The 141,774-nt window shown below is 46.1% G+C and overlaps 10 protein-coding genes, 2 long non-coding RNA genes and 2 other non-coding genes across 16 annotated transcripts; 9 read left to right on the forward strand and 5 right to left on the reverse strand.

Annotated features, from left to right (window-relative positions):
* Positions 1-19,776: 19,776 nt before the first annotated feature.
* On the forward strand, positions 19,777-22,134 carry LOC127335665 (uncharacterized). Its single transcript, XM_051362383.2, has 2 exons — positions 19,777-21,043; positions 21,666-22,134. Exon 1 carries the CDS (start codon positions 19,777-19,779, stop codon positions 21,037-21,039), a length of 1,263 nt encoding a protein of 420 aa, XP_051218343.1. The 3' UTR covers positions 21,040-21,043; positions 21,666-22,134.
* A 639-nt stretch (positions 22,135-22,773) lies between these two features.
* On the reverse strand, positions 22,774-23,784 carry LOC127335666 (nicotinamidase 2-like). The gene has a single exon (XM_051362384.2). The coding sequence runs from the start codon at positions 23,696-23,698 to the stop codon at positions 23,093-23,095; it is 606 nt and encodes a 201-aa protein (XP_051218344.1). The 5' UTR covers positions 23,699-23,784; the 3' UTR covers positions 22,774-23,092.
* Positions 23,785-38,162: 14,378 nt separating this feature from the next.
* On the reverse strand, positions 38,163-54,187 carry LOC139836154 (uncharacterized). The gene is made up of 2 exons (XR_011752538.1): positions 54,028-54,187; positions 38,163-38,476 (listed from the first exon to the last, which is right to left on the reverse strand). It is a non-coding gene; the product is annotated as an uncharacterized lncRNA (long non-coding RNA).
* LOC139835313 (uncharacterized) lies at positions 44,182-44,728 on the forward strand. The gene is made up of 3 exons (XR_011751108.1): positions 44,182-44,264; positions 44,343-44,396; positions 44,484-44,728. It is a non-coding gene; the product is annotated as an uncharacterized lncRNA (long non-coding RNA).
* A 154-nt stretch (positions 54,188-54,341) lies between the features above and the next one.
* On the forward strand, positions 54,342-60,621 carry LOC127335663 (uncharacterized). Of its 3 annotated transcripts, XR_007872921.2 has the most exons (4): positions 54,342-56,184; positions 56,286-56,532; positions 59,279-59,971; positions 60,056-60,155. XR_007872921.2 is itself a non-coding variant. In XM_051362380.2 (3 exons), the coding sequence occupies exons 1-3, from the start codon at positions 54,496-54,498 to the stop codon at positions 60,328-60,330; spliced, it is 2,211 nt and encodes a 736-aa protein (XP_051218340.1). In that variant the 5' UTR covers positions 54,342-54,495; the 3' UTR covers positions 60,331-60,621. The 3 variants fall into 3 exon arrangements, 2 of the variants coding, with proteins under 2 accessions (XP_051218340.1, XP_051218341.1); XM_051362380.2 differs by lacking the exon at positions 59,279-59,971 and having other exon boundaries at positions 60,056-60,621; XM_051362381.2 differs by lacking the exon at positions 59,279-59,971 and having other exon boundaries at positions 60,138-60,310.
* A 5,578-nt stretch (positions 60,622-66,199) lies between these two features.
* On the forward strand, positions 66,200-74,425 carry LOC127335664 (probable sphingolipid transporter spinster homolog 2). The gene is made up of 16 exons (XM_051362382.2): positions 66,200-66,953; positions 67,972-68,100; positions 68,368-68,469; positions 68,672-68,776; positions 68,877-68,952; positions 69,490-69,564; positions 69,684-69,786; positions 69,918-69,986; positions 70,696-70,771; positions 71,039-71,136; positions 71,931-72,007; positions 72,287-72,400; positions 72,873-72,992; positions 73,269-73,397; positions 73,634-73,712; positions 74,034-74,425. Exons 1-16 carry the CDS (start codon positions 66,604-66,606, stop codon positions 74,153-74,155), a joined length of 1,824 nt encoding a protein of 607 aa, XP_051218342.1. The 5' UTR covers positions 66,200-66,603; the 3' UTR covers positions 74,156-74,425.
* Positions 74,426-84,936: 10,511 nt separating this feature from the next.
* Positions 84,937-86,069, forward strand: LOC127335667 (uncharacterized). The gene has a single exon (XM_051362385.2). The coding sequence runs from the start codon at positions 85,043-85,045 to the stop codon at positions 85,673-85,675; it is 633 nt and encodes a 210-aa protein (XP_051218345.1). The 5' UTR covers positions 84,937-85,042; the 3' UTR covers positions 85,676-86,069.
* A 4,089-nt stretch (positions 86,070-90,158) lies between these two features.
* On the forward strand, positions 90,159-90,231 carry TRNAF-GAA (transfer RNA phenylalanine (anticodon GAA)). Its single transcript has one exon. It is a non-coding gene; the product is annotated as a tRNA-Phe (tRNA).
* A 180-nt stretch (positions 90,232-90,411) lies between these two features.
* On the forward strand, positions 90,412-93,353 carry LOC127335668 (mRNA cap guanine-N(7) methyltransferase 2). Its single transcript, XM_051362386.2, has 12 exons — positions 90,412-90,683; positions 90,822-90,956; positions 91,077-91,155; positions 91,262-91,359; positions 91,443-91,514; positions 91,651-91,760; positions 91,937-92,047; positions 92,131-92,223; positions 92,335-92,403; positions 92,597-92,685; positions 92,768-92,865; positions 92,955-93,353. The coding sequence occupies exons 2-12, from the start codon at positions 90,876-90,878 to the stop codon at positions 93,075-93,077; spliced, it is 1,023 nt and encodes a 340-aa protein (XP_051218346.1). The 5' UTR covers positions 90,412-90,683; positions 90,822-90,875; the 3' UTR covers positions 93,078-93,353.
* Positions 93,354-94,789: 1,436 nt separating this feature from the next.
* LOC127335669 (cytosolic sulfotransferase 15-like) lies at positions 94,790-96,029 on the forward strand. The gene has a single exon (XM_051362387.2). The coding sequence runs from the start codon at positions 94,832-94,834 to the stop codon at positions 95,846-95,848; it is 1,017 nt and encodes a 338-aa protein (XP_051218347.1). The 5' UTR covers positions 94,790-94,831; the 3' UTR covers positions 95,849-96,029.
* Positions 96,030-100,316: 4,287 nt separating this feature from the next.
* Positions 100,317-101,234, reverse strand: LOC127335670 (endogenous alpha-amylase/subtilisin inhibitor). The gene has a single exon (XM_051362388.2). The coding sequence runs from the start codon at positions 101,166-101,168 to the stop codon at positions 100,524-100,526; it is 645 nt and encodes a 214-aa protein (XP_051218348.1). The 5' UTR covers positions 101,169-101,234; the 3' UTR covers positions 100,317-100,523.
* A 6,489-nt stretch (positions 101,235-107,723) lies between these two features.
* Positions 107,724-109,121, reverse strand: LOC127335671 (GEM-like protein 7). The gene is made up of 3 exons (XM_051362389.2): positions 108,709-109,121; positions 108,527-108,595; positions 107,724-108,442 (listed from the first exon to the last, which is right to left on the reverse strand). Exons 1-3 carry the CDS (start codon positions 108,851-108,853, stop codon positions 107,988-107,990), a joined length of 669 nt encoding a protein of 222 aa, XP_051218349.1. The 5' UTR covers positions 108,854-109,121; the 3' UTR covers positions 107,724-107,987.
* A 5,090-nt stretch (positions 109,122-114,211) lies between these two features.
* On the reverse strand, positions 114,212-115,330 carry LOC127335672 (putative GEM-like protein 8). The gene is made up of 2 exons (XM_051362390.2): positions 114,986-115,330; positions 114,212-114,896 (listed from the first exon to the last, which is right to left on the reverse strand). The coding sequence occupies exons 1-2, from the start codon at positions 115,176-115,178 to the stop codon at positions 114,439-114,441; spliced, it is 651 nt and encodes a 216-aa protein (XP_051218350.1). The 5' UTR covers positions 115,179-115,330; the 3' UTR covers positions 114,212-114,438.
* Positions 115,331-128,628: 13,298 nt separating this feature from the next.
* On the forward strand, positions 128,629-128,701 carry TRNAA-UGC (transfer RNA alanine (anticodon UGC)). Its single transcript has one exon. It is a non-coding gene; the product is annotated as a tRNA-Ala (tRNA).
* Positions 128,702-141,774: the final 13,073 nt, after the last annotated feature.

The following is a 141,774-nucleotide window of genomic DNA, read 5'->3' on the forward strand; positions in this document are numbered from 1 at the left end:
CAGCAGCGGTGATGAAGATGGCGGTGGAGATGGCAGCGGTGTCGATGGAGGAGCCTTCCGGGGGCACTTCCCCGCTCCGGCAGGGTGCCGGAACAGAGACTCCTGTCCCCCAGATCTTGGCCTCGCGATGGCGGCGGCTCTGGAAGGTTTCTGTGGTTTTCGTCGAACGTGTCAGGGTTTTCGATCCAGGGGCTTTATATAGGCGAAGAGGCGGCGCAGGAGGGTCGAAGGGGCGACGACACCATAGGGCGGTGCGGCCAGGGCCTGGGCCGCGCCGGCCTATGGTCTGGGGGCCCGATGCCCCCTCCTGGTCCTTCCCGGGTGTTACGGATGCTTCCGGTGAAAATAGGAACTTGGGCGTTGATTTCGTCCGATTCCGAGAATATTTCGTTACTAGGATTTCTGAAACCAAAAACAGCAGAAAACAGGAACTGGCACTTCGGCATCTTGTTAATAGGTTAGTTCCAGAAAATGCACGAATATGACATAAAGTGTGCATAAAACATGTAGATAACATCAATAATGTGGCATGGAACATCAGAAATTATCGATACGTCGGAGACGTATCAAGGCTCGAGGGCCAGGATGGGGCAGCCCACGCGGCCAAGGAATCTGGCCGCGTGGGCCTATCCCTTTTGGTCCCCGGACTTCCTTTTTTGCGCTTCCTTGGCTCGTACTCCTTCTTCCTTCGAAAACTGATCCTCGTAAAATCTCAGGTGATTTGGACGTCGTTTGAGTCCCTAAAACATCAAAATATAGAAAAAGGGGTTTTTTGACAGTGCGGGGTTAATTCCAGAAAAATAGGAAAACTGTGAAATATCCCCAAAATCAATATAAAACAATGATATAACCCTTATATGATGCAAATATGATTGAAATATAAGTAATACAATGCAAAATTCATGTATGCATTTTACAGCATCAACATCCCCAAGCTTAACCTATACTCGCCCTCGAGTATGTAGGTGATAAAACTAACATGGACTTTGCATCTTAATACAATAAATGGATATTAAATATGATTACTATTGCTACATAAACTCAAATGATTCAATCTCAAAGGAGTATCAATATACAAGATAGTTTATGAAGTGATATCAAATATTCAATGTAAGGATGTTCAATGATAATTCACAAAGTGTGACATAGAAGAAAGTAATATGAACCAAATGAATGCATAATGAAAAGTAAAATACATCCTATAATGGTCATAGAGTATTCTTATAGAAATCTGAATATAAAAGGTGGACACTTTGGAAATATAGATAAATAAGTAGAGGTGAAACATGAATAAGTCTCATCTAGCTTCCAAATGCTTCAACTTAAATTAATGTTTGCAATGTGGTATTCATTGGTGTGGAGCTCTCATTACCCCTGTCATAGCATCTTAAATGGTTAAGTTGAAAGTGAAAGCAAATATGAGTAATGTGCTTGTGATGTCTACGTTCCCCCTCCTTTCCTGTAGACAGTGTTGGGCCTCCAAGAGCAGAGGTTTGTAGAACAGCAGCAAGTTTCCCTTAAGTGGATACCCAAGGTTTATCGAACTCAGGGAGGAAGAGGTCAAAGATATCCCTCTCATGCAACCCTGCAACCACAAAGCAAGAAGTCTCTTGTGTCCCCAACACACCTAATAGGTGCACTAGTTCGGCGAAGAGATAGTGAAATACAGGTGGTATAAATATATAGTAGCAGTAGCAACGGTGCCAGAAAAGTGCTTGGCGCGTAGTTGATGGTGGTGGTATTGCAGCAGTAGTAACACAGTAAAACAGTAAACAAGCAGTAGTAACTCAGCAGTATTTACGAACAAGGCCTAGGGATTATACTTTCACTAGTGGACACTCTCAACATTGATCACATAACAGAACAGATAAATGCATACTCTACACTTTTGTTGGATGATGAACACATTGCGTAGGATTACGCGAACCCTCAATGCCGGAGTTAACAAGCTCCACAATAATGCTCATGTTTAAGTAACCTTTAGTGTAAGATAAATCAACAGACTAAACCGAGTACTAGCATAGCATGCACACTATCACCTTCATGCATATGTAGGAGGAATAGATCACATCAATAATATCATAGCAATAGTTAACTCCATAATCTACAAGAGATCATGATCATAGCACAAACCAAGTACTAACACGGTGCACACACTGTCACCATTACACACGTGCAGGAGGAATAGAACTACTTTAATAACACATCACTAGAGTAGCACATAGATAGTAGTGATACAAAACTCATATGAATCTCAATCATGTAAAGCAGCTCATGAGATCATTGTATTGAAGTACATAGTAGAGAGATTAACCACATAGCTACCGGTACAGCCCCGAGCCTCGATGGAGAACTACTCCCTCCTCATGGGAGCAGCAGCGGTGATGAAGATGGCGGTGGAGATGGCAGCGGTGTCGATGGAGAAGCCTTCCGGGGGCACTTCCCCGCTCCGGCAGGGTGCCGGAACAGAGATCCTGTCCCCCAGATCTTGGCCTCGCGATGGCGGCGGCTCTGGAAGGTTTTCGTGGGTTTCGTCAATCGGTATAGGGTTTTCTGATCCAGGGGCTTTTTATAGGCGGAGAGGCGGCACAGGAAGGTCGAAGGGGGGCCCACACCCTAGGGGGGCGCGCCCCCCCCCTAGGCCGCGCCGGGGTGTGGTGTGGTGGCCCTGCCTCCCTTCTCTGGCGGTTCTCGTGTGTTCTGGATGCTTCCGGGTAAAATAGGAACCTGGGCGTTGATTTCGTCCGATTCCGAGAATATTTCGTTACTAGGATTTCTGAAACCAAAAACAGCAGAAAACAGGAATTGGCACTTCGGCATCTTGTTAATAGGTTAGTTCCAGAAAATGCACGAATATGACATAAAGTGTGCATAAAACATGTAGATAACATCAATAATGTGGCATGGAACATAAGAAATTATCGATACGTCGGAGACGTATCAGCTTGACAAAAAGTACTGGTTGAATACCTCATGCCCCGTGAAAACAAATACCTCTCCAACTGGCTACTCAATTTGGGCCACAAAGCAAGTTCAAGTTAAAGTCATTGCAAGTAATAATAGTGTTATCAAGAGCGTCAACTAGGGTACCTATTGTCCCATGACATGCAACAAGTCCATGTCAAAATGGCAAGACAAACAAACACAATGAACAATATCAACACTCTTTTTATTTACCAATGGTATAGCTTTTTATTGTAAAGTGCATCACTGAGGGTCCACTATTGCGTGTAAGTAAATTTCCACCATGCATCTCGCATGGCTTTAGTCTAGCTTCCCAGACGTCTCTCTAGCCATTTATACTCACTCCTCAAACTTACCAAGTTTTCACAAGGCATCCATAGACAAAAGTACATGATATCAACTAAATATAATTAAGAGCATTGTTGAAAGCTTGCCATGTGACAGCACATATGAGCTAACTCCCAACTAACATTCTTGTCAGGCACACAACTTCATAATCTTAATCACAATGGTTCAATTTTATTAAGTGCGAAGAAAAGTAAAGTGTGCATCAAGTTCGTGAGAGCTTTTTTTAACCAACTATTCCCATAACAAGCAATAACATAATCATTTTAATTTGGAAGCATAGATAATACAATATAACATGATAAATATACTTGGAATAGCATAAACCTAATAGGTAGATATGGTGGACTCACTGGAAAAACTTTGGTTGAAGGTGTTGGAAAACAAGTTTTTACTTGTTGGAATTTTGGGGCTAGCAAGAGGGAGAAAGTTGACCGTATAAATGCTTGCATAAGTGTCCATAGAACTAATCAATCCATGTTAAACAAAGTAAAGTAACATTCAACATTAAAATATGAATAACAAATAGCTCTTGATAATAACACTTGCAAATTGATATTCATTAAAAAGCACATGAATCATGCAACTATATGTTTATTTTCAAATCAAGTCAAACATCCTCTTACCAATCTTATTTATAGCATTCAACTTAATTCAACCCAAACTTCCAGTAGCTCTCTCATAACATAAATGAAAAATGGTGGTCTCAAAAAATAAAAACCAAACCGAAATAAAAAGATCAAAAAGACGCTCCAAGTTTATGCGATAAAGTGCATTGATCGAAAAACATAAGTTAGACGTGTGCAAACCGAGAGTGTGTTGGTCCAGTGGGGTTGTCTTCACATCCCCAAGCTTATGGTCTTCACCATCCTTGGATAGCTCTTGGTGCTTCTCCTCTAATTCCTGTGAAAAACTTCGAAACACCGTTTCTCCCATTTCTTTTATGTGGGGTCACATTAGTAGGCACAGAACAATTGAATTGCTTGCTGTATGAAATCCTTAAACAAAAGCAAGAAACATGTCCAGAAAGTGTATAATGTTTTATTTCTTCTCATAAACTCAACTGGATTAAAAAGATTCAACTTAAAAGTTCAAAGAATGCATAAAATAAAATGGGACAGAATCTCTCCAGAAAAACAGCAGCAGCAAAATGAATTTTTTACCCCACTTATATATGTCCTAAAATCACGAAAAAAATTCAAGCGTACATAGGATGAAAATTTGCAACTATAGTTCCAATTTCAGCTCATTCAGAGTTAGGAATTAAAAACCATACCATGCACAGATTCGTGCTGGAATAAAATCCCCGAATGCAAATATCAACTTTTTCAAACCAAAACGGGTAAAACTTGGCACTTTATTAAAAAAATCCAGAACTAAAACTAAAAACTAATTCTCTTGTTACAGCAAGAGGACACAAAGAGAATCAAAAATAAAAACAACCGGCTTGCCTCCTGTAAAGCGCTTTCTTTATATCCATGTAGCTAGGCTTACTTACTTGATGTTTATGATGGACAGAACTCATGAGGGAGCTTGAACTTTGGTGTGTCCCTCTTCCTTGGGAAGTGTTCCATGAATTTCTTGTGTTGAAACCGAAACTTCACATTCCCTTCTTTTGAATCAATGATAGCACATGTCGTACGAAGAAAAGGTCTTCCAAGAATAATTGGACTAGAGGTTTTATTCCCCATATCCATGATTCGAAAATCAACAGGTACAAAGGTCATACGTAACTCTACCATAACATCACTTGCTTTTCCTAAAGCATGTTTAATAGAGTCATCAGCAAGTGCAAGTTCAATAGAGCATTTTTCAAGATTCTTCAATTCAAGTACTTCATATAATTCTTTAGACAAAACAGAGATACTAGATCCTAGATCTAATATAGCATGGTGTGTCTCTTTTCCAATTGTTACTAGTACTTTGGAAATCCATGTATCCCCAAGCTTAGGTGGTATCATAGCTTCTTGCTTGTACCAAACTTCTCTTTTAAAACATGATTTGCAATATAAGAACCAAAACCTGCTTGGTTGGTGTTGATGGAAGGATCACTTGCAAACTTTTGTAAGATAGATATTAATTAATGCAAGCTACAATTCTCTAAGTCAAGTAGTGGTTCCTTGACTTCACTAAACATCTTAACTTCCTCAGCCCGTTTCTCGTTTCTTTTCCTTAGTAATGCATCCAAAGCTATTTTGAGATCATTCTCTTCTTTAACAGATTCTTCAAGATTTTTATCCAAAAGTTCTAACATAGAAAATATCTTGTCCTTAAATTTCTTAATTACTCCTTTCTTAGACTTGGCATTGTTTAATATAATTTCTATTCTTGAGACAATTCTAGAAATGGTGTCATTAGTTTTCTTCATCTGGGATTGTGAGTGAAGAATAAAAGAGCGCATCTCATTTTTAGTAGGATAATCTTCCACATAAGTTTGTAAATCTAATATATATTGACCTATCAGCAGAACCTTTTAATGGTTTGATCCCAATTTCACCTTTTGTTTCTATCGAACTACCAAACAAATTTTCTATTAAATTATTAGCATGTGAGGGATTTCCCAAAGCAAATCTTCCATTGGTTAATGGTGTAGAAAACATTTTGACCACACATCTAAACCATTATAAAAGTTTTTAATAAAGGTGGCAAGAGCATACTTGTTGGCATTATTCTTATTGATATACTTCATTCTAGACCAAGCATCCATTAGTGACTCTCCATAATATTGAGAAAAATTGTTCATTTCAACACTAGAGTTCATTTTGTAAAGTTTTTATGTGTTTTTGAACTTTTAAATGAAAATTATAATAAAACAATGCAAATCAAAATATAAATATGATATGCAAGACAATAACAAAACAAAATAAAATGCTTTTAAGGTAAAGATGTATAAGATGATGCTCACGTAGGTGCAACCTCCCCAAGCTTAGGTGTTTACGCAAGTTGGTGATGAAGTTGACTTTCTTGTGAGATAACCTTCAACTAGTTCTCCGACAACGGTGCCAGAAAACAGTCTTGATGGGCGTAGAGTGTATACGCTTAGGTTTAGCTCCAAGTGCAGAGTTTGTAGATGTGGAAGAAGTGTTTTCCCCATGAGGGTGACTCAAGGGTAATATCAAACTCTCCGAGAACTGTGTGTTAAGGGTTTATCTTCTTATCCTTGTCTTATGAGACCTGCAAAACAAAGCAAAATGTTTTGCGCCCTCAACCTCACCAAGTGGTTGTCAAGCACAAGGTGTGAGTAAAAATGTGAAAATATAATAAATGCAAACAAGAAATAAATATGCAATGATATGGATGGTAATGCAAAGGTGCTAGAAAACAGTGTGGTGTGTGGAGCTAGTGGGATAGATCTCTCTACTTGCACAGCTCTAGAAAACAACTTAATATGCAAATGATGGTAAATAAACATGCAAGGATGGTGGAAACAATAATGGATGATATTTTTTGGGTTTTATATTGTGAATTCAAGAAATAAAAGTGTTTTTGTATTTCCGGATTTTTAAATGGCTGAAAAGAAAAATTGTGTATAAAGTGTTGGAAAGTTGTTTCTTATGATTAAAAATGGACTGGGGTTCATAGTTTCACAAATGCACTCTCTCTTTTATAAAGTGGTAGACAATGAAACACTAGAATTGACATATATGATTGCAACATAAAGATTTCATGACAAGTTACTAGTAATATATATGGACATCACGTCCTAATATAGAGATCTTTTGTTTATTAATCTCTCTTATACTCCACCAATATGCGAACTAAATCATAACACCCTAGTAATTAAGATAAATCAGAGTATAACATTAAGTTCTATGACATGAAGTTAAAGTAAGAACATGCTAGATCTAGTCATGGAGAAGTGGCAAGGTCACCCCACATCCCCGGTAGCATGGTATTCTCTTTATCCCTAATGAGGTAACAAAGTAAGGTAAACACCCGAGTGCATCGCAGAATTTCTGTCACTTTCACCGTACTAGCCACCCCCCGTTACTCCATCTAATGCATACATTCCCCCTCACACGCCATCATAGACAAGTTTGATCAGAACAAGTAAATAAGAACGGGGTACATAATATGCATCTACTTTCATAACTGAAAAAAACTATTGCAATGTCAAACATATATTAACTCATAAAAAGATCCACCACAAAGGTATTACATAGATGACCGTAATCATGTTCAGCAGCTCATACTGTGCTAATTAGTAAAGCTCAAAGAGAGGAGAGATACATAAGTTACTTCCACAAACTCATAGTACAGGGATGGACTACTCCCTCTTCATCATGGTGATGATGGTGGAGTCGTTGGAGGATGTGGAGACCACGCCGACAGCGCCCCGCTGGAGTTTTCCCCCTCCAATCTGCAGCTTCAGGTATTTGTTTTCGTGTTTCTATGTTTTGGTGGCGCTCCCTTCCGAAAGGCATTGTGACTATTTTTATAGACGTTTTTAGGTCAAGACGGAGGCACGGAGATGAAAACGGACGGCATCGGAGGCTCGAGGGCCAGGATGGGGCACCCCACGCGGCCAAGGAATCTGGCCGCGTGGGCCTACCCCTTTTGGTCCTCGGTCTTCCTTTTTTGCGCTTCCTTGGCTCCTACTCCTTCCTCCTTCCAAAAACTGATCCTCGTAAAATCTCATGTGATTTGGACGTCGTTTGAGTCCCAAAAACATCAAAATAAAGAAAAAGGGGTTTTATGACAGTGCATGGTTAATTCTAGAAAAATAGGTAAACTGTTAAATACCCCCAAAATCTCTATAAAACAATGATATAACCCTTATATGATGCAAATATGATTGAAATATAAGTAATACAATGCAAAGTTCATGTATGAATTTTACATGCATCACATTGCTAAACACGTACATCTGCCTATACTTTTGTACGTGTTGTGTCCTAGACCACTTGGCAACGACTAAGCATAAGCCTCACGTACGAGATTCCGGATGTCTTCAGAGTGAATGTAAACCCCCAAAATCAATTCTAACACACATAGTTCTGACATGATCGACGACATGTGACCAAAAACTATGCCCTCGTGAGCTTGTTGATGTACGATGACGGGAGTTACAAGCATTCGCGAAACCCATTTTAAGGCACCTACGGAAGGCCCGTGCCATCAGTGCCATAGGCAGACAACAGACTTGAGAAAAGAGAGACCCCCTTCAAAAAAACCTCTTTCATTATCTAGCTATAAGCGCGACTGCACACCAACCCTTCTTTGTAGGTCGGAACAACATGAAACCGTAGTAAACTAGCTCAAAAGGCACAACCTATTTTACGAGATAAAGTCAAATAGTATCTAGGGGCTTCCCATGTGGTATGACAACCTTCAAGGCATTAGAAACACACAGACAAATAAGGAGAAAAGGCAAGCATAAAAGAAACACCAGAAAACAATTAAGAGGAGAAAAAGAAGAAGAAATTTAGGATGAAGCCCACTAAACTCACTTGTGTGATCCATCATGGACCAAGGTAGATCCTTTCATGGATCATGTGTATGGATCAAAAGTACAAGACTACCTTTGTTTTCCCTTCTACTTAAGGGTGTTTTAGACATTGTACTTCTTGCCCTTACTTTTCCCCTTCAGTAGTGGTATTGGTGGTCATTTGTACAAGATCCTAGGCCTATATCTCATATGAAGAGCACTCACTCTGGTGGTGAGACCTACATCTTGAGTTGATCCTTTTTAGACTTTAAGTTCGCGAAGGATTCCTCCTACGGGGTCCCTTCTAAACTTCAAGCTCACAAAAGTAATCTCAACAGAAGTGTGATATGTCTTGTCGTACCATCGGGTTGTCATTCGCGAACATCCAAGGTTTCTCAATGGGACATATGCATCTCTCGCTGACTAGTCGAGGTTGAACTCGGTAAAAAAAATACCATGTCACTTGTGTTAGTGTTCGGCGCCCAACACGGTCGTCGAGTGCACCCTTTCCTTTACCAGCATCATCGTTGATCGCATACATTCTCATTATTTTGTTTTGACACACGTTCGTACCACGAGTCACTGATACGTCTCCGACGTATCGATAATTTCTTATGTTCCATGCCACATTATTGATGTTATCTACATGTTTTATGCACACTTTATGTCATATTCGTGCATTTTCTGGAACTAACCTATTAACAAGATGCCGAAGTGCCGATTCTTTGTTTCTGCTGTTTTTGGTTTCAGAAATCCTAGTAAGGAAATATTCTCGGAATTGGACGAAATCAAAGCCCAGGGGCCTATTTTCTCACGAAGCTTCCAGAAGTCCGAAGGAGAGACGAAGAGGGGCCACGGAGGGGCCACACCATAGGGCGGCGCGGCCCCCCCCCCCTTGGCCACGCCGGCCTGTAGTGTGGGGCCCCCGTGCCGTCTCTTGACCTGCCCTTCCGCCTATAAAAAGTCTCCGTGACGAAACCCCCAGTACCGAGAGCCACGATACGGAAAACCTTCCAGAGACGCCGCCGCCGCCGATCCCATCTCGGGGGATCCAGGAGATCGCCTCCGGCACCCTGCCGGAGAGGGGAATCATCTCCCGGAGGACTCTACGCCGCCATGGTCGCCTCCGGTGTGATGTGTGAGTAGTCTACCCCTGGACTATGGGTCCATAGCAGTAGCTAGATGGTTGTCTTCTCCCCATTGTGCTATCATTGTCGGATCTTGTGAGCTTCCTAACATGATCAAGATCATCTATCTGTAATTCTATATGTTGCGTTTGTTGGGATCCGATGAATAGAGAATACTTGTTATGTTGATTATCAAAGTTATGCTATGTGTTGTTTATGATCTTGCATGCTTTCCGTTACTAGTAGAGGCTCTGGCCAAGTAGATGCTTGTAACTCCAAGAGGGAGTACTTATGCTCGATAGTGGGTTCATGCCTGCATTGACACACAGGACGATGTGAGAAAGTTCTAAGGTTGTGTTGTGCTGTTGCCACTAGGGATAAAAGATTATTGCTATGTTCTAGGTTGTAGTCAATAGTTACATTACGCACCATACTTAATGCAATTGTCTGTTGTTAGCAACTTAATACGGAGGGTTCGGATGATAACTTTGAAGGTGGACTTTTTAGGCATAGATGCAGTTGGATGACGGTCTATGTACTTTGTCGTAATGCCCAATTAAATCTCACTATACTCATCATGATATGTATGTGCATGGTCATGCTCTCTTTATTTGTCAATTGCCCAACTGTAATTTGTTCACCCAACATGCTGTTCGTCTTATGGGAGAGACACCTCTAGTGAACTGTGGACCCCGGTCCAATTCTCTTTACTGAAATACAATCTACTGCAATACTTGTTCTACTGTTTTCTGCAAACAATCATCTTCCACACAATACGGTTAACTCTTTGTTACAGCAAGCCGGTGAGATTGACAACCTCACTGTTTCGTTGGGGCAAAGTACTTTGGTTGTGTTGTGCAGGTTCCACGTTGGCGCCGGAATCCCTGGTGTTGCGCCGCACTACATCCCGCCGCCATCAACCTTCAACGTGCTTCTTGGCTCCTCCTGGTTCGATAAACCTTGGTTTCTTTCTGAGGGAAAACTTGCTGCTGTGCGCATCATACCTTCCTCTTGGGGTTGCCCAACGAACGTGTGAAATACACGCCATCAAGCTAAATTTCTGGCGCCGTTGCCGGGGACCTGAAGAAAAGTTACACCACCAAGATTTCTATCTCCCACGTCAACTACACGCCAGCAGCTAAATTTCTGGCGCCGTTGCCGGGGAGATCAAGACACGCTGCAAGGGGAGTCTCCACTTCTCAATCTCTTTACTTTGTTTTTGTCTTGCTTAGTTTTATTTACTACTTTGTTTGCTGCACTAAATCAAAATACAAAAAAATTAGTTGCTAGTTTTACTTTATTTGCTATCTTGTTTGCTATATCTAAAACACAAAAAAATTAGTTTACTTGCATTTACTTTATCTAGTTTGCTTTATTTACTACTACTAAAATGAGTAATCCTGAAGTTGAAGTTCGCACGTTTAAGCAACGAGGGGGAGAATGTTTGAGAGATGCTTGGTATAGAATTAGCGATGCTCATAATAGATGCACTAAGAAGCACTCCACCATTATTTTACTCAGGAATTTTTATGTTGGTATCTCTAGCTGGAATAGATATGTTCTTGATAGTCTCGCAAAAGGTGACTTCCTAAGTACTCCTGCATTAGAAGCTAGTTGCATTATTGAGAGCTTATTTGGAATACCCCCTGTTGATAAAGTTAAAACTGAAATCTCTCTTGAAGATGTTATGAAAAAATTGGAAACCATAGAGAAAATTTTCCAAGTATTGAAGCTAAATTGGAAATATTACTTGATAAAACTGATGAACTTGATAAATCCTTAGGAGGAATTGATGAAAGAATTAGTGTCCTAGGAACTAATGCTGTCCATGATGATCAAATCAATAGGATTGACGAACTTGAAAAAGCTATGGGAACCTTGGGTTCAACATTTTCTTCTCTTAAATATAAGGAGAAAGCTTATGTGGGTAAGGAGCAAAAGTTTATGTATGTCTCTAAAGTGCCTAGACCAAAGAAGTATTATTATAGGCCTAAAATTGACAAAGCCCTTAATACCACTATGGATGGGGGAGCTCATGATAACAATGCACCATCTCTTGATAATACTTGATACACACTTTCTGCGCCTAGCTGAAAGGCGTTAAAGAAAAGCGCTTATGGGAGACAACCCATGTTTTTACCTACAGTACTTTGTTTTTATTTTGTGTCTTGGAAGTTGTTTACTACTGTAGCAACCTCTCCTTATCTTAGTTTTGTGTTTTGTTGTGCCAAGTTAAGCCGTTGATAGAAAAGTAAGTACTAGATTTGGATTACTGCACAGTTCCAGATTTCTTTGCTGTCACGAATCTGGGTCCACCTCCCTGTAGGTAGCTCAGAAAATTAAGCCAATTTACGTGCATGATCCTCAGATATGTACGCAACTTTCATTCAATTTGAGCATTTTCATTTGAGCAAGTCTGGTGCCATTTTAAAATTCGTCAATACGAACTGTTCTGTTTTGACAGATTCTGCCTTTTATTTCGCATTGCCTCTTTCGCTATGTTGGATGAATTTCTTTGATCCACTAATGTCCAGTAGCATTATGCAATGTCCAGAAGTGTTAAGAATGATTGTGTCACCTCTGAATATGTCAATTTATATTGTGCACTAACCCTCTAATGAGTTGTTTCGAGTTTGGTGTGGAGGAAGTTTTCAAGGATCAAGAGAGGAGTATGATGCAACATGATCAAGGAGAGTGAAAGCTCTAAGCTTGGTGATGCACCCGGTGGTTCACCCCTGCATATATCAAGAAGACTCAAGCGTCTAAGCTTGGGGATGCCCAAGGCATCCCCTTCTTCATCGACAATATTATCAGGTTCCTCCCCTGAAACTATATTTTTATTCCATCACATCTTATGTGCTTTTTCTTGGAGCGTCGGTTGTTTTTGTTTTTTGTTTTGTTTGAATAAAATGGATCCTAGCATTCACTTTATGGGAGAGAGACACGCTCCGCTGTAGCATATGGACAAGTATGTCCTTGGTTTCTACTCATAGTATTCATGGCGAAGTTTCTCCTTCGTTAAATTGTTATATGGTTGGAATTGGAAAATGATACATGTAGTAATTGCTATAAATGTCTTGGGTAATGTGATACTTGGCAATTGTTGTGCTCATGATTAAGCTCTTGCATCATATGCTTTGCACCCATTAATGAAGAAATACATAGAGCATGCTAAAATTTGGTTTGCATATTTGGTTTCTCTAAGGTCTAGATAATTTCTAGTTTTGAGTTTGAACAACAAGGAAGACGGTGTAGAGTCTTATAATGTTTTCAATATGTCTTTTATGTGAGTTTTGCTGCACCGGTTCATCCTTGTGTTTGTTTCAAATAAGCCTTGCTAGCCTAAACCTTGTATCGAGAGGGAATACTTCTCATGCATCCAAAATACTTGAGCCAACCACTATGCCATTTGTGTCCACCATACCTACCTACTACATGGTATTTTCCGCCATTCCAAAGTAAATTGCTTGAGTGCTACCTTTAAAATTCCATCATTCACCTTTGCAATATATAGCTCATGGGACAAATAGCTTAAAAACTATTGTGGTATTGAATATGTAATTATGCACTTTATCTCTTATTAAGTTGCTTGTTGTGCGATAACCATGTTCACTGGGGACGCCATCAACTATTCATTGTTGAATTTCATGTGAGTTGCTATGCATGTCCGTCTTGTCTGAAGTAAGAGAGATCTACCACCTTATGGTTAAGCATGCATATGTTAGAGAAGAACATTGGGCCGCTAACTAAAGCCATGATCCATGGTGGAAGTTTCAGTTTTGGACAACAATCCTCAAATCTCAAATGAGAAAATTATTAATTGTTGTTATATGCTTATGCATAAAAGAGGAGTCCATTATCTGTTGTCTATGTTGTCCCGGTATGGATGTCTAAGTTGAAGAATAATCAATAGCGAGAAATCCAATGCGAGCTTTCTCCTTAGACCTTTGTACAGGCGGCATAGAGGTACCCCTTTGTGACACTTGGTAAAAACAATGCATTGTGATGACCCGGTAGTCCAAGCTAATTAGGACAAGGTGCGGGCACTATTAGTACACTATGCATGAGGCTTGCAACTTATAAGATATAATTTACATGATGCATATGCTTTATTACTACCGTTGACAAAATTGTTTTATGTTTTCAAAATCAAAGCTCTAGCACAAATATAGCAATCGATGCTTTTCCTCTATGGAGGACCATTCTTTTACTTTCAATGTTGAGTCAGTTCACCTATTTCTCTCCACCTCAAGAAGCAAACACTTGTGTGAACTGTGCATTGATTCCTACATACTTGCTTATTGCACTTATTATATTACTCTATGTTGACAATATCCATGAGATATACATGTTACAAGTTGAAAGCAACCGCTGAAACTTAATCTTCTTTTGTGTTGCTTCAATATCTCTACTTTGAATTATTGCTTTATGAGTTAACTCTTATGCAAGACTTATTGATGCTTGTCTTGAAGTGCTATTCATGAAAAGTCTTTGCTATATGATTCACTTGTTTACTCATGTCATATACATTATTTCGATCGCTGCATTCACTACATATGCTTTACAAATAGTATGATCAAGATTATGATGGTATGTCACTCCAGAAATTATCTGTGTTATCGTTTTACCTGCTCGGGACGAGCAGAACTAAGCTTGGGGATGCTGATACGTCTCCGACGTATCGATAATTTCTTATGTTCCATGCCACATTATTGATGTTATCTACATGTTTTATGCACACTTTATGTCATATTCGTGCATTTTACGGAACTAACCTATTAACAAGATGCCGAAGTGCCGATTCTGTTTTTCTGCTGTTTTTGGTTTCAGAAATCCTAGTAAGGAAATATTCTCGGAATTGGACGAAATCAAAGCCCAGGGGCCTATTTTCTCACGAAGCTTCCAGAAGTCCGAAGGAGAGACGAAGAGGGGCCACGGAGGGGCCACACCATAGGGCGGCGCGGCCCCCCCCTTGGCCGCGCCGGCCTGTAGTGTGGGGCCCCCGTGCCGCCTCTTGACCTGCCCTTCCGCCTATAAAAAGTCTCCGTGACGAAACCCCCGCATGCGAGAGCCACGATACGGAAAACCTTCCAGAGACGCCGCCGCCGCCGATCCCATCTCGGGGGATCCAGGAGATCGCCTCCGGCACCCTGCCGGAGAGGGGAATCATCTCCCGGAGGACTCTACGCCGCCATGGTCGCCTCCGGTGTGATGTGTGAGTAGTCTACCCCTGGACTATGGGTCCATAGCAGTAGCTAGATGGTTGTCTTCTCCCCATTGTGCTATCATTGTCGGATCTTGTGAGCTGCCTAACATGATCAAGATCATCTATCTGTAATTCTATATGTTGCGTTTGTTGGGATCCGATGAATAGAGAATACTTGTTATGTTGATTATCAAAGTTATGCTATGTGTTGTTTATGATCTTGCATGCTTTCCGTTACTAGTAGATGCTCTGGCCAAGTAGATGCTTGTAACTCCAAGAGGGAGTACTTATGCTCGATAGTGGGTTCATGCCTGCATTGACACAGGGACAGTGTGAGAAAGTTCTAAGGTTGTGTTGTGCTGTTGCCACTAGGGATAAAACATTAGTGCTATGTTCAAGGATGTAGTCACTAGTTACATTACGCACCATACTTAATGCAATTGTCTGTTGTTAGCAACTTAATACTGGAGGGGGTTCGGATGATAACCTGAAGGTGGACTTTTTAGGCATAGATGCAGTTGGATGACGGTCTATGTACTTTGTCGTAATGCCCAATTAAATCTCACTATACTCATCATGATATGTATGTGCATGGTCATGCTCTCTTTATTTGTCAATTGCCCAACTGTAATTTGTTCACCCAACATGCTATTCGTCTTATGGGAGAGACACCTCTAGTGAACTGTGGACCCCGATCCAATTCTCTTTACTGAAATACAATCTACTGCAATACTGTTCTACTGTTTTCTGCAAACAATCATCTTCCACACAATACGGTTAACTCTTTGTTACAGCAAGCCGGTGAGATTGACAACCTCACTGTTTCGTTGGGGCAAAGTACTTTGGTTGTGTTGTGCAGGTTCCACGTTGGCGCCGGAATCCCTGGTGTTGCGCCGCACTACATTCCGCCGCCATCAACCTTCAACGTGCTTCTTGGCTCCTCCTGGTTCGATAAACCTTGGTTTCTTTCTGAGGGAAAACTTGCTGCTGTGCGCATCATACCTTCCTCTTGGGGTTGCCCAACGAACGTGTGAAATACACGCCATCAGTCACCACCGCCGCCAGGAATGTCAGTTTCTCCCTCGATCCTAGTTTTGCCGCCGTATTTGTCGCCACAACATCCACTACCAAGATCCACTTCTATAAGAGTCGTCTTGAAGTGCAGTTATGAGGGGAGTTACAATAGGGCAAGTCTTTCTCTAACTTGCATTTGGCATTGTGTTGATTATTTTCACGTAGAAAAGGTACTGTAGTAGTTCTATGGATGAACATGATGTGCATTTACAATATATCTCATGCATATAGGATGTTCTCCATCGTTGTAAAGATAAATTACTAGTTAGGACTAATTAGTTTTTCGAAAAATATAACATAATTCATGGATGTAAGTCATGCTAGACCATATGCACCTGCAAACATTCTTCAAAATATATGACTTACTGTGACATGCACAACAATTATATGAGTATTGTTCACTTAGTTCTCTTTGTTATGTCTACATAAAAAATCATATAAAATAAAAAGTGACAACGAGAAGTAGAACATACTAACAATTGGAGTACAAACGCTAAAACATGAAGTACAAATGCACTAACATATAAAGTACTCATGCTTACAACATGAAGTCCGCCGTCACTAACATGTGAAGTGCGCAACCTAGCAACATGAAGTAAACACGGTGGAAGGACACACGTACAAAACAATTGAAGCAGTAAAGCACACGTACATCATGAAGTACACAAATTAGCAAAGTACACATACTACCGGAAATATTGTTCCCTTCTTGGAGGCATCGCTTTTGGAGAGTCAGAAGTTCAGGTGTTGTCTTGGTGGTGGATGTATTTTTGTTGCTAGGGCTAGAATGCTGTAGCGGGACTTTTATTTCTTAGATTCTTTTTATTTTTTGGTTATGTGCATCCGTACTATCATTAGGGTATTGCTTTGTTGCAGAGGCTGGGTGTATTTGGTATCTTCAGATATTAATATATTTCCTTTATCATAAAATACTACCAGAAAAGATACAAAAATATGCCAATACACAAAGTCCTTACACTTGTTTCAAGAAATGCAAAAGGATGGATGTCTTTTCATTAAAATTGAGATGAAATATATACAAGGTGAAGCTTACAACTACAATAATGTTGTGCCATCGGCCTCCAAACCACATATGTCTAGTCTTTCCTAGCCTCTGCGTGTAGCCTAGTTGTACCCCACTGCGTAAACTCTACTAGAATAAGATTAGCTACAATGAATTTGTAACCTACTTAGGGTCATTAGACCCTACTGTTCCTTTAATGTCACAACTTGCGACAGAATCCAACAAGACAGGGTCACAAGGTGATGTAGATGTGCACAAACTAACGCGGTCGGTAAGAATACACTAATAATGTAAGAAGTTCCGAGAGTGGTGTATTGGGACATGGGAGCATATGCTCCCTCTTTTTTGAATTGCATTTTACACACATTTTGAAATTTTAAAAATATTGAAATAAAAAATTCGCATGTACATCTTCACGTGCTACACGCTCACAAAGTCGTTTGATGAAAAAATGACTTGTCATGTTCCGTGTGTAAAAAAGAGAAATTCAGTGCTAAAAATAATGTTTTTCACAAGAAATTTTCTTTTTTTATATAGACCATACAAAATATTGGTTTTTCGTGAAACTTGACCAACGCACATATATTATGGAAATAGACATGCAGAAATTTTTGTTAAATTTTTTTAACACTTCGAAATATGATTTTTTTTTTGTAGAAGGAGCATATGCACCCGGAGCTATAATGAATTTCCCGCGCACATAAAATTTCATTTTTCAAATATAATTAGTTATTTTGTATAAAATTGTGATCCCATAGGCGGAAACAAGCGCGCATAGGGGTGCCCGCGATTTCAGGGCACCACTCGTCTTCCTACTCTCACGCACGCGTAAATCTTGAAGCACTAGATGCCCCGCCACTAGATTGACAAGGACCTTTGACTCTTTGAGTATCCTTTTCTTCATCGATCACCGTCTTTTTTTTTAAATACCTTATTTTGATTCATAATAAGTGGCGGTGATTCAGTACAAAGTTGGTGTAGTAAATCACCGACACTTAATATGGATTGTACTAGACCACCGTCACTTATTATAAACTGGAGGGAGTAATTTATTTTTATTGGTTTATAATATTCTTGGAGAGCAAACTGCAAATATGGCCCAATAGATTACCCGGAATTACTTCACACACGACAACTTCATACGATCTCTGTCCGATACTTCATACTTCCTCCACAGCCCCAGCCCATTTTTTTTTAAACCAGACAAAAACTTTGCCTTTCATTGATTAAGAAGAACCGTAAAAAATACTACAAATTTATTCGGCAATTAGCTAGCGGGAGTTGTAAAGAAAGGTAAAGTACAAAATTGAGTTGGGGGTTGTGCTTTTTTTTTTTGACTATCTGGAAGGTGAGGAATGACTATATTTTTAACAAAGCAAAAACTACTTCTTTTATGCAGGTTATACCGCTGGCTACCTATTGAATCTGTATGTGGTCTTACCTATAACCAATGGAGAGGCGTCAGGATTTGGCTACTGGGTGCAACCGGCTGGATATGGTTGCTCGAGATATAGACAACCAGTGCAGCTGGCATTTTGATCATAGATTAACATGATGAGCCACGTGAACACGACAGTGGCAACATCGTCGCTCACGCGACACAAGGTCGACAAACTTAACGATATCAAAGTATCCGCCACATATCCGCCACCTCAGCATCTACCTAGCTGTCGCGCCCTCGAAAGGCTGCCATCACCACCTTCCAAGGCTGCCGCCCCAACGTCCTCCGCTCATACGATGAGCGCCACACAAGCCATACGGTCGCAACCCAAGTTGCACATAAACATCGATCTGCCCGTAGACAACGGCCATCGTGCCAAATCCTGGGCTGCCACGCCGACATGTAAGCAAAAGTAGCCCAGATCTGACATGCAAGCAAAAGTAGCCCAGAGTTGCATCTGCCCGAGCTAATAGACCACACCATCCTCATAGCACCGGGTCGCCACTCACACTCTGTCGAGACGCAATCCCACCTCATAGGATCGCAACCGCCCAACAATCAGGGCCCCGACACTCCCAATATGCAAGAACACCCTTGTGGTCGTCGTCGGGACATTCATCGGATCCGCCTACGAGACAACCCAACTTGGCAAATCCAAGGCATGCCCCTAAGCATGGAAGACGAAGCCGCCGCCGCCCGCTTTAAAAAAAACATCCCAAAATCAGATTAATACATCAATGGACTATTTTCTAAACATGCTCTTGCCTTGACTTCTTCAGCGTTCTTTTTATCGGAAGGACGGATGATAGCACAGCAGAGAACAAACCACTTGTGTGGGCTTTAATTTGTTGCAGGGAAGAGAAAATGGAGAGTCCAACCGTACCGTTGCCCACAAGAAGCAAGCTCACTGATACAAAGAGGATCGTACGGGTATCGGATAGAAAATGTCGTGTGTATAGCAGGACTCTAGATTACCATGGAGCCCGTGCTAGAAAAACCATAATATACCACTTATTTTCCCGATAAAATAGATGAAAGCCCGGGTAGTAATTCTCCACCGAAACGGAGAAGAACTCGATATCAGCCAATAATATCACCCGCCTCGGCGGGGAAGGCCCATCGCGATCGATTGGAGCCGGAGACCGACTCTGTCAACACGTCGCACGGATGGTGCCCTCGTCAGAGGAGTTCTCCTCCCTCGCCAAGGTGGAGGAAGTGGAGGATGTCCACCCCCTCTTCGTCGGCCCCACGTCCGAGGTAGCCCTCTACTCCGCCGCCGGGAGCGTGCTCAAAGTCGAAGAGGTGGAGAAGCTATTCTACCTGGCCGTCGAGCGCGGTGTCAAGAACGAGGAGGCGCAGAAGGCCATCTTCCTCGCCGTCCAGAGCGGTATGAATGCAAACGAGGTCCTCTCCCTCGCCGTCCGCACGGGACTGAAGTCCGAGGAGGAGGTACACGCTCTCCTACTCCAGCAGCTGCTCGCCTCCTTCGACAGGCGACGCAAGGACTCCGAGCTGTTCGAGTGGGAGCACCCGCCTGTCATCGACAGGAAGAAACAAGACCCCAGGTGTCCCTTCTTCCTCTTCAAGATGAAGGCATCAGCCAAGAACGCGCAGGTATCGTGGCGGCAGAAGAAGCACGCCCGCTTCCCGCCCGAGCGAGCGGGGTACACGAACGCTCTGCGCGTCGCGCGTCTGGCGGCCGGACCTGACGGGTTCCACCTGGAGCAGGCGGGGGAGGGCGGGCAACCTGGTGCGATCTCGGGCCATGCCGACGACAAGTACATGGGGAGGCGGCGACGGAAAGACGGTATCTTAGAGTGCTCCTCTGTGCAGCTCAGGGAGGTGGCCGTCATCAAGAGGTTGCCCCGAGGCGACGGGATCTCCATCATGTCGTATGTGAGAGGGCTCGGTGTTAAGGTCCATGACATCCTGTTTATGCTGCACTGCTACTCCATCACCGTCGCCATGACCTTCACCGAGCGATGGTTCTACGTGTCTTCCAGGTTCACGGAGGAGCCATTGTACGCCAGGGATGGCCTTGATTTTATTGATATTACCGTCACACTGGAGAATCTGATCAAGAAGCTTTACCAGATGTATGAGCAAGAGGAGCAAGAAAAGAAGATCATGCGTGAGAAACAAGATCACCACGAGACAGAGACGCTGACGCGGCAGCAGAAGGAGCTGATGCTCCATCAGAGGGAGGAAGAAGAGAGGAAGAAGTTGGAAGACCTGCAGAAGAGAAGGGCCGACAGCAAGAAACAAAAGTGTCAGCGTAAGGAACTGAAGGAGGCAGCTCATCGGATGAACGAGGGAACTGAGGAGCAACATGGGCATTGTGAAGACACTGATGATGCTTCCTTTTGTAGCCCAATATTTCAGCTTCAGGAAGAATCAGATTGGGTGGAGCCATCAGAAGAGGAGCTGTAGCAAGGTGAGCAGGAGCGCAAGGATTTACCTGAAGGGGACTATGGAAGCCACGGAACAAATTATATTAGAAATTCTAACGTTTGACAGGAGAACATAATTTTCGTTCAGGTGTGTTGTCAAGTAATTCGTGTGAACTTATCTGACTAAACCAAAATTCTATTACATCTGAGATTGCAGCGTATTAGCCCTTAATCTTGTTGTGCATTATGTCCTGCATTGCCTCCTTAAGACAACATTAGGGAAAATATCACGTGCTGTTTTACAGATGGGAAGTAAAACCATCTGTATTGATACAAAATCATGGTATTTCTGAAATTTATCACTCTTCTTTATTGTGTAAATTTCTACTCAGGTGTGTTGTCAAGTAATTCGTGTGAACTTACGTGAGTACACAAAAAATCTATTGTATCTGATTATTAGCCCTGAATCTTGTTGTGCATTATGACCTGCATTACCTCCATAAGACAATGTTAGGAAAAAATCCCGAGATGTGGGTAGTAAAAACCGTCTTAATTAAAACAAAATCATGATGTTTCTGAAATTTATTTTTCTTCTTTACTGTGTAATTTTAGTTTCATGTACTGGAGATTCTGATTTGTGATATAATTCCGTATCACATATGGCAGGTTCTCATAGTTCTTCTGGAAGAAAAATTTCTGGCATGGGTCTTTAACAAAGAATATTCTATATTTCGATGTGGTACCGATGTGGTTCACTTCTGTTGGATGCAATTGACAGCTGTGATGTGCTGGATCTTGGAACTATAGGCGAGGTAAATAGGGGAACAGAGGGACCATCAGTTGTGTGATGAATTAAGGTCTAACCTTTTGAGTTCTCCTGTAAAAAAAAAAAACCTTTTGAGTTGTGTGTCTTGGTTCACTGATGATAATGTATGTTTTGTGCTATGGGGATGAAAGGAAATGTTGTCTGTACGTTTATATTTGCCTTGTTTCCTTTCCACCTGATATATCACAGCCATGGCTGGTTAGAAAAAAAAAAGGGAACAATATTATGTTCTCACTACACAAACTGAGACATGCATCAAATATTTTTTATGCTTTGTCATGATTGATTTATTCCATTTGTTGATTCATACTTCTGCATACACATTCATATTCTATCTTCTCGTGTAGTTCTGCTGTTGCAAGACATAATTCATATTGTTCGACATTTTCAGTAACATGCTTGCTACTTTCGGATATTCAGGGTGCTATAACTGGCAGTTATATTTTTTGTTTATCTTTTCGTTCACCATCACCATTTTGCTCACACCTAGAAGTAATCAACATTTTTTTTGATAAAGAGAAGTAATCAACATGACAACAGCATACTCTCAGATGGAAATCATGAGCCATATTTGCGAAGTCGGCTCTTGATTGTGATTTATGAACCAGGCCGCTGAATCCTGGACCGTGAAATGGGAAACTTTCATCGGACAGAATGATTTCTGAACTCGGAAGTCACTGCTTTCAGGTTGATGTGAAAATTACATGCTGGTCCAGTGATACTGAATTACAGATAAACCTGAAATTATTAGGCTTTCATATAGATGTGAAGTCAAACTGATGATATTGTGGCAGCTGAATAACTCAGTAATTCTTCACTGAAAATGATATGGTACTTTGCTTGTATAAAAGTCGTTGACTGCTGGCCTAGTGTTCCTGTTTTACTTTGTGCACAATATGTTCCAGGCCAGACTGAGCCAGTGTGGAAAACGAAAAAGGATCAAAGCAGTGAGTTTGAATGGTACTGACAAGTGAAGGCAATCTGGATCAACAAACTCAACACATTGATCTCCTACTCTTGGGTCTCTGGTCAGCTTCTCAACTAGAGAAGAACTCAAACTGGCAACTGTATGAAACACTGAAACTAGCATCAAATGTGTCGATGTGGTATTGGCTAGGGTTTAGCAAACACGGTTTTGAAGGAGTAGTAGTGCAAAGGGCATTAGGCAGTTGAAAACATAGGCAGAGTCGCGGATAGTTCAGTTCAGTAACTTGCATGAAGAATAGCTGGGAAATTGAAGAGCTTGCCGTTCCGTTCGCACTTGACTTCACTTGTCCTTCCCGAATGCCGCCTCCAGCCGCTCGCAGTCGACGATGTAGGCGAACCCATACGCCATGTTCAGCAGCGTCGCCTCGTGCAGGTCCCGGCTGGCCGTGGCCGTGGCGTCGGCCGAGAAGAAGACCCGGAAGCCCCTCACGAACGCGTCCCGCGCGGTGGTCTCGCAGCACAGGTTCGTCATCACGCCCGCCACGACCACCTCCTCCACGCCCATCCCGCGCAGCGCCTCCTCCAGCCCCGTGCCGGCGGCGAAGGCGATGTACGTGCTCTTCTCCACGACCAGGTCCCCCGCGGCGCGGCCGGCTCCGGGGAGCAGCTCCGCGGCCGGCGTTCCGGCGCCGATGTGGTCGCCCGCCCACCACTCCGCGAGCGGGCGGCTTCGCGGCACGGGGTCGACGTGGCGCGTGTAGATGACTGGGATGCCGGCGCCGCGGCAGAGCGCCACGGTGGTGGCGATGGCCGGCATGGCCGGCGCCGTCAGCGACGCGAAGTGGCCCTGCACGTCGATGACGAGGAGCGCGGCTGCGCCGGGGTTGGGGTCCCGGCGGCGCGTCTCGTACCTGGTGTACGCGGAGGAGGCGGCGGGAGGCGGCATGGTGTGATGGCTGATGGGAGCTAGGTGGGATATGATGCTGAGTGTGATAACTCACAGAGAAAAGATCACGAGAAATATGGGCCGATGCGGTTGAGCTGCGCGCGCACGGAACAGGGGAAGCTGAGCCTGAGCGAGAGAGGTTTCCAGACGCCCAAGGTGTCAGAACACGACACACAGTTATAGAAGACAGACGATCCTTCCATGGGAGATGGGACTCCTCCCGTATGATTGCTTTGAAAAAAACTCCTTTTTTTTCATTTGAGAAACATAATGTATTACAATATGCACGCGGATAAACCCACTCATATGAATATACGATATTATCACGTGACCACCTGTGATGGACCGGTGTTGGCGGGTCGTGTTTTGAAAATGAAGAAATCACTATCGATAAAAAAGTCCCCTCCGATAGAAAAAATATACAGTATCTTTTTTATGAGACACATGAATATCAAAACTAAGATATAAACTTTCGTTGACTGGAGGTATAACCACTCTCCTAGTACTCCAAGTTAATTAAATGGGATTGGAGGGAGTATGATATATTAGACCAGTGATGTACGATGCAACGCCCGGTGAGTATGTTGTCTTTTCCACCCATTTTGAGCGCGGATTGGGCCTTCCGACGCTTTCTCGATTTTTACGAACTCCAGCCCCATCATCTTCCGGGCAACTTCATCTTCTACCTTTCTTCCTTTACTGCTTTCATGGAGGGATACGCCGGTATCACTCCTTCTGTAGATAACTTTTCCTTTTTCTATTACCTCCGGAAGAATTATATCCAAGATAAGAATCTTCCGCACCCAAGCCGTGCGTTCGGTGCGGGGGCTGCATCCTCTCGCCCCGCCAAGGGAGCTGCTTCTACAAGCTCTCCGGCCTGGAATCTGTCCGGACCTGGCAGAGATCTTTCTTCTACGTCCGGAACGGTGGCCCGGAAGACTTTATCAACCTTCCGTTATGTACCCGGGCCTCCCAGCATGAAGAACTGGCTCCACAATCCTAAGGACGATAAGAAATCCAAGCGGGTGGCCCTTTTCATCGAGAAGAACAAGAAGGAGACCAACCTCTGCGCGGATGACTTGGTCATGCTTTTTCTCTCGCGCCGGGTGCTGCCCCTTCAGCGCCGCGCTCATAAGATCTGCCAGATGTCAGGCCGGATGGACCCGACAAGAATTACCACTCACTCGCTGAGCGCCCCTGACTTGGTCCTTAAGGCCAAGTAGTAATTTATGTTGAATTGCCGCTTGTTGAAGTTGAGTGATATTCCTTGTCTTATTGTCTACTTCGTTATACGTGCCTTTTCGGTATACAGACCAAGGTAATATGCCGCCATTTTATTGTGATAAATATTCATTTTCGTAACGTATCCGTCCCGTATCTGCTCCATATTCATCTGTGGTGATTTTCGTTTCCATATTCGTTTCCGGGGTTTCCGATTTCGTTTTCGATTCCGTCAAGATAGGCGGAAGCAAAAACGATAAGACATATTTCTGTCCGTTCCCGTTCCGTTTTCAACCCTACTGATGGATACACACTCAGCGACGAAAACAATTTATCAATTGGATTGATGGTTTAAGAGAAAAATCATTTTGAATTCGTGAAATTGGATAAGATTATCTGCATGCATGTGTGCATTCGTTTCTCCTCACTATATGGAGATGGCTGATATCTTGTTGTTGCATGGAAGTGCTTCCTAGGGACCGACTACATTTGTGTGCCTTTTTTTTTGAACTTAAAATACCTTTCTCATTAAAAATAGCCAGCAAGCCGCCTCATTAAAAACCTTCCAGTCCCCTTCGGTACCCTGGTAAGGAAAAGAGTGCAAAAAGAACTTGCTGGCTTTCACAGTTACAGAATAGATACATCATTCACAAGCGCACTAAGAATGAAATCAGGGGGATCATCCAGCCACACAATTGACTCTACTCCCCCTGAATGTCTAGCTAGTTCATGCGCTACAGTATTAGCCTCCCTAGGACTATGTGAAAATTCAACCTCCGTGAAGCCCCTACAAAGCATGGTACATTCCTCATAAATAGCTGCAGCAGGTCCCAAGGAATTTCCTCCTTGTTTCATGATTTCAACTACCTCCAAGCAATCGGAGACCACTTCCAACCTGTTGCATCCAATTTGTGCCACCAATAGGAGACCATCACGCAAAGCTCTCGCCTCCGCCGACGCAGGATCCGAAATAAAAGGGATACCAGAAGAGCTCGCCGCCAGAAAGGCTCCTCGATCATCCCTCAGGATGGCACCAGTGCTACCCGTACCAGAATCTTCACAAAACCCTGCATCCACGTTGAGTTTAACAAAGTCCTCCTTTGGTTTAGACCACATATGCCTGATTCCATCTGTTTTCTTCTTCTTTGCTCCTGAATAGCTTAAAGACAACGCACAGATTGATTGCGCCGTTCTTGCAGTATTTTGTACCGGTTCCCCATGAGCAGCCTTCCTTCGCTCCCACCATATATACCAGATGCCAACAGCCAGGAGGTCATTGCGATCAACTTCAGGGAGCAAGGGTGCAGCTATAGAGCGATCTCTGAGAAGTGCTTCGAGAACCGCCCCTCCATGAGGCTCATGCATACACACATGCGATATAAGGTCGCCCATGCCCAATTTTGCCCAAATTTCGCCAACTCTTGGACATTTGAAGAAAGCATGACAAATACTCTCGCAGTCTGACTGGCATAATTTGCACTGAGAACTATTAATCATATGTCTGTTAGCTAAGACACCGTTGCAAGGGATAGCACCTAATAGGGATCTCCACAGATGGATCTTAATCTTTGCAGGGACATTAAGTGACCAAATAGTTTTCCAAACAGGTAAGTTCGAAGAAGTACCATAGTTGGATGTCCTCCTTAGTTTGATACCGTGCTGGTGCTCCCATTCAAGATAGTATGATGATCTAACAGAGAACACTCCAGTTTTTGTGTAGTGCCATGAGACAAAATCCTGCATCATACTAGTAGCCAGGGGAATATTAAGAATTCTTTGGACATCAACCGGCCAGAAAATGTCCTTAATTATCTCCTCATCCCACTGTCCTGTCTCAACATCAATAAGCTCGGATACCTTTGTTAGGACAATATTACCTCTTCTTGTTGTAATTTTCCGATTTGGACTTCCAGGCACCCATGGGTCAGTCCAAATATTAATTTCGGAGCCATTTCCAACTCTCCACATATGTCCCCTTTTGAATGTTTGTATACCTGCCCATATGCTCTGCCAGGTAAAAGAACTTCCTTTCTTAAGATTACAGTTCAGAATATCACCTGTAGGAAAATATTTAGCCCTTAGCACTGAGGCACAGAGTGAGTCCGGTTCAGAAATCAGCCTCCACACCTGTTTAGCGAGCATTGACAAGTTAAAACAGTGCAAGTCCCGAAATCCCATTCCACCTTGTTTCTTAGGCACACACATCTTCCACCAGGCAAACCAATGCATATGTTTCTTCTGATCATCATCTCCCCACCAGTATTGGGACATTGCAGATATTATCCCTTTAATAATCTGTTTGGGTAGCTTGAACACAGACATAGCATACGCAGGAATAGCTTGAATGACGGCTTTCAGGAGCGCCTCTTTACCGCTGAAGGACATATTCTTCTCTTTCCAACCACTAAGAATTTTACAAATCCTATCAATCAAATGTTGAAAACAATCCGATCTATCAACGCCCACCAAAGGTGGCAGCCCAAGGTATTTATCAGTAATTGCTTCAGTCATAATATTCAGAATAGTGCACACCTCCTCTCTAATTTCAACACCCGAGCAAGGACTGAAATAGATGGTAGATTTCGCATCACTCACCAACTTTCCCGAAGCCGCACAATATTCATTCAACACATTCCGAAGGGTGAGAGCATTGTTTGCATCAGCTCGCATAAGAATCAAAGAATCATCTGCAAAGAGGAGGTGAGAAACCGCCGGGGCACTTCTACACACTTTAACCCCAATGAGATTTCCATTCCTTTCTTCATGCTTCAGTAAGCTCGAGAGACCCTCCGCACACAGAAGAAATAAGTATGGTGATAGGGGATCCCCCTGGCGGAGGCCCCTAGTAGGGTAAATATAATCAGAAAGTTCATTGTTTAGCCGAACTTGATACCTGACAGAAGATACACACGCCATAATGAGATCAACCCATGAATGGTCAAAACCCAGCCACACCAGGATCTTCTGGAGGAAAGTCCACTCCACTCTGTCGTAAGCCTTATGCATATCCAACTTCACCGCACAAATTCCATACTTCCCCGTCTTTTTACTCTTAATAGTGTGGTAACTTTCGTAAGCTACGAGAATATTATCCGTAATGAGACGGCCCGGAACGAACGCACTCTGGTTAGGAGTTATGATATCTGTAAGAATATGCTTCAAACGATTTGCCAACAGCTTGGCAATTACCTTGTACACCACATTACATAAACTGATGGGTCGAAATTGGGTAATCGACTCAGGGATCTCAACTTTTGGTATGAGCACAATAGTGGTATGATTCCATCCTTCAGGAATTACTCTCGAGTTCACTGCCAACAGAACCTCATCAGTCAGGTCCTCTCCAATTATGTGCCAAAACCGCTTATAAAAGATAGCATGGAGCCCATCTGGACCCGGAGCCTTAAGGTCACCAATATTAAACATAGCCTTTTTAACCTCCTCTCTAGTGTATGGGGCTGTTAATGTCATTCATCTCATTAGTAACACAAGGCAGAACTTTATCTATGACCCCCTGATCCGGATCTTGCACCTCTGAAGTAAACAAATGCTGAAAATACCCATAAGCTATATCCATCATTTGATCCTGATCATCAATAATGTTACCAGATTCATTAGTCAGCTGTTTGATAAAATTCCTTTTCCTCCGTCCAGACGCAGAACGGTGGAAAAACGCAGTATTTTGATCTCCATGGCGCAGCCAATTCGCCCTTCCTCTCTGTACCCAGTAAATTTCTTCTTGTTCCAATAAATTTTCTATTTGAATCTGAAGCTCCCTCTGTTTAGACAATGCATCATCAGATAAAGGGCCCGACATAACCAGATTCAATTCAACCTGAAGCTCTCGCAGACGCTTTCTGGGACCTTTCAAAACAGTACTGTCCCACTCATGTAAAGCCTCATGTACTTCTTTAGTCTGCTCACGAAAAGAATTTCCTGAATGTAACAATTTAGCTCGATCCCAAGCCGTTTGGATGATTGACTCAATCGAGCTCTCATAGAGCCACCGGGCTTCAAAACGCAGAGGGGCTTTAGAGTATTGTGTTTGAATACCGGCCAGTCTCTGATACGCGTACAACACGCGTCCGTTGGGAACCCCAAGAGGAAGATGTGATGCGTACAGCGGCAAGTTTTCCCTCAGTATGAAACCAAGGTTTATCGAACCAGTAGGAGCCAAGAAGCACGTTGAAGGTTGATGGCGGCGAGATGTAGTGCGGCGCAACACCAGGGATTCCGGCGCCAACGTGGAACCTGCACAACACAAACCAAGTACTTTGCCCCAACGAAACAGCGAGGTTGTCAATCTCACCGGCTTGCTGTAACAAAGGATTAGATGTATAGTGTGGATGATGATTGTTTGCAGAAAACAGTAGAACAGTATTGCAGTAGATTGTATTTCAGTAAAGAGAATTGGACCGGGGTCCACAGTTCACTAGAGGTGTCTCTCCCATAAGATAAACAACATGTTGGGTGAACAAATTACAGTTGGGCAATTGACAAATAAAGAGGGCATGACCATGCACATACATATTATGATGAGTATTGTGAGATTTAATTGGGCATTACGACAAAGTACATAGACCGCTATCCAGCATGCATCTATGCCTAAAAAGTCCACCTTCAGGTTATCATCCGAACCCCCTCCAGTATTAAGTTGCTAACAACAGACAATTGCATTAAGTATTGCGCGTAATGTAATCAGTAACTACATCCTCGAACATAGCACCAATGTTTTATCCCTAGTGGCAACAGCACATCCATAATCTTAGAGATTTCTGTCACTTCCCCAGATTCACGGAGACATGAACCCACTATCGAGCATAAATACTCCCTCTTGGAGTTACAATCATCTACTTGGCCAGAGCATCTACTAGTAACGGAGAGCATGCAAGATCTTAAACAACACATAGATATAAATTGATAATCAACATAACATGGTATTCTCTATTCATCGGATCCCAACAAACACAACATATAGAATTACAGATAGATGATCTTGATCATGTTCGGCAGCTCACAAGACCCGACAATTAAGCATAATGAGGAGAAGACAACCATCTAGCTACTGCTATGGACCCATAGTCCAGGGGTAGACTACTCACACATCACTCCGGAGGCGACCATGGCGGCGTAGAGTCCTCCGGGAGATGATTCCCCTCTCCGGCAGGGTGCCGGAGGCGATCTCCTGAATCCCCCGAGATGGGATTGGTTGCGGCGGCATCTCTGGAAGGTTTTCTGTATCGTGGCTCTCGGTACTGGGGGTTTCGCGATGAAGGCTATTTGTAGGCGGAAGGGCAGGTCAAGGGGCGTCACGAGGGGCCCACACCCTAGGTCGGCGCGGCCAGGGCTTGGGCCGCGCCGCCCTATGGTTTGGCCACCTCGTGGCCCCACTTCGTTGACTCTTCGGTCTTCTGGAAGCTTCGTGGCAAAATAGGACCCTGGGCGTTGATTTCGTCCAATTCCGAGAATATTTCCTTACTAGGATTTCTGAAACCAAAAACAGCAGAAAACAGCAACTGACACTTCGGCATCTTGTTAATAGGTTAGTTCCAGAAAATGCACGAATATGACATAAAGTGTGCATAAAACATGTAGATAACATCAATAATGTGGCATGGAACATAAGAAATTATCGATACGTCGGAGACGTATCAGCATCCCCAAGCTTAGTTCCTGCTCGTCCCGAGCAGGTAAACGATAAACAAAGATAATTTCTGGAGTGACATGCCATCATAATCTTGATCATACTATTTGTAAGCATATGTAGTGAATGCAGCGATCGAAACAATGTATATGACATGAGTGAACAAGTGAATCATATAGCAAAGACTTTTCATGAATAGTACTTCAAGACAAGCATCAATAAGTCTTGCATAAGAGTTAACTCATAAAGCAATAATTCATAGTAAAAGCATTGAAGCAACACAAAGGAAGATGAAGTTTCAGCGGTTGCTTTCAACTTGTAACATGTATATCTCATGGATATTGTCAACATAGAGTAATATAACAAGTGCAATATGCAAGTATGTAGGAATCAATGCACAGTTCACACAAGTGTTTGCTTCTTGAGGTGGAGAGAGATAGGTGAACTGACTCAACAATAAAAGTAAAAGAATGGTCCTTCAAAGAGGAAAAGCATCGATTGCTATATTTGTGCTAGAGCTTTGATTTTGAAAACATATAGAGAGCAATAAAAGTAAAATTTTGAGAGGTGTTTGTTGTTGTCAACGAATGGTAGTGGGCACTCTAACCCCCTTGCCAGACAAACCTTCAAAGAGCGGCTCCCATTTTATTTTATTTTTGTGTGGCACTCCTTCCAACCTTTCTTTCACAAACCATGGCTAACCGAATCCTTCGGGTGCCTGCCAACAATCTCATACCATGAAGGAGTGCCTTTTTATTTTTAGTTTTATTATGATGACACTCCTCCCCACCTTTGCTTTCTCAAGCCATGGCTAACCGAATCCTTCGGGTGCCGTCCAACAATCACATACCATGGAGGAGTGTCTATTTTTATTAATTAATTTGGGACTGGGAATCCCATTGCCAGCTCTTTTTGCAAAATTATTGGATAAGCGGATGAAGCCACTAGTCCATTGGTGAAAGTTGCCCAACAAGATTGAAAGATAAACACCACATACTTCCTCATGAGCTATAAAACATTGACACAAATCAGAGGTAATAAATTTTGAATTGTTTAAAGGTAGCACTCAAGCAATTTACTTTGGAATGGCGGAGAAATACCATGTAGTAGGTAGGTATGGTGGACACAAATGGCATAGTGGTTGGCTCAAGTATTTGGATGCATGAGAAGTATTCCCTCTCGATACAAGGCTTAGGCTAGCAAGGTTATTTCAAACAAACACAAGGATGAAGCGGTGCAGCAAAACTCACATAAAAGACACATTGTAAACATTGTAAGACTCTACACCGTCTTCCTTGTTGTTCAAACTCAATACTAGAAATTATCTAGACCTTAGAGAGACCAAATATGCAAACCAAATTTTAGCATGTTCTATGTATTTCTTCATTAATGGGTGCAAAGCATATGATGCAAGAGCTTAAACAAGAGCACAACAATTGCCAAGTATCACATTATCCAAGACATTTTAGCAATTACTACATGTATCATTTTCCAATTCCAACCATATAACAATTTAACGAAGAAGAAACTTTGCCATGAATATTATGAGTAAAGCCTAAGGACATACTTGTCCATATGCTACAGCGGAGCGTGTCTCTCTCCCACACAGTGAATGCTAGGATCCATTTTATTCAAACAAAACAAAAACAAAAACAAACCGACGCTCCAAGCAAAGCACATAAGCTGTGATGGAATAAAAATATAGTTTCAGGGGAGGAACCTGATAATGTTGTCGATGAAGAAGGGGATGCCTTGGGCATCCCCAAGCTTAGACGCTTGAGTCTTCTTGATATATGCAGGGGTGAACCACCGGGGCATCCCCAAGCTTAGAGCTTTCACTCTCCTTGATCATGTTGTATCATCTCCCTCTCTTGATCCTTGAAAACTTCCTCCACACCAAACTCAGAACAACTCATTAGAGGGTTAGTGCACAATCAAAATATACATGTTCAGAGGTGACATAATCATTCTTAATACTTCTGGATATTGCACAAAGCTACTGAAAGTCAATGGAATCGAAATATCCATCGAACATAACAAAACTGGCAATGCGAAATAAAAGGCAGAATCTGTCAAAACAGAACAGTTCATATTGACGAATTTTATCGAGGCACCAGACTTGCTCAAATTAAAATGCTCAAATTGAATGAAAGTTGCGTACATATCTGAGGATCACTCACGTAAATTGGCATAATTTTCTGAGTTACCTACAGAGAATTTTGCCCAGATTCGTGACAGCAAAGAAATCTGTTTCTGCGCAGTAATCCAAATCTAGTATGAACTTTACTATCAACGACTTTACTTGGCACAATAAAACACTAAACTAAGATAAGGAGAGGTTGCTACAGTAGTAAACAACTTCCAAGACACAAAATAAAAACAAAGTACTGTAGTAAAAAACATGGGTTGTCTCCCATAAGCGCTTTTCTTTAACGCCTTTCAGCTAGGCGCAGAAAGTGTGTATCAAGTATTATCAAGAGATGGTGCATCTACAGCGGGATGCGGAGTTTTCTCAACCATGCATAGTATATTGGATACATAAGTTTTAGCGTCTCCCTTTTCATTAGTCTTGGGCTTGCTACTCTCATCAAACAAATTTTCAGGAACAAGCCAAGCATAGTTATTTTCTAGTGCTTCATGCATTGCTAGGAGCTTACATGGTATTGGTGTTTTAATCTCCCCACCATCATTAATATTATTAGTGTACTTTATTCTATCCATATCCATCTTTTCAAGGAGATTAACAAAATTGGTATAAGAACCAAGCATATCATATTTAGCAAAGACCTTTCTAGCCTCTCTTGCTATACCACCAAATTCTCTAAGAAGGGTTTCTAAAACAAAATCTTTCTTTTCCCCTTCTTCCATATCACCTAGTGTAAGAAACATGTGTTGGATTATAGGATTGAGATTAACAAATTTAGTTTCCATCATACGAACTAAAGCAGCAGCGGCAATTTCATAAGTAGGAGCAAGGTCTACCAAGTGTCTATCTTCAAAATCATCAACGGTACTAACATGGTTGAAAAATTCTTCTATATTATTTCTCCCAATTATAGACCCGCGCCCTACCGGCATGTTTTTTACGGTAAAATTAAAAGGAAACATGTTGAAACAAGTAAAGCAAATATAAGTAACTAATTTTTTTGTGTTTTTGATATAGAAAACAAGATAGCAAATAAAGTAAAACTAGCAACTAATTTTTTTGTATTTTGATTTAGTGCAGCAAACAAAGTAGTAAATAAAACTAAGCAAGACAAAAACAAAGTAAAGAGATTGCGATGTGGAGACTCCCCTTGCAGCGTGTCTTGATCTCCCCGGCAACGGCGCCAGAAAAAGAGCTTGATACGCGTACAGCACGCGTCCGTTGGGAACCCCAAGAGGAAGGTGTGATGCGTACAGCGGCAAGTTTTCCCTCAGTATGAAACCAAGGTTTATCGAACCAGTAGGAGCCAAGAAGTACGTTGAAGGTTGATGGCGGCGAGATGTAGTGCGGCGCAACACCAGGGATTCCGGCGCCAACGTGGAACCTGCACAACACAAACCAAGTACTTTGCCCCAACGAAACAGCGAGGTTGTCAATCTCACCGGCTTGCTGTAACAAAGGATTAGATGTATAGTGTGGATGATGATTGTTTGCGAAAACAGTAGAACAAGATTGCAAGAGATTGTATTTCAAGAAAGAGAATTGGACCGGGGTCCACAGTTCACTAGAGGTGTCTCTCCCATAAGATAAACAACATGTTGGGTGAACAAATTACAGTTGGGCAATTGACAAATAAAGAGGGCATGACCATGCACATACATATTATGATGAGTATTGTGAGATTTAATTGGGCATTACGACAAAGTACATAGACCGCTATCCAGCATGCATCTATGCCTAAAAAGTCCACCTTCAGGTTATCATCCGAACCCCCTCCAGTATTAAGTTGCTAACAACAGACAATTGCATTAAGTATTGCGCGAATGTAATCAGTAACTACATCCTCGAACATAGCACCAATGTTTTATCCCTAGTGGCAACAGCACATCCATAATCTTAGAGATTTCTGTCACTTCCCCAGATTCACCGAGACATGAACCCACTATCGAGCATAAATACTCCCTCTTGGAGTTACAAGCATCTACTTGGCCAGAGCATCTACTAGTAACGGAGAGCATGCAAGATCTTAAACAACACATAGATATAAATTGATAATCAACATAACATGGTATTCTCTATTCATCGGATCCCAACAAACACAACATATAGAATTACAGATAGATGATCTTGATCATGTTCGGCAGCTCACAAGACCCGATAATTAAGCATAATGAGGAGAAGACAACCATCTAGCTACTGCTATGGACCCATAGTCCAGGGGTAGACTACTCACACATCACTCCGGAGGCGACCATGGCGGCGTAGAGTCCTCCGGGAGATGATTCCCCTCTCCGGCAGGGTGCCGGAGGCGATCTCCTGAATCCCCCGAGATGGGATTGGCGGCGGCGGCGTCTCTGGAAGGTTTTCCGTATCGTGGCTCTCGGTAGTGGGGGTTTCGCGACGAAGGCTATTTGTAGGCGGAAGGGCAGGTCAAGGGGCATCACGAGGGGCCCACACCCTAGGTCGGCGCGGCCAGGGCTTGGGCCGCGCCGCCTTTTGGTTTGGCCACCTCGTGGCCCCACTTCGTTGACTCTTCGGTCTTCTGGAAGCTTCGTGGCAAAATAGGACCCTGGGCGTTGATTTCGTCCAATTCCGAGAATATTTCCTTACTAGGATTTCTGAAACCAAAAACAGCAATGACAAAGAATCGGCACTTCGGCATCTTGTTAATAGGTTAGTTCCAGAAAATGCACGAATATGACATAAAGTGTGCATAAAACATGCAGATAACATCAATAATGTGGCATGGAACATAAGAAATTATCGATACGTCGGAGACGTATCAGTCTCTCAGTATCAATTAAAATCGGACGGTGATCAGACTTCCCAAAATCTTCATGAACAACACCTGCTAACGGAAACATGGCCGACCACCTCGGGTCGCAGACCGCCCGGTCCAATCTCTCTCTGATCAATCCTCTTCTCTAGGTAAAAATGTCTCCCTCATATCCCATATCCTCTAAGTTACAGTCTATGAGCGTGTCGCGGAAAGCCTTCATGCACCTGAGGGGTCTAGTCGCCCTCCCTCCTTCTCAGAAGAGTATAAGATTATTTTAAAATCTCCCATTAGTAGCCATGGTAGATCAATATCATCATGGAGAGAGCGGATGTACTCCCAAGACAAGTATTTCTTATCACTGCTAGGTTCGCCATAAAACCCTGTGAGGCGCCAGCCCGACTCACCGTTCTCGTTAATGCGAATGTCTATAAAATTCTGCTCCACCTTTTTAGAAGTAACCGTGATCTCCTTGTTCCAGAGCAAAACCAAACAACCACTCCTACCATCGCTTACTGCCACCAGCATCTCATCAAACCCCAAACGTCGACGCAACGATTCTGCCTTAACTTTACACAGATGCGCTTCAGACAGAAACAACACATCCGGTTTAATACGCGCCTGGATCGCCAGGAGCGCACGAACTGTCGAGGACTTACACATTCCTCGGCAGTTCCAACTTAGTAGTTTCATTGCGACCGGACAGACCCCTTGCTGGAGTCCGCCGATCCTTTAGAATTGTTTGAGCTCACAGCGTCCTTCTTTGACCTCTTTGTTCTGTCCTTGTTCAGACCCTTTCCTCCTCCTGGCTCAATAGGTGGAGTAGAATCCAGAGACATTGCATTGGGATCCTCTGTCAGACCCTCCCCTGGAGGTAACAAGTCACCACTGGGAACTTCCTCCTCAAAGCTTAAACCCCTCTTAGCTGCCAAACCAGTTTGATCCCCATCCTTAGTTAAGCCCCCTGTCTTGATCGGGCTTGTCCCAGTATCCTCCAACTCAGTACTAGTATCATCTGGATTATGCATTGCGTTAAAACGCCAGCTTATGTTAGCACCATGGCCAAGCATGCCACGGCCTCTGCCTGATTGGTCTCGACCTCGTCCGCCTCCAAAACCCCCTCTGTTCCCATTCGATGATCGGCCAAACCAAGTATCAAAGTCCGCTTTGATGAAATCCCCCCACTTCAAAGAACTTTCTTCATGCTCACCAGTACCGCACTCAGTATGAATATGCCCAAACAGGCCACAAAACCCGCAAAACTTGGGGATCTTCTCGTATTTCACAGCATAAAATTCTCGTTGGCCCTCGCGTGATATAGTCACAACCCTTGCAAGTGGTTTCCGCACGTCCAAGCGAACTCTGACTCTAACAAAATTCCCAATACCTGGAACCTTCAGCTCAACAGAAACAAACTTCCCCACCTTCTTCTCTACCAGATTTTTAACCAATCCTTTATTCCTGTATCCGATCGGCAGTTTATGAATCTGTATCCAAACTGTAATGAAATTAAGATCAATAGAATCAACAGCCGCCAACCCATCATAAGCTTCAATCGATACAACATTTTGTCGGAACAACCAAGGGCCCCCTTGCTCAACCTTGATCCAATCGCCAAGACATGAACATTGTATGGAGAAAAGCTTGTCCTCCAGAGGCGTAAAGATAATCTCCTTCGCCGGGGTCCAAGCAACACGCATGTGCTGTTCAAAAGTCTGCGGACTAAACGGATTTGCGGTATGAACCCTAGCTAGGGCTGTCCACTTCATACCTTCCTTCGGAACATCGGTTTCATCCTCGAAGACTAGATCATCGATCTCCTCCTCGTCAATACCCAGACGCATCAGCATGTCGTCCAGATCTCCTTGCTTCCGTGAGCCCGATCCCGACCCCGTCTCTGGAGTCGTCGTGCTTGTTTGAGGGGACACCATCGTCCAACTCCGTGAAGGAACAGGACTCCCTAGATTCGATCACAGCGAAGAAGAAGAACTCCCGCCGGCGTAGTGCCGACGCGGAGGAAACGAGAACCCTAGTCGCCTCACGATCGCCTGATCGCCAGACGTCTAGGTCAGAAAAAACACCAAATTTTGCTAGTCTATACCTAATCCCACATATCACATCTTTGACTACATTTGTGTGCCTGGGCTCTACTGAAGAACAATTTTTGCGTGTTGATTATAACATATACTTTGAGGGTGAAGCTGCAAAATTGCAGGACTTTCGGGGATACGAAAAAGGCTGTCGATTTACTGTTCGGGCCAAGCTGGGCTGTGAATCGGTATTTTATGTTCGACCTTTTGAAAGCCCGGCCCGAGAATACCCAGGTGTAGTTGACAAGGGTGAACTCCAGGCCTTGTTCGCGGCTTGAGCTTTGCTGGCGAGGACCAAACAAAGAGCCCTTAGGCCTAGTTTGGTGCCAGTGTTTTTGTGTGTTTTGAGGGGTGTTTTGGGTGAAAACATCAAACACCCAGAACACTACCTAAAACACTACAAAACCCCTTTCGTTCAAAACATTTATCAAAACACTTGTTTGGAACATTGGATTTACAAACTAGTGTTTTCAAGTGTATTCAACATAATTGGATAAAAAGACAATCTTTTTTAACAGTTTAAACTAGACTTGTATCACAAATAAAAATTTGATCTTTTTAGTACACTAGAAGAACATCTCTCTGTCTCTCAGATCAATAATATCGATAATACAAAACGTCATTACTTGAATTCTACATAGTACATCAGAAGCACATGACAAGCCAACAAAGAGCTCAAACTTTCAGTCTATAGATAGGTACCGCAGAGGCGGCACATCAAACACAATGGAACAGGAACAAGTCGCAGTTATCGGAGTGAGGATGTTTTGAAGCAGCTGAGCAAGAGAATGCAGAAAATAAACTGTATGATGTACACATAACGGTTACTATCTACGAATGTGCGAGCTTCCTCTGCCATGACTCCATGAATTCATTTCTGAATCTCATTTGAATTCAGTACCTGTTGCAGAAAACACAGACAATATTCAGCTTGGCAAAGGTTACCACAAGCAAGAGTGATAATTGTGTGAAAAAAAGACAAATAGGAAGTACCAGCAAACAATCTAAAATGTGTAGTAGTACCAGCAAAGAGCAAGAAATGGAAGAACATACAGTCTCTTAACCTCATGCAGATACACTTACTGTGGTCATAGTTTTAGTGCAAAAGTATTTCACTATTTTACAGCCTGATGGCAGATACAGATTTTCATAATGTGAATCAAATGCATGCAATTTTTTTACTCTAGGACTAATATGGCTTGAGAGGGGGTACATAAATAAAAATGTCCTTCTCTGAAACATTTAGATGAATAAAAATCAGTGTAGAATATTAGCAGAGAACCAGGATCTAATAATATTTTAATGGTCTGGGCTGAATGCAATAGAGCATATGTATACAGAGGAATTCAAAGTGCCGTTGCGTCGAACTCGAGCTCAAGCAATTTATCGACGCCATCAAAGTGCCATGCTCAAACCGGACATATGGCTGCAATGACTCCATCATCTACCACGAGAAAGAGAAGCATGAAACTGAATGTACACATGCTCCATGCTAGTGCCCAGAGAATGACTGTGATTTCAGAGGGGCAACATGCTGTCTTCTGGACCGCTTCGTCACCGCACACATCCGTGTTGACAGACTGGGTGGTTTCAGTTGGGCAAGTTCTTCTTAGTCATCACGGACTGAAGTAGGCCGGGTTTGAAAGAAAATTGTTTCGTTATCTAGCTTGTTATCTGTAATGGTATAAGTTATCTATCCAACCTCGAAACTCACGAGTGTCATGGTAGAAGTTATCTACTTAAATTCACGAGTGTCATGATTGGCTTACTAACTGAAGTACCAATTGAAGCTATTGCAACTTAGAACTGTACTATTTATAAACAAAGGTTGCATCAGGTTTTAGGTAGTTACTCTAAACAAAGATTGTCGTCGTGGTGAACGAGCAGATGCCATAGGATGGCTTAGATTGGGGCCGAATGGACGCAAGAGGATTCGGGGGAGGGTTTGCGATCAGGTGGGAAGAGATTCCGGATGGTTTCCTCAAGAACTTGGCCAAGGCCAGAGGTTGAAGAAGAAAGACACAAGGAAGAACTCCCTCTAGATCACCATGTCCATAGATTCACACAAGTTACAGGCTCTGCCTTCCTACATACACGCGTGCCCCTGAAGAAGGGTTGCCCCCTCTCCTTATATAGGGGAGAGGGTGGCTTACAGAGCAAGAAACCCTAATGGCATCTTTGACTGGACAAACTACTTTACAGAGTTACTGTACAAAGCTACTTTAATCATGAGTGATGCCGGGGTCCTCTTTAATCAGGGCTGCTGATGTCCTCCGGCTTCTTTGGACGTCACCTCTCTCTTTGGCGCCAGGGCTCTGAATAAAGTTACTTTGCTTAGCTCATCCTTGTCTTCTTGCTCTGAAGAGAATCTTTGACCAGTCCTGCCGACAGGCTCTCCTTTCCGGTATCTTCTATACCGGGTTCCGGCATACCCCTTTGGGGATACCGGCTTAGCCTTGCTCTCCCGGATTCCTACTAGGCTTCCGGTAAGAACATTAAACCGGTATCTTGATGGCTTAAACCATCCGGTTTGGCATGCCTTTGGCATACCGGGGGTTATCCCCCCAACATTAGTCCCCGAAGCTGGTATAGCCTGGAGGATTCTATCCTACAGACCATGCCAGGTTTTCATCTTTTTTAAGATACCGGTTTAATCACTCATGTCTTGAGCTTAGATCCGGCACCTTTACCCTTGTTCCTTTTCTTCTCTTTGTAAGGCTCGTTCCGGCATCTCTTTTTTCCGGCACCACGTGTCTTTGCTCCTTCCTCGGCGAAGTCGAGAATATATCGGGCCCCGCGCCTGTCAGTGACATGCGCACTTTGTGAATCGACGCGCCAGTGTCCGCTGTCACATCGTTTCGACTCCCGCGCACGCATTTAATGCACCGCAGCGGATCCCACTACCTCTTCGGGATCCCGCGTGCGCCTCCGTGTGGCCTCCGTTTTCGCGCGTGTATCCCTCCGCCACGTGGCGGCCCAAGGCGCGAACCGTCGCGGGCCGCGAGGCGAACCGCCGCGGCCCAGCGGTTCCACGCCCACTTTCTCTCTCTTATATAAACGCAACTGCCCGTTCCTCTTCATCTTCTTCGCATTCTTCTCCTTCGCGCACAGAGCTCCACGCCTCTGCGCCTCCGCCGCTCTCCGTCCGCCGTCGCCCGTTCAAGCTCCGGTGCCCGGCGAACTCACGCCGTGCCGCCGCCGGACTTCGCTATGCGGAGATCTTCGGCAGCAACTTCTTCGCGTCCGCCGCATTTGTGCTTCTTCGCGAGCTTCTCCGCCTCGCCGTCGACGGTGCTCGCCGGCGGCTGCACCCGCTTCTCCGCCAGCAAACTCTTTCCCCAGCGACCGCGCCGCTCAAGGTTGGTACTAATTTCTCTTTACTCGCCGTTCGCTTGCTTTCCAGATCTTGAGCCTTTGGTGTTCTTATTTGCTCCTTTTTCTTTGGTTTTCCTCTTACTCGTAGATCTTCACGCGGGGTTCGAGTCTGGGATTTCTGTTTCTCCACCTACCCTCGCGATGTCTGACGAGGGATCTTCTTCCGCATCTTCTTCTTCCCTTTCTCTCAAGCGCCGCAGACCCTCCCCGGTGAATCTACGGCCTCAGATCCAATGGAGACCGATTCCGGCAATCAGCAGGAATCCGGTAGCCTCCAAGAGTCCGGCGGCAACCTAGAATCCGGTAGCTTTAGCCAAGCTTCCGGTAGCCAAGAGGCCGTAGCTCGCCAAGCCTCTAGCAGCTCCAGCCAATCTTCCGGCGAGAGCCTTCCCCACCCACTCGCGGAGCCTGGATGGGCTCCAACGTTACCGAGTTCGAGATTGATTGGCTGTACCGGTCTCGAAGGATTCGGAAGGAGTTTCTGTCGGATTCCGGATGACGAGATCGAACCGGATCCGGAAGACGACGAGTTTGTTGTTTTTCTCGCTCACTTTGAGCGTGGCTTCGGCCTTCCCGCTCTACTTTTTCCGGGAGTTCCTAGATTTCTACGAACTCCAACCTCACCACCTTCCTGGCAACGCCATTTTCTATCTCTCTTGTTATGCCACCTTCATGGAGGCTTACATCGGCATTCGTCCCACTCGTGAGACGTTTGCCCGTTTCTTTAACTTGCGGATCAACTCCGTCCAAGGCAGGGAAATTCCTAAGCCCAAGCCGCCCGTGCAGTGCGGCTCCTGCATCGTCGGCTCCCGCCAAGGGAGCACTTTTCTTAAGTTTTCCGGCCTCGAGTCTTGCCGCACCTGGCAAGGAACTTTCTTCTACGTGAAGAACACCGGCCGCGCCGATCGCATCAATCTTCCTCCATACCAAGAGGGGCCCCCCAGCAGAGCCAACTGGAGCTACAACCCGAAGACAGAACATGCCGAAACCAATCGGGTAGTGCGCTTCTTGGCCTCTTTGAAGAAGGAGACCAACATCTGTCCCGACGATGTCATCCGGACTTTCATATCGCGCCGGGTGCTTCCTCTTAAGCGCCGCGCACATAGGATGAGCGAGATGTATGGCCCAGGCGATCCTACCAAGATCACAGGCCGTGCTCTCAGCAAGAAAGATGTTGTTCTCAAGGCTAAGCAGATTTGTCAAACTGCTATGCCTTTTACTTGGGAATGGGGCCTCCTTCCCTCGGTTCCTCTAACCGTCCGACCCAAGAAGTAAGAGATTGCGCAACTTGGGGTTGTCTTTGCCGGTAAGTTTCGCTTTTGCTAACCTTCTTTTTACCTTGTTTCAGGCCGGGGACCGCTTCCCCTCTATCCGTGCAGAGCCGCGAGGACCTCTTCGGAAGCGTGCCTTTGACTCCTTCGACCCGGATCCCTACATCTTTTGGAAGGATCTGAAGATGGGGAAGACCCCGGCTGCGCGCCTTGGCCGGGACCCGCCGGAGCCCACCGGAAACCCCGAGGAGCTGGTTGTGCTCGAGGTATTTTCTTTTCCGGCTTCTTATACTTTGCCATTATCGCTTTCTTGCGAATTGCTTCTTAGCCATATCCAACTCACAGATCCACGAGCGCGTGCCGCCCTCGCGCCGAGGCCGGCACTGAGTTTGTGGACAAACTCATGGCCTAGGGCCAGAAGAACAAGCAGCCGGCATCTACTGCCGGCTCCAGCCATGCTCCTCCCTCCAAGCGCTTCCGGACGGAGCCCGTGGGGGAGAAAGAAGTGGGCGTGCGCCGCTACGGGCGCAAAGCGATGCCAACCGCTTCCGGGTAATTTCATTTTCCGGCTTGCCTCCTTTTTTGCTAAGTTCCTTTTCCGGTTGCTTTTTCTCAACCACTTGTCTTTTTTCTTTTTCTCAGCCCCGCTCTCAAGCTTGGCCCAAGGCCATCGGGCTCTGAGGGATCCGCAAGGACCTCAACCCCTCCTCCTCATTCAAGCCCGGCACCATCTGGTGCCGGCAACACCTCTGCCTCCCTTTCGGGGGGCACAACAAATTCGGGGCGTGCGGCCCCTTCACTGTCAGATCACCGCACGGAGGAGGATCTTTCCTTCCTCCCGGAACACCAAGACACCGGCGCCAGCAACACCGGCGCCGGAGAAGAAGAAGCTGCCGGGCGGGCGGAGCCTTTTGCTCCTCCCGTCCTCGAAAAGACAACTTCCGCGCCGGAATCTTCCGCGCCGGAAGGCTCCAAGACGGGTGACGCTCCTAGCGCTCCCCCTTCTCCACGCACCATCCTCATGCCTCCGCCTGAGGCTCCTCGCGCCCAGCCCTCCAAGGCCGCTCCTGGCGCGCCGCCGGCTAAGACTTCCGGGGCCTCTTCTACCGCGCCGCCGCCCAAGCCCTCCAAGCTCATCAAGGGGAAGGCGACGGCCTCCGCCGCCCCTTCGGCGGCCAGCAGCCCTTGGTGCTGCACGTCTCCAAGGCTGCCAAAAGCGCCAGTATGAAGGCCACCGGCCTCCTCGGCCGCATTACGGAGTTCCAGCGCCAAGGCCGGGACCTGGGGCACCTCCTGCCGTATGCCCAAAAGTGGAACGCCGCGGACATCACTCCGGCGACCCGCGGCATGGGCAAGGATCGGCTGCCGGCACCTGATCCTGTCGGGGATCGGTGTTCTGAGGAGCACTTCATGCGGCTCCGGGCTGCCGTAAAAGAGCTTGACAGCGCGTGGTACGATTCCACGAACAATCTGACGGTATGTTCTATTAACTTTCAATCTTTGCCGGTTTCTTTGTTTCCGGCTCTGCTTTATCTTTTCCTTAGTTTCATGCCGGTTTCTCTCTTGTCTATCTTCCCAGTCCCCGAGTTTTGTGGTGAGAGCGCAGCTCTTAGCGCAAAACTTAACTTAAGTTTTTAGCGTGAAACCGGCACTGCCAGTCCCCGAGTTTCGGGTTAAACATCTTCTCCTTAACACATAATTTACCTTAGAAACGCGCAAAACCGGCACTGCCAGTCCCCGAGTTTCGGGTTAAGAACTTTGTTCTTAGCGCAAAACTTATCTTAAAAACGCGCAAAACCGGCACTGCCAGTCCCCGAGTTTCGGGTTAAGAACTTTGTTCTTAGCGCAAAACTTTATCTTAAAAATGCGCAAAACCGGCACTGCCAGTCCCCGAGTTTCGGGTTAAGAACTTTGTTCTTAGCGCAAAACTTAACTCATTTTTTCTTTTTCTTGAACAGGTCACCGCTGACACCCGGAAGGCCCTCTTCGAGGAGCTTTTATGGGAGCACCGGGAGCTCGCTGAGGCACACGACAAGTGCCAAGGTGAGTTTTTTATTCTACCGGCATCTTTGCTACCGGAAACCTTTTTTCCTTGTGACACTTACAATTTCTGTTCAACAGTGATCCCGGAAGCTTCCATCGATGCTCTCAAGGAGCAGCTCGCCACGGCCCAACGTACTATTTTTTCCTTTCTCCTTTGAACTTGGTTTCTTTTCAGTTTTACTAGTGTAACCTTGCTAACACTCATTTTTCCGGTTACAGGGGAGAAGGATGAGCTCAGCCGGCAGCACCAGGAGGAGCTGAACGCCCTCAAGACCAGCTACCAGGAGCTCAAGTCTCAGTTGATTCAGCTGGGGCTTGACCACGCCAAGGCCCTCAAGGCCGCTGAAGTGACCGCAGCGGCCAAGTTGGACGAGGCTCTGGAGAATGCCTGCAATGCCACTGTGGTGTTGCGGGCAGAGCTGGAGGAGATGGCCAAGGCCCGGAAGGGTGCCGAGGAGAAGGCCGCGCGGCCGGAGGAGGGGCACAAGGAGTGCGATCAGCTGATCCTGCAGACCGACACACTTGCCCTCCGTAAGTTGTTTTCTTTTACACTTTGACTACTGCATACGAGCCTTTTTTCCTTCGACCCCATTTTTCTTTCCGCTATCTTTCCGTCCGGTCTCTCTTCTTCCGGATTCTTTTCTCTCCGGTCTCTTTTTCTTCCGGTCTCTTTTTCTTCCGGTCTCTTTTTCTTGAGCTTTTTCTTTCTTTACACAGGCCTCTTTCCGGACTCGCAGAGGTATGCCGTCAAGAAGGTCGACGCGCAGTGCAAGGACAAAGGCCAAGCGGATCTTACCGTGCCATGGACGCCCAAGGACCATCTGGTCGCGCTTAACGCGCGGGTGTCCCATATGCGCTGCATAGACCGCAATCTTTCGGACATCCCTGATGTAGCTACCCAGCTATACAGGACTTTATGGCCTGGCGAGGAGGTGCCGGACACCTTCTCCCTCATCAGCGACCGTCTGAAAGGTGCCGGCAGGAGGATCCGCGAGTGGCAGTGCTCTGCTGCCCGCGCTGGAGCGGACTCCGCCCTCCGCGTCGCCTGCTCCTGGTACCCGGAGCTCAATCTGGACGCCCTTACCGGCGTGCGCGAAGGCGCAGAAACGGATCTGGACCCGATCCTCTCCGCCAAGCGGCAGGATCGCGCGTACCGCATCGCGGAGTATGCCGACATGCGCACCTTCATCCCTCCCCCTCCTGGCGTCACGGATTATCTCGACGAGGAGGAGGGTGAAGCCGAAGAAGAGGTCCTGGGCGATGCTGGTGCCGGCGATGCTCCTCCGGAAGCCCCTGCTGCATGATGATTTCCTTTGAAGTGTTTGCTCATTATATCTGTTGGTCCTGTTGCTTTAAGACAATATCTGTTAGATTCTGCCCCGGAATGCCGGGGCTTATGATGTAAAACTTAAGTTTGCCTGTGGTTGTGCTACAACATTTCCTGCCGGTAAGTTATACCGGTAGCTAAGTACTTATGAGTTTGCCTTAGCATATTTTGCTTTTGGTTCCGCTTTATCCCGCACCGCAAAGATTTCTCAATTGCTTCCGCATCCAATTTGATGCATACTTGGTTCTTTTGCCTTGGCTCTGCCTGCCTTCTCTGGGCGTTCTTTGGCGTATGAGCACAAGGTTCTTTCACCAAACAAGCATCTTCTTGAACTTAGAAATAACTTTGAAATTTTGCAAAAAACCGGTTTAACCGGGGTTAATTAAATTTTTCAGATTGTTCTTTCCTGCTCTCCCTTTTCGCAGTTCATGTGCTTATCCCCTACCGGTTTATCTTGCTTGCCATGAAGCCGGTTTGCGGACAGCAGCAGAGTCGAAGACTCCGGTAGGATTTAGCACACTACTAAACCGGAAAGAAAAAACATTCAATAAGCAACCGGTAAACTGAAAAAATAGACAAGTTACATGCAACTTAAGTTGGGGTAGTCCCCGAGATTCATTCAAGGTTCCGGCATCTTTTATTCATAGCATATAAGGTACAAAAAAGGAACTTCTTACACCACCACTTCAAGAGTAGAAAGGGCGCAACAGAGCTACGTTCCATGGACGCTTGCTCTCCTCTCCGGACCTGTCCGCCTTTCCTTTCTTCCACTCCTGTGCATCGATCAAGTAGTATGCATCATTGTGAAGCACCTTGCTTACAATGAAGGGACCTTCCCATGGTGGCAAGAGCTTATGCCGGCCTTCGGTGCGCTGCACCGTGCGAAGTACAAGATCTCCTTCCCGGAAAACTCTCGGGTTAACCTTCCGGTTATGATAGCGTCTTAGGTTTTGCTGGTAAATGGCTGTTCTTGCCAAAGCCAGCTCTCTTGCTTCTTCTAGCAAGTCCACATCGTTTTCTCTGGCCTCTTTGACCTCCTGCTCAGTATAGAGCTGTACCCTTGGTGAATCATGGATGATATCGGTTGGTATCACCGCTTCTGCTCCATAAACCATGAAGAAAGGAGTGTATCCGGTAGACCGGTTTGGGGTTGTTCTTATACTCCACAGTACTGATGGTAGCTCATCGAGCCAACATCCCGGTGACTTTTCCACCGCATCAATGAGTCTGGGCTTGATACCGGAAAGCACCAAAGCATTCATTCTTTCCACTTGGCCATTGCCTTGTGGGTGTGCCACTGAGCACAAATCCAGCCGGATGTTGTTGTCTTCACAGAACCTTTTGAACTCACCTTGAGCAAAGTTGGTTCCATTATCAGTGATGATGCTGTGCGGGTATCCATACCGCAAAATGACATCTTTTAGGAATTTCACCGCTGTATGCCCATCACACTTTGCGATAGGTTTTACTTCTAGCCATTTGGTGAACTTATCCACCATGACCAAGATGTGAGTCATGCTGCTTCTTGCAGTTTTGAATGGGCCAACCATGTCCAGGCACCAAACAGCAAATGGCCATGTTAGCGGTATTGTTTTTAAACCGGATGCTGGGGTATGGTTTTGCTTGGCGTACCTCTGGCAGCCGTTGCATTTTCTTACCAAATCCTCAGCGTTTTCCAAAGCAGTGGGCCAATAGAACCCATGCCGGAAAACTTTTGCTACTAGCGCCCTTGACGAAGCATGATGCCCACATTCTCCTTGGTGAATTTCCTCAAGCATTTCTTTCCCTTCCTCCGGTTCCACACATCTTTGAAGGACACCAGTAACGCTTCTCTTGTACACCTCACCATTGATGAATGTGTAAGCTTTGGACCTTCTTTGTATCCTCCTTGATTCATTTTCGTCAGCCGGCAAGGTGCCGCTGATCAGGAATTCCTTAATAGGTTTAACCCATGATGGTATCTCTCGAACCAAAAACACCGGTGCATCTATCTCCATGCTATCCACCAGCATCGTTTCTTCCGGTATGGGTACAGCAGTCCCCGAGCCTACCGGAGCAGTCCCCGAGCTTGCCGGAGCAGTCCCCGGGTTCCCTTCATCGATATCCATGGGTACTACGTGTGACTCTGGTACAAAAATTGATTCTGATTCCGGGCTCGGCTTGATCGATGGCACTCTTAGGTGAGCCAAAGCTATTCCGGGAGGAATTTCTTGCCTAGATGAGCCCAACTTGGACAAAGCATCCGCGGCTTCATTTTCTGCTCGCGGCACATGGTGAAACTCACATCCTTCGAAGAATCCGGCAATCTTTTGCACGTGAAACCGGTACGAGGCCATGTTGGCGTCTTTTGCATCCCAATCTCCTGAGCACTGCTGTACCACAAGGTCTGAATCTCCATAGCAAATGATCCGGTGTGCACCGATTTCTTTTGCGACCTTAAGCCCATGGATCAAAGCTTCATATTCAGCGACATTGTTTGATGCCCTGAAATGCACTTGCAAAACATAGCGGAGGTGATCTCCTTTTGGGGAAGTGAGCACCACACCGGCACCTAGACCTTCCTTGAGCTTGGATCCATCAAAGTGCATCTTCCAGTATTCTATCCTCCGATGCGGCGGTTTGTACGGCATCTCCGCCCAATCAACAAGGAAATCAGCCAAAGCCTGTGATTTTATGGCATCTCTTCTTTCATATACCGGCACGTACGGTGATATCTGGATCGCCCATTTTGCAATCCGGCCGCTGGCATCTTTGTTGCACATGATGTCGGAAATTGGTGCTTCACTCACCACCTTCATGGGGTGCTCCTCAAAGTAGTGCTTGAGTTTTGTGGCGGCCATGTACACGCCATAAGTCATTTTCTGGAAGTGAGGGTAGTTTTGTTTTGAGAGGGAGAGCACCTCGCTCAAGTAGTATACCGGCCTCTGGACGGTTTTTTCTTCCTCTTCTCTTTCAACCACAACCACTACACTCACAACCCGGTTTGTTGCTGCTATGTATAACAGCATAGGCTCCCTTTCTAGAGGTGAAGCCAGTATGGGTGCTGTGGCTAGCATCGTTTTTAGCTCCTTAAACGCTGCGTCCACGAGGGGTCCAGACGAACGTGTCAGATTTCTTCATGAGAGCATAGAGTGGCAGAGCTTTTTCTCCCAACCTGCTTACAAACCGGCTCAGCGATGCCAAGCTTCCGGTAAACTTTTGCACATCTTTTAACTCTCGAGGGATAGCCATTCTTTCTATCGCCCGGATCTTTACCGGATTAACCTCTATGCCCCGGCTTGATACCAGGAAACCGAGCAGCTTGCCGGCAGGGACACCAAAGGTGCATTTTGCCGGATTGAGTTTCATCCGGAACCGTCTTAGGTTATCGAACGTTTGCCGGATGTCATCGATTAAGGTGTTCTTTACCTTAGTTTTTATCACGATGTCATCCACATAGACTTGTACGTTTTTCCCAATTTGATCAAACAAGCATTTTTGCATACAGCGCTGGTACGTTGCACCAGCGTTGCGCAAACCAAAAGGCATAGTGACATAGCAATAAGCCCCGTGCGGGGTAATGAACGCAGTTTTTATTTGATCTTCCTTTTTTAAGGGAATTTGGTGGAAACCGGAATAGGCATCCAGGAAGGACAACAACTCACACCCAGCTGTTGAATCAATCACTTGATCGATTCGTGGCAAAGGAAAAGGATCTCTTGGGCAAGCCTTGTTCAGGTTGGTGTAGTCGATGCACATGCGCCACACCTTCGGAGCTTTTGCCTCCAGGTTCTCATCTTTCTTCTTTTCAACCATTACCGGATTGGCCAGCCACTCTGTGTGCGTGACCTCCACAATGAATCCGGCAACAAGCAGCTTGGTTACTTCTTCTCCTATGATCTTTCTTCTGTCTTCAGCGAACCGACGCAGTGGTTGCCGCACCGGCTTGGCATCTTTCCGGACGTTTAGAGAGTGCTCAGCCAGCTCCCTCGGAACACCTACCAAATCATCAGTTGACCAGGCAAAGATATTCCGATTCTCACGGAGGAAGCTGACGAGCGCGCTTTCCTATGCTTGATCAAGGCCGGCGCCGATACGAACGGTGCGCTCTGGGTAAGCCGGATCCAGCACAATGTTCTTTGTTTCATTGGTTGGCTTGAATGCCGGTGTGCCCATGTTTTCACTCATTGCCGCCAAACTCATTTGTGAGGATTGAGCCAGCGCAACAGCTGTCTGCATTCTTTTCTTTTCCTCCGCGATCACCAGCGATTCTGCTAGGTTTGATCCGGCAGATGCGATTTCCGGTGAGATCTTATAGTTTCCCACCATAGTCAATGGCCCACGAGGTGCCGGCATCTTCATCTTGAGGTAAGCCGTATGAGTGGTGGCCATGAAAGCAGCCAACGCCGGTCTCCCAAAGAATGCATGGTAGGGACTGTCCAGATCCACCACCTCAAACTCCAGATTTTCCACCCGGCAATTGTCACGTCCTCCAAATGCCACGTCCACCCGAACTTTCCCTATCGGGGCACAGGACAAGCCAGGGACGATCCCATGGAACGTTGTGCGCGTTGGCTGAAGCATGTTTTCTGTTATGCCCAGCGTTTGCATGGTGTGCTTGTACATGATGTTGATGCTACTGCCATTGTCTATCAGCACCTTGCTGAACTTCACTCGAGTTTGCGGCCCTTTCATGATCGGGTCCACAACAAGAGCATATCCACCCGGATTCGGCATGATCTTTGGGTGATCCTTGGATGACCAGGTAATTTCTGATTGGACCACATCATGTACTTGGGAACTGCCGGCATCACGGCATTGACCTCCATGGAGCGCCGGTGTACACTTTGCCGGTCTGTTGGCTCGGTGACAAAGACAACACAGCACAGATGCGGATCTTCGTAAACATTCCGGCCTAAAGGTGCCGGTGGAGGTGGCTGGTTATCATTTTGCTCCACCCGGTTAACTTGCTGGTACCGCTGCCGGTTTGGCTGCACCGGTAAGGCGTTTGCCCCGGTAAGTGGTGGTGGTGGCGGTAGCTGTTGTTGCTGCCGCGGCATGTCGTGCGGTGGCCGCGCATCTTTCACTGTTCCTTTTTGCATCAAGTACTTGGTCCAGGTACAATCCTTCGTCAGATGGTTTGACGGATGTGCCGGATTCGGCGTGTGCCACCGGCAAGGTTGATCCATGGCAGCTTCCATGGTGTATTTCGCGGGTTCTTGCCGGTTCTTCTTACGGACCCAGTGGTTTCTTTTCCACCCATTGTTTCTTAGGACCCGCCCATGGCTGCGATCCGGTTTTTTGCCTCTCGGCCGTCGCTGGCCTCAAAGTTTTCTGCACAGCAGCAACTTGCTGCGGACCGTACCTTCGATCCGGAAAATCTTCCCTTCTTTTGTTATTCCGGTTGTCCGGTGTTGTTCGTGGCGCAGCTGTTCCGGCTCCGGTTGCTGCCGGCTGCGTTGGGTCTCCCAACGCATAGCTATCCGCCACACGTATCATCTCTCGCCAACGTTGTCGGCATGTTGCGCTGCAACTTTTGCCACAACGGTGAACCTCTTCTGCATCCTTTGCTAAACCAAGCAATGGCTTGTGCCTCGATCACCCCCTCACAGGAGTTCCTTGTGGTGTTCCACCGGGCTAGATAATCCCGGTCTGTTTCGTTCGGCGCTGCACGCACAGAGCAAGTTGCTGCGGCCTGTTTGGCCTCGATAGGTGCTGCTGAAATTGCTCACAAAGGCCTCCTCAAAATCCAACCAGCCATTTATGCTTCCTGCCGGCAAGTTGTTTAGCGATTCTTGCCGGTCCAACCAAAAACGATGGTATGATCCTCACGGCCCAACGCCGGTTTCCTCCTCTGCTACGGTTCCTCCACCGCCTGCAACGTATACCGCGGTCACGTAATCCGCGAGCCAATCTTCCGGCTTCGTGGTGCCGTCATACGTCTTTGTGTCACGGGGCAACATAAAGTTGCGAATCGGTGGTTTTTCTTTCATGATCCTTGGGCCAAAACACTTTGGACCTGGAGGACCTTCCTCCTCGATCATTTCTGACAAGTATACTCTATCCAGACGGTGCCTCGCATCCCGTTCCGGTAAGTATCTCTCTCCCAGGCGTTCTCCCAATGGGTTCCGGTATGCTGCCGGTCTCGTGGAATCGGCTTCATCGTAACATTCCGGTACCGCGGCCCTTGCCTGCCGGTACCTTGGGGGATCTATTTCCTCCTCCTCGTACGCTGCCCTTGCAGCTCGATAGTTTTGCCCGGTCTCATATCTACCGGCATGATTGTTTCCGGCATAGCCTCTGGCGTAGCCTCGCTCGCCCCTTGGCTTTTTCTACTGCAAGATCATGTTGCCCGGCTTGTTGCTTTCCGGCAAGAACCGGATCGTACACGCCATTCGCTGCGCATTCACTTCTTTTTCTCTCCTTCTATCCGGATGGGGGGACGAAGCCTGCCCATGGGATTTGCTACCGGCATTCTTTGTTGAACGCGCGGATTTTGAGGCCGCTGCCTTGTTCAGCTTAGCCAGCTGCTCAGCATTTTGCTGCTCAATGGTTTCCAGCAGCTCTCTAACACGCTCTTGCTGCTTTACCAAAGCCTCTCCGGAAAGCGACTCGCACAGCTCTACAGCGGCCTTAGCAGCTTTTATAGTTTTATCCGGGCTGCTATACTTTGGCTTTTCCACGATGCTAACAGATGCAGAGGCGCTCTTGCCGGTAAGAATCTCTTTGCGCAAATCTTGATCTAGGTTGCGAGCTTTTAGCCGGTTTTCCGGCATCCTATCAGCATGCGCGCTAACGAAGCAAAGCCATGGGCAGCGTTATACTCACGTACGGTTAGGTTCAGCTCGCGCTGCGCCCGACGATGTCCTTGCCGCTCTCCGGCATCTTACGGCGCTGCGCCTCCCGGCTCACTTTGCCGGCTGCGGATCGATGTTCTGCGCGATGGGGGTGGCGAGGACGTTCATCGCCGCTGGAGCGGTGTCTCCGGTGGCGCGGATGATGCTCCCGCTGCGCTGCGCCGCGCTCCAGCGGTGGCTTAGCCGCACGGGTCGAAACCGCGCGACCGGCACCTTCAGCGCAACCTCCTTTCCTGCACCAGCCACACCGGTCATCATTACCTCGACGCTGCCGGCGGCGCGGCCAGCACAGAGCCATCTTGGCGGGTCCGGTGCCACCAGCACCGGCGAGAGGCGCTGGCGCACGGGGACGGTGCCGAAGTAGACGCGATGGCTGCCGAACTCGATGATGCGGCCGTTCTTGGGGAAGACGCCGCCGTTGGCGAAGCAGCCCGCGTTGTCGTTGATGAAGTCCATGGCGTAGATGCTCTGCACCAACGCGGACACCGTACGCTCGCCGGAGACCTCGAGGACGCCCGCCCGAATGTGAACTCCATCAAGCGCCACTTCATGCCCCACGGTGGGCGCCAACTGTCGTCGTGGTGAACGAGCAGATGCCATAGGATGGCTTAGATTGGGGCTGAATGGACGCAAGAGGATTCGGGGGAGGGTTTGCGATCAGGTGGGAAGAGATTCCGGATGGTTTCCTCAAGAACTTGGCCAAGGCCAGAGGTTGAAGAAGAAAGACACAAGGAAGAACTCCCTCTAGATCACCATGTTCATAGATTCACACAAGTTACAGGCTCTGCCTTCCTACATACACGCGTGCCCCTGAAGAAGGGCTGCCCCCTCTCCTTATATAGGGGAGAGGGTGGCTTACAGAGCAAGAAACCCTAATGGCATCTTTGACTGGACAAACTACTTTACAGAGTTACTGTACAAAGCTACTTTAATCATGAGTGATGCCGGGGTCCTCTTTAATCAGGGCTGCTGATGTCCTCCGGCTTCTTTGGACGTCACCTCTCTCTTTGGCGCCAGGGCTCTGAATAAAGTTACTTTGCTTAGCTCATCCTTGTCTTCTTGCTCTGAAGAGAATCTTTGACCAGTCCTGCCGACAGGCTCTCCTTTCCGGTATCTTCTATACCGGGTTCCGGCATACCTCTTTGGGGATACCGGCTTAGCCTTGCTCTCCCGGATTCCTACTAGGCTTCCGGTAAGAACATTAAACCGGTATCTTGATGGCTTAAACCATCCGGTTTGGCATGCCTTTGGCATACCGGGGGTTATCCCCCCAACAAAGATAGATCCATCACACAAATAATTCTCCCTGTAAAAAAGAAACACTCCACAAAATATATGTCAAATTAATTTGCTTCTAGATCTCCCCTACCACCCACCACTGTAGCTAACACTACAAAGAATATAATACGGAGTAATAGAAGTGACATCTCCCTCTGAATTGGACGTGTTGCTAGAACATCGCAGCCAAACAATTATTAGCTAAAAAGATGGGGCAATCAAGAAACAGGGAGATGAGTCTATCAATAACCCTAGATCTCATCACATCATGCAGATCACTAGCAGTATGGGGAGAGGAGGAGGTCAGGTGGATAGTACTTACTGATGTATCCAGCTTGGATGGAGAAGAGGGGCGGCGAGAGGAGCTCCGTGTCGGCGGCGGAAGGAGCTCCGACGGCAGAAGGAGTTCCGGGTCGCTGGGAACGAGTAGGACCGGAGAAAACAGTTGCTGGCTTGCTGCGGGACGGAGTAGCCACAACCGGTCCACCAAACGGTCTACACGTTTTTTCAAGTGTTTTGAAGTGTTTTAATTGGGCCCGGATTTTACACCCCAAAACCGGTCAAAAGCCCAAGAAAAACGCTGGCACCGAACCAGGCCTTAAGAGGTCGATGCCGTGGTTTTGTTCCGTCCCACCGCCGCCGCCGCTGCAATCCCCCTCCCCGACGACGAAAAACGCTGGCACCGAACCACCCACACAATACTATCCACCGCCGCCGCCGCTGCAATCCCCCTCCCCGACCTCCCCCCCCATCCCCTTCCCATCTGCCTCGCGGAAGCTCGGTCGTCGGCATGCGTGGCAAGCGTGGTCCACGCATCGGCGCTGGTTGTCCATATGGCGTTACGGATGATAGCGAGGAGCAGGACATACGCGTCCTTCTTGATCACATCCATGGGTTCTACGAGGCGGCGCTCGATCTGCTGCCGGTAGAGACTCTTCCCTCGCTGGCCCCGCGTCTTCTCCAGGCCGGCATGTGCTTCGGCTTCCTCGACCCAGTCTCCAACATCATCGCCAACACCATTGCCTACTACCCCCCTTCACCGAGGCCAAGACCCGACGAGGAGGATGATGACGACGACGACGACGACGCGAACTCGATCCTCTCCAAGGTCATCGCCGACCCTTGCAACAATCTCATCTATGACATGTTTATACCCCCAGAGGAGATCGTTTGTATGAACATCGCGCGGAGGTCGTTGCGAGGTCTCGTCAGCTTCCTCACCTTCCACTTCCGCTTCTTGGCCTACACGGAAGCCATTCGCTACTTGCGTCTGGCCGGTGCAGACCTCCTCGCCGCCGTGCGGCTCATCAAGCAAGATCGTGACAGTGACAGCAACCCCGTTTTCAACTTCACCTCCCCCTTTTCGAAGATGGCGCTCTACTGTGCCGCAGTGTCCGCGGCGCACCCAAAGTCGTCTCTCCTGGTGAGAGCGTCGCTGTCGCTTGCTTCTTGGATGGTAAAGGTCACCAGCTTATTGTCTGGAGACAACTGCCCCCTCACCAATGCATCAATCAAACGCCTCACCGGGTGGCTCAGCAAAGATCCTAAGATTGTAAGAAGGAAACTCATGTGCCTTGCGCTGGATCTTGCTTCTTGGCGTCAGCAGAGTACAGATAGACAAGAGAGAAAGAGAAAGAGGGACGAGCCGATGCCCGGGGATACAGGACCTGTGCAGAAGAAGTCACACAGGAAGCCGCCCATGCATTCCGCATTCGGATACACACAGTCTCTGAAACTCTTGCTTCTCGGCAAGATCCATGCTCTCTACCTAGAGGCACTCGCCCTGATGCCTGGGGATGCCTTGCGCAAGACTCAGCACAGCAACCTCATCAAGGGCGGCTACTGCTACGGCCCCATGGATCCCGTCTCCAACATCATCCTCAACACTGTCTGGTATGGCGCCATGTTTCCCACAACCAAAGATTTCGAGCTAGGCTTTGATGTGAGCATGATTTGCACCAGACACCTTGCTCGTGTCGAGTGCTGCTCACTCTACGGCCTTGTTGCCTTCCTCCGCAAACGTTTCGTCACTCTCACGGAAAATCATGCTATGTGGTACCTTCTTATGAACAATGCCGACCTTCGGGAAGCAATGGAGAAGGTTCAGCAAGCTGGTCATGTTATGTCTGGCTCTTACTCCGATGGCCTTAAGGAAGCGGCGGTTCAGTCATGTCACCCTGACTGTGATGCACTCCTGGAATTCATGGGCTTGCATTCCGCTGACATGCCATATAAACAGCCTTCATCACTTACATATTGCAGGCTTGAGCACCTCGTGACTACTATGCTATCAAAATCTTCACCTGCCAAGTCAGCTGAGTGTGTTGAGCAATCGACCAATGCAACCTTGAGCTCGGAGATCTTAAATGAAAACCAGAGAATGTTTATTGTGGCGGCTAAAGAAAAATTTAAGGCTGACCAGGGATTCTTTGTCAAGAAAGTCAATGCTGTGCTGCAAGAATTTTCTCAGGAAAAAGGGGTCAGTGTATTTCTTTTTTATTTATTTCTTTTCTTGCTCGAAGTTGCTACCATGCACTTATTTAGTTCCATTTGCTACAAAATCTTTCTTGCTATATATAGGTGGACTATGAACTCCATATTATTTGCGGTGTGAATCCTGAGGTTACTAAACGATCAAGTCTTAGTCTGTTCAAGAGGAACTTCAAATATGAATATTTCCATATCAACTTTTTGGCAACTGCCAAGGTATCAAATGAAGCTGGCACAACTCCAGAACTGTTCTTCGCTGAATGCAGCAATAGTGATAAAGATATGGAGAAAAGAGCATCCTTGTGCTTCCCTGTTAAAGATTCCTCGGTGGATGATGGTATGCTCTCAACTCTCAGTTCACATGTACATACTAGGTGTCCAATGGTACTTTGTTGTGTGGTTGTTTGGTTAGCAATCTGAATTGCTTTGACTGCATATCTGAAGCTGTGTTCCCTCTTCTGTGAATACTGACATGCATATCTATACTGTTGAGAACAGAGGGGATGATGCGGTAGCAGTATCGTTTTCCTTAGATGCATATGTGAACTACATCCTTTTGTTATTGTTCTTGTTTAGGTTAGTGAATACCGTTTTGCATACAGTCACAAATTTAGGCCTACAAACACACTTAGTTTTCCATACAGGCTTGCAAATATATATATATATAAGTAGGTGATGAAATTCTGAAATGAATACCAAAGTTTGGTTTTAGTGTGTCAACTAATCATCTTTAGTCTTGGCCAGATGTGGTTGACATGGAAATCCCCAGAATTTGGTTCTAGTGTGTCAACTAATCATCTTTAGTCTTGGCCAGATGTGGTTGACATGGAAATCCCCAAAATTTGGTTCTAGTGTGTCAACTAATCATCTTTAGTCTTGGCCAGATGTGGTTGACATGGAAATCCCCTGTTTACCTACTTAGCATCCATAAGGATGGATGTTGAGGATAGAAAAAAAATGAAACATTGGTCATATTTAAATTATGCCTCCGGCTCAGTTTTACCTTGGTTTCTGTGTTTGCTCATAACCTTTGGAAGGCCAGCAATGGCTGTGAAATACTTCTAAACCTATGGTTTTATTCATACAGTTTACCTGGTAGCGTACATATCTAGTGCTACATCCCCATCCAGTACTACTAGATTACCTTGTACTCTGGGCAGTCAGATGCAAGTGATTCGATCCACCCATGACAACAAGTTACTAAGGAATGCCCTGCACTCGAGGAAACAAACGCTATCCTCAGTCTAGTCTAAAATATCTGTTGTCCTCTCCTTCTCTCTCTCGTCCCGGCACTTTCTCTCCACAATTCAGTGCCCTCCCAGCCGGCCATCCCACTCCTCTCTCCTGAACTCCCCTCCAAGTAATGCCTAGGAAGTTGCCACTGCCGGCATGACCGCTTACCATACACGCTCATGATACTTCATAACCGCATCGTTCGCAAACACGGCCGCCATCGAGCAGATGTTCCACCGCAGCTTTCGTCCCCAGCCCTTCTGACCTTGCCACAGTTGCCGGCTGCAAACAAGCCCTGGCCACCTCAAGATCTGGCAGACCTGACAACTGCAACATGTGTTGGTGACCTCCAATGCTGCTTGATTAAATTTGTACTTCACTGCTCTTTTTCTTTTGTTGTCAAAAATGGGATCAGGGAAAGGAGAGAGATGGCCTCATGCATGTAATATATGGACGCATGTACTATGCATCTGCTTTAATTTGCAAACCTGTCATGTTGGTACTTTTTGAGTAGTACTATGTACTATTGCTAGTATATGATGTATGTATTCACGCTGTTTTGCATGCACATATCCAGTACTTCCATGTGTATTCATTTACTCTTGCAAATAAATTATGTGCAAAAGTGTGCATTCCCTATGTATACATGGCACTGCACTCCCGCTGAGCTGAATACTTTTTTTTGAGGAAGGATCCGATTCATAAATCAGGAAACTCAGTACAAATTACATCTAGGCCCAGAGAAACAAAAAAATACAGAAGAACCTAGAAATTTGCACGGAGCACCCCGAGCCGCCTGAAGAGATCACAATCAGATCCAGATCTTGCCCCAAGCACCTAGGCGATGGCGGCGCCGCCGTACCTCTTGCCGCCGGGAAGAAGTCGCCGCCACAACTCGTAGATGGCCGCAGGAGCTGTCCACCGCTGAAGGACGGATCCGAGCCTCGCTGAACGTGCACGGCCACAGCAGCCGCTCCCTGCCACCACCCTTCTTCCAGCTGACGCCGCACCGCCTAGGTCCACCACCACGAGCCCCACACCACCTCCGGACGCAGCTCCCCTCGCCACCATGGCCGGTCGGAGCTGAAACGTCGACGAAGGAACACCAGCACCCCCACCAACAAAACGGAACACGAAACTCCACCACTTCCACTCCTCGCCACCACGGCCGGCTGGAGGAGGAAAAGCGGAGAGTCGCCCCCGACACAGAACCTTCACAACCTCCCCGGCAACGAAGACGAAGCTGGAACGGGGAAAGGAGGGGAAGGACCAAAACCCGCACTCCGACGCCATCGCCGCCGTCTTCGATGTCGTCAGGAGGCACACACACCTAGATAACACACCTATCTACACGCACAGACGGTTGCTGAAGCTCTCCCCCCACCTCACGGTGCCAGAGCGGCAACCGGAGGCGGAGGGGAGCGGCGGAAACGCCGGCGAGAACTCGAACCTTCGAGTCGCCCCCGAGTCGCCTGCCCGCTGAGCTGAATACTAGGTGTGCTGAGATTCTCAAATTCAGATAACTAAGGACTTGAAGCGGCAAATCCAAAACCCCACAAGCATATTGCAGAATAGATGAGTAGAGCAGCTGTTCTTAGGGTTTTTAGTAACATATGGCCTGAGGATTCCTGTACGAGCAATGTGTGCCATTAGATTTTGATCTAATGATTCAGGTAGATTGGGAATCGGGTAGCACCAGGTGTAGGTGTAGCAGTAGCACATGATGTGTTCTCCTGGTAGTGTCATGGGGTGAATTATGTGTTTCTTCAGTTTATTTCGCTGTGTCATTTAAGTTGTTGCTTATTCTAATACCTAATGGCAAATCATGATCACCACTATTTTTTGCGAAGTGAGGATTACATCAGCCGAGCATCTTACAGATAAGCCCAGAAACAAAGCAAAATTACAAAAAGATCCTTCTGAGCTCCGGCAACTTCTTCGTCGCACAGCACGTTCTGCCGGCGGAACCCGCCGCCTTCTCCTCCAGAAAACCTTGGACTGGGAGGAGCCCTCCGGCGGCCAGGAAGTCGACAGCACTCGGCGCCGCAGCGCCTCCATCCCGCACCACGACCGATGCCAACTCGGTCAACGCCATCTTCACGAAGATCTTCAAAGGCCGGCGCCGCCATCACGAACACCGGCAAGAGGGAAAGCACGCCGCGGCCCGAAAGAGCGGCGAGCGCGCTGAAGACGGCAGATCTGCCAAGGGCCTCCACCGGAGCACGCCTAGCAGAGGAGAGGACCACCGCCACCAAAAGCCTCTCCGGCAACGCCGCCACCTCCACAGCGCTGCCAGCAAGCAACCCACGCACACCTAGGCTATGTACACGCCGGGATCCGTCGATTCCCCGTCCTCCCGCCGCCGGAGCGGCCGCCGGAGGGCGAGGGATCAGACGAATCGCCGGCGGCGAGCTGATGCGCACGGGATCGCCCAAAAGTCGCCTCCTTTCACTGTAGATGGGGAAAGGGCAGAGGCCAAGCTCTCTACTGACGATAAATCATGATCACCACTAGTTTGTTTATTCCTGCATCTACAACACAAAGTGCGTTAGTTTACATCTGAAAACCTCTAGTTCTTTCTATTTTCGGGCTGTGATATCTAATTTACTCTTATTATTTCTTGGAAGCTCGCTGTTTTTGCTGTGAGATGAACGGGATAAAGATAGTGCATCCAAACCTTGAACTTTATCATGGGCTTCATGATTTCAGAAAGATTGCTACTGGGGAACACGGCGTCGTGAATGAACACATCATTAGTTCCTATGACTTGCATGCTGACGATATGTGTACAATCAAAGAGGACTGGATCTTCTTTGATCCTAATATGGATGAAGTGATTGCTCTGAAGAATCCAATTAAAGATTGGGCTAGAAAGATCCGGGAATGGGGCAGAATCTGTTGATGTTATCATTATATAAAGCTATTATGCTACTCCTGTTAAATTCTGTATTCTCTAGTATGGTTTGTTGTTACTTGAGCTACTCTTCAAGAACTCTGGATGGTTAACAGTATGTTTAATTCTGATGGTTTACTATCATTCGAGGTACTCTCAGTCACATGACTTGAGTAGCTGAGTATATGTTTCCTACTCTCTTTTGTTATCTGCAACATTGTGTAAATGTAATTCGACTCAATCAGGAGTATATCTACGGGATTAGAGATGAATTATGTTTCTGATACCTCTACCAATGTATATACAGTCTTATTCGACGATGGTTTTGTTATCTTATTCGTATCGAGGCAACAGACTACTATATACTATACCTCCGTTTCAAGGCTTAAGGTTTTTCTTTTGGAAATGTCAAACTATGTTAAGTTTGATTAAGTTTTTACCAAAAGTTGTTAACATGCAAAATACACAATCAATATCATTAGAGGCATCTCTAACAGACTCGCGCGCAAGTCTGGAGCGCTAAATAAATTATACAGTGCGAGTTTTGCACTTTTCAGGCGTGGGCACGACTGAAGCCAAAAAATATAACACGCAGAAATAACGCTTTCTCTGACGCGCTAAAATACAGCGCCACAAGCAAGATTTGGTAGGGATTGGATGAGATTGGTCATGTAATAGCATAAGATTGTTAGGGCATAGTGCCTAGTGTCTGTAATTGGTACTTTGATGATATTGTTGCAACTTGTTATGATTAATGCTTGTCACTAGGGACCGAGTGCCATGATCTCAGATCTGAACATGTTATTGTTTCATCATGATATGCATTGTTTTATGATCTTACCTGCAAGTTGTATACACATGTCGCTGTCCGGAACCAAAGGCCCCGAAGTGACAGAAATCGGGACAACCGGAGGGGATGGCGGTGATGTGAGGATCACATGTGTTCACGGAGTGTTAATGCTTTGCTCCGGTACTCTATTAAAAGGAGTACCTTAATATCCAGTAGTTTCCCTAGAGGCCCGGCTGCCACCGGCTGGTAGGACAAAAGATGTTGTGCAAGTTTCTCATTGCGAGCACGTACGACTATATACGGAACACATGCCTATGGATTGCTTTGTACTTGGACACCATTTTATTATTATCTGCAAATGCCTTGCTTTGATTGTTACATGAGTTTCTCTCATCCATGCAACGTCCGTCATCCATCCCTGTGCCTACAGTATTTTAATCCTGCTGTTTACTAAAATCACTACTGTTGTCTCTGTTACTCTGCTGCTGTTATTTCGCTATTGCTACTGCTATAAAACTGTTACTACTGATAAACTCTTGCGAGCAAGTCTGTTTCCAGGTGCAGCTGAATTGACAACTCCGCTGTTAAGGCTTTCAAGTATTCTTTGTCTCCCCTTGTGTAGAATCAATAAATTGGGTTTTACTTCCCGCGAAGACTGTTGCGATCCCCTATACTTGTGGGTTATCAATCATCGACACCGCTCCCCTTGTGTTTGTGAAATCGTCGTTGGCAGCTGGAGGTGCCGCTATTTGCAGCTGATGCTGATTTGCGCTCGTTGTTGCGGGTGGTGGTGGTGGTGTTGGTACGTGTACCTCACTTATGGGTCCTTGCACGTACCCTCTTCTTATTGCCTCTGCATTCTTCGTCTCTTTCACCCTTTGCAGAGCCTAGAAAGTTCGGCAGTCCTTCTGAAGGTGGCCCGACTGTCTTCTGCCGCTGCTTTCGATGAAAAAATGCATCTGACAAAGCCCGTTCAACAGATTTTCGGGTGATACATTTTATGGCCTCGGGAAAATCTGGGTCAATTATTTTGTCCACTAGAGCCTGGCGCTTTTCTATGATCGTTTCGCCGATCATTGCTCCTGTGATAATCATCCCGATTATTTCCTTCGCTATTTCCTCGGAAGCCGGCCGAAACTTGGCCAGGACCGTCGTAATCTGAATAATTACGATATCGTCGTCTATTTTGATTGTTGTTTCTATGGAGATCATCCTCGGGTGATCTTTGCCTCTTGTTGTGGACATCATCTTCTCCGTTGGCCCAGCGATTTGCTATCTCCATAAGATCTGCTATTGTTCTCGGGTTGGATCTTCCACAATCTTCGATTAGATCTCTCCTTCGGATTCCTGCGATGAACGCGTCTATTGCTCTTTCATCAGATACGTTCTCAGCCGAATTTTTGATGATACTCCAGCGTTGGATATACGCTCTTATCGTTTCATCCGGCTTTTGCTTACACGTCGTCAGCTGCTCTATTGACGCTAGTTTTTTGCACGTTGATCTAAAATTCTTCATGAACAAGTCCTCAAAAGTTTCCTAGATGTCGATGGATCCTTCTGGTAGTTTCTACATCCATGATCTTGCGGCTCCGCTAGTGCACTTGGATGCTTTGCATGGCTGTTGCCTTTATTCCTCCTGTCAGTTTTACTGTCTCTAGGTAATCTACTAACCAGTCATCTGGATCTTGCAGACCGTCGAATTTTTTATAGTTGTCGGGTAGGTTGAAGGTAGACGGTACTCGGGTTTTGCGAACCCTTTGGGTAAAGCAAGGGAGTCTGCATATGTCGTCATCGCTATCTTCTGGAGTACGCCGATGTTTCGTGCTCTATTTTCGCGATCTCTTTTCGCGCGTGCCCTGTCCACTCGAGCTTGAGCTACTGTGTTTCTTGCGTCCACCTCTTGGAGCGCTTCGCGGCTCTTGCGTTGCTGCCACGATTCGCCGAGGACTATTCCTTCGAGGAGTACTTTCGGGTTGCGGTGTTGCCTCCTTTCCTGCTAGCGCCGCCCATATCACGCCTACTCCTGTCATGGCCATCAAATATAATGACTCACGAGGATCTCCTGGCTGGGGTCTGGATGCTAATATGAAAGCTTGTGCCGCCAGATATCCCGCTTCCGGGTTTTTTGGGTATGCTGTTTCCTCTCGTGTCTATCGAGATAAACGACATGTCGAGGTTATGGACCTTGATCTTCTTCTATTGCCTTCCACATTGTTTGCCGAACTTCCTGAACGACGGCTCAGGTTGTTCCTGCGCTCGCTGGATGCGTCTGCCGTAACTTTTCTCTGGTCTAGCTTCTGCTTAATCTTCTCTAGATCGCGCCCAGTGCGCGCGAGTCTATATTGGTATGCTTGTAAAGCTTCAGGTGTAGCCTGTACGGTCATCGGGTCAGCACCGCTCATGGCTCTTGCAGCCCTGTCCCATGCTTCTTGCGGCAGCAGAACTTTTTCTCGTGGCGTGGGCCCGATATATTTACTTCCAAGTCCACGAGTAAGGTCTGCGGGATCGACGTAGGGGTTACCCAAATCATCGAAAGCTTCAGATTCCTCATCTCCTTCACGATTTTCTCCTTCGATGGCGTAGATCAGATGTACTGCCACCATGAAATTGTCATCAGATTCAGGATCGGTAACACCGTCGTAGCGATCGGTGAAGACCTCCCTGCTGGAAGTAGAGTTGTTGCTAACGGATTCATAGCTACTGTAGCTTTCCGAGTCACTGTCCAGATCGGATCTCGTGAACGACCCGAACGTCATGTTCTCGAACAGGTCCACGAGTGTCCCGCCGTGAGCGAGCTTGGTGCAGCTTGATTGCGAGACTTCATCGCCTGCCTCCACAGATGTTGCCGATGATTTCGAGAAGTTGGAGTTGGCCGCAGACGGTCCTGAAAAAATCGGTGCCGAAATATGGTGCGATCCCTCCTTCCCGACGAGGAAGCGAAAGCTCCCGAACGTCATCTCCGTCGAGTTCTCCAGATAAGCGTATGCATGCACACACAAGCAGGATCATGAGGAACAAAATCAACGAGATCAGGTTGTGCTCGTTTACCTCCTTCCATGATGTTGCTTGCCGTTGACGACGATGTTGACGATGTTGAACGTGCCATCGAGATCAGGACCTTGTCGCCTCCAATCCCCACGGTCGGCACCAATTGACAAGAGATTAACTTGTCAATGCCTACATATTGTAGACTTAGGGTTTGCGGAAAGTAGAGGGCAAGTAGATCTCGAGGGTTTCAGCCGAAAAGGTGCTCGACTAAGAATTACGATGGCGATGTTGACAATGGATTCGATACCCTCTTTGACCCTCGGCTCCCCTTTATATAGGAGGTGGAGCCGAGGCTTTCCGTATCGTACAGGTTACAAACTGTTAAGAGGCACGTCGGGCCTTTTCTATCTTGCTATACAATTCCTAATACAACTCTATTTTCCTTATCGAGGTTCTATGGGCTTCCGGGCCTTTACTTCTTCGGGACATGGGCCTTCAAATAACCTTGGGTACCTTTTTCGGCAGGCCCTTTAGGCCTGCCTATGTCACCCGCCTCCCTCCGGCCTATAAGAAGGGCCGCGTCTCATCGTCCCTATCACACACAAATCCTAGCGCCTCTCTCCCCAACCCTAGCCACCACCATCTGAAAAGATGACGCCATGTCTGGTCGAGGCCGAGGTCGCGGTCGTGGCAGTGGCCATTGCCACGACAGAGCTGCACGCACGCCGTCGCCTGCGACACCGTCGTCTTCATCGTCGAACATGGACGAGGAGGGGGCCGTGCTGTTCGAGTTCGTCGTCGTACTCAAGGGCAACCCACACAGCATCCAGAGGCTGTCGGACACCATCGCCGACTTCGTCGCCGGTGACGGGCGCCCGGGCTCGTTGCATCTGCGGGAGGCTGCCTGCGGCTGTTGCCGGTGGATCGTGGACGTGATCTATGACGCACGCGGCAAGATGTACCTCCACATCGGCTGGGAGAAGTTCGCGCGCTACCACCACCTCGAAGCCGGCTTCGTGCTCCTGTTTTCCTACTTTGGCGAGAGGGACATGAGCGTCAAGGTGTTAGACGAGACGCTCTGCCGCCGCCACTACCATGGTGACAATGCCGACGAGGACGACGAGTGAGTGTTGTTTCTTCGCAGCGAATATCGACACACATGTTTTTAGATGTTATTCCTCGAAAGAACCAACAGGGGTACCCTCGCCAGCTGGATTTTCCAGTATGGGTGACTGGGTGGGCCCTCGAGTGCTCTTTCTTGGCAGCGAACACACGAAACCTGCGATGACCGGCCTAGTTAGGTTTAGTTTTTTTTTTGCAATGTTTTATATTTGTGTCAACCATGGTTCAAACTATATATTAGTTTGTGGAAAACCATGTTCCAAACTATATCTTCATGTAAACCACGTTCCCAATTATGTATTAGTTTGTGGAATAAAATATTTGTTCTCTTTATTCGATTTTCTATGCATTTATTAGTGATTTTAATTCAAAACATCTATCGGGACCACCGGTGAACAGCTTCCCAAATAAAGGATGTAATATCGGCATCCCCAAACGAAGATACCAGCACCCCTGCGGACAACTATTTAGGAGCCACCGATGAAGATGCTCTAATGCCTGGAACCCGCCCCAAGGAGCCCCAAACTAGGAGCAGCGAGGTCACAAGATGGCTTTGTGAGCCGGGCCCATCACGGGATAGAGCATGCCTCCATCCATCATGGCGCTAGCACTATTTTCCGTAAAACTAAGTCGCGGGCGTCCAGCGGGAAAGTGGAGGGGATGAAAACCGTGAAAACGAACATGTAGGGCGGGGAGGAGGAAAAAAAGGCTCTACCTCCATCCAGGAAGAGAATCTGATGGAGGCCAACTGCGCTTAAAAAGCAAAGAATTGTCTGTGGTATATTCTGGCGAGAGCCGAGATCTACAACTGTCGTAAACGCAGATAACCACCGGCAGCTGCTTTCCAGGACCGAACAATGAATAGCATCTCGGGGAGCGATACCACAGTCCGTCCAGATAAGCCAGTCCACCAACACCAGGTCCACGGCCAACCCGCCTCTCCGCTTTGGAGTGGAGGCGGCCCCCACCCTTCCACCATCACCTGTCGCTGCCTTTCCCCGCACCACGCCGGAGCCGAGATCGCCACAGGGCAGGGAGCCGTGCCGCCGTTGCAGCAGTCTCCAGGCAGGACTAGGCTAGCGAATCTCGCCCCAGCCTGCGGCCAAAGCAATCGTCGTCCTCCTCCAGCCAAAAACAAACATCATCTTGGCCGAACGAATATTCAGTGCCCGCCCGCCCGCCAGCCACCTACCGATAATAACAAGCAACTGCCAGGCCCATATTTATCCGCCTCTATCCGGCCGGGTTTCCCCTGCCTCCCCCCGCCTCGCTCACAATCCTGGTAGGGCACGGCTACTGCTGCTGCTGGGCGCTGGCTGTAAACTGATCGGAAGTCAAACAACTCAAACAAAATCCACCCCTGCAGTATTATTTTCTCTTATATGGGCGGATCCGACGCGGCCACCACACACGCAAGGGACGACGCCCAGGTCGTGGTGCTGGTTCTCGGATCCCCCGTCGCCGACGACTCCACATCCGAAGCCCCCACTGCCGCGCCGGCCCCAACTCCACCGGCTGAGGCGGCGGCGGAACCGAAGCGGGACCTCGCGGCGGCGGCGGCCGCTCCGGCCGAGCCCGTAGTAGCGGTGGAGGGCAAGCAGGAGGCGGCTGCGGCGGCGGGAGCGGGGGTGGAGGCCATGGCGGTCACCTTGGTCCGGGACGTCGAGACGGGCCCGGAGGCCAGCACCAGCGGCTCCGCGGAGGACAAGCCGTCATGGTTCACCCCAAAGAGGTACTACTGCTTACCACTACTAACCGTAGCACCATAGTTGGTGTAGTAGGTTTGAAATTCGGGGCTGCGCGATATTTTCGCGGAGCTCGAAATTGGGGCGATTTGGCGGTTCGTTTCGACGAATCCGGCTTCCCCCGAGCTCCGATTGAGCCGCCATTGCCTTGATTCGAGCTGTTTTTTTTTTCGAACCTTCGACGATGGCAGGTTGTGCTGAGATGGGAGCAGGCGTGGCCAGTTTGTTGCTTGATTGCAAATCATCGCCTGTAGTACACTAAAAAAAAAAAAGGAAATCGTTGGCCATGCGTGCCTTTAAATCCAAAGTTCGCTCCAGTCTCTAGTTGTTCCAATCGTGGCTTGTAGTTTTCGTATTTGTCTGTTTTCTCCACGTTGGGTCTGCTTTTGCGGTGTGGGCCTGCTTTTTGTACTAGTTTGGTGGTGCTGGCTTCATGCAAATATAGGAGTATGTCTAATTCCCCTTAGGTTCATGTCTATCTTCCCTTAGATTTGGCCATCTGCCCCGTCCGTGTAATGTTTGCTATTGTGTATGATTTTTCTTCTTCATGTCGGCGACATGGACAACTGGAGAGTGCTGATTTGGCTGCTCTCCTCCTGTCGGTTGAGCTTCTGCGCATCATTCAAAGTTTATCTTCTTAGTACATTCTGTGCTCACTGTGGCTCTGGATATTCCGAGCCTCCGCAGTGCGCAATTTAGAGGAATTGGAAGATATATATGGTGATGCGACGTTGTGTGGTCTTGAGCTCACAACTTGTTCTTTACGCAGACTGCAGTAGCAGTTTGGTACAAGTGTGCTTGGTTACCCGTTATCTGAATTTAGCCAATGATTTCATGTCATGTGGTCTTGGTTTAGATTTGTGAAACTACAAGTTATGCAGATCGAATTAGTATGACATACTCTGGTGTTTCTGTCTTTCAAATTAAAATTATGGTTTCTCATTACAAGGAAGAGGAGTCCATCTATGCACTGGTTGAGTTATGTTGTTTTTCTTATGCCTGCAGATTACTTGTCATGTTCTGCATCATCAACATGCTAAATTATGTTGACCGGGGAGTAATAGCAAGCAATGGTGTCAATGGCAGCCGTGGTACTTGCTCGGGTGGCACATGCTCATCAGGTTCTGGAATTCAGTAAGTCTGATTCGGAACTTTCCTACAAAATGTGATATCTCCTTTAAATATGACGTTGTGTAATTGCATTCTTTGCAAGCTACACAGTAATTTTTTATGCAAATTCTATTTCTCTTATGTATCTTCTCCTGTGTTTGCTTTCCTCCCTGCTATCCTGGCCTGTCTTCATTTTATTATATTTTTTTATTAATTTCTCCCAAATCATCACTTGTTGGCCATCTTAATCGTTCGTGACATCTTTTCTCATAAATCTCATGTTCTCTACAGAGGTGACTTCAATCTGAACAATTTTGAAGATGGTGTGTTGTCCTCGGCATTTATGGTTGGATTGTTGGTGGCTTCGCCGATATTCGCGTCACTGGCAAAAATGTTAGTGTTAATACTATAAATTTAATTCTCTGTTTCTGTGTATAGCTCGCTGCAGTAGTAAAAGGTAGTGCAGATGGACACACGTTCTTCAAACAACAGTACACAGTGCAGATTAACAATCCCTTTTGTTAATATATGCGCTGATGCAAGCCATTCAGGGTGCTATCTTTCGGCATGTAATAGATTTCCCCTCTCCCTGCAGACACAATCCTTTCAGGCTTATTGGTGTTGGATTGTTAGTCTGGACAATTGCAACAGCTGGTTGTGGGTGCTCGTTTGATTTCTGGTCAATTACTATATGCCGCATGTAAGTACTTTCTGCTCTGCTGGTCTTTCACATCTGTGTTACTCCGTATTATTATTTTCAAATATACACTTCTAATCATGTGATCTATTGCCCGACATAGGTTAGTTGGTGTTGGTGAAGCTTCATTTATAAGTCTCGCAGCTCCATTCATTGATGATAATGCACCAGCAGCACAGGTCCTGTTATTCTTTTGATGCCTGAGTTGCGTGTATATTTGAACATATCTTATGGTTTCTTGGCTTTGTTTCTATACTCAAGTCCCAAACACGCAGCAACATTCTTCTGGGAAATATAATATACATCTTCGCACACATAATTGTTTTCTTCAGTCTTCTTTTCTGTTAAATTTGAGATAATTATGTTCATTACAGGTCAATGATATACATGATATTACCCCGAATCATTATATCTCACAGTAGGAACAAACTGTCAAACCCATGTAATTGAGGCTAAATTCAACATGGGACTATGTGTTAAATTGATACAGCACGTAAGGATCATGTGATCAAGAATTATAATGGATCACACATCAGCTCATCGCTGTATTGACCTGGCTAGTTTAGGTTAAAAAATTATCAGCAGTTGCTTCTAGTTGTTAAATTAGGTGGATGAATTGCTCCCTTAATAGTGCTGTATTATGTTTATCATAGTGCTGTTATTTTTAATTTCTCATGTTAGTCAACAACTAACGTTGCTACTAATCACGTTACCAGAAAACTGCATGGCTTGCTATGTTCTACATGTGTATACCCACTGGGATAGCACTCGGCTATGTTTACGGTGGGCTGGTAAGTCTTATGCTACACTCTGTTTTTTTATTGCTACTTAGTTTTGCTTGAAGTTATAGAGTGCATTACCCGTGTAACTTGACCCTCATATCGTTCAAAATTACTTTGCATCTCATCAGGTTGGGGATCATCTGCACTGGCGTGCTGCTTTCTGGGGAGAGTCAATTTTGATGCTTCCTTTTGTTATTCTTGGCTTTGTGATAAAGCCACTAGAGCTCAAAGGTATGGTTTTATTTTATGTATTGTGTTGCTTACCAGAGTACAAAACACTGCTATTTGTATTTAGTACTCCACGGTCCTGACTTTCTTCCATTCGTTTACTATTTCTTTTCGGGTGGTGATTTGTTTACCAGGATTTACTCACAACAAGAAGACAAAAGAGTATGGTCAAATGCTCAATCCTGAGCTTCAAGATGGCACAAGTACGTCCTTCTTTATCAGTCTTCATTTGACAAGCTGTTCCTTGGCTATCACTTGGTTTGATCCAGGAAGTTTTTTTCTTCTACTATATATTATTAAGTGCTTGAATACTCCTCTAAAAGGTTAAAACCTGGCCCCAACCAGCCAACACCCACAACACGCTAACAGTAGTGTTATGAGATTTCTGCAATTTGACTTGTAGGACAGCACAGAACTCACTCTTTCTGTACACTGATTCTCTCACAGGAGTCAAAACCACATCAGATGACATCTTCCAAATTCAAACTCCTTTTCCTGACTTGTATCGCTCTGTATCTTATGCTAATTTTTCAATTACAGGGCTACTTCTGTGATGAGTTGAACCATGATAATGTGATACACATTCATTAGGATCTTAAGCATTTTCCATACACAAACAACCTAAGGACAGAACTGATGTTTTGCTCAGCCTGCTGGCTTGTTTCAACATCCCCTTATATTTGAAATGCACGATAGCGGTTTTGGAAGAAAACAGTAACTAAGTTGCAATCGTGTATGCTAGATGACCTTGTTAATTTGCTTAGAGCGTGTTTGCCAATGGTGGATAGAACATCATATACTGAGTTAAATTTGCCTTCTCCTGGTGCTGGGGTGTGTAAATTCGCAGAAGCTCAAGCGCCAGTCAACACAACCATGTTCAGTATCTCACTTTTTGGTTTCCAACTATTCCAGATAATAATGGAGTAAAGCAGGTTGTGCCTGGTGGGGATGATGACCTGGCAGAAAAGGTCCCACAAAAGTCTTCCTCGTAAGCACCTCCTCCGCAATTTTTTTTCATTTGCTTGTTAGATCAGTTTCTTAATTTTATACCCGCATACAGTATCATTTCTCTCCTTGTTAGCGGTATGCAGTAGCTTTTCTCTGTTGATCTAGGTAAAAGTAAATATTGTACTCCCTCTGATCCATAATAAGTGTTTTGGTTTTAGTTCAAATTGGTATACTAACCTATTGCAATAGATAAGCTCACCTTTCTTAATAGAAAACCATTTGAATATATCAATTTTTCATCATGCAGTTCCAGTTTCGTGAAGAAAGTTATGATTGAAATCCGTCATTTTGGGGAAGATATGAAAGAGCTGCTTCAAGAGAAAGTCTATGTTATCAATGTATTAGGTCAGATCTCCTTTCCTGTTTTATGCAATTGTTTTAACCCCATTATATTGCGTAGTTCCTTTTTTTTATTGAACAAAAGGGTTTTAAACTCTGTACTTTGCCCTTCATTATCATGTAGAAATTCAGAAAGCTGTGTTCAGTGCACAAGAAGGTTTTCTATATAACGAAGGCATTAAATTGGTTGGAAACTTGTATTGTGATCCACTGTAGTTTTATCGCTCAATTTAAGATAAAAAACCATTCAACTTTTGTCGCAGAGCTGGCATAATTTTCTTACTGTGAATCCATAGGTGAAACAGGCCTGTCATATTTGTCACATTCTTAGCAAATTTCTGCCAAAAATTGTTGTAATTTGTATTAGCTAGTGTCCTAAATTCCTAATGCCTAGTTCTGAACATAACTATTGTCTTGCAAAAAGCAATCAAGAGGCTGCACTCCGCCAGTGCTGATCAATCAAGAGGCTGCACTCCTCCAGTGCTGATCCCGTTTTGTTTAAGACCAAATAGCCAAGCCAAGAACTAGTTTTGAGAGGAAGAAAACATATTCTCTAAACGAATTCCAGCACTTTCTAGATTCTTCATTCAGCATTCAAAATTTCGGCCAATAGCCAGTAAAGTTATTTGGTGGTACATTGGTTTGAATTGATCCTTAAGAGTAAGTTAGTAACACATCTTTCACATCAAAATTTGAAGTTTGATAGATACTCTTCTGAAATACATTCCGTTTTCATATTTTCTTGCGAAGTATATAGTATTCTGTTCAGAATTGGAGTTCACTTGCCTGTGCTATTCCAGGTTACATCTCCTACAACTTTGTTATTGGTGCCTATTCTTATTGGGGCCCTAAGGCTGGTCAAGATATCTACAAGATGGTAATTTCTTATAATCTGATTTCTGATTCACAGGGACATATGCCCTGCCATGCGATTATTTGGGCATTGGTTTTTATTTTGTTACCTACTCTCTTAGATGTACGACCATAGGTGTTTCTGTATCTTCATCTACTAGAATTTAGAACACCCAGTCTGTTTGGTGTCTTGTATGAAGTCCTGATCTTCTAGCGTGGACCTACCACATTAGATATCTACTATCACACTTCAATGCATTGCTATTTCACTGGATAACCTTTCATGTCAAATTTATTATACCAGGGCAATGCAGATCTAATGTTTGGCGGAATAACAATAGTGTGTGGGATATTTGGAACCCTTGCAGGGGGGTTCATCCTTGACAAAATAGACTCTACAATTTCTAATGCTTTCAAGGTATGGTTTTTTTTACAATGCAATATTTGGATTTTTTCCTTCTAACATATTACAACATAAAACCCAGCTTTAGTCCAAAGATATGCTTTCTAATAGATTGATTTGTGTGTGGATATTGTATAAGCATGAACATTTTCCATCATCTTATCTTGATGCTTTTACTTTATTTCTCTTTGGCCATGTGCCTAGGATTAGTTCGTTTCATTGCCTGTTGCCTTATTTTGTTGTTTAGCAGATTGATGCTGGCACCATTAAGTATACATTGCCAGTTTTCTTGTTCACAAAACAGTCAACATGATGCTGAGCATGGTTTGTGTTATACTCGTGTGTACTGAGTAGTATATATATGCCAGTCATATAGGTCTGGAGGCTGGATCAGTGAATTTAAAGGGGGCTGATGCTGCTTATTACCACATAATAACTGCAATGAATGTAATGCTTACTTCCATTGACGAGATTTCCTTTCATGCAGCTTCTTTCTGGCGCGACTTTCTTAGGGGCAATATTTTGTTTCAGTGCCTTTTGTTTCAAGAGTCTCTATGGATTCATACCCTTCTTTTCAGTGGGGGAGCTCTTGGTTTTTGCAACTCAGGTAAAATACTTCATTTTGCTTAACAACTTTCGCGCCACTTCAGATTCTGACTCCTATTATGTAGCAGTGCACTAAGATTATTATTGCTAACTCATTGAACACAAGGAAATGCTTATCTCAGTTATCACTTAGAAGATCTTTATAAGGACAACATTTTTAGATCAGTTGCTTCCATTTTTGTGCACTTGTCACGCTGATAAACATTTCAGTATGTGGTATATGCATGCATGTGCGGAGTTAATTCTGCACGTATACTTATTCTTTGAACCTACACAGGCTCCAGTAAACTACATATGCCTTCACTGTGTGAAACCAAGTTTGCGGCCATTATCAATGGCCATGTCTACTGTTTCAATCCATATATTTGGTGATGTGCCCTCTTCACCCCTTGTTGGGCTTCTTCAGGTACTTGCTCTTTCTGTCTGTTTGCAATGAATACTTGCTCGGTTACGTTACTTATTGTCACGATGGATTCTTTATGTGAATACATCATTTTAGATCCCAATATTTCTGTGGTCTTTAATAGTGACCTAGCAAATGTTGGTGTAGCATTTTAGTTGCATCCAACACCACTTTTGATTATCGTTGCATCATTGATTCTTACATTGTTTTTTTTTTTTACTGTTTGAACTTTGATGCAGGACAAAATCCATAACTGGAGAGCAACAGCTCTTACGTTGACATCCATCCTCTTCGCTGCAGTTATATTTTGGTTTATGGGTATGCTCTCATAATATAGATAATTATGTTATGTTTTCACATACTGATTAAGAAGACTACATGTGCTGTTTCAACCTCTCAAGGCTCCTGCATAGAACCAAAACCAAAGCACAACCATGCCTTAATATGTAGATTGAATATGATTGGCCTTCAATAATAGGAGAAAGCATGAGATTTAAGGGCACAAGAGCTGTCTGCATAGAAGTAATTAACACAGTACTGGCACTACATGAAAATAATCATACAAACAGCGCGTTCTGTACCAGCAAACTATTATAATGTGTATTTGTGACTGAAGCTGAGATATATTCTTGTTTGCAGGCATATTTGTCCGCAGCGTTGATCGTTTCAATGAACAGAGCGAGCATGGTGTTCCTGCTACTGAGAGAACTAACCTCAGACCGTTGCTTGATGGAAACGATGAGGCGCGCACGGCTGAATGATCTGTGAGGTCATCAAGCACGATGCCTTTTGTTTCTTTTTTAGCCGAATAATTTCGGCTGTGCCAGAAGCTTGTGAAATGTAAATTCGCATGTCCAATGGCTGTACCTGTACATACAGAAAAAAGAATGGTTTCCTTCTTGATCTTCTTGAGTTGTTTTGTGTACAGTTGCTGCATCAGAGTAGCAGAATCCCTGTATCAAAGGTGTAACTTATAGTTGATTAGATAAGGGTAATGTTTGCACATATCAATGAAAATCGTTTCCAAAACAGTCGGTAGCTAGAATTCGCCGTTCATTCGATGTCATCTGAACCTCTCATCCATTGTCCATCTTCGTTTGATATCATCTGAACCTCTCATCCATTGCCCATCTTCGTTCGATATCATCTGAACCTCTCATCCATTGCCCATCTACAATAGCCATTCTCCCTAAATCAGTTTAGCTACAATAATAAGGCAAATAAATGCTTTTGGTTTATGGAATTGAACAACCAAGGACGCCATGGTCCCAATCATCTCCACACTGTTGGTACGTCTGGTAGGTCAGCGGAATAAAAACCGGTGATCAGTTGCCGACTGAAGAGTGGCGTTGTGCACTGCACAAGGGTTGTAGCACGATGATGACCCTGAACAACCAATGTGGTCCTCCAGGCTGGGCGCAACTGCAGCATGTCGCGTCTGGCCAGCCGTCAATCCTCCCGATGATCCAGTTGCTTCACCCTCGGCTCCACCAACACATGTACGCCAGCAACAACAATCCTACATGGATGATGGATCATGTACGTACAGCGGCATGCGTACATTGTCAACGAGTCCATCTCTACTTCTTGCCACTACTCCCAAAACCCGCTACTCTCTCTTCTCTGATTCATAATAAGTTTCGCTTAGATTCATAATAAGTTTTGCTTACTTAGTATAAAGTTATACTAAATCAGCTACACTTTTATTATGGATAGGAGAAAGTACAAATCCTGGCACATACTCGCCGCACTTCTATGTTTTCGCGCCAAATACATGCTCCGGCGTTCACAGGCCGCCCCCGGCCCACAAGGAACGGGCTGGGCATGCCGGACACGAGCAACAAGGCAGGTACCGCAAGGCGGGCCACCCCTATCGTTAAAACATCCCAACCTTTTCCGTCTTGCAATTTTCTCTCCCTACTTCATTTCTCCCACCGACACCGTCGCCACCAACGCAATCCACAACGCTGAAAGCCTTGAAGGGAAGAAGGCGGTGGAGGCACGTATGGCGCGACCGCGGCCTTCGTCAAGCCATGCAGGTAGGCACCGCTAAAGACGAAACTGTCGGGGATGATAGATGAAGAGTGGGCAGGCATCGTCCTACGTTGTAGATACTCCACAGTGGAGAGGCAGGAGTGGCGCGTCAAGGCGAGCATGAAGAAGGAGGTGGCCACGAACCATGCCTTGTTCCAAGGTATGTTGGCTCTAGGCACAACTCACGACGGTAGCCAAGGCATCACCACGTTGATGAACCGTGCAAGGGTCGTGTCTTTGTCTTCCTCGACCTTCTTCAATGAAACCCTAGACACTACGCCGACAACGTCGCGCACGACAGATTCAACCTGAACGACGTGCTTTCCCCGAGCACATCCAACCACCACCCCTTCGACCTTCAACACAACTGCGATGGATCACAGGGGATGCCGACCCGAGGTGGGGTGGGGGGGGGGGGCAATCCGGCAACATCGACGACGTGTTTGGCGAAACAACACCGATTGATTTTCATCACCTTTGAGGTTTAGGAGCCCCATCTTTGACTTTGTGTTTGCACAAAAATTAAGTCGAGGCCACTGGTCACGCTCGCCCTTGCCTTTGTGCATAGATGGATAGGAGCACCACCATAGTAGACATGATAAATGCAGGTACCACGGCCACCACCGATGCCACACATTGCGCCGTCGATTATGAGGATGGAGAGGATGATGATGATAAAGAAGAAGATGAAGAGAACACCGTCGATAGTGGGATGGGGGGGGAGGGGGGAGGGGGGAGGAGGGGCGAGAAGAGGGCCGATGGTCAGCGAGGACCCAAGTGGAAGCCTTTGGAAGAACAATGCTCGTGTGATTCATGGAAGTCAGCGAGTATTGATCCCATCACCACTGTGAATCAAACAAGTGGCGCCTATTGGAAGAGGATCAGAACCAAATTCATTGAACCCGAGATACACATAAAGAGGATCCAAAAGGCCATGTCAGAGCATCTCCAGTCGCGTCCCCTAAACCATCCCCCAAACGGCGCCGGATTGAGCGTTTGGGGGACGTCGCTTGATGTCTACGTTCCCCCTCCTTTCCTGTAGACAGTGTTGGGCCTCCAAGAGCAGAGGTTTGTAGAACAGCAGCAAGTTTTCCCTTAAGTGGATCACCCAAGGTTTATCGAACTCAGGGAGGAAGAGGTCAAAGATATCCCTCTCATGCAACCCTGCAACCACAAAGCAAGAAGTCTCTTGTGTCCCCAACACACCTAATAGGTGCACTAGTTCGGCGAAGAGATAGTGAAATACAGGTGGTATGAATATATATGAGCAGTAGCAACGGTGCTTAAAATAGCTTCTTTGGCGTGTAGTTGATGGTGGTAGTATTGCAGTAGTAACACAAAGAAACAAAGAACAAGCAGCGATAGCAGTATTTAGGAACAAGGCCTAGGGATTATACTTTCACTAGTGGACACTCTCAACATTGATCGTATAATAAATAACTCTTTCTCATATGTGCTACATACACTCTTTTGTTGGATGATGAACACATTGCGTAGGATTACACGAACCCTCAATGCCGGAGTTAACAAGCTCCACAATAATGTTCATATTTAAATAACCTTAGAGCATAATAGATCATTGCAAAATAAACGAAGAACTAACATAGTGCACACACTGCCCACATTACACTATGAAGGAGGAATAGATCACATCAATACTATCATAATGATAATTAACTCCACAATCTACAAGAGATCATGATCATAGCCTACGACAAGAACCACATGGTGCACACACTAGTCACCTTTACACCATGCAGGAGGAATAGACTACTTTAATAACATCACATGAGTAGCACACAACTAGTAGCGATACAAAGCTCATATGAATCTCAATCATGTAAAGCAGCTCATGAGATCATTGTATTGAAGTACATAGGAGAGAGATTAACCACATAGCTACCGGTACAGCCCCGAGCCTCGATGGAGAACTACTCCCTCCTCATGGGAGACAGCATCGTTGATGAAGATGGCGGTGGTGTCGATGGAGAAGCCTTCCGGGGGCACTTCCCCGTCCCGGCGGCGTGCCGGAACAGAGACTCCTGTCCCCCAGATCTTGGCTTCGCGATGGCGGTGGCTCTGGAAGGTTTCTGTGGGTTTCGTCAATTGGTGTCGAAGTTTTAGGTCACGACGGCTTAAATAGGCGAAGAGTCGGAGTCGGAGGGGCCACGGGCTGCCCAAACCATAGGGGGGCGCCCCCCTGGCCGCGCCGGGGTGTGGTTTGGTGGCCCTGTCCCCCTTCTCTGGCGGTTCTCGTGTGTTCTGGATGCTTCCGGTGAAAATAGGAACTTGGGCGTTGATTTCGTCCGATTCCGAGAATATTTCATTACTAGGATTTCTGAAACCAAAAACAGCAGAAAACAGGAACTGGCACTTCGGCATCTTGTTAATAGGTTAGTTCCAGAAAATGCACGAATATGACATAAAGTGTGCATAAAACATGTAGATAATATCAATAATGTGGCATGGAACATAAGAAATTATCGATACGTTGGAGACGTATCAGCATCCCCAAGCTTAGTTCTGCTCGTCCCGAGCAGGTAAAACGATAACAAAGATAATTTCTGGAGTGACATGCCATCATAACCTTGATCATACTATTTGTAAAGCATGTGTAGTGAATGCAGCGATCAAAACAATGTATATGACATGAGTAAACAAGTGAATCATAAAGCAAAGACTTTTCATGAATAGCACTTCAAGACAAGCATCAATAAGTCTTGCATAAGAGTTAACTCATAAAGCAATAATTCAAAGTAAAGGTATTGAAGCAACACAAAAGAAGATTAAGTTTCAGCGGTTGCTTTCAACTTATAACATGTATATCTCATGGATATTGTCAACATAGAGTAATATAACAAGTGCAATATGCAAATATGTAGGAATCAATGCACAGTTCACACAAGTGTTTGCTTCTTGAGGTGGAGAGAAATAGGTGAACTGACTCAACAATAAAGTAAAAGAATGGTCCTCCATAGAGGAAAAGCATCGATTGCTATATTTGTGCTAGAGCTTTGATTTTGAAAACATGAAACAATTTTGTCAACGGTAGTAATAAAGCATATGAGTTATGTAAATTATATCTTACAAGTTGCAAGCCTCATGCATAGTATACTAATAGTGCCCGCACCTTGTCCTAATTAGCTTGGACTACCGGATCATCACAATGCACATGTTTTAACCAAGTGTCACAATGGGGTACCTCTATGCCGCCTGTACAAAGGTCTAAGGAGAAAGCTCGCATTGGATTTCTCGCTATTGATTATTCTTCAACTTAGACATCCATACCGGGACAACATAGACAACAGATAATTGACTCCTCTTTTATGCATAAGCATGTAACAACAATTAATAATTTTCTCATTTGAGATTGAGGATATATGTCCAAAACTGAAACTTCCACCATGGATCATGGCTTTAGTTAGCGGCCCAATGTTCTTCTCTAACAATATGCACGCTCCAACCATTAAGGTGGTAGATCTCTCTTACTTCAGACAAGACGGACATGCATAGCAACTCACATGATATTCAACAAAGAATAGTTGATGGCGTCCCCAGAAACATGGTTATCGCACAACAAGCAACTTAATAAGAGATAAAGTGCATAAGTACATATTCAATACCACAATAGTTTTTAAGCTATTTGTCCCATGAGCTATATATTGTAAAGGCGAATGATGGAATTTTAAAGGTAGCACTCAAGCAATTTACTTTGGAATGGCGGAGAAATACCATGTAGTAGGTAGGTATGGTGGACACAAATGGCATAGTGGTTGGCTCAAGGATTTTGGATGCATGAGAAGTATTCCCTCTCGATACAAGGTTTAGGCTAGCAAGGTTATTTGAAACAAACACAAGGATGAACCGGTGCAGCAAAACTCACATAAAAGACATATTGTAAACATTATAAGAATCTACACCGTCTTCCTTGTTGTTCAAACTCAATACTAGAAATTATCTAGACTCTAGAGAAACCAAATATGCAAACCAAATTTTAGCATGCTCTATGTATTTCTTCATTAATGGGTGCAAAGCATATGATGCAAGAGCTTAAACATGAGCACAACAATTGCCAAGTATCACATTACCCAAGACATTATAGCAGTTTCTACATGTATCATTTTCCAATTCCAACCATATAACAATTTAACGAAGAGGAAACTTCGCCATGAATATTATGAGCTAAGAACACATGTGTTCATACGAACCAGCGGAGCGTGTCTCTCTCCCACACAAGCATGATGTAATCCAATTTATTCAAACACAAACAAAAACAAAAACAAACAGACGCTCCAAGTAAAGTACATAAGATGTGACGGAATAAAAATATAGTTTCAGGGGAGGAACCTGATAATGTTGTCGATGAAGAAGGGGATGCCTTGGGCATCCCCAAGCTTAGACGCTTGAGTCTTCTTAGAATATGCAGGGGTGAACCACCGGGGCATCCCCAAGCTTAGACTTTTCACTCTTCTTGATCATAGTATATCATCCTCCTCTCTTGACCCTTGAAAACTTCCTTCACACCAAACTCGAAACAAACTCATTAGAGGGTTAGTGCATAATCAAAAATTCACATGTTCAGAGGTGACACAATCATTCTTAACACTTCTGGACATTGCCCAAAGCTACTGGAAGGTAATGGAACAAAGAAATCCACCCAACACAGCGAAAGAAGCAATGCGAAATAAAAGGCAGAATCTGTCAAAACAGAACAGTCCGTAAAGACGAATTTTAAAATGGCACCAGACTTGCTCAGATGAAAATGCTCAAATTGAATGAAAGTTGCGTACATATCTGAGGATCACGCACGTAAATTGGCATATTTTTCTGAGCTACCTACAGAGAGGCAGGTCGAAATTCGTGACAGCAAAGAAATCTGAAACTGCGCAGTAATCCAAATCTAGTATGAACTTTACTATCAAAGACTTTACTTGGCACAACAAAACACAAAACTAAGATAAGGAGAGGTTGCTACAGTAGTAAACAACTTCCAAGACACAAATATAAAACAAAGTACTGTAGCAAAATAACACATGTGTTATCTCCCAAGAAGTTCTTTCTTTATAGCCATTAAGATGGGCTCAGCAGTTTTAATGATGCACTTGCAAGAAATAGTATTTGAAGCAAAAGAGAGCATCAAGAAGCAAATCCAAAACATATTTAAGTCTAACATGCTTCCTATGAAAAGGAATCTTGTAAATAAACAAGTTCATGAAGAGCAAAGTAACAAGCATAGGAAGATAGAACAAGTGTAGCTTCAAAAATTTCAGCATATAGAGAGGTGTTTTTGTAACATGAAAATTTCTACAACCATATTTTCCTCTCTCATAATAACTTTCAGTAGTGTCATGAGAAAACTCAACAATATAACTATCACATAAAGCATTCTTATCATGAGTCTCATGCATAAAATTATTACTACCCACATAAGCATAATCAATTTTATTAGATGTAGTGGGAGCAAATTCAACAAAGTAGCTATCATTATTATTCTCATCAAGTGTTGGAGGCATAGTATAATCACAACAAAATTTACTCTCCATAGTAGGTGGCACCAAAAGACCACTATCATTATAATCATCATATATGGGAGGCAAAGTATCATCAAAGAAAATTTTCTCCTCAATGCTTGGGGGACTAAAAAGATCATGAAAACCAGCTTCCCCAAGCTTAGAACTTTCTATATCATTATCAACAATGGTGTTCAAAGCGTTCATACTAATATTACTACCAGCATGCAAATAAGATTCCATAGGTTTTTTAATTTTCGCATCAAACAATCCATGTTTTAAATCAGGAAATAGAATAAGAAGCTCATTCTTGTCCATTATGCCAAACTAGTGTAAACAAGAAACAAAAAGTTGCAATTGCAGGATCTAAAGGAAATAGCTTCGAGTACTTACAACGGCGAAAATAGCTTAGTAGCCGAGATCCGGAGTGTGAGTACCTTTTACCTTTCCTCCCCGGCAACGGCGCCAGAAAATACTTGATGCTGTCCAGGACTGGCGCATGGTTGACGAGGGAGGAAATCCCTATTGTGTAGCTTTCTGGTCCCCGGCAACGGCGCCAGAAAATAGCTTGATGTCTACGTTCCCCCTCCTTTCCTGTAGACAGTGTTGGGCCTCCAAGAGCAGAGGTTTGTAGAACAGCAGCAAGTTTTCCCTTAAGTGGATCACCCAAGGTTTATCGAACTCAGGGAGGAAGAGGTCAAAGATATCCCTCTCATGCAACCCTGCAACCACAAAGCAAGAAGTCTCTTGTGTCCCCAACACACCTAATAGGTGCACTAGTTCGGCGAAGAGATAGTGAAATACAGGTGGTATGAATATATATGAGCAGTAGCAACGGTGCCAGAAAATAGCTTGCTGGCGTGTAGTTGATGGTGGTAGTATTGCAGCAGTAGTAACACAGTAAAACAGTAAACAAGCAGCGATAGCAGTATTTAGGAACAAGGCCTAGGGATTATACTTTCACTAGTGGACACTATCAACATTGATCGCATAATAAATAACTCTTTCTCATATGTGCTACATACACTCTTTTGTTGGATGATGAACACATTGCGTAGGATTACACGAACCCTCAATGCCGGAGTTAACAAGCTCCACAATAATGTTCATATTTAAATAACCTTAGAGCATAATAGATCATTGCAAAATAAACCAAGAACTAACATAGTGCACACACTGCCCACATTACACTATGAAGGAGGAATAGATCACATCAATACTATCATAATGATAATTAACTCCACAATCTACAAGAGATCATGATCATAGCCTACGACAAGAACCACATGGTGCACACACTAGTCACCTTTATACCATGCAGGAGGAATAGACTACTTTAATAACATCACATGAGTAGCACACAACTAGTAGCGATACAAAGCTCATATGAATCTCAATCATGTAAAGCAGCTCATGAGATCATTGTATTGAACTACATATGAGAGAGATTAACCACATAGCTACCGGTACAGCCCCGAGCCTCGATGGAGAACTACTCCCTCCTCATGGGAGACAGCAGCGTTGATGAAGATGGCGGTGGTGTCGATGGAGAAGCCTTCCGGGGGCACTTCCCCGTCCCGGCGGCGTGCCGGAACAGAGACTCCTGTCCCCCAGATCTTGGCTTCGCGATGGCGGCGGCTCTGGAAGGTTTCTGTGGGTTTCGTCAATTGGTGTCGAAGTTTTAGGTCACGACGGCTTAAATAGGCGAAGAGTCGGAGTCGGAGGGGCCACGGGCTGCCCAAACCATAGGGGGGCGCCCCCCTGGCCGCGCCGGGGTGTGGTTTGGTGGCCCTGTCCCCCTTCTCTGGCGGTTCTCGTGTGTTCTGGATGCTTCCGGTGAAAATAGGAACTTGGGCGTTGATTTCGTCCGATTCCGAGAATATTTCGTTACTAGGATTTCTGAAACCAAAAACAAGAAACAGAACGGCACTTCGGCATCTTGTTAATAGGTTAGTTCCAGAAAATGCACGAATATGACATAAAGTGTGCATAAAACATGTAGATAATATCAATAATGTGGCATGGAACATAAGAAATTATCGATACGTTGGAGACGTATCATCGCTCCCCCGCCGCGTCCCCCAAATGCCGCCCCCAAACATTAAAATACTTTTTTTTGTTTTGTTATATTTTTATTTCAATAAAGAGAAGACAAACTAATACATAATTGGGAACGTGGTTTACATGAAGATATAGTTTGGAACATGGTTTCCCACAAACTAATACATAGTTTGAACCATGGTTGACACAAATATAAAAGATTGCAAAAAAAAACTAAACCTAACTATGAGGACGACGACGGCGTCGCAGGCGACGGCGAGCGTGCAGCTCTGCCGCGGCTGCGGCCACGACCACGACCACGGCCACGAGCTCGGCCCCCGCCTCTACCAGTCATGGCGTCGACTCTTGAGATGGTGGCGGCTAGGGTTGGGGAGAGAGGCGCTAGGATTTATGTGTGAGAGGGACGATGAGAGACAACCCTTTTTTATAGGCCGGAGGGAGACGAGGGAGCGGTGGCGCTCATTAACGCCGGCACGTAGAGCTAGGCGGCGACGAGACCGTGCACTAGATATGTACCGATGGCATAACAACGGAAGAGGGTTCAACTTGATGCATTGCTTCACAAAGTCAAAGGCTGCGAGAAATGGTGTGACTTGATAGGCATTTTGGTGGCGGGAGAACTTCGAATTTCAGAGCATCTCCACTCGTCTCCCCGAGAAGCCCCCACGAGCCGTTTTTTACATCCGGACGGCGAAATCCGGCCCAGTCGCGCCCCCGGTTCCTCGATTTCCTCCGGATTTGGGCCTAAATTCATTCGGCGATCCCACGCCGTCCCCGCCCCCCCGGGGAGCGCTCGGGGACTCCGGATGGAGCAAAACCAACCGCCCACGCCCACGTGTCTCCTCTTTCGTCCGGACTCCCCGGGCCATCCTCTTTTTCCCCGAGAAATGCCGCTTGGGGAGCACACGACTGGAAATATACTGCCCCCCATGCCAAAAATTGATCCAATCCAAACGAAAATTTCGCTAGATTTGGGCGTGGGAAGCGCCAACGAGTGGGGATGCTCTCAGAACCTAAATGGATGCTCTAACCTAGACTTTTCGTTTGAAAGTGACTCGTGGCAACGCCCTCGTTTTGTGTATCAGTTCGGGTCTTTTCGAGTGATGAAAATGACCTGATGTGTAGCTTGGTCTCCATCACGGCATCACCGTTCCAGATTAGTAGAGTACGCCCTAGTAGCCCCCATCTTTGCATACTGACTTACTTGAGGTGGGCAACGACAGATAAAATTTCAGAGGGGCTACCAGTTTCTCTTTCTCGGCAGATGAATGTTTGACCAGGGTCCAGCCTTCCAGGTATACGCCATCCCGTCTGTACAAGAACGGTACAGGCTCTAGCGAGGCGACGAAGCCGTAGACCGTAGTCGAGGAGAGCTACGCTACCAGACGCATACCAAGCTCCCCACCCCATGACCCATGTGGCCTGCCCCCCAGTGCCTACAGTGCACAGTACGCTCCTGCTCCAGTGCAGTGCTCCATGCCTGTCCCTGCAAGCCTGCAGTGCTCCTGTGTGTCCTGTGCAGGCTTCTTGAGCCAAGTGCTACATTTCAGGTCTTCAGGGCCGGTCAGACTGCAGATACCTGGATCTAAGTATTTACTTCCCAATAATTGCAAAAGTAATTCCTGCAAAGGCTGAAACCTCACGTTCAAAACAATCAAAATTAGGTAGTAGTGCCTTTGAGTTCAGCTCATAGTTTTCGTCACAACTCGTGTAGAAATAATGTTCATCCAAAAGGAGATTTCTTGCAAAGTCTCTGTATATTATTTCATGTGAAGTCTTTGTATAGTAAATTATGTGTGCTGTACTTTTTTTTGACATCCAAGCCTCTGAAATGTGTTTGACTTGTATGTAAGAAATCAGAAAGGTCGAAGAGGCTCTAAAAAGAATACACACAAAAGAGGCACATGAAGGAACTCCAGTCTCTTTATAAGTTTTCACCCCACAGGGACCAAGGAGGACACACACACGGCCCTATCCATCCATCCCCATCACATCTCTGCGCCACCCGAACGAGAGAGCCACCAGCAAGCCAGCCAGCCAGCCATGGCCTCCTCCGCCTCCCGCGACGCCGCCACCTTCCAGCTCTACCGGCCCATGGCAATGCCGACGCCCATGCCCCAGTCGATGGCAATGCCCTTCTCGTCCGAGCCCGCGGACGCCGTGGTGCCCGCGGCGCCGGCGCCGAGGAAGGCGGGCTCGGCAGCCAAGGGCGCCAAGGACCGGCACAGCAAGGTGAACGGGCGCGGGCGGCGCGTGCGCATGCCGATCGTGTGCGCGGCGCGGGTGTTCCAGCTCACCCGCGAGCTGGGTCTCAAGTCGGACGGCCAGACCGTGGAGTGGCTGCTGCGGCAGGCGGAGCCGTCCATCCTCGCCGCCACCGGCTCCGGCACCACCCCCGCCGTCTTCTCCTGCTCCTCCGCGCCCTCCACGTCCGCCGTCTCCCTCCTCGGGATCGGGAGCAAGCGCCCGCGCGAGGACCATGACCAGCAGGCGCCGTCGTTCTGGGAGGCGCTGCAGGCTCGGCCCGTGCCCGTGCCCTGGGGCATCTCCCCGTCGCAGGAGGCGCAGGCGTACGCGTCGTCGGTGGTGGTGGCGCAGGGGCACCACCACCACCACCTGAACCTGCTCTCCGCGCTCACCGGCGCCGCCAGGCGGCCGGAGGAGGAGTCCCGGTGACTGACTGACGTGATCGCGCCCGCTGACCGGCCGTGGCTCTAAATTCTTGGAGCCAGCCAAGCCAGGTGTTCTTGCTGTTGTGTGGCTTTGCCCTACTACGACGTGCTTTCGCATTCCCTTTATTAGTTCCTTCCTCCTCCTTTGCGTGCATTGTGGTGTGCTTTCTTTTGCGTGATTTTTGGGCTGGAGAAGAACCGGGAATCTGATCAGAGATTCCTTCCAAGGTAGTAGCAACTGTAGATACAGGTCTTTAGATCGCACTCCATTTCGTCGGGTTTGCGCTCGTGTCCTTTGTTACAGTGTGTATGATACACACTGCTGCCATGGTTGATGGCTTCTGTCATTCTCTGCTGTGATTGTAACACAGCGCTGTGCTGCGCCGGTGCTCCATCCATTGCTGTTTTGCTTCGATCGAAACTCCTCGATCCGCAAGGTCGTTTTGGCCATGGAATTGTTAAGCACGTACTACTACGACACGTTTCGCTGATGCGTTGCAGGTGCAGAGAAAGGCGATCTCAGGTGTGTGTGATTGGCCTCTGTCGCAACTGTCGAGCAAATGATGAAACGCTCCCAATTGTACACACTTTCCTCTTGCAATACCGGTAGATTTACTTTAAACATGAGGAGTTACTTTTATTTCTGCACTGGGACAAAAGCTGCTTCTGCCGCTCTGCTAACGGCCTCTGCAACTTTGCCCTGATGAAAGGCTCAAGCTGTTTTCTCTGCCCATTATTGGTGTCAAGCCGTAGGCCATTTGGGCAGGAAAGCTGCCCTACCTTACGGCCATGCTTACGGAACGCAGATCGTCGATGGTTTTTTACGTTGCAATGCTCGCAGGCTTCTTCAAGTGTTAGAGCATCTCCACTCGTCCCCCCGAACAGGCCCCCGGCGAGCGTTTTTTCCATCCGGACGGCGAAATTTGGCCCAGTCGCGCCCCCGGTTCCTCGTTTTCGTCCGGATTTGGGCCTAAATTCATCCGGCGATCCCACGCCCCCGGCCCCCGAGCGCTCGGGGACTCGGACGAAACGAAGCGCGAAACGGCGAGGAAACTTCCCGCGCGTGGTGGCCCCAACTTGTCGGCGAGAGAAACCGATCGTCGTCCTCATCGCATCGTCTTCCGCGCGGCCGTAAAGCCTCGCCGCCGATGCATTCGCCGGCCACGCGGCGAGTTAATGTCGTCGTCTTCCGCGCACGCATCGTCTTCCGCGCGCACTAAAGGCTGCCGCCGGTCAGCTCGCCGCGGACGCGTCGCAATCCACGCGGCATTTAATCCCCGCGCCAGCCACGCCTATATACGCCGGTCCGCTCGCCGCGAGGCGTACCCCGTGCTCCACTCTCCCTCCACTCTCCCTCTACTCTCAAGATGGCGTTCTACGACGACGACGGCGCAGCCAACAACGGCTTCCCCCGCCGGTCGCTCCACGCGTGGGAGGGGCACCTCCTCCACCAGGCGGGGTACCCCTGCCCGCCGGACACGAGGCCTCCCGGAGGCGGGCCGGCGGCTAAGTGCGCGGCGTTCCAATCCCGCCGCCGCCGCGGGGCCATGCCCTCGACGTCGCCATCGAGGAGGCGAGGATGACGATGACCGACGAGGAGCGCGCGCCGACCCGCGCCACCACCCCGACAACTACACGCGGTGGAACTCCTACTTCCTCCGGCGGTGGGAGCGGGAGGCGGCGGCCTACGACGGCCCGCCGCCTCCGCTGCGCGCAACAACGCCGCGGGCGCCGACGGTGGTGGAGCGCGCCGAAAGGACGTTGGCGAACGTCCTCGCGCACATCGAGGGCGGCAACTACCCGGTGCTCACGATGCCCCTCTATCGGCATCGAGGGCATCGGCGAGCCGCCGTCGGGGAAGCGTACGCGGCAGCCACGACGCATGGCTGCCGGCTCGTCGTCTTCGGATCGGCGTCAAGGTCATCCTTGGCGCCGGTGAAGAGGAGGAGGCGACGCCGCCTTCGACGCCGGTGCGCGTCAAGAAGAGCGGCGTCTCCGCCGGCGACCGAAGGGCGCGACGGCGGCGCCCTCGTCATCCGAGAAACGACCTTCCGCGCCGCAGAGCGGCCGGAAGAAGACGAAGAAAGAGGCCGCCGCAAGCCAGCTCGCCGAGGAGGAGGCGAAGCGCGCGGAGGAGGCCGCGATGGCGGAGGCGATCGCCGTGTCGCTTGCCGAGCATGGAGGAGGAGAAGCGCGCGGACGACGCCGCACCGGATCGGGGCGGCGCGATCGCGCGCGCCGGAGGCGAGCGCCAGCGGCCGCCGGACCTCGCCGCCGCACGCCAACTCGCCGCCCGCGCCGCTCCAACCGCCAACGACGATGTCGCGCGGTACCGCCGTCTGCGACACCTCCATCCGGCTGTCGCTGTCCCCGTCGTCGACCTCGAGTCCTCCGACGACGATCGGTACAAGCCATCCCCGGTGGGGAGACGCCGACCGTGGCGGCAGCCAAAGCCGCGCAGCCGAAGGCCAACGACGACGGCTCCGACGACGACGGCGACGGCGACTACACGGTGTTCTACCGCCATTTGGGCATGTAGAGCGCCGTGTTTTAAAATTAGCGTTTGAATTCACCTAGCCGAATTCGAAATATAGTCGAATTCGGCCTCTATGTATGAACTCCGCCCGTTTTAGTCTAAATATCATTAAATTTAGTCTATATTCACCCGAATTTAGCCGAAGTTTGTCAAGTTTCCGTTTTTTAAATTCGCATCGTCGACTTCGCCTGGGCACGCGGCTGGGAAACTACTGCCCCCCACGCCAAATCTTCCTCCAATCCGGACGAAAATTTCGCCGGATTTGGGCGTGGGGAGCGCCAACGAGTGGGGATGCTCTTAGCACTGGTCCTCATTTACATAGTAGCGCAGGTTTCATTGCAACAAGGAGCACATTTTTCACAGAGTGATTGGGAGAAGCCACTGGTGGCACCAGCCTGCTGCCTGTCCTTGGCGTCCGGCTGGTAGGTGGCAGCCAGCTGCATGCTCTGATCTGAGGTCTCTGGACTGGATATACCAGTGGCTGCTAGTGACTTGGTTCTTTTTTATTTTCTTTCAAGAAGATGAGTTTGTGACTTGATGTTGATAGTACTACGTCGCTTTTAAATAAGTGTCACAACTCTGCGTTTTAGTGCGTAGATTGTTAAAATATACTACCTCTGTCCCAAGGCTTAAGGTCTATTTTTTTTCAGAAAGTTAAACTTCAAGTTTGACTAAGTTTTTATAAAAAAATCATTAACGTGTCAAATACAAAATCAATATTATTAGATAGATAATGAAATATATTTTCATGTGCTATCTACAAAATATCATATTTATTGATAGATTATTCTAAAATTTTGGTTAAACTTTAGTTGCTTTGACTTTTCCAAAAAATATAAGCCTTAAGCCTTGGGATGGAGGTAGTATAGCATAACCCTTCCAATTAATTCGGCCTTTTAAAAAAACTTGCCTAGTGCATCAATTAAATATGGTATCAGAGTAGGTCTCAATCTCAAATCCAAGCTAACACACTATTTAATAAAACTAGTTGCGGCCTTTCCATCCCACATTTATAGTCTCCCTCCCCGTATGTTGATCTCATGTCTAAGGTTTTCTCATGGCTACGGCCTTCTCACATGATCAAAATTAATGTTTAGGGGTGTGTTAAAATATATAGCATAGCCGTTTCTAACCGTTTAAACTTTTTAAAAACTTGGGTAGTGCATTAATTTAAGGAAGAATTTGCTACATGATACCGCTATTTTCTTGCGTTTGACAAAACAAACCGCCCTATTGTGTCTTTGCCAGGTGCAATTACAATTCCGTGCTACATTTGCCTGAACACACCACCTGACTAAAAATGGTAAGTTTTGCACTTTGTCTTTAAAACCAGTCATAGCATGGTCATCACACACAAAAGTGTAAAACTTTTCGATTTTAGCTAGGTGGTGTGTTCTGACAAATGTGTCAGACAATTGTAATGGTGGCAAAGATATAATCGGGTGGTGTATTTCAGCAAACCGCGGAAAATAACGATGTGTTGTAGTAAATTTTCCCCTTAATTTATTATAGATACATTTTTGGAAAATACTTCTGTACTTACACGTATGGGTGTTTCCGTCACCGTACGTTTATTTCTCGAGATTCATACTCACCATGGTAGAGAGAAAATTTTTCTCTCTCATCTTTTTATCCGAATCTCAAAGCACAACGGACGGTGATGAAAACATCCACACTCATGCGTGTAGGTACAAAATCCACTCTCTACATTTTGACCTAAAAAGAAGTATAACGTTTATTTTAGAACGGAGGGCAGAAGAGACATGCCAATATGCAATATGTATGCCACTGGCCTGAACTTCTCCTTGGGTGTGGGAGAAGATCCGACGACTGCTGCTTTCGTGCCGGTTCAGGCTCCAGCGGGAAATTTGCTCGGCCCGGGTGCTTGGCGTAGCGCTCTCACGCACATGGTTATAGATAACTAAAAATTTACGTGAATGTAATACAACAAGCGGGGATAGCTCAGTTGGGAGAGCGTCAGACTGAAGATCTGAAGGTCGGGTGTTCGATCCACCCTCACCGCATTCTTTTTCTCATTTTTTTAGACTCGCCAGCATATTTTTTTTAAGAACTCGCGTGCATTTATTTGTTCCTCGGGTTCGTCCAATCCGGCCCAGCCCAGGTGGAGGCTGGACCCTGGTTAGCAGGCTCGGCCCAGCTGTGAGAAACAGATCGTGAGCGTCTTCTTCAGACGATGCACCTCGCCGTTCTTGTAATAAATCTCGACAAGAAAGAAAAAACTCGCCGTTCTTGTCCGCCGCCGGAGATCTTCAGAGCATCTTTACGCGCCGCCGCAGAGCCCGGGCACGTGCTCTAGGCGCGGGTGCGGTAAGCCCGCCACTCAAAATCCAGCTCCACGGTTTTCTCTCCGCCGTCCCCATAGCCGGCGCAGCACCTTCATCTCTAAAGCTCCGCCGTGCTTCATCACGTCGCAGCTGTCTCAACCCCCTCCGCAACTTCGGCGATTGGTTCCGAGGTTTGAGATTATTTGTTTCTCATCCATGATTTGTTAAACCCCACTGACCTCGATAAATTTCTGGTGTGCACCGGCACACCAACTAGATCCGCCCCGCCCAGCCCCTGCTGTTCTCAACCATTGTCCGTGTGTTCACAGGAGATGTCGTCGGTTGCTCTCAGTTGCCTATCGCTGTAATTGGAGGAACAGCGCATGGCGGCCGTACCACATCATCTGCTATATGAGTTCGCCAAGGCCGCACTTATCAAAATATTCGCCTTTCCTTATGCCACGGTCTGTTGTACTGTATCCCCCTCCTCTCTTTTCTGTTCTTCAGTTTCATTCCGGTCTGGGAACAACTCTGTAGCAGAGACTTGATGCTGACTTGCTTTTACGCATCGTAACATCTTGAAGGTATGCGACATGTACTGCAACGGTGGAGCTGATGCAGACAAGTGGGGTGACGCCCAAATTGGTCGCTACATAGGAATCGGTAGGCTTATCCTGTTACTTCACGATAACTTGAGCCCCTTCTTGGCTACTCTGCTTTGACTATCTGGATCTTAACCTGTGGTCAATCGACTGATGTCTGTAAATAGATGCTTCTGCACCGGCTGTCAGTGATGCCATGCGTGAACTATGGGAGAACAAATGGAAGCATTTTACCACCGAGTTCATTGAGTTGAACCCTTCTGCTGTAAATCTCCTTTCCTCCAGCCCTTCCTATTTGCACGAAACCGAAATGTTCAGAACTGACAGTTATGGCGGTTTGTATAACAGGAGGACTTTGAAGCTCAGTTGCAAGAAAAAGGCATCCAAGCAGATATAGTTTGCTGCATGCAGAATTTACAGGCAAGTTGGTCGCTCTCCACCTATATGACAGATTTTTAAGCTTTGGTAATCGTCGAGTTGGTTTCTCTCCGCGTATAAGGCATACTATTTATTAAGCTTTGCTAATTTTCAAAGTTTATCCATGTTGAAAAGATAGTTATGCTTTGAAACTGAGGAGCACGCAAAGAGGCTTCTCAATAACGTATCGTCATTGCTCAAACCTGGAGGCTATTTCCTTGGCATAATTCCTGATTCATCCACAATATGGTATGGCCACCTCATCAATTTTTTCTATTACGTCGTGATGTAATTTTGTAGGATGGAGCTTGCAACTTCACTTTAGTTACTATCTAATCGTTACTACATGCTCTCCAATTCAGATTTGGCTTGAAAATAATTCTATTCTGAATCTTTATGAGCTGCATGGATTTTTAATTTTGTAGGACAAAATATCAAAAGAACGTTGAGGCTTCGCATAATAAGGGTCTGAAAACTGTTCCAAATAGCATCCGCTCCGAGAACTACACAATTACCTTCGAAATCGAGGAAGAAAAGTATGAAGTGAACATGTGTTTCTAAGTCCGTCTGAAAGGGTTTGCTATCTTGAGGTCTCACAGTCACATGCTGAATGGTGCAGGTTTCCTTTCTTTGGAAAGAAGTACCAACTCAAATTTGCCAATGAAGCGATGTTTGAGAATCATTGCTTGGTCCACTTTCCCAGCCTTATGAGGTTACCATTTTCTCATTCATTTCTAACATTTTGTTATATACTTCCGCTAATGTTAACTCAAATAACTTGAGTCATGAAATTTTCGTAATATTAAAATATATGTTGGAGCAGACTAGCAAGGGGGGTTGGACTTGAATATGTGGAGATCCAGAATTTGACTGAGTTCTATGATGACAACAGGTGCTCCTATCTTATTGGATGTCTCTGTTATTGAAATCATTTTATAAGTAATGCTTCATAGTATTTTTCTGTTTATTTGCACGAGTTACTTCATTTTCTCCTCTTTTACAAAGAAATGCAATGTAATTACTAATACTAATCAGTGGCGGAGGTATCTGATGGTTTATCCTGGTTCTGGCTGGCTGACTTCCAGAACACAGTTTGCTCCAATGCTTGGTAATTGTGGTGCCAGTTTGGTGGATCCTCGTGGAAAGCTTGTTGCTCGCTCCTACGATATTTTAGGTGGTGTATCCTTTTTTTCTTCTCCTACATTCTGTTCATTCTGAAATCCCAATAAGCTAAGTGCTTAACCTGATTTATGCAGGCTTGTATTCTACTTTTGTATTCCAGAAGCCTGACCCAGATGCAATACCACCTATTGTAACACCTGACTTGAATGATGCTGATGACGCTCATGAAGAGGTCCGCTCTTCCTTACCAAGCAGCTATAGACATTTTCCCCCCTGTTTCACTGGGCAATAGTATTAGTTAACACTTGATTGACAAAACAGGAACGGCTCTGGAGGCAGCAGTTAGCAGTGGATGATGGGAGGCGCTCACAGGCAGATGTCATCCCGCTTGATCCTGACCAGAAAGGCATCCTGGGTCCGGGGCCTGCAGATTTGAGACTATAGTTTGCCAGAAATTCAGATGTAAATTTGAACTTGCAGTGATGATGCGCCCTCGGTTGGTGGTGCATTGTAGTACTCTGTTTATGTTGTAACCTCTCCTGGTTTACTAGGTTGATCTTAAGCTTAGCTGGCAGTTAACTCAAGGTTTGGATAGTCGTTGAGTTCCACCAGGCCAATGGCTAACCCACTGGCGCTGCAATTTCAATTTTTCAAGTTAATTGTTGTATCAGACACTCAAACGTGTTTTTGTACCTAGAGGATAAACTTAAGTCCCGTGCATTTTCAAGATAATGTTAGTAGGACGCAAAAAACGCGCAGCGCATCATTGCTCGTGCGCAGATCATCTCAGGCTCGCTGGTTGAGAGTTAGTTTTAATTTTATTTTAAACAAGAGCTCATAGTTCAGAAGAGCTCGATATCTGTGTATTTGCTGATTCATTACAAAAAGAGAAGTGTACTGTACTTCTGATTAATCTAAGTGGGGATTGCATTGCATAATGCCGTGCCCGCATCATTGGTAGTATCAAGACAACTACCAACCGGCAACCGTATCTCGTCAATTCGATATCACTCAAATAGTATAGCATTCGCGCTTTCCACGTGAAGTTTTGTTTATTTCTTGCCAATATTATTTCACACTCCAGGCGCATCCTCCAAATCGTGCCGGATCCCCAAATCGCGCAGGATTGAGTTTTTGTGGGACGTTTTTTCTTCGTGCCGCGTTTGGGGATGTCATTCCCCAGCCGCGTCCCCCAAATGCGCCCCCCGATCATTAAAATGACTCATTATTTGTTTTTATGTATTTTTATTTCAATAGAGAGAAATATTTTTATAGTGCAACATATTGTAACAAATTACACTAAAAATTTCGAAAAATATGAACTAACTTTTAAAACTACTTTTTCTTTGATGCCCCGTGTGGCCGTCCTCACGGAAGCGCTTCCTACTCGTCACCTCTTTTGAAGAGGCAGTGGCGTTCGATGCGTCCGAGGAGCTTGTGCCCCCTCCGACGCGTAGTCCTCGTCGTTGTTAGTGCTCACCGCTGCGCCTTCGCCCATGTCCTTGCCTCCTTTGTTGCCGCCGCCTCCTCAGCCGCCTCCTTCGTCTCCAAACGTGTCCACCTGGCATCTCCATCCTCTTCCTCCTTCTCCTGGCCGTTGTCGGCGACGGACTCCACCTCCTCCTCATGGTGATCTACCTCCTCATGGTCGTCGTCAGCGACGGCCTCCTCCTTCTCCTCCTGGCCATCCTCGGCCTCCCACTCCTCGTCGTGGCCTTCCGTCGACAGGGAACTAGAGTTGCTAGGCTTGACAACTCTTTCCCACCAATGGAGTCATCCCGGTGGCTTCCCCTCGATCGACGCGGTTGCCACTGTGATGGTTCCCCTTCTCGACAGCTGCACCGCCGCTAGGTAGGCGATGGTTGGGCGTCATTCGTGTGTCAATGACGTGTCGGGCACGCCACCCCCACCTCGTTTCTCGCTGTGTCCGGCGCGCCTGGGGCGTCCCGTGTGGACCGGGGACGGGTTCAGCGCACCGGACACCGTATTGGGCCGCGCCGGCCGGAAAGGGCGTTTGGGGCGCGCGACTGAGAACAAAAAATGTCCTGCGCAATCTTTGGAGGACGTGGCTGGAGATGCTCTTTTCATATAAGATGTTTGTTTATATGAGGGGTTAGCCGAAAGGGTATATATGAGCTACTCTTGACAGGCTTTGTGCTACCGCAACTATACCTTGATCGCAGGCTCTCTGCTACACAATGTCATCCTCCGCCGGAACCTACCCCCCACAACAAGGCCATGCCGAGACCAACGAAGAGCTCTACCAGCAGTTCACCAACCTGGTGTCCTCCTGGCCGTGCTTCCCAGCCCTCTCGAATTACCAGCTCTACCGCCATGACGATGGCTGGCACAGCAGCCTGGCTCCAATGGTGGGCACAATGGTCGCCGACGCATGCTTCGCGGCGCGCCCCTCGGACGTCGTCGTCGCCACGCTGCCCAAGTCCGGCACGACGTGGATCAAGTCCCTTCTCTACTCCACGGTTCGCCGGAGGGAGCATCCCGTGGGCTCCTCCGACCACCCGTTCAACTCCCTCGGCCCGCACGAGTGCATCAAGTTCTTCGAGTACCAGCTCTACACGGGGAACAGGATCCCGGACCTCGACGAGCTACCGGATCCGCGGCTCTTCGCCACGCACGTTCCGTTCGCGTCGCTGCCGAGGTCCGTCCTGGCGTCGGGCTGCAAGATCATCTACGTCTGCCGCGACCCCAAGGACCACCTTATCTCGCAGTGGAGCTTTGCGAACAAGTTTAGGGTCAGGGACGGGCTGGAGCCGCTCTCGGTCGACGCCGCCGCTGGTTTCTTCTGCGACGGCATGTCGCCGTTCGGGCCGTACTGGGACCATGTCCTCGGGTACTGGCGCGTGCACCTGGCGCACCCCGAGCAGGTGCTCTTCTTCAGGTACGAAGAGATGAGTCGGGACCCTGCGGCACACGTGCGGAGGCTGGCGGAGTTTGCCGGATGCCCGTTCAGCGTGGAGGAGGAGGAGGTCGGCGTGGTGGATGCCATCGTCAAGCTCTGCTCGTTCGAGAACATGACCGGGCTCGAAGCGACCAAGGGCGGCAAGACGGAGCTCGTGTTCGGCGCCGTGGACAACAGCTCGTTCTTTCGGCGTGGCGTGGTCGCTGACTGGGTGAACCATCTGTCGCCGGAGACTGCAAGGAGAATCGACGCCATCACTGAGGCCAGGTTCACAGGTTCCGGTCTCCGTATCTAGGTAGATCGATCCGTCTATTGCACTCAGCAAATTGTGCAGGTAAGCACGGTCAGATTAACTGGCGCTTTTGGTTATGTAGTTGTTTCGATCTCCACAACGATGTCAGTGTTTTCGTGTCTTGCAAATTCGTCAAAGTGGTACCGTAGGTTTTTTAATAAAGGATCGGTCGAGGTATTCTTCATCCCGTGGGGCGGGGGACATATATTTTTGCACTGATAGAGTGTGTATGGCTCAACAAAAAATGCTACTGCTCTGTTGCATGCATCTAACTTTTTAAAAGTTGTAGCACATGGCTAGAGATAACATTCACGGCCTATATAGTAGTATGTTCGTTAGGGATTATAAGGACATCTTCAGTCGCGTCTCCTAAAGATTTTTTAGCGTGCCGGACATTTTTTCGGCCCCAGTCGAGCATCCCAGAGCTCTCTTCCGCCCGACGCGGCCTAATACGATGTTCGGCGTCCCGAGGCCGTCCCCGCTCCACAGGGGATGCGCCAGACAGAGCGAGAAACGAGGCGGGCGCCCACTTGTCGGCGACCAAATCCAGAACGGTTCGTTCCCACCTTTTATTTCTCGTCACGCCTCCCCTCCCGCGCCTCCCACCCCTTCGCTGCTGCTCGATGTGCCGGCTGTCTCGACGGCCAATCTCTTCAGAGTCGGGCACCGTCGTGATGGCTGGCTCCCTCACCGTCATTTTCCCCGCTGCCGCTTCACCAACGCGTCCTAGAACGCGCCGGCAAATCCGCCCCTCCTCCGCGCACAGAAGGTGTTCGGCGGCTTGTCTTGTAGACGCTACATGTCGCTGTTCGACGCCTCCTCTGCCGCGGATGAATTTTAACCATTTGTTTTGTTTTAGTCATGGATAGCAACCAAATGTGGGAGGTGATGCATGTTTGTGTGATCATGCACACCATGATCATCGAGGATGACCGCAAGAATCGGGTCAGGACACATGTTAGTCCCTATGAGTGTCAGGGCTCTGTAATTTACATCACTCTGACACCGACAAGTGACTAAAATGTTACACACGTCTTATCTCTCTTCTCCCTCCTCTCTCGGGCACGTTTTTAGCATCCAGACTCTTCCCTGATTTAACTTCACCACAACACCGATTCACGTATGCCGCCACCGAATCGAGGCTGCCGACGAACGAATCGACGTACCTTCTGCTGAGTCGAACTTGTTCGTCTCGTTCTCGCCGCCATGCAAATCGAGCTATAGCTCCCTTCCTCCGCCGACAGGAGCTTGCTTTCTTCACCTAAACTAGTTCTTGGATGAAAAAGTTGACCCCGCCTCCACAGTCATAGCTTGAAGCTGCGGGAATCGACCCTGGCGCCATCCCTGCTTGCAGCCTAAGCCACGAGCTTGTCGAGGCTGTTAGCAGCTTGACGCCATGTCCAGGAGCCTGGAGCCTGACCTCCACAGTAATGGCGTCCCGAGATGACCCAACCTCTGTTCGCTTTGTTTGGCGAAAAAAAAGGCAAAACTCACATTTCTACCGCACTCCATCCGGCCTAAATGGGTTTATCGTATAAAGCGATCATCCGATGGAACTATTGATTATTATAAGTAATGTATTGTTGCAAAGGGTTTGAAACAACACTACGGACTTGATTATGAGGATACCTCCAGTCCTGTAGTAAAATTTGCTACTATCTGACTTGTGTAGGCCATAAATGTATCCAAGGGGTGGAGTTTACGATAGTTAGACGTCAATAACACGTTTTTTACATGGTGTTCTGGAAGAGAAAGTTTATATGAGACAAGCACTTGGTTTGAAGATCCACGTCTTCCACATTATATCTGTAAACTTGATAAAGCTCTCTATGGTTTGAAGCAAGCCCCCCGTTCTTACTACTCTCGTCCCAGTTCCAAATTAACTGAGCTTGGGTTCACTCCCTCCAAGGTGACACCTCTTTGTTCCTCTATAACAAGTCATGTATTACCATATTTGTTCTCATATATGTTGATGACATCATTATCACTAGATCCTCCTATAATGCTATCTCTGTGTTACTTTGGCAATTAAGTGAAAACTTTGCTACTAAGGACAAGGGGGGCTTACATTTCTTCCTCGGTCATGAAATGCTACTAGTCTTGTTCTTACTCAGGCCAAGTATGCTACTGATTTGCTGACCCAAGTTAATATGATACATTGTACTTCTACACCTACACCTTTGTCCACTACATATCTATTGTCCTTAACTAATAGTTGCCCTCTTGGATAAGAGGATATCAAAAATTATCACAACATTGTTGGTGCTCTTCGGTACCTCATATTGAAGCGTCTAGACTTGTCTTTTTTGAGTTCAAGAAGTTTGTCAACATCTTCATGTTCCTACTACTGCTCATTGGTCGGCGGTCAAGAGTATATTAGAAATTGTTAAAGGTACACTCAATGACATGTATCACATTTTAGAAGTCATACTCTACGCTGCTTAGTGCCTTTTCAGATACAGACTAAGTTGGTTGTCTTGATGAACGCCGCTCTACAGGTGGCTTTGCAACATTCATAGGTCCTAACTTGATTTCTTGGAGTGATCGCAAACAAGTCATTGTGTCTCGCTCGAGTACTAAGCTGAGTATAAGGCTCTTGCTAATGCAACCGCGGAGTTAATTTGGGTTGAAACATTAGTTCGCGAACTTGGTATATCTTTCATAGCAAAACTATATTGATGGTGTGACAATCTTGGCGCAACTTATCTCTCTGTAAATCATGTTTTTCATTCCCGCACCAAGCATATTGATATTGATCATCTTTTATTCGTGGAAGGAAGATCAACTTGCTGATGGATTTACAAAGATATTATATTGCCTGTCAAATTATCGAATGAGTTTAAACCTAATCTCAACATTTCCCCATGTTAAGATTAAGGGGATTGTTAGACATGCCATATGTACCGGATGCGCTGATCGGGGCTATCGTTCCTTCACATCAACAAGTGTGTGTAGATATTTATGAGTGTTTGCCTCTACACTGTGTTTTGCAAAAGTAAAAAAGTTATCCATCGTTCTATTGCACTCAACAAATTGTGCTGGTTAAAGTATTAATTGGCACCTTTGATTCTTTATTAGACAAAGTACAGTTTATTTCTTAAAAGTTTAAGCATTACATCTGACATCTGCATAATTGACGCTTTTGACTATGTACTCCATTTGATACATAGTAAGTGTTATGATCTTGGTTCAAGTTTATACTACCCCTTAGTAAAATCCTGATACTTTTTTCGATCTCCACAACAATGCCAGTGCTTCCGTGTCTTGATATTTCGTAAAAGTGTTATTTAATAAGGATCGATTGAGACATTGTACTCAAACAAAGATCGTTGTTCAATAGAAGATTCATTTAGCAAAATACACCTAGGAAACTAAAAAAAAATTGGAAACAAAATCATAACATGAATTAGAATAAGAGTAGATATGTCGATTGCAAAGCCTTAGTTTTTTGCATCTTCCGAACTGACACCTATTTGCGTGTGATGAAGACCACATGAAGCTTGATGGGTTCCACGAATAGTCTTCCATCTTTGCTCTCCACCACCTCGATGAGCCTCACGTTCTTCGGTCCTCTCATTACCTTCATTATTTTCCCAAGGAATTGTTTGATTCATGAGGGGGGTCACCCTACATCCGTCTATCAGTTCAACGGCTACAATTGTCCTTTATGTACGCCGTGTCTATTTTCTGATAAAGTGGGGACCAAAGATGAAAATTGCAGTCGTCATTTACAAACATGTCAAAGTTATCTCATTTTCTACCGAATACCTTTTTTAGAGGTATCAGATACCTTCTCATGTAGTCATGTCTACTCTCCACCAAGCTTACACTATGGCAATCTGGGCTTGGGCCTGAGTTGTTAGCATAAAACTACAATTCTTCTAATGAAATTTTGACTTTGCCACCACTTTTTGTTCCGTGGAATAAAAATCTACCATATTTTTTCCAGTTTGTGTCATAGAACATTAAAGGCGAATTGAAAATGTTTCTAACCGGTGGGACCCACTTGTTAGGCCCAATTTGTTGACATGGACTAGGACCCACTTGTCAGCCCACATAAAATCCCTTTTCCACACACTATCTCCCATTCTCTCCCATTTAGTTGACCCCCGAGCGCAAACAAGTCGGCGCGCCATTGGAGATGATCTATGATGCAATGAACCCGCACGTGGCCCCGATCCCACGGCTCAATATCCGGCGTGCCTGGCGTTGGCGACTCGTCTCGTCCAGGGGGAGGTGGGTGCGGTGGGAATAAAAATACAAGCTCTAACCGGGAGGAAGGAGATGGCTGATTTTTTTTATTGCGTTGACTAGTGGGACCAGTCCACCTAAGTCTGACGTGTAGGCCCTCCCTGTCAGAAACTTTGTGTCTAGTATGAGACAACCTAGAAAAAAAGTATGGTAGATTTTTATCCATGGAACATAGTTAAAATTTCGTTTGAAAAGTGGTAGTTTCACGCTAACAACTTGCTAAGCCTGGTTGACACTTTGGTAGTGCGACAAAATACGAAGTTCATTTGCATTGGGCTTAGGCAGTTGCCGAGTGGCCAGAAGGAACCCTTTCTCAGTGCTCATGTCGCACGAAGACAACTAAGAACGGAACAAAACCACACTTCTAGACCCACCTTATTATTCATCATGCACGCTGAGCACGAACACGCAAAAGGAAAGGAGAAACTTAAACGGTGGACGGCGCCTTCTTGAAGACGACGACATGGTAGGGTTCGGTGGCGCCCAAGAACCACGCGCCGCCCTTGCCGTCCCTGAACACCCCCAAATCCTGGCACGAGTTCCCGTCGCCTCCGCAGGACATCAGCTTGTACTCGCGCGCCTCCGAGCTGCCAATATACTTCTTGATGCGGAACGCGTTCTCCCTGCCGGTTGGGCTCGGCTCCGTGACCGGGCCGGTGATCACGTGCCGGCGGCCGAACAGCAGCTCGCTGTCGATGTGCCACTCGGTGGACTGCACGCACGTCGTGTAGGCGCGGAAGTGGATGCGGACGTCGGTCGAGAGGCGGATGATCTGGTCGGACGGCGCGCCACCGTGCGGAGTGATACGCACGGGGAACCCGTCGCCGTGCCCGCTGGGCTCCTGCGCCACGAAGAGCGGGCAGCGGCGGCCGTGGCCTGGCGCCATCGTGAGCCCTCCGCCGTGAGCGCGGTTGGCCGGAAGGACGTAGTAGTTGGCATCGGCGCGCAGCTCGTGCCCGTCGGTGTCGTAGACCGGCGACGGCGAGGAATCAGCGCTGATGCACGAGAGGGTGGAGGTGGCTAGAATGGAGAGGATGAGGAAGAGGAGGGGATGGACACGGTGGCTACCCATGGCTGGCTAGATTGTGTTCGAGGACAAGAGCCAAGAGCCAAGAGTGTGGTTTGGTCGGCTTTTGAGTGAGGCATCACGGGTGCTCCATGTATGTACTTATAGTGATCCCAACGTGGAGTCGCTAGCTTGCGTTTCTGGTGAGTACTGAGGACAACCATTGGATGAAATCGTTGCATTAGTAGTTTAGTACTGGCCTACTGCCCTACTGGGAGTCTGGGATACATCCTCCGTCTAATTTCTGCCAATAATTACCACTTCCTACTGAAAAGTATATTGCTCCCGGAAATCTCTCAAGGATTCCATTCCGCAAAGGTTTTGTTTCCAATCGCTGAAGCTGTCAAACAACACATTCCAACAAGTTGTCCCATGCACCATCTCAAAAAAAAAAAAGGTTGTCGTCTTAGATTTTACCTCGCGTCAACGGAGATGTCATCATCTAAAATAAGTGATTTTTGGGTTTTTGTTCGATGACGAGACCTCCTTACCGGCGTTAATGGTGTTGGAACCTTAAATTTCTCTAGGTATGTTTGAAGCTAAGCCAACAGATTCACAATTTTGAAAAGGGCTTATGCATGTTAAGAATGACTTCTTTAAGAGAGGATATTTTAAAATAGGGGATGGGACAAGTGTGAGGTTCTGGGAGGAACTTGCCTCTTTCCCAACAATACCCGGCCCTTTACAACATTGTGCAACATAAAAATGTTTTGGTTTCAACAGTATTTGCCACGGTCCCTATAAATATTTCTTTTAGAAGAGGGCTCAATGATCAAAAATGGTTGCAATGGTTACATCTTTGTCAACGCACTACAGGAATGGCCGGAGACGCCGACGGCCAAACCCTACGCCGAGGGCATTTTATCGGTGCCGTCGGCGTACGGCCTCGCCGGGGCAGCGCCGGAAGACGACCGTCGGCGTATACTTGCCGTCGGCGTAGAGGTTGCTACGCCGAGGGCAGCCGTCGGCGTCTACCTGGCCCTCGGCGTAGACACCAGTATAGGGCCTGATCCATCCGCGCCGTCACTGCCCTCTCACGGTTAATGACAATTACTTTAACATCTGAATCTGATAAGTTTATTTGGAGACTCACTGATTCGAATTTTTTCGGTTAAGTCTATGTATTTTGATTTAATGAATGGACATACAGTTTATCTCAGGAAATATCTATGGAAAATAAAAATTCCCTTTAAAATTAATATTTTCATGTGGTTTCTTAGTAATAAAGTGCTTCTTACTAAGGATAGCTTAGCTAAACGGAAGTGGAATGGATGTCAAAAATGTTGTTTTTGTGATTCTACTGAGACCGTTAATCATTTGTTCATTGCTTGTCCATTTATTAAAACGATTTGGCGCATCATTTATCTCTCTTATAATATTTCTCCACCATCCAATGTTACTAATATGTTTGGTAGTTGGTTGAATGGAGTTCCAAAGACTGACAAGCAAAAGATTCGCATTAGCGTTTATGCGATTTGTTGGTCCATATGGACAAGTCGCAATGATTTAGTTTTTAATAAGAATACTGGCACTAATTTTTTGCAGGTTATCCGACGAGCTGCTCATTGGATTCAACAATGAGTTTTCCTCCTTCCATTGGGGTTGCGGGAGGATATGGTTACTGGATGCAACCAGATGCTGGTGGTGCTCAGGACTGCTTTTTCCAGGCTACTCGGTGGCGGCATCTTAATAGAATAGCCAATGCATAGCTCTTCTATAGGCCGTGTTTTCTTTTGGTTGATCTTACTATCGATTTTACATTTTGATTGATTGTAATGGTTGTTATTTGTTGAACCCGTACTTATGGTTAATAATAAAGAAGCCGTGAGCACCAATTGATGCAGAGACTGGGACGATGCTCCATTATCGAAAAAAGGTATGGACCTTCGGACCTTGTTTCACCATATCGATTTTGGCCATTTTTTCATGGTTGCCGTGAGGAGGATTTTCCTCGGAATACTTGTCTCAGCTGCTACATCCTGGTTATTCGTACTCTCGGCTTCCAACGGCGTTGATCGGAAAGTTCATATGCTTTTCTCTGTAATGCTGGTGTTTGTGCTCTTGTCGTTGTTGATTGATTATTTTATAGTTGAGCGTGTGCATGTAGTCTTAAAAGTGCAGCTCAAATTAAAATTATGGGTAAACCTTTGTTGGCAATCATAGGTATGCAGTTTGATATTTTTGTTATTTATCTTCGGTGCCTTCAGAAAAACACGAGGTTGTGTCATAAAAGAAGAAAGAGTTCAAATACCACGAAGATTTGCTCGTTGTAGTTTAAAATAGCAGTTAAAATCCAATGCAAGATCGATGGGTTGACATCTCTCGATGGTGCAAACAAGACGATACGCCGGTTGTGTGACTAGCTTTTCGAAAAAATACCGTTCTACTTTGAAATTCATTCAGTCAATCAATCCACACAACTCACAAGTTCAAAACGACGTTAGTTCGGGATAAGGCCCTATGTACGCAACTCAACGCGGTGCGCGGCGTATGCGGCAAGCTTTGCTGCTCTGCTGCTCCCCAACCAACCTAATTTGGCTACTCCATGCTCTGGCTACGTCAAGCTGCGAAAAAGTTGAGATCGATCAGGACACGCGTATCGGCTCCGATCGTTCAAGTTCTGCTAACGCCACGTACGAGGCGAGCTGGAACTGGGTTCAGTTCGTTTGCATCATGAACCAACCGCTTCTTCGATCGGCCGCTTTAGGTGCATTTCCATGTCTTCTCTTCGTTCCTGCGGCAGGCCATCGGAAACCACCAGGTGTTCTTTAACTCGACATGCCGCTAACGTAGTAACGTCGTGCCCTTTGCATGCGCGATATCTTCCGTTCAAAATGCTTTTTTTTGTATAGTGGTTTTTTTTGGCTTGTCGCACATGGGCCGGCTTTGTAGGTCTCTATGATCGTTTGCCGCCGTGTGGCCCGAACATATAAATTATGTCTAGAAGAACAGCCCAGCTATAAGACCTCTGATTCCAGCCCATCAAGATACAATAGGTTGGTTTAATAATCATAAATTAGGGCGGGCCGAAGATTTTGTGAATAGATTCTCAAAGTCACTTTTTATTTACCAAAATGAAGGGGAAATCTAAAGGCGCTGGCTGAGCATCCTCCGGAGGATCAGGCAGAAGAGTATGATGGGGCTTAATCATACATTCCAACGTTTTGCTGAGACAATGATGAACAACGGGGAAAAGACTCTGTCTTGGGAAGATGTATGGGTGAATAATTCACCTATGTCAATGCAATTCATGTGGCTGTATATGGTTTCTTTAACCAAACTGTCTACCGAGAAGAGTGATGTAAGAAGGGTGGGAGTGCTTCAGGCTTACAGACACTACCGGGCAATTAATATGGGAAAATCTAGAAAGTTTGGTGGATAATATCTAGCTAAATGGTGAGCCTAATAGAGTGCATTGGAACATTGGAACCTCTGGTCAGTTTAAAGTTAATTAGATAGTCGTCATGCAAGCAGGTGGTGGTGGTGTAATCTGCAAAGTCTCAGGGTTGTGATGCCCTTCGTTAGCGCGGTGTCACTCCTCAACGCAATGTTCATGCATGTCTTCCTGGTGATGGTCGTCATGCGAGCACGCCCGGTTGTGCTTCTCAAGTGCACCTGTAACCCACTCCCTCTTCCTTGGTGTGTTTGTGTGTTGGTGTGTGTTGTTTTTGTTTGTATTCCCTCAAGTTCCCCTATGTAAAACTCTGGTGGTAGACGTCGTTTTAGAACGCGAGTACTCAATCCCTCCTCCCAACCCTAGCCTACACCGCACCCCTCCTCCCAACCTCCCGCCGCCGCCGCCGGCAGCGCCGCCGGGGCAAAGATCTCGGGGCGTGGCGGCGGCGGGGGCCTCCCCTCGTGGCGCGTCGGGAATGGCGGCCAATGGAGCCTCTCACGTGGCGGCGGCCCTTCCGCCTCCGGGGCGGCGACGGCCGGATGAGGATGTAGGGCGGCGGCGGCCCTCCCGGGGTCGATCCAGCTGCGGGCTGCGGCCTCCCCGCCGCCCATCGGCGGCATGCCGGCGGTGTGGCTGGTGGAGGCGGGCGCCTTTCCCTCCACCTCTCGCCGGTGAGGGGTGATGATCTTGGGCTTCTCCCGCGGTACGAGGACGCCCGGGGCAGCAGCCTTGGGTTCGACGGTGGAGGTGACCCTCTTCTTCGCCGAAGAGGATCGGCCTGCGGTTGGTGGTGGTGGATCTATTGATCTATCACCGCGTTCCGGCAGCGTGATGGAGGGGCTTGGAAGCCGGCGATGGTGTCGCCGGTGGAGGGTTGGAGTGGCCAGCCCAGGGTGGTCGCCGACGTGGGGGTCCGACCTGAATAAAGGCGGTGGTCCTAGGGCCTCTCTTGCATGAAGAGGAGGACCTACCGGAGGCCTGGACTCGTGATCTGGCCGGAGTGTTGAGTTCCGGAAGCCTCCGCCGGCGAATGTAACAGTGCTTTTGCCTGGAGTTTACTGGATCGGTGGTATTCAGTCGTGCGCACCCATGTTTTTATTCCGACCGATTGGTTCTGGAGGGAGCGGGGCGAAGCTCTTTTTCTGTGTTGACATCAAGTGACTATGGATCCATGATGAAAGTCGGAAGAAGAGAATTTCATGAAGGTCGGAGGGGAGGACTAGCTAAGGGAGGTTCAAGTCTCCACGCTGTTGAGGGACTTGCTTGGTGTTCCGGGCTTCACAGCAGCGGTATGAAAGTGGGGGCGACAACACAGGTGAAGTTCAGAGTCCTACCTTTCAGGGTGAAAACCCAAGGTCTGGCCTTAACTGGTTGTGCCTGGCAATGACCTTGTTGGAGGCATTGTTTTGAGAACGGGGACTATCTTCAGGGTGAAAACTTAAGATCTTTGATCGGGCGACGACGGTGTTAGAGCACTGTTCCCTTCTTGGAGGCGTCGTTTTTGGAGAGTCTGTTTTTCAGGTGTTGTCTTGGCGGTGGATGTATTGCTGTTGTTAGGCCCGAGATACTGTAGCGGGACTTTTGTTTCTTAGTTTTCTTTTCGTTTTTTGGCTGTGTGCATCCGTAGTGCCATTAGGGTGGTGCGTTGTTGCAGAGGCTGGGTGTAATTGGTATCTTTTGATATTAATATATTCCCTTTATCGAAAAAAAATGTAAAACTCTGGTTCACTTAAACACATCTTGTAATAGACTGCATAGTCTTATATGCAAAAATGAATAGAATTCAGGTGGAGGGTCTTCTCGGTAGAAAGTTTAAAGTTAGAAAGGCCTTTATTTCTGTCTGAGGTCGAATGGAGGTTTCCCCTACAATTCTTTTTGGAAAATCAAACTCTCTCTGAAAGACAAAATTTCCATGTGGCCGATGCGAAGAAATAGTGTCCTTACCAAAGACAACTTGGAAATCATATGTTGGACAGGCAATGAGAAGTGTCACTTATGAGCACACATAAGGAAATAGTTGATCATCTTCTGTTTCAGACTTTCAGTGTCGTTAGCCAAGCTGGTTTGGCAAGTTGTTATGTGAGCTTTGGGCCTGGTTAGACCACCAACAAAGTGCAATAGACATGGAGACCGGTCTTCTATTTTTCAGTATCTCAAGGAAAGCTGGTGCTCATTTGGTGCCACAACAATCCGTTGGACTATTTGGAAAACAAGAAATGATGCTTGTTTTCACAAATATTTCATTCAGATGATCTAGCAAGGTGTGATCTACTATCTCTCTAACATGATTAACTCTTGGGAGATATTGTATAAAAGCCAAGGACTAAGAAAATCTTGAGGAGATTGTGGAGCTGATCAAGATGGTGATCGGTGAGGTGTATTCAAGATCAAATGGATGGGCTACGGTTACAACGATATTGACGAGTTAATTTTGTCAGTTAGTTAACTCCCTCTTTATGTTTTCCTTGATTATGTTCTAGTCTCAGTTGTTTACAATTTGGCCTGTTGCTTCTTTTTGTTCATTTCTTTATTTCCCCCTTTTTGTTCTAGTTTTTTTTTTGCAAACTTGCTATAAATTGGACAATTTTTATAATGAAAATCGGTGACGGATCGAGGGCTCATCTGGTAAATAAAAATAATCACAATTCATTAATATTAGAGAACGGAGGCACACAGTTTTGTATGCGGTAATACCAACAAAAAAATATTACATATGTTATATACTACCTCCATTCTAAAATATGCTAATTTAGCCTTCTTAAAAACATATATCTCGGAACGGAGGCAATATCTTTGATGGTCCACATGTCATATGCAATAAAAATATATTTTTATCTAATATTAATCAGCTGACCAATTGGTAAACTATGGGCATGAAATGGTACCCTGCCCAACCCTAATCAGACGCATAACCTATCTAGGTGGTTCGGATATCCATGGATATCCAAACCTATGCTTCGACGTGAACTTTGTGGGGATACAATTCGCAAAAAAAAAATCTTTGGAGGAATACAAATCTACTCCTTCCGTCCCACGAAGAATATCTTAGATATGTTAAAACTTAGATGCATCTGGACACTAAATAGCATCTAGATACATCTATTTTTTGAGAACTCTCAGACATTCTTTGTTGGACGGAGGGAGTAAAACTAATTCAGTAACAATTTGGAAGAAGTGCATTTCCATTCATTCACATGCAGCACGGTTAATATGGTCCATCCAAGTACAAAGAAGAAAACAAAAGGCAATCCAAATCGTACGCGGAAGGATCTACTAAGCTGCTCCGATCCGAAATAAGACGGAGCAATCCTAGCCGTGGCAACTGCTGCTCCACAGCAAAAGATGGCGCAGCAGCAGCCCACGGCTCCTCTTCTCATCGTGCCGACGGAACAAACGACGGGCCTCGTATCCAGGCCACGCCGCCCTAGTCATTGCAGGTCGGAGCAAACGACCTGCTGCATGCACTTGAAGGACCTCTGGTAGCTGACGAAGCCCATGAACCAGAACTCGAAGCCGTCCACGGTGGAGACGTGGATGTACTTCTCGTCGGGCCTCTCGAGGTTCTCGCTCGGCCGCACCTTGCCGATCCTCTTGAGCGGGACGACGACCTTGTAGGAGACCCGCGCGACGTCGCCGGTCGGGGAGGTGACGGCGACGGGGCGGTCGCTGCGGAAGGCGACCTTCCTGGTGGAGACGAAGAGCATCCCGGCGATGGGGCCCCCGGTGGTGTAGAGGTAGCACTGCAGCGCCTTGACGAGCCGCTCGCCCTTGTCGGCCGGGAAGGCCTTCCGGAAGACGCGGTCGACCCCGCCGGCGCGCAGGATCTTGGCCCCCAGGCTCAGCTTCCCCTTGACGGTCTCGGAAATCTTGGGGCCCAGAGTCACTGCATATACGGTGAACCATGAACGTTAGAACAAGCTACTAGGTTCAATTAGGTCCACAAGCCGCAACTGAAATTCCTACTCACCATGCTCACGGAAGCCTTGTGCCCTCCTGCTCAGGTTGCTCACCCAGTGGACGACTTGACCCTTGCTGCCTGCAGAATTAACATAAGCATCAGTATGGGCAAGTTATCAACTGTTTACATTCACCTAGCTAGCTAGCTAGCTAGCTAGCGAGTTGTTGCATGCATGCATGATTGGAACTTACTGTGCTTGTAGCCGAAAGAAGTGTAGGGGCTGGGGTGCGTCAAGGAGACAGCAAGGTGATCCTTGGCCGGCACCTTCTCCTCTATGCCATAGGCCTTGGAGGTGACCGGGACTCCCACGACATGGCCGCCGCTGCTCGACTTCATCTTGCTGGCTGCTGTCGAAGAAGGATCGATCGACTGCGTAAGCTGGCTAAGCTGCGTTCCGGTGGTGAATGGCGATGGAGTAAACTTAGCGAGTAAGGTATCGGGGATTGGTACCGGAGTGCAGCGGTCGAGGGGAGGCTTTATAAGCGCAGGGATGGTGTGGATCCTTTTGACAAAGGCAGTTGCTCTGCGGAGTCAGCATGCGGGCCGGCCGAGTCACCGGTGTATCAGACCACGTTCTTGCGTGGCCGCGTCATCCGTTACCTAGTCCGCTAGCTTTCTGGAGAGGCGGAGAGGCAGCCGCTTGGCCTTGGCCCTTCCGTGTGAGGGCCAGGTGCAGCGGGTCATTTGCTCGAAAGCTCGATTCGAGCTTTCTTTCTCCATGGGATCGAGAGCTTGGCCAGATGGCATGGCTGCGTGCGGTGGGTTCTCTGCCGCTTTCCAGGAAGCGCCCCATGTGCCTGCACATTCTCGCGCCCGGGTTACAGGTAAAGGAGGGTGGCGCCGTGTCGGCCGGGGCCCCGACGATGTGCATCCAGGGACCACCATGCAAGCTTCTTAATTTTAGGGATGCCATGCCTCTGTACGTAGATCTCTTTCGTGCATTGCACTCGGACAGTATAGTGCATGATGCATGTAGACAGGATGCACGCATCCTCGTATCGAGTTGTAATGCACAAGGTGCAAGGAGCAAGAGTTTTGCTCCCGAGATCGCGGACACAAGGTATCCAAAACTAGAGCTGCAAGTGAAGCTCGAGCCTCGTGAGCGGCTCGAGATCGACTAATTTTTCAGCTTGACTCGTGATCGTTTTGAAAAGAAATGAGCCAATTGTGAGTGCTTTATATAGCTCGATTGAAAACTGAGCTGACTTTGAGCCGAAATTCGATAGCTCGAAAACATATTTTTGTGCATAACAATTATGTTACTTTCAAATAAGGGTGTGGCTAGTTCTCAGTTGGCTAAAAATTAACTTCGCTTTAAGCAGTTATAACCCATGTTGCAACTCATAACTAGCATGAATCATGCAAAACATAGAAAAAAACTTAGTTGCAAGAAAGGAAAAACTCAGTTGCAACACCACTTGCAACTCATATGCATATGGGTCATGATGCAATCGAACGGTATCGGACTTGACTGAGCAATAACAACTAGCGAAACCCTTCAAATAAATAGTACTCCAAACCGTGTGAACTTTCACTAAAGAATTTTCTGGAAGTCAAGCTATGTGAACTTTGACTAAAGTTTGTACAAAAAAACATTAACATCTAGAATAACAAATCAATACCATTAGATTCATCATGAAGTATATTTTAATATGATACACATTTGATAGTGAAAATATATAATTTTCTTAATAAATTTAATCAAAATTAGTGAAGTTTGACTTTAGCGGAAACTAATGTGCACTATAATATGGCATGGATAGAGTATACATTATCATCTGTTATGATGTGGATGAGGGACGAGATTAGATAAAGAAAATCTGAAAGGTTAGTTTATTCCTTCTATATATTGTGGATGGGGATTTTCTTCTTCTACATGCAAAATATTGAGAAAACAAATCACGTTTTGCATAGCCCGAAACTGGCTCGAGATCGGCAACTAATTATGAACTAGATTTTACAACTCGACCATTAGCTCGACGCAATCCAAGCTCACTCAAATTTAGTATGAGCTGAGCTGAGCCTTAGCCTAGTTTAATTCGCTCGAAGCTCTATCCCCAGCCATGATAGGTCCATTGGTCGACCTGAACACCTCTCTAGCCTAGGCATAGCGCTAACAATGGTTGGTTTGGTACATTGGCAACTCTAGTCCAAAAGCTAGCTTAAGCTTCTCCCCATGTCGAAGTCTTCGTTCGTCCTATACCCTAACCCTAAAATCTAAACGTCCTGGTCAGACCCCACGCAGCACCGAGTCAGCATGTTTCATTCATGCCTCACCTAACGCAGCGCGTAACCGTCGACGCCCGCGCGGGGGGTACGTACGTGTCCACCCGGTTGCGGTGCTCCGCCTCCGGCACGGCGGCATGGGCGCCGTGCCGTCCCTGTCTCCCGGATTTAAACCGGCAACCGCGGGGGCGTTGGGAGGTCGGCCGCCGCGGCGTTTCCCGATTCTGCCAAGGGTTGGTTGCGCGACGCCCTTCGTGTTGCTTGCTGCGTCGGCCGCGTTGTCACATGGACAGCCCGCCGCTACCTACTCAGAAGCAGATTTTGAGGTTTCAGGTGGGGCTCGCCGTCGCTTCAGTACTGCCTGGATCGATCACCGTATCTCCGCCGCGGAGTACGTGTCGAAGCCGAGACGGAGGTGTGGCCGCTCGAGAAAGGGAGATCTCGAGACGAGATCGTTTTCAGTCCAGACCATGCTGTCTTTCTGAAAAGAGGGGAAATGGCACAGCGAAATAAGCTTGATCCTGCCTGCCATTGATACTCCTGCTCAGCTGCACATAACATGTAGACGGAACTGTGATGTTGGCGTGGTTCATGAATATGGGCCGGCCCTAACCCACCGGGCCAATTATAAAATCTATTCGATTTTGAGCCCAAGGAGTGCAAAGCCACTGTTACCTTCGATCGATCTGCATACAAATAAAATCAAGAAGGGAACGCAACGCACGGACATATTTTTCATACTAGTGACATTTATGACTTTGACACAACCAAGAAACGAGTTTAATAAAGAAGTTACTAGAAATGAATCCATTGAAAACACCTTGTACACTCTAGAATTCAGTTTACCTACACGTAGAATAAACATAGGACATACTCGATCGTCTATTTGTATTTAATTATACCCTGACAACCATGTAACTCTTAAAACCACTATGGACGTATTTCTTATTTCTTAGATAGAACTAGATCTCTCTGCTAACATATTTAAGATCATGGGTATGAAAACAAACACATATGCATTGTGGTTCATTTCAGGCGCGCGTGATGTTGCCTTATTTTCCCAAATCAAGAATTATTTGATTGAATGAAACTCTTTTCGAGAGAGTTTATCATCAGGACTATGATATACATAACTTCCTCACAAAATACCTGTAAAATTTGATATAATTACATTCATATATCATAATCATTATATTTAGCACAAACATCATGTCTCCAATTTTTTGGAATAAACAAGTTAAGGTCTTATGTCAACTTGACTGGTTACAAATAAGAAAGTTCAATATAAATAAATAAAAATGGTTAGAAGTGATTATTTTCTTGCTATATACTCGAATTGTAATATTCTCCACTCAAGTGAAAGGTCAACCAAAATCCAGCATCCAGCAGTGTGGTGGCAAGAATTGCGAGATGGCAAGAATTTCTCTTAGTGGAAAAAATTCCAGCGTAGTCAACAAACGTCAAGATGGCGGTAATGTCGTGAACGGACATAAACTGTTGGAGATAGTTTTATATGTCAAATATTAATGATTAGTTTTGTGGTACGCTATACCTGTATTAAGCGGAAACATTAATACACACGTGTAGTATTGTAAATAAACAAGGAGTCCCTAGTTAGCACACAAGTGCATGATTAGTTCATCATGGTCAATCGTTGATAGAGGTTTTCCCGATCATGGACATACACGTCATTGACAATTAGACCATATCGATTGGATGAAAGATATGATGGACATACCCAAAACATAAGTATTGTAACATGATCAAGTCACATTGAACTTCAATGTTACGATGTTTATTAGTGCATAGTAACTTAATCCTTAGACAGTGAGATCACATCTAATCGTCATCACTAGAGACTGCCTTGGTTGCATCAACCGTCACACCGTGACAGAGTGACCATAAAGGTGTAGTTAGGTATTCCAGTGGGATGATTGAGGCGTATGGATAAAGAGCGGGATTTGTTTATCCACATTACAGAAAGATACATAAGGGCCCACTAGGTGAGATTACATCCATAAATCTGCATAGCGTGTGACTAGGTCATGTGGATGGAATTGCACACGAACGAGTTGAAATAGCCATGTCGGAAACGAGACCGAACTAGGTATTGGGATTCCGATGATCATGTCTTAGACGAGTGCCGGTATTGAATGAACATAAGGAATAAGACTCAATGCAATGGTTCAAACGACGGTTACATCTTCGTGGAATGCATAGACATCACCATTGTTATCCAGACCCCCTAGTGATCATATTGAACGGTGGCATCGTCTCAGATGGTTTGCATCTTCCCAATGCAATTTTCTCGATGCAATTTTCATTAACTAAAGAATTAAAGAGGAGAGAGATATCGGTTTACATCTTCCCAATGCAATTTTCCCTCCACATGATAATCTGACACGGAAAACCCGCACATACACTTATTTGTGAGCGGAGGGAGTAGTCCATAGAGGATTGTCATTAATTTATAAAAACAATCTTAGGGTTAACAATGTACCCTTACATAGGATCACCCACTTAAAGGTTTAGTGACATTCAGAATGTGAGCGCGATAGAAAAAAATGAAGAAAGTGGTTTTGAAAGTTGTTCAGAGAGTCTTGAATTATTCTAGATGCGTACGAAATATGACCGAGAGGGTCCGAAATTATTACAGATGCAAGGTATCACAAGATTATAAAAACATCCCAAAAGGTATGGAATGTTGCGTGAAAGATTCAGAAGGATCTGCAAGTTAATCTTTAGAGGAGATGAACTTGATTTGAAGAAGCTTCTGAGCAACCAACGGAGGATTGTTTTCATAATCCAAAATTTATTTGTTCAACAAGCTAGGGGTTCATATCAACATGTTTGGATCAGAGACACAATGTAGATGATCAATAACTTCTCTCGAATTTTACTATCGGTGTAACCACATATATCCGAACACATAGGATCGCACACTTAAAGGCTAAGCGACATTTAAAATATGAATATGATAGAAAAAATGAATAAAGTGGTTCTGAAATTTGTTTGCGGAGTCTCCTATTATTTAAGAGGTGTCCAGAATGAATGTGAGTGTCCGAAATGGGAATGTGCGTTTATGGAAGACATCGGAAGGTGATACAAACATCCCGGAAGGACTGAAACATTCCAGAAAAGGTTAGGAAGGGACCGGAAGGCCAAACCCGAAGAGGCCCGCCAATGGAAGAAAGAGTCCATGTAGCTTTGGTGGCATTTGCTAATTCATATTACATGCTTTAATGAATTTAGCCAGCTCATTTCTATATCTAAGCATATACAGACTGTTTCGGCCTAAGCTTTAGCTGTGGAGGCCCTCGATCGTGGACATGTTTTCTTAGAGAAATGCTGAAAGAGAGGAGCTGCACCAATAAGCAGTTGAACAAACACACTTCGTGATTTTTGCACTGAACTAGTGCACACCACATGTATATGATGCCACTTTTGCCGTGGCGGTGCAACATATGCTTCTCAAACATCAAGAATATCAAGCCCTAAATTAAATTTCTGCTAGTACGTACCACCATGTACATACCTACCGGACTTGCTCCAATGCCAAAAACGACAAGCAATCCACCCGGAAATTAACCTACTGTACCACCTATGCACAGGCGCACCTATGCACAACAGATCAATCAGACCACACGACACGAGGCCCAACCCGAACGAACACATTGTGTTTCTGGTCAATGGGATCACCGCAGCTGCGCGTGCGCGATGGCCTGCTCGAGCTGCTGCAGGGCCGCCTGGTAGCCGACGAAGCCCATGAACCAGAACTCGAAGCCGTCCTCCGTCACGAGCTGGACGTACTTCTGCTCCGGCCGGTGCTTGTTCTCGCTCGGTTTCGCCGTCTTCACCTTCGTCAGCGGGACGGACACCTTGTAGGGCACCCGCACCGTGTCGCCCTTGGGGGAGGTCAGCGCCAGCGGCCGGTCGCTGCGGAAGGCCACCCTCTCCGTCGACACGAAGAGCATCCCGGCGATCGGGCCGGCAGTGGTGGACAGGTAGCACTGCGAGGCCTTGAGGAGCTTCTCGCCGTCCTCGACGGCGAACCACCGCCGGAAGACGTTCTCCACCCCGCCCGCGTGGAGGACTCTCGTAGCCAGCGACAGCTTGCCTCTTATTGTATCGTACAGCTTTGGGCCTAGAGTCACTGCAGAAAGGAAGACATGTTCAGTGTTTGGTTCGTAACTGGAGCTAGCAAAGATTGTTTGATCCAGACGGATTGGAGAAGGAACTCACCATGTTCTTTGATGCCTTTAGCGAACTTGTCCCCCGCCCTGCCCGATTTTCCGCTGGCACGCGTGTTTGCCGTCGAATACTTTGCGTTGCCATGGCAAGTAGCCCCTTTGCTTGGGAATTCCGGCTCCTCGATACCGAAAGCCCTGTTGCTCACTGGGATGCCGATCACATGGTCGCACCCTGCCTTCTCCATTTGCTCTTGGGAATGAGGAACTGAAGAGCACCTTTAAATTTTCTCGTAAGAAAGAGGAAGACTTTGCGCTGCTCCCTTCCTTTGCGCCTTAGTTTCCGGCCTCTGTCTGAGGTTGCTGGTGACTACCTGTTGTATGTGTGTGGGTTGGTTGTTGCTCGAGCTCGGTGCTCTAAATGGGAAGGAGGGGGTGCCTTTTATAAGCTTGGAGCCGCGGCCTGTAAAACCTCTCTTCTCAACCGACGATTCAAAATCCGGGTGGTGCCTATCCATCCAAATTAGCTTTTGAATGGAACAGTCATCATCGCCCACATGGATTCTGGATAAAATAGGTCCTTCCTATGTGTTGTGCTGCATGTGCAAGGGGCCACTGCGAAAACTTTTGTGCGTCTCACGAGTGACATCTAGTCATCGACCATGCTTGGACCATGATCCCTCGGCCCAACCAGCGGCTACATGCACGCATGCAATTGGAGGATCTGGTAAAGAAAAATCAGGCAGGCAAAAAAGTCTCGGTAACTTTGTCGCCGGCGAGTCGCCGATCAATCTCTGTTTGCGCAAAGGTGCAACACAAACCGGATTTCCACTTTCTTCAACCTCGATTAATTAACAAAACTTCATCGGGCCAACCTATTTTAGATACAAAATTGTGTCTTTTCTTTGTCCGTTTGAGACGGTCCGTGGATAAAAATTAGGTCGTGTTCTCCATCTTGTTCGTTGGGTCGGGAGCAGATTTCGTGGCTGGATCCAATTTTTTCCGTACTATTTGATATATTTAAAACTTACTTTCCATAAGGTAAAGGGAAAAAATAAAAATGACATAAAAAGAAATTAAAGAGATAGAAACCCTGGTCCTATCTGGGGTTTTCGTCGACGCGCCGCCTAGTCGCTGTTGGTGAGGTCGAAGAAACCTAGGTGTTGGAGCTAGGGGCACTGCCGCTAGAGGGGTTGTGCAGGCCCAGGGCACGTTGGATGGACCGGCGTTGGCACAAGTAAGTAGTCCAATGCCAACATTGGAGGGTCCGATGATGGAGTTGCTGGTGCAGATGCAGCCAGACGCTGTGGAGTCCCCGACGCGTGGCAGGGCGCCCCTGCGTCGTGGAGGCGTTGCCAGGCGGGCCCGGTGAGAAAGCGGGTGAACACACGAGCGGTGCACGAAGCGTCTACACGGACGTATTCCAAGCTCAAATTTAGGTTCGAAATTGGCCCGTCTGCACATATCGGTTCATTTAGTGTTCTCTTATCCACACCGCCACACGGACCATGCCTTTAGACTTCTGCAACGTGGTAGTATTCAAAGCCAAAGCTTGGAGCAGATGCAATGCCCTCAAGCCACGAGTAAACCGCACGTTGCCATACTTTCCCCGTGAGCTCGCTAGCCGATTCGACGATGGCGATGGCGTGGCAATGTGGTGGATAAATAGGGCAGCCCCTTTATGTAGGAAGTAGTACTGGATTAGCACGAAGAAGGAAGAAGGTTCCAGCGCATGCATGGAATGGAAGCCACCGTCACACGTTCGGTCACTGCGTTCTCTTTTCTTTTTCCCTCTCCACGACTCCAGGCTAGCTTTCGCCTCTGCTAGCTTTTCCACGGTGGCCTGAGTCAGCGTCGCGTCCGACTCCGCGCCGAGTCAGCCAACCATCTCGGCCTCGTGGGTTCGGTGGCCAGCCAGATGGCTCTCGCAGCTGTCATTGCCTACCGGACGGCCGGCGAGTCGACGGTGGTGGTGACCCGCCCCAAAGCAGTTCCTTCACATACATTGCCTCCATGTGCACATTGAATATGTGCATGTGGGGGCGTTAAGGCCTCCCTGTCGTCGCCGATCCATGATCGTCTAATCTGGATTGTTTATGCCCCATTATGATCTGATTTCCCCCTGCTTTACGATGCCTGCCCCGGACGGTGTCGCGTGGGGGCGGGGATGGAGATCGATCGCTATTCCTGGTTGTTGGGGTCGTTCTAATTTTTAAAAGGGTCAAAATGGATAAGTTTAAATCGCCTAGTGTTGACCATGCATGGACTAAATTAGGCTTTTGCTTACGCGAAAAGATGAAGGAAGCAGGAAAATGCGGGGAACCGAGGAGGCCGGGCAATGTGCGTCAGTGGCTCAGTGCATGTGTGAGGAATTTCTCTCCGCTTCGTTCTAATACGCATAGACACCGACGAGGATAGATAAACATGCATGCGTGTGTAGTTTCTAGCTAGTACTCGCAATGTTTGATTATTAGTGCCGGAGCTGCAAGAACCGTGTATCAGGTGTGAAAAATAATCAGTCCATACAGCGTCCGAAGCTAGTGCATACCATGAACTAAGAAAGAAATTCGTGCAAGAGAACATACAGTACCAAACCTAGAGGCAGCCTTTAAAAAAACTAGCAGTGCCTCCACCTCCGCCTCCTTCGTAGGTCGGTTCCGCCTCCTCCGGCAGCCCTCGCTGCCGTCGAAAGTGATGGGAAAGCCAATCTATGCATGGAGCTTTTAAATAAAGCAGTGTTTTTAATATATTAGGTTAGAGCTTTGATATCAGTTTTCTTTTTTTGCCTCTGTGTCTTAATGGAGATGGTATCGTCTACAATAGATAATCATCGGCCCTTTATTTGATGATGAGATCCTTTTCCCAACGTCAACGGTGTAGATGGAAGACTAAAATTCTCTATATTTGGACTTTTAAATCTTGCTTGTTCGGATCGGTTTTGGTATATTTGTTCTCATGGTTATCTCTAGCAATATTTGTCTCGGCTGCTACATACTAGACAATAGTGTTTTGTACTCTCAGCTTCCCAGTGACATCGACCAGACAATCAGTTGCTCTTCTCTGACATGACATATTTGTGTTAGTATTATTGTTAATGTTGATTGACTTATTTAATAGCGACGCGAGTGCACGTAGTCTTAGTATTACGGTTTAAACTAAAATTATGGGAGAACATAAAATCAGAAACGCCTGCACGCAACCTTAGCATTTAAAGTCAGGTTCGCTCGAGCCTTCCGTCTACCATGTACTATTTGCTACCCCTAGATATATATGGTATTGATTGTTAAAAAAGAGAAAATCGAGTAGCACAAAGGAGAGAAGTTTCACTGTTTAGATCTCTCTCTAACCAAATCTGGCTGCATACACCACATGCATTCAGATCTATGCTGGCAACTTGCAATTGCTTCAGACACTAAACTTTGTATATGACCCACTAGAACCCCACTACTATGACCCAATAAGATCATACCAACATGGATATCCATGACCCATTAGTAACCCAGACATTGTTGGCAAGCTCTTTTACTGTTCTTTCCTTACTCAGTGGCTGCAATGCGAGCATACGATCTAGAGCAACAGCACAAACCACTGCACTCCGATCGACTTAATGTCGACTGTCCAAATGCCCCTAATAGTATCAATCTGCTCTCAAGCTTTTGGGTCGAGGAGGGCTACAAAGGTGCCGTATCGCTCATCAGAAAGCAACGGGACAGAAGATATAGGCCGTGCTAGATTACGTGAAATCAGGGGCTGGACCTCCACCATGTGGCGGATAAGGATGCAACGCAATGGCTGTGCATGCACGACTCGCAATGTCGACGTAAAAGGTTTCTGATGCGAAGCTTTTTGTTAGGTTATTACGGGTGTCCCGATCAAGAGCTTCTTGGGAGCCTAAAAACAAATCGGATCAAAGCGGCAGGTTTCGCGTCGTCGGCAAGGCCTGGTGGGGCTGCTGGTTTAGGTTTCACCGGTGCTGCCGTTTGTGTCACCGGTGAATCAGCCAATGACCCAACTAACTTATTGTTTAAGCTAGTAGCCAGCTCTCTGATTTTTGTGTTCTTGCGTTGTCCACATTCAACGCACGCTCTCGGCGGTTTGTGGGGCTCCGGTTTACTTTAGCCCTGGCCAAAGGAAATGTGAGTAGCCATCCGTGATCTCGCATGATTTTCCAGTGATTAGGATGGCTAGGGTTGTTTCTCAACTCCGGGCCGACTAAACTAGTCCCTACAGCTAGAACGATGTAAGGCGGCGCGACGTACTTTAGCGTCCGCGTGCGTCCGTTTGCGTCGGTCCTTTTGGTCGAAATCGACCGCGCGTCCGTTTGCGTCGGGGGTGGCTCCAGCGGCACGCCGCATTTTTTTTAGGACGAATCATTTTTTTTAAACATGAAACATAATTTACATACTTAAAACATTTTAAAAAACCTAAACGCCTACTGCTGCTCATCGTCGCTGTGCTGCTCCTCGTCGCTATCGACCAGGATGAGCTCCGGTATGACCCACGGCCAGTTACCATCCGGGGGAGCGTACGCCGGTGCTCGAGGTTGAGGAGGCTGCGGCTGTGGCGGCGGTGGAGGCGCCCAGGGCTGCGGCTATGGCGGCGGTTGAGGTGCCCAGACATAAGGCTGTGGCGGCGGTGGAGGAGGCGCCCAGGGATAAGGCTGTGGCGGCGGTGGAGAAGGCGCCAGACATAAGGCTGTGGCAGCGGTGGCGGCGGTGGAGGAGGCGCCGCCGACTCCAGGAGCGCCTGTCGAAGTGCTTCATCCGCCGACAGGCCTGGCGGCATGACGGCGGTGGCGTAGCGGGGCAGCGGCGGCTGCACAGGCGCGTCGTACTCGGAGACGAGGACGGCGACCTTCGCCATCTCGTCGTCCGTCATGTTCTCCGGGAAGTCGAAGTTCCGGCCGTCCGCCATGGCCTGCTGCCATTCGTGGAAGACGACAACGATGTAGTCGTCGCTGTCGTCCTTCACCTCCTCGCTATGGTACGCGAGCGCCTCGACGTAATCGTCGTCGTCGTCGTACGCGGCGTAGGCTTCGTCGTCGTCGTCGTCCTCGCGATCGTCGGCGTCGTTATGCTGCGTCTGCTCACGTCGCGTTGGCGCCTGCTGTCGATGAGCCGGCGGTGCAGGGCCGAAGGGATAATCCCTGTCGCCCATGAAACCTGCCCTTCGTCTCCTGTCCGTCTCCGTGGACAGGTACGTACGCCAAAGCTCCGAGTCGATGGCGTACGCCGGATTGGCGCGGAGGTCCGCCGGCAGATACCGCCTCCTGTGCTGGATCTCCGCGGTTCGCTCAGGCTCACGCGCAGGTACTAGAGGGATGGGCACCCGGCGGCAGCTGAGCCGCCAAGCAGCTGCACGCCGGACCAGGCGTCGTCGCACGGCATCCATTTGCCGTGCATGAGCCTCTTCACCGTGACGGGGAGCAGGATCTTCTTGGTGCCGCTGCCGGAGGCCTCGAAGTCGTTTTTCTTCCCCATGGCGCTGCGGTGGTGGTGGTGCGAGTGGAGGTGTGGTGTGGGCGAACGAGCGACGCGGCCGGTGGACTTTTAAGGGCGGCCGCGCGCGGGATACGATGCCATTGAAGGTGGCGCAGAAGGCCAGCCGCCGCCCGCCAGTGCGCGCGCAGAACAGGCAGCCGCGCCATTGATGGAGAAAACTATGGCGCAGACGCGGAAGCGCTGACCGCCGAAGCGGTGCCCTCGGTGCAGACTCGCTGCCAGGTAGGCCCGGTGGAGACGCGAGCGGACACTTAGCGCGTCCGCGCAGCGTCCGCAGAGACGCAAACCTGGCGCATATTTGGGCCAGGTTTGCGTCTCCGCGGACGGCCCGGTCACTTTGCGTCGCGCCGCTGGAGAGGGTGCCAGACGCATTTTCGGTCAAAGCGGACGCAAACAGTCGCTCAGCGTCTGTTTGCGTCGCGCCGCTGGAGATGCCCTAAATAATGCAATCCGATCAAAAAAAAAAAAAGGAATGTCATGTACAATAGACTATCCCTATGTTTCATATGATGTAGTAGATGTTTATATTTTATTTTTTACGTTCAAAATGAGTAAGCTTTGATTTTTGGCTAAATTTATAAGCCTTATTCACTGAAATGGATGTAGTACTAAACATGCAACATAGCTCCCGAGAGCATTCATGCGCTTCCAAGATAAACATTAAATAGGATAAAATATATTTATATATGTGAAAATGATTTCAATATCCTACACAAATGCACGCTATATTTTCCACTATGCCATCCTATATTTTGCTTCGGAAGTCTAGGCCAGAGAAAATAAAACTATTTTCATGCTCTAGAAATTCAAAATCCTAAATACTCCCTCCGTTCTTCAATACAAGGCCACTATGAAAACTACATTTTTCATATATGCAGAGCCACTAACACTCATCGAGAAAAAAATGATTAGATTTCTACCTCGTAGGATGTTGCTTATTAATGTGAATGTTGCATGCATCCATATAAAAGGAGGTACCACATGCAACACATTTAATTAACACGCAACACAAGAGCATTTTAACATAATTAATTGTGCTATTTATTAGTTTACTTTGTCTTCTTGGTATATAAACTTTGAGTTTGTGGCCATGCATACGAAGACGGAGGGAGTACTATTTTTCTTTGAGTAGGAGGCAAGAAATAAATTTTTCACAATAATTTTTCAAGCACGCATACTGATACGTCGCAAATGTATTTATAATTTTTGATACTCCATGCTTGTTTTACACCAATTGTTATATGTTTTGTTTACACTTCGTGGCATTTTTATGCATTTTTAGAAACTAACCTATTAACAAGATGTCATAGTGCCAGTTTCTGTTTTCTGATGTTTTTGTATTTCAGAAAAGCTGTACAGGAAATATTCTCGAAATTAGACGAAACAAAAGCCGAAGTTGTACATTGGATCTCTGAAACACTATGGCAGCCAAGATAACATTGTTGACACAGCCGGTTGAGAATTCATTAAGATGCCTGCACCAAAACTTAGAGGATCATTTAGACATCTCTGGAAAAAAAAGGAGATGAAGAGGAAGAGAAACCACCCTAGATCTTGCCAAACGGACTAGAGAGACCTTGTGATACGTCCATAAGGACCATAAGGTATCTATGCCTTTTCAAGTTCATTATTATGGTAATCCATTTGTTATTTTCAATTATTATGTTTCCTTTAATGATTTACTTGAATGTTTGGACTTTCTATCGAATCTCATTTATATGTTATTTAATATTGGAACATAGAACCCTTATTTTCGTATGTTTACTTTTCAAGAACCTTCTGAAACCCAATTAAATCGAAGGAAACCCCTATATATGTTATTATTAAACAAAACAAAGAGAACACACACCGAAAACTCGTGAGAAATCAAACTAGGGAACCATAGGGCCCACGGGTCCACAACTTTATCAAATACCGCCGGCCATTGTCCGAGGACTCCATATTGACCTAAAATTCCTATATATACGCGCTCAGGTTTTTCGGGACAAAGGGAAGGTGACTCAAGATAGAACATGAAACATAGAAATAAATTGTTTCCAATGGAGGAGGACCATAGGGGAAAATGGAACTCTTGCAGGTTGCATCTCCACCTTATCCATTGATTTCTATTCTGCCACCACGATGAATTGGGAGTAGACGCCCATGTAGGTTAGTCAAAGCTCTCTATGTGTTATCATTTTTTAGAACCATATGAAACACCCTACATGATTATGGTTATTAGTGTATATCCTTGAAAGGGTATCTTTGTCCCATGAGATGATTTATTCAAATAAATCTTTCTTTTACCTTGTCTTCGATGTGTTAAAGGCTCATATAAATACCCCATTCTTTATGCTTGACTCTATCAATCTAGGAGGTAAGAACATGTGTGGGAAAACACATGTTTTGTTTGGAGTGGATCTTGTAGTATTATTATCTTGATGACAGTAATAGTAATGGCAGTAAGGCAGGTTGGCAACCTTCTTGAGATACCCCAGGAGTGAGAAACATGGCTAGAAACCTTTTAGTAGTGTCCAATACTCAGCTTCATGCTAAGAAACTTAAAGAAATACAGTGTATTTTGTGCTTAATTTATGGGGTAGAACTACTCATACACCATGTGGAGTATTAGCATGCATACAAACACCCCATCCTGTTTTATATTTGGACGTGATGCCTATATACTTGTTATCAACACTAAAAAGACATAAACTTGCATTTTGTATTTATCATGTATTTTCTCATATATGTGCTTATTATTTTGTGCCACCATATTTTTCAAGAGTGGTCAAATGAACCCAACCCATTTTATCACATGACAAATAATGTTTCCTTCTGGTTGCTAGTAGGTAAATTTCTACCATTAACTATAACGAAAATACATAAACACTTATGTTATTGTCTTCTAGTTGTCTAGTTACTTTTCTTTCACTATTGTTGTACTTGACACCAACTTCGGTGGAATTGGGCACATTAAGGTAGATTTTAGAACTTTTATTGGTTGTTCAAAGGAGCAGATCACTAAATAGTATTTTTTGAGATCGGTATTAAACCACGAGCCATCCTTGTGAAAAAGGATGCTTGCAATAACATTATGCACTTGGGGTACCAAGTCCCAATGAATTGGTTGATGATATAGCCGTTGATGCCACCTTGCAACACTAGCTTCCTGGCAAAGATGAAGCTAGCCATGCTTCCCCGAACAAAGAACAAGCTGGGACACCAAAATGCACAACATCGTCATCCACCCCAGCGATCAACTTTTTGCAAGACACCCTACACGAAACAAAGACATATATGGGTCTCCCGATCAGGCCATGGATGAAGCTCTACACGCCCTTCGACGCCGCCAAACAACACCAACAAAATGAGGACATGATAGGAGACCTTATTCCACGCCACCAAGGACCCATCACTTTGCCACCTCTAACTTAACACCTAAACTGAGCCCTACCCAAACCTAGGACGGCCAAAACTATACGGAGAACCCTCCGCTTGCAACCCTGATAGGTTCGAGGGCCACTCACTATAGGAAAATGTCAAGGTGTCGACGACCTTTTCTTCTGTCGACGGCTATTTGCCGGGGCCATCAACAAAGTGTTCGAACATGACAGACTGCGAAGCAAGTCGTCAGCATAGGACCGGTCTGGCCGTCAGCACAAAAAGTCGTCGACACAGCAGTCTACACTGCGACAGGTAGGCAACATTGTTAGGACTGTGTCGACGACAAAGTTTTTTTTCCTCTTCGGGCCTATGCCGACGGCCTTTTCTCCACGCACCCCCCCCCCCCCCCTTGGATCACTTTTTGAGTTTTCAAAACTATGTAAGAAAATGTTAAAGAATTTTAAAAATAAAATTCTTTGAGATGATCATGTATTATGTGTCCTAGTTGTTAGGAAAATTAACATACAAGAACTTTGATATATTATGCAAAATGGCGTCATGTTTCGGTAAAACTGCTTTTCTGGTTGCACACGACCTCCGATGAAAACGGTTTTTATATGAAAATATATGTACGGAAAATTTTACATCTAATTTCAACAGACTACGGCAGTTTAGTTATTTTTTAGATTCCTCAAAATCAAAAAAGGAAATAGGGGCTTTTTCTGGTTTTAGACTTTGATGAAAAAAATAAAAAAATTATTTTATTGTTTATAAATATATTCGAATAATAATTTATTTATTATTCTTTTGTCAAATAACTGTTTGGGATTCAAATAATAAAGAAGTGTGATGTCATGGCCCAAGAGTTAATAGGATTGATAGGGACCTATTGTCAACAAAGGTTGGATCATCCACCGAAAGCTCATCTGGCAGGAATAAAGAAGTTAAGCGTGCTAGGGTGAAAGCAATTTGTGGACGGGTTATCGAGTGGGAAGTTTAACTATTAATATGTAATTTTATCTAATATTAAGAATTATTGGAGATTAAACTATCAAACAATTCAAAAACTGCCTTGATTTTTTTTGAAAAATGATGCTTCCTAGGCTCTAACGGCCGTTATGCCTCCCTTGGGCTCACCAGGGCTGTGCCAAGAGAGAATTGTGCCGACGGTCCCCATCGGTACCTTGACTGTTTCCTATAGTGACTTGACGGGAAGGAATGTAGGGTATCCAACAAAGGGGGAAAAACGCTTGATATGTCATGCCAATGGAAGCTAAGTTTGAGTAATTAGTTCCCGACAAGTGTGCTCTGGCAAATCTTGCATAATACAAAGAAGAAAAAATCAAATGTAGGGAGACACATGGCTATTTTAGTTTCGAAAAGAGAATTTTAAGGAGCATGTGGGAACAAATTGGTTGAGACCGAGTGAACCAATTGGATGGATATCTGACGGGGACCTAACTTTGACACTGCACTAGAACAAACAACCTTTTATCTGACAGTTGGCCGTTTGCATCAATGTACTATCTATATTTGAGCACCGTCCACAATGATCAGTCGCGTAGAGTCAGGTCAGAAATAATGCAGTACCAACTACATCTTCCTGAATAAATAGTAATGTACTACAGACGATATATCATGCAACTTTCTACTTCTTTTTTCTGAGAAAGAATTTTCCTACACCCCCTTCTTCCATAATGTATGGGAAGGATTTGGAAATGGTACTGGTAAAGATGAGCATGACAGCAAAACGCCACCTACAAAGGGCTCTTCCTCATACTTTGGAGTACAAAAAAACGCAAGGGCCGGCCGGCCGGCCAACCAAACTACATACCAGAAATCAGGACCAATCAGTCAGTTCGCCCGTCGAGCTGTCAGGCGAGAAGTGTGTACTGGTACAAAACCCACGCAAAGCAAAACTAATCGGCACACATACACGCACCGACTGGAGCGGACGCACTGACTGCTGACGATAACGCGGGAAGCAAGCTGGGTCGGAGAGTCATGGGGAGTGAGTAGGTCGTCGACCTAGAAAAGCTTCCGGCAGCCACCCATGCACGCGTGTTCCCCTTTGTCTCAGCCGGTGGTCATGGGACTCGCGGCGCGCCTGCACTGGGACACCTGTGGCGCTCCCCGTCGCTTGCAGCTCGGAGTGGAGTGGGAAGGTGGAAGAAAGCTGGATCTTCCCGCGGCTCCGGATCTTCGCTCCATTTGCTGGAATCTGCTATGCTCGTTCCTGTTTTCAGTTCAGTTTCATGTCTTGTCAGCTGGCATGTCAGAAGCCATTTTGCTGGAGCTTCGATGCTTCGTTGCTTTGATTTGGTCGATCGTTGTCATTGGCAAAATACTCTAATCAGTTACCTATATTTGTGCTGACATCTGAAGCAGAGTGGTCTGTTTTTGTTTTGGGTGGAAGCAGCGTGATGTCAGGCCTACTGCCTGACGGTATTGTGCGCGCGCTTTCTCTGAAGGCAACGGTTTGTCTGAAGGCAACGAGCATGAATCTCCTAGACTCGGCTATCGTTCGGCTGTGGAACAGCTTATTCCATCGTGAACATCAAACCAATGAAGCCGCAGACGCTGTGCTGCCATCACCAAATTCCCGAGCCTCATTCGGATGTATGGGCAGGATCAAAGCAGCGCATACATGTAAGCCCTCCAAGAGTATGCCACGCAAGTCATCCATGGCACACGATCCGCTGCCTTCACCCAGTTCCCAAAGCCTGGTTAGGCAATGGGACCAGGATCAAACCAAAGAACATGTATACGTGCCGGAATATTTGCCCACGAGAACGCGCTAGAGTTGCAAGGTTCAACACGCTATCCGTAGCAGTGCTCCAGTCGTCTGTCTTGGCAGTTTTTCACGATACGCATCCGACCGAGGCAACCGCTACGTTGGCAACAGACAGCTCGGAAATCCCTCTAAATCCACGTGAATTCGTAAGAAAACACGTTCTGGTTCTGTCCCGTACATTTCCGGATCTTGCCGTCTTGGGACATCTATCAAGGATGTGTCGACGACAATTCCTATTCACCGCTTAATGCGGGCGCGATCGCACGCGCCGCATACCCTGTCTCTCTATGGGCCTGGCCCATTTCCTTTTGTTCTCAACGTGGATCTTCCTTAGGGAAACTCACGATGCTTCGCACGCTTTCCTTTTTTTCGCTTTTTTCTGTACGACGTTTCGCCCAACGGTTTTATGCTTCAATTTTCCGGCATGTTTCCCTGGTTTTCCTAGTTTTGACTTTTTCCTTCTTTTCCCCTTTCTTCATGTTTTTTATTTATTTCGTCTCTTTTTATAATAAATACATGTTCACATAGTGAAAAATGCCCATGAGAAAAATAGTTTTGCGTTTTTCTTTGAATTTTTTATGTGTTCAACTAAAATACGAGTTTAATTTGAAAATATCAAATAATATAATTATTCATATTGAAAAATCGTTCAAATTTTAAAAGTTCATATTTAAAAATTGTTCAAATAACATAAATGTTCATCTTGAAAAAGTGTTCGAATAACATAAACGTTCATACTAGAAAATCGTTCACATAACAAAGTATGTTCACGGTTTTTTTTTTTTTAAATTCACGCTCTGGAAAATGTTCATATGTTCAAAAAATATTATTCACGGGTCAAAAGTTTCTTAAAAAACATACTCGCGGACACGTGAGTTTTTTTTGTTTTCAAGTTGGTTTTTCTTTGTTTCTCTACCGGTTTTTTCCGGCCAAAACATTTTCAATTTAGAACTTTTTCCAAGTTTATTTTTTCTCAGATTCGAACAATTTTTTAAGTTTGACCATTCTATAAATATGAACATTTTGTAATTTCAACACTTCAATTTGAACATTTTCTAGGTTTGAACATTTTTAAAATTTGAACATTTTTTATGTTTGAACATATTTTTAATTTAAACATTTTTTTAAGTTTGAACAATTTTAGATTTGAACATATTAATTTGAACATTTTTCAGTTTATCATTTTTTAATTTGAATATTTTATTACGATTATTTTTTAATTTCAGCCTTTTTAAACTGAACAGTTTTAAGTTCAGACTTTTTCAGATTTGTATTTTTTAAATTTTAACAGTTTTAATTCGTTCATGGTACAAAAAAAATGTACATGAAAAATGTTCAAACTAGTTTATTTTTAATGGCGTAGTAATGTACACATACTCTATGAGCGGACGGAGCGGTACAAAAGAAAAAAGGAACGGGACATAGAAAAGTTAGAAAAGCTATTCATTCACGTGCTTTCCTTGAACTCACATACTCGTACCCCGTACGTACATACTGTACGAGCCATCGATCGGTTTTGGAGCGCACATCCATGATTGTCTCCAACTAGACGCGGTCGAGGTGTGAACGAAGTTTGGGCCGGCCCACTAAAGCGAATACTTCAGGCGGAGATTTCAAGTTGCGCCGCTTAAAGCGGGCAATAGGAGCTCCCTGTGTCGACCTTGTGAAAAAATCAAGCAAAGTGGGTAATACAACTGGGCCTATCAACTTTCTTGTGTTGATCCCGTTCCCTTGGTCTAGACCGTGGGCCTTTGTAGTAACTCATAAGACTCATCAAGGCCCACACCACCTGCTTATTCGACACACAACCTGGTAAGAAAACAATACCCTAAAAAACCAATGATGGCATTATTATCTCTAGTTCTCACTATGAGAGCCTTGGTTGTCTTCCATTTTATTATACGTTGTAATATTATTTTTATTTTTAATTTTTTTATATTACATAATTTCAAGCGTATGGGCAGATGAATCTAAAAAATATTTTTATTATCAGATCCACAACTTGAATTAGTAAGCTTGTCAACTAAAGTTAACATCAATGGGGATGTAGCTCAAATGGTAGAGCGCCCGCTTTGCATGCGGGAGGCACGGGGTTCGATCCCCCGCATCTCCATAGTTTTGTTTTTTGAAATAATTTCATACCGAAAACCAGCAAGAACAGCATTTTGCGGCGAACACATATCCTGTTCTTTTTCCAGCAAATACCTGGTTCCACCAATCTTTGCCCGGTCGTCACACTTTGACTCTGATGTAAATCGCTGGAACTCATCGAAGGACGACCTTGCCGCACCTTTCTGATCTGCAATGTCATTTCCCTGAGGAGAGATATTGCCGTTCTACACTGTCTACTGAAAAAAGAAAACAAGCCTGGCAGCGAATGTCTTTTTTTTGCGAGAGTACGCCAAAGATGTACCATATCTTTATAGAAGCCAGAATTTTAGTACAATGACTACAACTCGCTGCGAACAACGAGTGCAGAACGAACTCCACCCCGACTGATCCGAAGACCAGCCAACACCAAAGATACAACTACAACACAAAGAACATATCCAAAGCTGATCCTCAAAGCCGCGTCTCGCTCCACACCGAATACCTCCGAAGATCAACATCTGCAAGAGAGCTCTCCTTTGCCGACGCACCATCAAAAGAGAAGATGGCGGGACTAGATCGGCCTCCAAAAAAGGCGTCGATTTGGACTCTCCGACGACATTACATAGCGCCCTGGAAGATCAACCTTGGACAGTGACGAACACCGGAGGAACGCAAAGAGAATCAACAGCCGTGTCTTCAACCGCAAGGCTCCCAACAGAGGAACGACATCGAAATGCCGCCAATGCATCGGTTCCAACCGAACCTAGGCTTTCGCCCGGAGACAGCACCAAACCCCCGCGGGAGCAGGGAAGTGTCGGCATACCTCAGCGGCGCCTCCAAGGAGGGAAACGACGCCCACGGGAGCCGTCGCCGCCGGCACCGGCCAAGCGGGATAGACTTTCGTCCGATGCCGTACCCCGCCCACGCTGCCCGCCGAATTGGGGCCGCTGATCTTGTTATCCACACCGCTGCCACCACAGCACTTTGTCGCTGTAGCCTCACCAAGGTGCTCCACCAGCTCCCGGCATCGCCAAGGAGAACACACTCCGAGCTCCACCTCCAGCCTAGACACGCACAGCAGCAGGCACCACCGACCCTCCGGCTCCAGCAGAAGTCGCCTGCGCTCAGGCCCACAACCACCCGGCCCGAAACCCAGATCGGGCCCAAGAAGGACCCAGATCCGGGCCCTGGACCTCCGGACCCTCCTCCTCATCGGCGCCATCGGGGGAACGAGGACGCGCATCCTCCTCCTTGGCCGCCGGCCGGCCTCCGCTGCCCCAGGACTCCCCTGGACGCACTCCACGCCGCCGCCGTCACCGCCCCCGTCCAGCACCGAGGCTCCACCGCGCGCCCGCCGCCGCTGCGTCCACCGCCGAGATGCTCCGCGCCTCCCCGCCGTAGCCCGCGAAGCCTCGCGCCGCCGACCGCTCTCGCCCACCGCGCCGCCCATGGCGTCCCGCCTCCGCACGTCTGGGGCCCGCTCGGCGCGCGCCCGCCCTCACCCGCCGTCTTCGACGGCCATGCGTGGCCGCCACCGCCGGCCCTGGCGGCGGCAGCGGCCAGGGGAGGAGATCCGGCGGCTGGTTTTAGGGTTGGCGTGGGGGCGCCTCCGGAGCCGCCCGTGCGTGGCGGCCCGGGAGGGTTTTTTTTTTTTGGAGACCGAGACTGGGAGGAGGAAGTTCCTGGCAGCGAATGTCATTTCCCTGCAGAGAGATATGGCCGTTCTACACTGTCTACTGAAAAAAGGAAACAAGCCTGGCAGCGAATATCATTTCCCTGCAGAGAGATATGGCCGTTCTACGCTGTCTACTGAAAAAGGAAAACAAGCCTGGCAGCGCTCATGTGATAAGGAGTACCTCGTATGCTTCCGGAATTTCCATTATAGTACACTAGGAAAAAAAAGCCCAATCATTGCTACGGGATTTTAAATAATAAATTTTGATCAAAAAAAAAACATCAACACGATTTTCATCTTACTCGGTACTCGATGAAGTCAATACCGACTCAGAGAACCCTACACCCTGGATGATGCTCTTCTCACGGAGCTTGCAGTGGATAGGCTCGGGGGACTGATAACCCACAAGTATAGGAGATCGCAACAGTCTTCGAAGGAAGTAAAACCCAAATTTATTGATTCGACACAAGGGGAGACAAAGAATACTTATAAGTCTTAATAACTGAGTTGTCAATTCAGCTGCACCTGGAAAAGCACTAGTAACAGGGGTGATGTGAAAGCAGCAGTAAGATGAGAGCAATAGTAACAAAGAATACAAAGAGCAAGAATACAGAGGCAATGTCACCAGAAAATAGTTGATACTACTTCTAATGGCATATAGGACCGAGTGAGTATTTGATGATGAAAGATGGACCGGGGTTCCCAGCTATCTACACTAGTGGTAACTCTCCAATAACAAGTGACAAGTGTTGGGTGAACAGATTACAGTTGGGCAATTGATAGGATTGAAATAGCATTAAGATAGAACATCAAGTTTATTAATCATGTAGGCATGTTTTCCATATATAGTCATACGTGCTCGCAATGAGAAACTTGCATAACATCTTTTGTCCTACCAGCCGGTGGCAGCCGGGCCTCTAGGAAAACTACTGGTAATTAAGGTACTCCTTTTAATAGAGCACCGAAGCAAAGCATTAACACTTGGTGAAAACATGTGATCCTCATATCTAAGCCATCCCCTCCAGTTATCCCAGTTGCTGTCACTCTGGGGCCTCGGGTTCCGGACATAGACAGGTGCAAACAACTTGTAGATACAATCTAAGCAATAATTATAGAGCTTAAATCTAAGATCATGCCACTCGTGCACTAGTGACAAGCATTAAACACAACAAGATTGCAGCAATAATAACTTCACAAACTTTATAGATAGACTAATCATAATGTAACAATTCATCGGATCCCAACAAATACAACACCGATTACATCAGATGGATCTCAATCATGTAAGGCAGCTCATGAGATCATTGTATTGAAGTACATGGGAGAGAGAGTACCAACTAGCTACTGCTAGAACCCGTAGTCCATGGGGGAACTACTCACGGAGCATGATGGAGGCGGTGGCGTCGATGGAGATGGCTTCCGGGGGCACTTCCCCGTCCCGGCGGCGTGCCGGAACAGAGATTATGTCCCCCGAATCTTGGTTTCGCGATGGCGGCGGCGCCCCTGGCCTCTTTCTGGAATATGATCGATTAATGTAGGGTTTTCGCGTCACGGGGATTATATAGGCGAAAAGGCGGCGTCGGAGGGGTCCCGGGGGGCCCACCCCATAGCTGGGCGCCCCCCCTCTTGGCCGCACCGCCAGGTGGTGTGGGGCCCCCTTGGCCCCTCTCCGTCTCTCCTTCGGTGTTCTGGGTCCGTCTCGGTAAAATAGGCGATTTGGCTTTTGTTTCGTCGAATTCCGAGAATATTGCCCGAACAGCTTTTCTGGAACCAAAAACAGCAGAAAACAGGAACTGGCACCTCGGCATCTTGTTAATAGGTTAGTCCCTGAAAATGCATAAAATCATTATAAAGTGTGAGCAAAATATGTAGGTATTGTCATAAAACTAGCATGAAACATCAGAAATTATAGATACGTTGGAGACGTATCAAGCATCCCCAAGCTTAGTTCCTACTCGCCCTCGAGTAGGTAAACGATAAAAAGAATAATTTTCGAAGTGACATGCTACTAACATAATCTTGATCATACTATTGTTAAGCATATGAGATGAATGAAGTGACTCAAGGCAATGATCTATAGTTTGCTAACAAATAGATAACATATAGCAAAACTTTTCATGAATAGTACTTTCAAGACAAGCATCAAAAATTCTTGCATAAGAGTTAACTCATAAAGCAATAAATTCTTGATAAAAGGTTTTGAAGCAACACAAAGAAAGATTTAAGTTTCAGCAATTGCTTTCAACTTTTAACATGTATATCTCAATGATAATTGTCAACATAAAGTAGTATGATGAGTGCAATAAGCAAGCAGTTAAGAATCAATGCACACAGTTGACATAAGTGTTTGCTTCTAAGATAGAAAGAAGTAGGTAAACTGACTCAACATAAAGTAAAAGAAAGGCCCTTCGCAGAGGGAAGTGATGTCTACGGGAGCTTCTATTCTTGTAGACAGTGTTGGGCCTCCAAGAGCAGAGGTTTGTAGAATAGCAGCAAGTTTCCCTTAAGTGGATCACCCAAGGTTTATCGAACTCAGGGAGGAAGAGGTCAAAGATATCCCTCTCATGCAACCCTGCAACCACAAAGCAAGAAGTCTCTTGTGTCCCCAACACACCTAATAGGTGCACTAGTTCGGTGAAGAGATAGTGAAATACAGGTGGTATGAATAAATATGAGCAGTAGCAACGGCACCAGAAAAGTGCTTTGCTATCCAGGACTGGCGTGTGGTTGATGGTGGTAATAGTGCGGACAGTACAGATGCAGTAGAACAGTAAACAAGCAGCGATAGCAGTATTTAGGAACAAGGCCTAGGGATTATACTTTCACTAGTGGACACTCTCAACATTGATCACATAACAGAATAAATAGATGCTAGACTCTACACCCTCTTGTTGGATGATGAACACCACTAACTGTGTAGGATTACACGAACCCTCAATGCCGGAGTTAACAAGCTCCACAATATTCGATGTTCATATTTAAATAACCTTAGAGTGCATGACAGATCAACATAACCAAATAGATCACATCAATACCATCATAGTAATAGTTAACTTCACAATCTACAAGAGATCACGATCGTAAACTACGCCAAGTACTACATGATGCACACACTGTCCACATTACATCATGCAGGAGGAATAGAGTACTTTAATAACATCACTAGAGTAGCACATAGATAATAGTGATACAAAACTCATATGAATCTCAATCATGTAAGGCAGCTCATGAGATTATTGTATTGAAGTACATGGAGAGAGATTAACCACATAGCTACCGGTACAGCCCCGAGCCTCGATGGAGAACTACTCCCTCCTCATGGGAGACAGCAGCGGTGATGAAGATGGCGGTGGAGATGGCAGCGGTGTCGATGGAGAAGCCTTCCGGGGGCACTTCCCCGTCCCGGCGGCGTGCCGGAACAGAGAGTCCTATCCCCGCATCTTGGCTTCGCGATGGCGGCGGCTCTGGATGGTTTCTCGTACCGTGGCTTTTCCGTATCGAGGTTTTAGGTCGAGGACCTTTATATAGGCGAAGAGGCGGAGTCGGAGGGTCAACGAGGCGACGACACGCTAGGGGGGCGCGGGCCACCCCCAGGCCACGCCGGCCTATGGTCTGGTGGGCCTGTGGCCCCCCTCTGGCGGCTCTTGGGTGTTCTGGATGCTTCCAGGGATTCTAAGATGCTGGGCGTTGATTTCGTCCGATTCCGAGAATATTTCCTTACTAGGATTTCTGAAACCACAAACAGCAGAAAACAGCAACTGGCCCTTCGGCATCTCGTCAATAGGTTAGTTCCGGAAAACGCATAATTATGACATAAAGTATGCATAAAACATGTAGATATCATCAATAATGTGGCATGGAACATAAGAAATTATCGATACGTCGGAGACGTATCAGCATCCCCAAGCTTAGTTTCTGCTCGTCCCGAGCAGGTAAACGATAACAAAGATAATTTCTGGAGTGACATGCCATCATAACCTTGATCATACTATTGTAAACATATGTAATGAATGCAGCGATCAAAACAATGTAAATGACATGAGTAAACAACTGAATCATATAGCAAAGACTTTTCATGAATAGTACTTCAAGACAAGCATCAATAAGTCTTGCATAAGAGTTAACTCATAAAGCAATAATTCATAGTAGAGGTATTGAAGCAACATAAAGGAAGATGAAGTTTCAGCGGTTGCTTTCAACTTATAACATGTATATCTCATGGATACTGTCAATGCAAAGTAATATAACAAGTGCAATATGCAAGTATGTAGGAATCAATGCACAGTTCACACAAGTGTTTGCTTCTTGAGATGGAGAGAAATAGGTGAACTGACTCAACAATAAAAGTAAAAGAAAGGTCCTTCAAAGAGGAAAGCATCAATTGCTATATTTGTGCTAGAGCTTTGGTTTTGAAAACATAAAGAGAGCATAAAAGTAAAATTTTGAGAGGTGTTTGTTGTTGTCAACGAATGGTAGTGGGTACTCTAACCCCCTTGCCAGACAAACCTTCAAAGAGCGGCTCCCATTTTATTTTTATTTTTGTGTGGCACTCCTTCCAACCTTTCTTTCACAAACCATGGCTAACCGAATCCTTCGGGTGCCTGCCAACAATCTCATACCATGGAGAAGTGTCTATTTTTATTAATTAATTTGGGACTGGGAATCCCATTGCCAGCTCTTTTTGCAAAATTATTGGATAAGTGGATGAAGCCACTAGTCCATTGGTGAAAGTTGCCCAACAAGATTGAAAGATAAACACCACATACTTCCTCATGAGCTATAAAACATTGACACAAATCAGAGGTGATAAATTTTGAATTGTTTAAAGGTAGCACTCAAGCAATTTACTTTGGAATGGCGGAGAAATACCATGTAGTAGGTAGGTATGGTGGACACAAATGGCATAGTGGTTGGCTCAAGTATTTGGATGCATGAGAAGTATTCCCTCTCGATACAAGGTTTAGGCTAGCAAGGCTATTTGAAACAAACACAAGGATGAACCGGTGCAGCAAAACTTACATAAAAGACATATTGTAAACATTATAAGACTCTACACCGTCTTCCTTGTTGTTCAAACTCAATACTAGAAATTATCTAGACCTTAGAGAGACCAATTATGCAAACCAAATTTTAGCAAGCTCTATGTATTTCTTCATTAATAGGTGCAAAGTATATGATGCAAGAGCTTAAACATGAGCACAACAATTGCCAAGTATCACATTATCCAAGACATTTTAGCAATTACTACATGTAGCATTTTCCAATTCCAACCATATAACAATTTAACGAAGAAGAAACTGAAGGAGATATGCCCTAGAGGCAATAATAAAAGTGGTTATTATTTATATCTCTATGTTTATGATAAATGTTTATATATCATGCTATAATTGTATTAACCGAAACATTAGTACATGTGTGATATGTAGACAACAAAGAAAGTCCCTAGTATGCCTCTTAACTAGCTTGTTGATTAATGGATGATTAGTTTCATAATCATGAACATTGGATGTTATTAATAACAAGGTTATATCATTATATGAATGATGTAATGGACACACCCAATTAAGCGTAGCATAAGATCTCGTCATTAAGTTATTTGATATTAGCTTTCGATACATAGTTACCTAGTCCTTATGACCATGAGATCATGTAAATCACTTATACCGGAAAGGTACTTTGATTACATCAAACGCCACTGCGTAAATGGGTGGTTATAAAGGTGGGATTAAGTATCCGGAAAGTATGAGTTGAGGCATATGGATCAACAGTGGGATTTGTCCATCCCGATGACGGATAGATATACTTTGGGCCCTCTCGGTGGAATGTCGTCTAATGTCTTGCAAGCATATGAATAAGTTCATAAGAGACCACATACCACGGTACGAGTAAAGAGTACTTGTCAGGAGACGAGGTTGAACAAGGTATAGAGTGATACCGAAGATCAAACCTCGGACAAGTAAAATATCGCGTGACAAAGGGAATTGGTATCGTATGTGAATGGTTCATTCGATCACTAAAGTCATCGTTGAATATGTGGGAGCCATTATGGATCTCCAGATCCCGCTATTGGTTATTGGTCGGAGTGAGTACTCAACCATGTCCGCATAGTTCGCGAACCGTAGGGTGACACACTTAAGGTTTGATGTTGAAATGGTAGAACTTGAATATGGAATGGAGTTCGGATATTTGTTCGGGGTCCCGGATGAGATCCCGGACATCACGAGGAGTTCCGGAATGGTCCGGAGAATAAGATTCATATATAGGAAGTCATATTCCAAGTTTGGAAATGATCCAGTGCATTTATGGCAGGTTCTAGAAGGTTCTAGAAAAGTCCGGAAGAAATCACCATGGAAAGTAGAGTCCCGGAGGGACTCCACCTTGCATGGCCAGCCAACCCTAAGGGGGAGGAGTCCGAGGGGGACTCCCCTGGGGTGGCCGGCCAACCCACCTCAAGGAAAGGTGGGAGTCCCACCTTGGGTAGGACTCCCTCCTTGAGTAGGTTTCCCACATATGGGAGGTTTTAGTGTTGGGGTCTTATTCGAAGACTTGGACTAGAACTCTTGGGGCTTCCACCTATATAATGAGGGGCATAGGAGAGGGGGCTGACCACAACAAGCCTCAGCCTTGGCCGCACCCCTTAGAGGGCCGGCGCCCAACCCCCTCTCTCCCCAAACCCTAGCTACTTCTCCTCCTCCACCTCTCCCGCATATGCTTAGCGAAGCTCCGCCGGAGATCTCCACCACCACCGCCACCACGCCGTCGTGCTGCCGGATTCAAGGAGGAGCTACTACTTCCGCTGCCCGCTGGAACAGGGAGAAGGACGTCGTCTTCATCAACACCGAACGTGTGACCGAGTACGGAGGTGCTGCCCGATTGTGGCACCGTGATCAAGATCTTCTACGCGCTTTTGCAAGCGGCAAGTGATCGTCTACCGTAGCAATAAGAGCCTACTCTTATAGGCTTTGGAATCTCTTCAAGGGTTAGTCTTGATCATCCCCTCGTTGCTCCCGTCTTCTAGATTGCATCTTGGCTTGGATTGCGTGTTCGCGGTAGGAAAATTTTTGTTTTCTATGCAACGTTATCCTACAGTGGTATCAGAGCCAGGTCTATGCATAGATGGTTGCACGAGTAGAACACAATGGTTTTGTGGGCGTTGATGCTCTTGTTATCTTTAGTTTGAGTACTTTGCATCTTTGTGGCATAGTGGGATGAAGCGGCTCGGACTAACTTTACATGACCGCGTTCATGAGACTTGTTCCTCGTTCGACATGCAACTTGTATTGCATAAGAGGCTTTGCGGGTGTCTGTCTCTCCTACTATAGTGAAGATTCAATTTACTCTTCTATTAACAACACTAGTATCACCGTTGTGGTTCATGTTCGTAGGTAGATTAGATCTCTCTCGAAAACCCTAAACCACGTAAAATATGCAAACCAAACTAGAGACGTCTAACTTGTTTTTGCAGGGTTTGGTGATGTGATATGGCCATAATGTGATGATGAATATGTATGAGATGATCATTATTGTATTGTGGCAACCGGCAGGAGCCTTATGGTTGTCTTTAAATTTCATGTTGAGTAGTATTTCAAAGTAGTTGTAATAGTTGCTACATGAGGTGAACAACCATGAAGACGGCGCCATGAACCTTGACGCTACGCCGACGATGATGGAGATCATGCCCGTTGATGATGGAGATCATGTCCGTGCTTTGGAGATGAAGATCAAAGGCGCAAAGACAAAAGGGCCATATCATATCACATATGAACTGCATGTGATGTTAATCCTTTTATGCATCTTATTTTGCTTAGATCGCGACGGTAGCATTATAAGATGATCCCTCACTAAAATCTCAAGATAATAAAGTGTTCATCCTTAGTAGCACCGTTACCAAGTCTTGTCGTTTCGAAGCATCTCGTGATGATCGGGTGTGATAGAATCAATAAGTACATACAACGGGTGCAAGACAGTTTTGCACATGCGGATACAAAGGTGGCCTTGACGAGCCTAGCATGTACAGACATGGTCTCGGAACACGTGATACCGAAAGGTAGAGCATGAATCATATGGTTGATATGATGAACACTTTGAGTGTTCTCCATTGAAATCACACCTTATCTCGTGATGATCGGGCTTAGGTGCGGTAGATTTGGTTCGTGTGATCACTAAGACAATGCGAGGGATATTGTTTTGAGTGGGAGTTCACCTAGATTTTTAATTATGTTGAATTAAAATTTGAACTCAATTTGTCATAAACATAGTCTGAGTAGTATTTTGAATTAATTTTGTAGTATTGGCATCCGTTTTCTACCATGCGCTAGTCTTGTTATTGAGATAGAAATACTGTTAAAATCTGACATGAAACTTTACGGATTGGTACCGTATTGTTAAAGAATCAAGAATTGATTAAGTCCTATTGCAAACTTTTAGCAAACCTCACATTGTTGATTCAAAGAGTTGTGGTTTCAATTAGTACCTAAAGTTATCTTGTCTCCGTGAAACTTGAAGTTCAAATCTGTTTGAAAAATAAGGAGCTGAAAATTTAGTTTTCATAAATAATCAAGGTATGAGATATATGTGATATCTAAGACCTTATTGCAATATGATAGAATATAAATTTGGTGAGACTACATAAACTCATAAGTTTTATGAGAATGTATGAAGGTTGAAGACGCCAGGCGTCACAATCCTCCAACTATTGGGGCACTAACGATATTCGCATATCCATGAAGTGATTGTCCTTAGTATGCACCGTTGCTATGACTCGTCGTTTCAAAGCATCACGTGATGATCGGGTGTTATAGATTCTACGTGTACATACAACGGGTGCAAGTTAGATTTGCACATGCAAATACTAAGGTTAAAACTTTACGAGCCTAGCATGTACAGACATGGTCTCGAAAAGTCGTCATGATATGATGGATAAAATTATGAGTGAAATTGTTCATCATATTACAAAGTTACTAATAGTGAAATCTGAAACACTTGTCATATGATGATCAACTTCAAAGTAAGAACCTCAAGGTTATTGGTATTTGACCAACAAACCTAGAAGTTATTGATGTTGAATTGTTTTTCTGAATAATGAGGAAAGCTAAAAGAGAAACTACAAAAGATATTTTGGCAAAAAGAAAAGAAAAGACTAGAAGGTCTAGCTCAGGTGTATATAAATGATATACATGTTATGGTTGTATTCCTAGTTAAGTCACACTATGAAATTCTTGGGTATTAGTACTATATTGGTTGGTATGAAGTGTCATACAAAACAACACAATACAAGAATACAATGGCCTAAGTGACTGACAAGGAATATGATAGGAATACACGTCTGGAACAAAATAAAGTGTTATTATGTTCGTCGTTGGCATTCTATCTAGCCCTTAGAATTTATAATAAAGAACTTAATAAGTGTTATTTTGCTCTGGTCAAATGAAAACAATGAGTTGTTCAAATTATGACATTACTCCATGTACGATGGATAAGTTATTATAAATCTTAATGGTGAAACACACATACATAACACTGATGCTAAAATTCCATAAGGCAAATGATTTGAATTCCACGTATTTGTGGAACCGCCATTTAGGTCATGTTAGAAAGGAACGCATGAAGGAACTCCATGCAAATGGATTTTGGAGTCATTTGATTTTTGAATCATTTGGCGCTTGCAAATCTTTTCTAAAGAGAATGACTAAAATACCGTTTATAGGCCAAGAGTTGAACGGGCAACTAACTTAGTGGAAAAATACATGATGATGTATGTGGTTCACTGGGCATAGTTGTGTGCGGGAGATTCTTCTACTTCATGAAAACTTTGAACAATGAATTGAGTATATATATGTGGATATATTCAATAAGGAAGAAATTTGAAACATTTGTGTCGTCGTGGTGAACAGACAGATGCCATAGGATGGCTTAGATTGGGGCCGAATGGACACTAGAGGATTCGGGGGAGGGTTTGCGATTAGATGGGAAGAACTTCCGGATGCTTTCCTCAAGAACACAACCAGAGGCCGGTATACAAGAAGAGAGACAAGAGGAAGAACTCTGTACTAGATCGCTAGCTTCATTGATCTCAACATGGTTACAAGTTCGATTGCCTAATCTTTCCTGTGGTCTCGCGCCTGTAAGAGGCAGTACCCCCTCTCCTTATATAGGGGAGAGGGTGGCTTACAGAACAAGAAACCCTAATGGCATCTTTGACTGGACAAACTACTTTACAAAGCTACTTTAATCACAGATGACGCCGGGGTCCTCTTTAATCAGGGCCGCTGATGTCCTCCGGCTTCTTTGAGCGTCATCCCTCTCTTTGGCGCCAGGGCTCTGATTAAAGCCACTTTGCTTAGCTCATCCTTGTCTTCTTGCCCTGAAGAGAATCTTTGACCAGTCCTGCCGACAGGCCCTTCACTCCGGTATCTTCTTTACCGGGTTCTGGCATACCCCTTTAGGATGCCGGCTTGGCTTCACTTAGCCAAACTCCTACCTCTGTTCCGGTAAGAAAGTTAAACCGGTATCTCGATGGCTTAAACCATCCGGTTTGGCATGCCTTTGGCATACCGGGGGTTATCCCCCCAACATTAGTCCCCGAAGCTGGTATAGTCTGGAGGATTCTATCCTACAGACCATGCCAGGTTTTCATCTTTTTAAGATACCGGTTTAATCATTTATGCCTAGAGCTTGGATCCGGCATCTTTGCCCTTTTTGTCTCTTCTTTCTTTGCAAGGCTTCTTCCGGCATCTCTATTTTCCGGCATCCTTCGCATTTACTCCTTTCTCAGCGAAGTCGAGAATATTTTGGGCCCCACGCCTGTCAGTGACATGCGCACTGTTAACTGCCACGCCAGTGTCAGTTGTCACTTCGCTTCGACTCCCGCGCGGTCATTAAATGCCCTGCTGCGGATTCCACTACCCACTTGGGATCCCGTGTGGCCTCCCCTTTTCTCGCGTGTACCTCTTCGCCACGTGGCGGCCCAAGGCGCGAACCGTCGCGGGCCGCGAGGCGAACCGCCGTGGCCCAGCGGTTTTTAGCCCATCTTCTCTCTCCTTTATAAGCACAACCGCCCCTTCTTGTTCCTCTTCTTCGCATTCCTCATCCTTCGCGCACAGTGCTCCTCGCCTTTGCGCTACCGCCGCTCTCCGTCCGTCGTCGCTCGCTCAAGCTCCGGCGCCCGGCGAACTTACGCCGTGCTTCCGCCGGACCTCGCTGTGCGGGAATCTCCAGCAGCACCTTCATCGCGCCCGCTGCATTCGCGCTTCTCAGCAAGCTTCTCCGACTCGCCGTCGACGGTGGTCGTTGGCGACCGCAGACCTTCTCCCTCGCCGGCGAAAGTCTTCCTCAGCGACTGCGCCGCTCGAGGTTGGTAGCAATCTTACTTTGCTCGCCGTCTGCTTGCTTTTCAGATCTTGGGTCTACGGTGTTCTTAT

This window comes from Lolium perenne, chromosome 2 (assembly GCF_019359855.2).
Source record: "Lolium perenne isolate Kyuss_39 chromosome 2, Kyuss_2.0, whole genome shotgun sequence".
NCBI lineage: Eukaryota > Viridiplantae > Streptophyta > Magnoliopsida > Poales > Poaceae > Lolium > Lolium perenne.

Excerpts from the sequence above, each read along its gene's own strand:
- LOC127335663 (XM_051362380.2), top strand. The coding sequence starts at position 54,496 with ATGCGTGGCAAGCGTGGTCCACGCATCGGCGCTGGTTGTCCATATGGC. Across the intron at positions 56,185-56,285 it reads AATTTTCTCAGGAAAAAGGG|GTGGACTATGAACTCCATAT; the intron begins GTCAGTGTATTT and ends TGCTATATATAG. Across the intron at positions 56,533-60,055 it reads AGATTCCTCGGTGGATGATG|CTCGCTGTTTTTGCTGTGAG; the intron begins GTATGCTCTCAA and ends ATTTCTTGGAAG.
- LOC127335668 (XM_051362386.2), top strand. The coding sequence starts at position 90,876 with ATGGCGGCCGTACCACATCATCTGCTATATGAGTTCGCCAAGGCCGCA. Across the intron at positions 91,156-91,261 it reads TGGTCGCTACATAGGAATCG|ATGCTTCTGCACCGGCTGTC; the intron begins GTAGGCTTATCC and ends GTCTGTAAATAG. Across the intron at positions 92,224-92,334 it reads CACTTTCCCAGCCTTATGAG|ACTAGCAAGGGGGGTTGGAC; the intron begins GTTACCATTTTC and ends ATGTTGGAGCAG.
- LOC127335670 (XM_051362388.2), bottom strand. The coding sequence starts at position 101,168 with ATGGGTAGCCACCGTGTCCATCCCCTCCTCTTCCTCATCCTCTCCATT.
- LOC127335672 (XM_051362390.2), bottom strand. The coding sequence starts at position 115,178 with ATGGAGAAGGCAGGGTGCGACCATGTGATCGGCATCCCAGTGAGCAAC. Across the intron at positions 114,897-114,985 it reads TAAAGGCATCAAAGAACATG|TGACTCTAGGCCCAAAGCTG; the intron begins GTGAGTTCCTTC and ends TCCTTTCTGCAG.
- LOC127335666 (XM_051362384.2), bottom strand. The coding sequence starts at position 23,698 with ATGCCGCCTCCCGCCGCCTCCTCCGCGTACACCAGGTACGAGACGCGC.
- LOC127335665 (XM_051362383.2), top strand. The coding sequence starts at position 19,777 with ATGGTGCCCTCGTCAGAGGAGTTCTCCTCCCTCGCCAAGGTGGAGGAA.
- LOC127335669 (XM_051362387.2), top strand. The coding sequence starts at position 94,832 with ATGTCATCCTCCGCCGGAACCTACCCCCCACAACAAGGCCATGCCGAG.
- LOC127335664 (XM_051362382.2), top strand. The coding sequence starts at position 66,604 with ATGGGCGGATCCGACGCGGCCACCACACACGCAAGGGACGACGCCCAG. Across the intron at positions 68,777-68,876 it reads TCAATTACTATATGCCGCAT|GTTAGTTGGTGTTGGTGAAG; the intron begins GTAAGTACTTTC and ends TGCCCGACATAG. Across the intron at positions 72,008-72,286 it reads GTCAAGATATCTACAAGATG|GGCAATGCAGATCTAATGTT; the intron begins GTAATTTCTTAT and ends TTATTATACCAG.
- LOC127335671 (XM_051362389.2), bottom strand. The coding sequence starts at position 108,853 with ATGAAGTCGAGCAGCGGCGGCCATGTCGTGGGAGTCCCGGTCACCTCC. Across the intron at positions 108,596-108,708 it reads TTCTTTCGGCTACAAGCACA|GCAGCAAGGGTCAAGTCGTC; the intron begins GTAAGTTCCAAT and ends TTAATTCTGCAG. Across the intron at positions 108,443-108,526 it reads ACAAGGCTTCCGTGAGCATG|TGACTCTGGGCCCCAAGATT; the intron begins GTGAGTAGGAAT and ends CCGTATATGCAG.
- LOC127335667 (XM_051362385.2), top strand. The coding sequence starts at position 85,043 with ATGGCCTCCTCCGCCTCCCGCGACGCCGCCACCTTCCAGCTCTACCGG.